The 130,658-nt window shown below is 46.2% G+C and overlaps 4 protein-coding genes across 4 annotated transcripts; 2 read left to right on the forward strand and 2 right to left on the reverse strand.

The window, feature by feature from the left end:
- Positions 1–10,389: 10,389 nt before the first annotated feature.
- On the reverse strand, positions 10,390–55,629 carry GTF2E1 (general transcription factor IIE subunit 1). The gene is made up of 5 exons (XM_032207931.1): positions 55,565–55,629; positions 47,126–47,603; positions 17,903–18,104; positions 13,806–14,050; positions 10,390–11,827 (listed from the first exon to the last, which is right to left on the reverse strand). The coding sequence occupies exons 2-5, from the start codon at positions 47,571–47,573 to the stop codon at positions 11,397–11,399; spliced, it is 1,326 nt and encodes a 441-aa protein (XP_032063822.1). The 5' UTR covers positions 47,574–47,603; positions 55,565–55,629; the 3' UTR covers positions 10,390–11,396.
- A 199-nt stretch (positions 55,630–55,828) lies between these two features.
- Positions 55,829–68,788, forward strand: RABL3 (RAB, member of RAS oncogene family like 3). Its single transcript, XM_032203926.1, has 8 exons — positions 55,829–55,880; positions 56,068–56,159; positions 57,081–57,210; positions 60,050–60,164; positions 61,960–62,110; positions 63,013–63,084; positions 63,577–63,615; positions 66,197–68,788. Exons 1-8 carry the CDS (start codon positions 55,835–55,837, stop codon positions 66,260–66,262), a joined length of 711 nt encoding a protein of 236 aa, XP_032059817.1. The 5' UTR covers positions 55,829–55,834; the 3' UTR covers positions 66,263–68,788.
- A 7,222-nt stretch (positions 68,789–76,010) lies between these two features.
- On the forward strand, positions 76,011–92,819 carry HGD (homogentisate 1,2-dioxygenase). Its single transcript, XM_032205981.1, has 14 exons — positions 76,011–76,025; positions 80,001–80,072; positions 81,402–81,490; positions 82,079–82,184; positions 84,718–84,777; positions 85,008–85,099; positions 85,482–85,516; positions 86,375–86,454; positions 86,641–86,740; positions 88,685–88,809; positions 89,380–89,484; positions 90,459–90,585; positions 92,134–92,315; positions 92,688–92,819. The coding sequence occupies exons 1-14, from the start codon at positions 76,011–76,013 to the stop codon at positions 92,817–92,819; spliced, it is 1,320 nt and encodes a 439-aa protein (XP_032061872.1).
- A 3,690-nt stretch (positions 92,820–96,509) lies between these two features.
- Positions 96,510–98,906, reverse strand: NDUFB4 (NADH:ubiquinone oxidoreductase subunit B4). The gene is made up of 3 exons (XM_032193364.1): positions 98,693–98,906; positions 98,293–98,439; positions 96,510–96,665 (listed from the first exon to the last, which is right to left on the reverse strand). The coding sequence occupies exons 1-3, from the start codon at positions 98,891–98,893 to the stop codon at positions 96,606–96,608; spliced, it is 408 nt and encodes a 135-aa protein (XP_032049255.1). The 5' UTR covers positions 98,894–98,906; the 3' UTR covers positions 96,510–96,605.
- Between the last annotated feature and the right edge of the window lie 31,752 nt (positions 98,907–130,658).

Raw genomic sequence — 130,658 nt, forward strand, 5'->3', positions numbered from 1 at the left:
GATCACAACCAAGTCAGTTCTTGATCTTCTCTGGGCTGAACTTGAGGTTCCCATAAAAAAACTTACCGAGCTCTTTCTCTTTGACAAGTACTTGGAGAGCTCTTACACAGTTTTTAATCTCACCAATGTAGTACAGGCCATGCTGATCTTTTATTGCTCTTATTTTTAAAGCAGAAGGACACATGAAACTGTCAAGTGGCCATCTCTGATTTCCAAAGATCTATAAAGATAGCTTTACCTTAATCAGATAAACATGAAACCTCATTTTTATAAGAGGTTTCATTGATTGCTTTTAAGAAAATAGGTTTGGGCATTGACTGGCATTGACTGTGCTGCTATTCATTAATGATTTACTCACCTCCCGTATCTGCTTAGCCATGATTTTGTCTGGGGCTGGTTTCAGGCTAATTGGACTTGGGATATCCAGGTCATCACAGTCCCATTCTGAGGTGTAGACTCAGAGTTGGAAGCTGCTGGCGTGCCTCTGACATGAACAGCAAACTTGCTGTGCTGGCTGCACAGACACAACCTTCAACAACGTCCTCTGTGTGCGCTCCGTGGGGAGCAGTGCCCAGGACATCAGGATTTCCAAGGACAACCCTGGTTCACCTTGTTTAATCAAGAGTGTAACAGCAGCATTTTGCTGGTCCTTTGTAGCTCACCTTGTCTTTCAATGTATGTTACAAATCACTGCCAATGGAAGCTCCTCAGACCCTCCTTTCAATATTCCTGTTGCAAATTTTCTGCTACCGAGACGTGCGTGTTGCTGAGGTTGTTGCTATTTAACGTCCCCCATTGCTGCTGAGGAGACAGGAAACATTTTTTTCCTTCCCGTGAAATGAGCACATCCCTTTTCTTCCCAGATACAGGACATAAATGTTCAGTGAATATTTCTTCTTTATGTGAACCATGGTTAGGAACTCTGCCTTCTTTAGCGCTGGACCTACAGGGACCAACGACGGGAAGAGAAGTTGCTGAACCTGCTGAGTGGAGTTTTTGCCCGAGAAAATGGGTATGAAATGCCGACAAGCAAACCTAAGTATGAAATCACAAGAAGGTTATAACTAATTGAATTATCCAGTTCTAAAATGTGTTGATGCCCCTCAACCCCTTCCTTGGGATCTGGGTACAAAAGCAGCCTCTTTAACAGCAGTGTTCTCGTGGAGGAGATTGTACGGCATCGTGCTACTGATAGGTAGCAGGAGGATTTGATGATCCAAGAGGCCCCTTTGAATCCTGTTATCCTGTACTGTAGTAAGGATTTCATCATGTCTCAGTATCCTTTAACAATGCCTTATTGCCCTTAATCCTTAAAACTGGGATATTTTTTTTTGGTACTGCTTTATCTTCCTCCACCAGCTGTTGGTTTCCTAGCTGGTGACTTGTGCGCATGGCTATCAGACGTTTCGTTATCCGCATTTGCTTTGTGTAATAAGGTTTGTAATGACCATTATTGGCTGCTACTTCACTTCCTGCCTTTATTAAGATGGACTTGCAATCAGAAAGCCTCTCGCACCATTGCAGGTCGTGTTTGTTGGGGAACCTAATTGGGTTTTCTCAAAAGCGACATTCGTATTTTCTATGCTAACATTTTTCCTTGTATCTAGGATTTGCCCGTAGCCGAACTCTGGAAATTGTCTTTGGAAAGTTTCTTTGAGCTGCATTTCTGCAAAGATGCTCAGCCCTTCATCAGCAGCGGGGTCGGTGCCTGTGCCTCTGCACCAAGCACGGAGCAAAAGGGCAGAGCTGTAATGCTGGGGCATCCCGGAGTGCGTGAGGACTGGAGGACGAGGGATGGATTTGGGCAGAAGAGTCCCACCTTGGAGTTGCTCCTGATAATTCAGCCTTTGGCCGTTCAGACACAATGGTGGGGGTGAGCGACTGGTGACAGGAGTCTGTGAAAAGTCACAGCCTGATAACAGAGGGGGGGAAAAAACACACCAGTCACAAATATAAATATAAAAGCTCTGAGAGCCTGCACTTTAATCCAAATCTCCCTGAGAATTTTAAGCGATTTAACAATATTTTACAAGCTGCTCCAAGCCACGTGAAGACATTATCCTGCCAGCAGCAGCACTGCAGCACGGTGGGGGGGTGACGGTGGTGAGGTTGCTTCCTCAGTCCCTCGCTTTTTCTTCAGTTCTGCTTTGGGCTCAGCAGATGCTTTGTACGATCAACCTCGTTATCTCGGTTGCTCTTTTGCCCTTCACCCGCCCACTCGGTGCCACAGAAGGAATCTGCTCATCTTCCAGAAACGTGGAGCTAGCCATCAGCTCAAGGAAACCCACAGCTCAAGAAGCTGCAGGCAGCCCTGCCTGGCTCCCTTGACGTCCCTGGTGGGGTCACCCCACAATCCCAGCTCCCACGGTGTGTCCCCAAGGCTTTTGCCATGGTTTGAGCACTTCACAGGCTATTCAGAGCTGGACCTGGGACTTATCCTGAGACCCAGGGCACGTTGCTAACACTGGATAGGAAACACCAGCTGCAGAAGCAGGTTTTTCATTCTGAACATTGCATCTCGAGTATTGTGTCCACTCGGGGCATCTGCCCCAAAATATATTAGCATGGATTTCAGTGTAGGGCTGCTTGGCTGCAAGAACTGGGTTTGCTCAGCCTTAAAGACGAGGTGTGGGGAGGTTTTAGGGCTGTTTGCCATGGGAAGGCACAGAGAAGTGTAGCCCAGCTTCTCTCAGAGATTTGCTGCGGTAGGAGGAGAGGCAACAGGCGCAAGGTGGAGCGTGAAAAATTCTGACTTCATGCAGGAAAAGCTTCTTCATCATCAGGGTCATCAAAGATTGAAATGTTGCCCAGAGAAGTCGTAAAATCTCCATCCTTGGAGCTGGCAAAGCCATAAATAACCTGCTCTAATTAGGCCTGCATTGAGTCGGGGTTTGGACTAGGTGGCCTCTAGAGCACCTTTCCAGCCTCAATTAGCTTGTGACTCTGAACTTCATTCACTGAACCGGGCTTTTCCTTCCCCTGTGCGACCACTGTTAGCAAGCCCAGCCCCGTTTCTTTCGTCTTTGATTTGTGAGGATGGGACTCTATCACCACAACACAGAGGTGGAAAGTTTCTTCTCATCGTACTGAGCAAATCTGTACGTCTCACCAGGTCTTTGTTCCAGGATGGCACACGAAGTGCCTCTGCTAAATAGCCACATCCATACGCTTCGTTTTTACCTGGCTCAGAACCATTTAGGTATGTCTTTATATAAGGGATCCACTTAGTCATCCCAAAGCACCAAAGACCAAGGAGAGAAGTTTTATCTCAGAATAGGAAGCCTTGAGGAGACTCACAAAACATAACTAAAGCACACTGAAGTTGGACTTTTAATGGTTTTTGAACAGGAAAATATTCCAGTTTGCCCGCTTCCTTCCAGGAGTCTTTGACACCAGAATAAGAATTTGGGATAAATCTGAGCAAATGCAACTCTGAAAAATCTTTTCCTAAATATACGGGGAAATAATCATCTGTCCATTTCCAAGCACTTCATCAGTACACATCCTAGCTGTTAATTATGGCTCGTGCAAAGCTTGACTTTTCCTGTGAGCTTGGACTCTCTCTCAAATGAAAAAAACTTCTCTCTGATGAGGAGATAATATACTTGTTATAAGTCCTATCCCCTAGCATTGCTCGTAACTGGACAACCGAAGTACTAAATATATGCACTCACCACTCAGAGCTGTTACATTGCCAGCACTTCGGAGTTAATTAGTTTTTCTTTCAAGGGGGAAAAGTAATTTTTAAATTGGTTTAATCTCAGCCTCACACCAAGGGTGTCTCTTATTGCATTTCTCCCATAAACTGTCAATAGCATTAATTAAAAAATATTTTTTTTTAGCTCCTTCAATTACGCTGAAGACTGTGTCTTTCAGAGGAACAAGTGAAGGGCTGGCATCCTAGTAGCAGCATCAGGGCTGGGGTTTGCAGGCTGAGTCCCACATCTTGGCTCTTGAGGGGAGGGCACTCAGTGGTGCTGTTAGGGTTACAGAAGCTCTGTAATGTGCAGAGAAAAATCTTCCCCTTTACACTGTGCCCCAGGGAAAGCCAGACCTTGTTGTAAGCCACAGTGCCACGAGCAGCTGCATCGTTCCCCACAGCAAGGAAGGGTGAGATTTGGGGAAACAACACTGAAGTGACAGGACTGCTGTGGGTTTTGTCACCCCACAGTGCCAATATGTCCCTTTGAGGTTAGGTGAGGGGAACAGCAGCCAGTACCCCAAGGTATGCACGTGCACAGCTGTTACAAGCTCCTGCTCCTCTCCATGTGGTTGCCAGACTTCTGTGCCCCTTTGCGATCCCTTCTGAATTTTGATCAGTCTTCGTAGGGTGATCCACGATGACGCCGGTCTTTCAAAGCAGCGGGGGCAGTACGCAGGCACATTTGGGGTTGCGTTGTTCCCTCCCTGCTCATTTTGCCAGCCCTTATTGCTTTATGTGGCTAAGCAGTTGTTTTCCTCACCTTACCACACGGCAAAACCCTTCTAGCAGTTCCTCACCATTGCACTAGGTTTAGGTGCTTCCAGTTGCTCATTAATTCAATTTATTCCAGTTTCCACTACTTGATGAGCATGGAAATCACATCCTGTAAAGGAATTGGACACACTTGCCTCCTGCTGATGCTGTAGCAGCTGGGCTGTCTCCGCTCCCTTGCCAAGAGCACGGTCGCAGGCTCCGTTTTGCTCCCCACCTCCACCTTCAGGCTTTGCAAGCAGAGCTCACCAAAAGAGCAATGTTCTGGCCACCTCCTGAGGTTGCCAATTAATCGGAGATAGGAAATTCAAATGTGCATATTTCGATACAGAATAGATGAACCCCTTCTGCCAGCAAGCGCTAGCAGCGCCATGCATTTTAGCAGCAAATCCCGGTAAAATTACTTAGATTCAGGACAGGGTATAGACTCCAGTGCTAATAAATCATAACTACAAAGCCACAGCAACCTGCCTGGCAGCTTTGCACAAGGTTTAAAGACAGGTGAGCCTTGAGTTAACCCATCTGTGTATGCATACAGGAGCTAAGACACCCCTGTGTAAGGGCACGCTGTTCCACACCTTGTTTCTCCTGCAAGAGAACATCTCAGAGGCAAGCCACTCGTTTCTTTTTGGTCCAAGTCATTTAATACTCTAGCTGTATAAATATGTATGCATGGCTTTGTGCATATATACACCTGCGTGCAGCCCCACCCTCAGCTTAGGGGTGTTTTGCCTGGAATTTGCCACTCGCTATTGAGCTGTGAGTGCAAACAAAGCAGGGCACGGCGTTTTCAGTTTGCTCTGCTCACAGATATCCCCCACGCATAGGATATCCAGAGTCACTCCTTAAGATTGCAAGGTTGCAGTGAACTGTTGTCAATATCCAGCTTTACCCAGTAAGGACTTCTGAGTGACAAGTTCTCTGCTCAGCTCACTTCGAAGAAAAGCCCGTCAGAAGCGGTGACAGAGCAGGACACGCTGCAGGTCGGGCAGGAGCAAGGCAAGGGGATTTAGCCTGTGTACACCAGAAAGCAAATCAGCTTGGATTTTTTTAAATATATATTTATTTTATAGATTGCTTGATAATGCAGTTCCTTAAGACCTGGGAAGTGAAGGGACTGAGCCTTGTCAGACTTCTGTCATCCTTTCTAAACCGTGACTGAAATGACCAGTCTCAGAGGCATCTCATACGTGCCTGTAGCCGGCGTTATTTCTACTGCTCGTTTAGCTGCAAGACTATTTGTTCATCTTCAGATTATGTTTGACATCTTCCTGTAAATAGTCTGGGTCATAAACATCTCGTGTGTCAAAGTCTGGGGATGTTTGTCTGGCGTCCTGGTTTGCATCTGTTTCTCATTCTGCCTCTTCAGCAGCTGCGTCCTTGGTGAGGGCTGCGTTTGAACTCGGAAGCTGCTTTAGACACAGGTTGGGCATTACCCAGTTAGCAGAGCTGGCTGGAAGATGGATATTCAGCTCCAGGACAGGAAAGCTGCCTCCAGAAGGGCTGGCACAGAGCAGGGAACCTGGGGGCCACGAGCATGTGGCTGCTGAGGAGACACGGGGCTGGGAACCCAGAAGGGATTATTTTCACAGGCCTTTTCCTATGCAAGTGGATTAGCATCTTGCCTCCATCTCACAAGATATTCAGATGTGATTTGAGATTAATTAAGCTGCCAGACACCTGGAAGGAAATCCAGTAACACACGTACTTTCCACTTCAGTCATTTTAAAGCGGGGAGAGAGGAATATTTCACCAGCAAGACCTTTTGGGCCTAAGGGGCGAGAGCAACAGAAGACCATTTGGGGAATTTCAGGGCAGAAAATAAAAGAAAAAAACAAATGTTGACAATGTACTTGTAATTGTAGCCATCACCTTGAGCAGTAACATTCTGTGGTGTCCAGCAGCACCAGAAGGGCTGGTGAGGGCTCCTCAGAGGTGCTACGCATTGTGCCTGTGACTGTGGGTGCCCCATCCCATCCCTGGAGGTGCTCAAGGCCAGGTTGGATGGGGCTTTGGGCAGCCTGGGCTGGTGGGAGGTGTCCCTGCCCATGGCAGGGGGGTTGGAACTGGATGGGCTTTAAGGTCCCTTCCAACCCAAAGCTTTCTGTGGTTCTGTGATAATTGTGCATCCCATCCGCACTCAACAGCTTGTGGTACCAGGACGGAGACCACTCCTCATCTTCAGCCACATATTCCAGAGCCTTCTTCTGATAAAAGGGCACCCAGAGACCCAAACTTTATTTTCAGGCCACCCCTGCATGATTTGATGCAGTTTGTGTCAGTAACTGATGAAGGCATCTGGAGAAATACCTCTCATCATCCTGTGATAGTCTTCATTGTAAAAAAAGCTGTGGGTTTTCGCTAATGTCTCATACCTGGGGCTCAGCCCTGGAGCCAGAAAGCCCTGCAATACTCGTGGTACCCTCAGCAAAATGAAACGCAGACGTGTCTCCTTCCCCGGGCTAAAAGCATCTTGAGAAGGAGCACTGTGCTGCGTCCATTTGGGATTGCCAGCAAGCACACTCAGGAAATTTCAGGATGGGCCTCAAAACCGAGACTGTGCTATCGTCAGCCTCTCAGTCCTTTCAGGTGAGGGCAACATTTCCAAGCTTTCATTTCATACCTGTATTTAATCCATTACATCTCCCTGCAGGCCTCCTGAAGGCCGGGCTGTGATTAAGGAGGAGATAAGTGCCCCATTTATTGCTCTCCTGGTACCTCTCCATTTTCCTCTCCGCTTCCATGGGCAATGAGCATCCTGCACATGCAGCCGTGCTGTGCCCCGTACGACTTGTCCCCTCAGGGTGAGTTGGAGAGGAGGGCAATAAACCCCAGCTCCAGCAGCACACATCCCCCTCTGCCAAAACTCCTCTGCATCCTCTGCTTCTTCCTCTGCCTCCTGCCCGCCTGGGGGCTCGCTGGATGCTCTATTTATGTCCTTTCCAACACAGGCTGCCAGTGGTAATGCTTTTATGAGAACCGAGATGGGCGAGAAGCAGTTTTCGTGTCCGCTACGGACTCAGATTGCTCCGGACACTTGCCAAAAGCAGGGCGCTGCTCTTTCCAGCGCCATCTCCTGTGCAGTTTCTGACCACACGAGCAAACACACTTCCAGGCGCAGCGTTTACTCTGTTTGTTTTCGCTATTTCTAATGGCTTGACTCACAGCTTTCCTTGGGAGGGCTCCATTAGCCTGTAAATTACCGATCCCGCGAGGAGCCCATTAGCACGACTAAGCCAGAGTTCATTTCGTGGTAGCACCGGGCCCGCTGGTGCATCCCTGATGGTGGTGCCCGCTGCATGAGGAGGGAGAAATGCAAAATTAAAACCAAACCAAACAGGGGAAGGACTGGAGATGTGAGACTTTTGACGCCTGTCTTACTGGACGAATCCACGCAGCTTGCTACGTCTGTCATTTGGGAAGATAAACTCTTTTATTACGGACTTCAGATGGTCTCCAATGAGCGGCTAACAAAAACTTCAGCTGCTACATGCTGCTCTGACAGCAGCTCCTGCCCAAACTGCACCAAATGCCTTGTCTGTTAACATCCCCAAAGGGAATGAGCCTAATGGGCTCTGAGGCAGGGGAATGCAGCAGGCTAAGTGGATTGCGAGCCGAGGGCCTCGTGGGCACCCTGCGTTTTTCTTCGCCTGTGTTACGGCACCCGTGTGGCCTGGGAGAGGGTGCGAGAGGGAAATTTCTCTCAAGATGCGTCATCTTCTAAAGGCTGCATTTCCCTCTGGCACCGGCTCTCTCCCATCTTCATCGCTGTACCGGGGATGGTTTTCATCTCCTGACATCACCGGGCAGATTTCCACTGTCCCAAGTGCAGGAGAAAAAACGTCTTCGAGCAGGAGGGCTGGCTTACCGGGTGGAAATGAGCCAGGCTCCTCGGCACTGCTCACATTAAGCAGAATTACCACTGCTTGCCCTCCTTCTTTCAGCGAGTAACGGGATGGCAGAGGCTGGCAGCACAGCTTCTAGGTGAAAAACAAACAGAAGCAGCACGTCAGGGCTTTAATCACACCCGCACGGCACGCTCCCCTTGCTCCTCCTTGCCAGATGCACCTGCTTTTTGTACGCAGACGCTCATGCTCACTCAACAGCATCCCATCCACCTTGATTTTGGGGCCGGATCCCTGCTGGCTCCTGCAGGTGGGCAGCGTGGGGTTTCCTCCTGTGGCCGTGCTGAGGGGAGGCAGGCGCGGGGTCTCCTGTGTGCTGCAGCCCAGCCAAGCCGCTTGCCGTGCTGCGGCTGCCTCGGCCTCCTCCTTGCCATCCCTGCCTGCCTCGTTAGCATCGAGCTGTTCAAAGGGATGGAAATCAAATTATATTTAGGTCAGGGACGTATTTTAAGCAAAAATACCTGTTACATTTCGAGCATCTCGTGCGGAGGCTCTTTGTCGGCTGCTCCCAGGATGGCTGCGTGCATACTCGCTGCCCTTAACGTGCTTCTTGATAATATAAAAAAATCTGATTTTCGCTTAGGTATCAATGAGGTTCATTCTCTCTCTCAGCCTCGTTAATGACATTAAATAAGCAGCCACCTTCTGGCAGCTCGTTAGGTATCCCGGAGAGGAAAAAGCCCAGATTTTGCTGGGTAATTCTGGAAGAGGGTGGCCCTGGGTGGCCCGGCTGCTGTTGCTCTGCTCTCAGCTCGGAGTGACTTTTTCGAGCACCTTGTGACGCTTCCCTCCTCCAGGGCACCAAGCCCAAGCCCCTGCTGCGCCACAGGACTCAGGGATGGGGCTGACAACCCTAAAACCCTAAAAAAACCTTGCAAGCCTCCCCCCCGGCCTGTCAGGCTCCCCAGCAGCACACCCTGCTGTGGCAGGCACCCGGCGGGCAGCTCTCTTCAGATGTCTCAGGGAGGAGGTGATGCTGGTTTTCCGCCCTTCCTCCGGGGGATCTTCAATTCTCTCGGCTCCCACAGCGCTGCAGCTGGTTGGGTCTGTTTGAAGGAGGCCGTGACACGGGAAGGAAGAATTGGATGGACACAGGCTCCCTGATGGGGGAAGCTGCTTTTCGGGAACTTTGGTGGAAAAGATTAAAGCCCCTGCTTCATAGAAGCCTGGGCTGGATATATATGCAGTATTGGAAAGGGAAAGGGAAAGGGAAAGGGAAAGGGAAAGGCAAAGGCAAAGGCAAAGGCAAAGGCAAAGGCAAAGGCAAAGGCAAAGGCAAAAGGACCAAGATTTCTTCACTTAAGCTTATAAACCTACAGCTTGACTTTGCAGACTAAAAACTCCCGGTATGTTATGAGAATGAGTAGTTGCACTGCATTCAGGGTTAGTTCTCAGATTCCAGCCTTGGCTCCTTGTAAACTGACCTGCTTTTCTCCAGGGTTAGCCTTGAATTCAACCACATTAAATTCTAGACAGAACTGGTAAAGAACTTCTGGTTTTTTGCTTGCTGATCACTGAATCTGGCTTATCAGCTCTGGGTGGCTCGGCATTTAGAAGCTTGATGCTGGATCCCAGAAGTCCACAATTAGTCCACCACAACAGCACCATTTTAACCAGGAACAAAGGTCTGTGGGACCTCTCTCACTCACATATGCATCCCCCGAGGAAGGTGGAAAGGAATGGATCGTGATCAAAAGGAGCCCACAAAAGCACCGCTCTCATGAAGAATCTTCCCTGCAAGCGCAGAAGGTAACAGGAGGCATTCAAGTCAGCTCTGGTGAGGAGAAGCAACGTGGAGCAGAGGTATTATGTGGGATTTCAAATGGTCCTTACCCCAAAGGAGGGCCTCAGCTTGGTTGTTTTCCTGAATTGAGTAAATTGAAATGATAAGCAAACACTTCTACATAGACACACCACAAATTGGACGACAACAAAGGGAACGAGTTTCTATTTATTTATTCCACCTTAAAATGACTTAAAAGCGAATTTAAAATGCTAAAAAAAAGGGAGATCAAAAGAGGGAGAAACTGAAAATAAAACCACAGAGGAGGCATTACAAGGTTAGCAGAACCTAGAAAGCAGAGTTAGTATAAAACAGATTTACAGTCTCCGTGAACAGCAAATTGATGCTGCCCATGTAAACCGAGCAGCACGTAGTACTGCCCCTACCCTCCGAAAACACAAACTTCTTTTATCCTTTTGCTTTGTTCTCTTGCCGGATAGGAAAACACGACAATTTTAAAAAAGCAACACTTTCAATTGATAGAGAAAACATTTTACAAATCTGATATTGCTCTGCAGGCACGGGTAAATGTGTTCCTGTGGGAAGAGAGCGTGCCGAAGCAGAATTTAAACTTGCATAATTCCTCTTAAAATGATGCAACCGTGGTGGTGTGACTGCAAACAGAAGCTAGCCATGCCATTTCTCTGCCTGCCACCAACCGTCTGCCACACCGGGGGCTGGACAGAGCGAGGCAGAAGCGCCAGGCAGCACTGCAGGAAAAGGAAGGCATCTCCGGGCCAGTCGGAGTGCTCTGACAGCTCAGATGCGTGCAGGGCTTTTGTTACACTGACAAAGGGTGGCTCTGTGCGCTCGCCAAGGCTTTCCCTCTGCGTGTTTCAAGTTCCCCCTGACCTTGAGGTGCCGAGAGTGACTAAGAAGAGAAAGGGAGCAAGGGAAGTAACAGGTTGCTGCCCCCAGGGCTGCTCAGCAGTAAGCGCTCCGTGGCCAGAGGGTTAAACCAGTGCCTGTGCGCAGGCAACCCTAAAACCCTAAAATTTTTACCTTGCAAGCATCCTCCCTTCTAAAACTTGTCCTCCCCTACCTGTTTTGGCACATGCAGCCTTCCTGCTCCCCTCTCTGGTGGGCAAGATGCCTGAGATTAGCAGTTGCAGGCCCCAGTGTCCCTGCACACAGGGGAGGCAAGATGCATTTTAGCCTTCTGTTTAACAAGGGAGTCTCTGGCTTTAAAAAAATCATTAAAAAAACAAACAAAAAAAGCCCCTTCAGGAAGCAGTTAATCAAACATATCCTCAAACATGCGTCGCCCCATGGCTATATAAACCTCTTTTTCCTCCGGTGTCATCTGGGCCACCAGCTCGGGGCGCTGGCTCACTTGGCTGTAGGTGTGCGGGCGCCCAGCCACTGTGACTGTGGGGTCCTCCGCCACCACCTCGAACTCTTCATCCTCCTCCTCCTCCTCCAGCCCATACGCCGTGGTGGCCGTGGCAGCGGGGCGGGGAGGGGATTCCTCCTCCGACTCGCTCGTCTCGCTCTCCGAGTCACTGGCGTTGGCGCCGGAGAGAGGAGCGGAGCCCCCGACGGTGACGGTTGAGGCGGAGGGCGTCTTCTTCTCGTGGATGAGCAGGGCACGCATCACCTCCTCGTTGTCATCCAGGGCCGCCCGGCCCTCCTCACGCTCCTGGAAGGCGTCCAGATCCCGGCCCCCTGCAGAGAGACAGAAGGGAGTGAGGGTTTTCTCGTGAGCTGAGAGGGTTTGTTGTGGCAGGGTGTCTGCAGCTCCCAGACTCAACAGGTAAAATTCTTGCTCAGAAAGTGGCATTCTGAAGAAAACTTCTCTTAATCCTACTTTTGCTGAGAGAACTGTGAGTCCACCCAGCACTGAAAAACCTACGGGCTGTAGGAAGAAAAAAAGAAAGAAAAGAAATGCAGAGAACCTTATGTACAAAAAAAGGCCTAAAAAGTACAACAGACTCCCTGTGGAAAACTTTCTCTCTTGCACTGGAAAGGGCTGCATAAAAACAGCTGCTGGAGCTGAGGAGGATGGCTTTCTGCCCTCATACATTAACACCACTTGACTTCTTTTCCAATCCCTGGGCTTTCATCGTTGCGCACCGTATCCAGGCATTGGACATCCAAGCGTTTCCCTCCAGGATCGAAAATGCACTAGCTACTTTGTTCAGCTTGAGACAGAGAAATGCTGAGAAATGGGTAAACTAAGAATTAAGTTCTGCATTTAGCACGAAAATCCAGGCGAGTCTTTCCTGTGGTACAGTTAAGGCCTAAAGACCCATCCCTAACTTTATGGGACTCGTGTTTTCCTTGTAAATGAAGCTGTAGTAACACGTGATGGCTACAATTACTGTCATTAATGAAAAAATCTTGAAAGAAAGGAAGACCAAAAGCATTGTGTTGGCAGCCTGGTGCTCAGCAGCCCGGGGCAGCTCCACAAAGTCCAAACTTTGTGGCTCAAAGTCTGGACTCTGTGGTCTCCTGCTCGTGAGCACTGTTCCTGGCAGATCCACGCAGTGAATGCTTTCTGCCAGTGGTCCCAAGTTTTCTGCTTTCCTGTTTGTATCATACAAGAGTCACAGAAATGTGTTCCAGCACCAATTTCAGGCTATTTCCACCAGCTTCCATCTCCAGCAGTGCTGGAGGTTAAGCAGTGACGCCTCTGTGCTCCAAGGAGATACACTCCCCCTCAACGTCCTTCAGCAGCATCTCAGAAACATTTACGCTGCGTACACCAAAAGTCACCTCAAGGAACCAATTTAGAAGGAGACATGGACTGAATTTCTAGCTGAAAAACTGGGTGAGAATTCAGCATGGCTCTCTGGGTACTGGGAGAGGAATGATTTCAGGGCTTGTGCTTACACGTGATTCCCTTTTGCCATCTTCTCTCCCTTGGGCACCAACAGTGTCGTTCTGTAACCCTCAGGTGACTTGGAAGATTTTATCTATCGATTCCCTAACACACCAATGATAAAAGGTCTCTATTTCCCATTTTTGGTCTCCATGCTTAAATAGCAAACTTAGCAGTGCAGAACGTTTCTTCTGGTCGCTACAAGATCTTGACTATGGTCAACCAACAACCTGACCTCAACGTGAATGAAAATAAAAGCAAAGGCAACTAGAAACAGCTAGGAAGCAGTAAGGACTCACCTGTGACAGACAGTCCTACTGTGCTTCCAGAAGCTTTCTTTCTGACAGATTTTTCACATGAAACATTTTGAAAAATAATTGGCAAGAAGAATGCTGGGAGCACAAAAACACTGCCGATAGGTTTCGTAGGCTTCAGAGTCACCAAATGTTAATAAATTATATTTTCCAGCAGTGTCTTATTGGGGTTCAGCTTTCAAGTTGAAAGACCTCATCGAAAAGCAATAAACTCTCGAGGCAGAAGAACACCTATTACTAAGGGTACAGGAAGAGGTAACGGATAAGTAACATTTGTGGAGGAACATGCAATCCCGTGGGCAGCTCAGTTTTACTGACCTACATTTCCATCCCGGATCTAATAAATGGGCATTTTTTCCATCTACCTATGCACAGGTGTTTTGCACAGCGGGGGGGAGCAGACAAAATCTGGAGTGCTGGGAGCAACAGCTGCAGACGCACGAGGGAACCTGTTTCTCCCAGCACTCCCAGAAGCAGAGCAGCACTTGTGCTCTGCGCGTTTCCTTACCGTCTTTGATTTCATCGGGGTCATACGCCCCCTGCACCGTGCTCTCCCGGAGCCAAATTGGCCTCTCTCTGGCTGGCTTCCCGTCGCTGGCAGACCGGTTAATGTCCTCCTGGTCCTCCATGCTGATGACAACGTTCTGGGTATACAAGTCCTCGTAGGATGGGCCTTTCGTAGTCCACGCTTCCCGATGGTGTCCGCCTGTAACGCCAGCTGTCCCCGAACCCGTACCAGCTGCACGTTCTTTGCTAGGTAAAAGTCAGAGAGAGAAAAGCAGCACTCAGAACGAGCCCTTTCTTGGCCAGCATTGTAACACGCTAGATTATCTCCCTGGATCTGCAGCACAAACTGCCATTTTCATGGTGCTGCCGGGAATTTCTACACCAGCTTGCTGATTTGGGGACCTTGACACCTCTACATGAGGCCACGAGAACTTCTGCAACAGATGCCGAAAAGAAGAGGGAACAATAAGGCTGCGGATGCACGGATCTAAAAACAATCCTACAGTTACAGAATACCCCGAAATAAAAGTCACAGCAGCAAAGCCCACTCAAACAAGAGCAAGGTGATAAGCGATGCATAGGGCAGGCCAGTCAAAGTCTAGCACCCCTTTGTTTGCTGAGAGGAGCTGCTGCCAGCGCATTTTCCTCCAGGCTCCCTTCTAACTGAGGAGACTGCTGAAGAGAGGACACGGATCTGCCTGGATCTGATGGGAGGAGGACATCAGGTGGAGCATTTTCTGCATGCTGATGGCAACGAGCTGAAAATACTCTCTGGCTACATATCTATTGAGAAGGAAGACCTTCATCCCGAGGGAATCAGTGAAGGATCCCAGCAGCGTCCCTGTCCTGCTGCCAGCTGCTACCAGCTGAGCTGACAGGAGCTGTGAGCGCGCAGGGTTCACTTGCTGCTATCTGCCCAACAACCTTCCCTCCAACGGAGAAGCTGAAAACAAGGTTGCAGTTGGAGGCCTGAGCGATATGCAGTTTTTTAATTCAGCATGGATTTAACCGCTGCTTGATGAGCTCAGCATGCCCGGTTTTTAGGTGTAAAGTAAGAGGGGAAAATATGAAGGTAGGTGATCATCCTTCTTACCCATATGCAAAATATTGGTTTGTTCAGCCTCTGCTACTCATGACCTCCTATAAGTGCATTTGCTGGGATCTCTTCATAAAATACCTCACAATACTGGTGTTAGCACGTGTCCACACACTAGCTGGTTCTCTCCCACAGCCAGCCCCACCAGGAAAGCTTCACAGCAGCCTTGATTTTCTGGGCTGAAGGAGAAGACCCGTGCCCATGTGTTGCTTACATAAGCCAAGGAACCACACCGAGACCTTCTTCCCAGTGCCTGATTTCAAGTGTTGGTACCTTTCAGTTTTCCAAGACAGGCATGTGTTCTGTGAAAAGCACCGCTCTGCTTCCCACACAATAGAAATCTGTAACCAGCGTTTCCCTGACAATTTTATGTAATCCACTTCCCTCACAAGACACACAATGCAACTCTCCCCCAGCCTCTGCCTCTCCATGACTGCAGCGTGACAGCTGAATGCTCGGCGGTGCCAGGAGCTGCCTAATAATACTTTTGCACAGAGGTCCCCGTAAGTGTGTTTGAAATGGACTTCTTTCCTACGCACTACCATTTAGGAGCAAAACACTTCTTCCCTCACGTCAGGAGGGATTCAAAGATGAAGGTAACAGCTGTAAGAGACACCTACCATGCGAATTACTTCAAACCATCTCCGGCAACGTGTCACGTTTGCATGGAATAATCTAGACAGCTTCTATCTACTCTCTGACCCCAGCGAGCTTTGTGAGCGTGTCTCAACTCACTGCGCTGTTTGGGCAACTGCATCTTCACCGTACTGCTGGGAGTGGACGACCTCGAGGCTGCATGACCAGCGGGATATCCCTCACTGCAAGAGGAGACCTTGCTATTCAGCACACCTGATCCAAAGGCTGAGGTTGAGCACCCTAGATCAGGCACCAGCAAAGGGCCAGGCGTGCAAGCTGCCATACAGACAGCACAGAACAGGTGGAGGGAGTGCACTCTTCCAGTAATTTCTCTCTCTTTGATCCAAGATGCATTTTTCCCCTAGTTCCAGGCCACCCTGCTCAGACAGTAGCAGCTGAGGGCCCCAGATCTGGCTCCATTTGCTCTGTTCTTTTACCCTGATGGAAATCGCTCACTAAGTGGTTAAGCTGCCTTCAAAGGTGACATAAATAATCCTTGACATAGCTGAGGTATGGCCCGCAGAAACCACACTGAGCAATGGGAAAACAACCTGAAATCTTCATCTCAATCCTGTCCAGGCTATTAATAAAAGGTCTTGTAAAACGGGGATAACTCCTTTTGTGCTGTGTCTGAACTAAAGCACTTTTTCGTTTAGCTGCTCTTAAGAGCTTCAGCTTCATAGGGAACAACCCATGGTCCTTGATAGCATGACCACAGAAATGAATTCTGCAGGGATTTATGTTCTGTAACATCATGTTATCCTGACATAAGAAAATGGAGGAGGTATTCAAATTCATCTGTTTTAGGATACCACGGAGAATGGCTCGGGTAAAGCACGTGCATTTTGAAACCTGTGGTGCTAACTAATGCTCTGCCAAGGTTACGGGAAGGAACTGCCTCCTAGGAAAGTGTAAATGAAGATGTGACCAGCCATGTTGGCAGGTGAGTGACAGCTACAGGTTGTCAGTGAGGCTGGTTAGAGCTACCACCTGGAAACACGAGTTGCCCGTGCCTCTGAAAAAAAAAAGAAGACGCAGGCACTTTGTGACCTTTTCTGTCTGTTTCGGGAGCATCGAATGCCAGTTTCGGCAATGACTTCAGAAATTCAAGGCTCCATAAAATGGAGAGAGAATAAATAACCCAGGGTTTGGCACTTTAAAAAAAAAAAAAATCTCACAGCAGTACTTTCATGCAATTAGCTGCTTTGAATTAATAAGCGTTAATAAATAATTAAATCATTGTATGTGCTGAAGCGAGTTGTGCTCAAGTAAGGATTTAAAAATGCCTATTTATTTTGTCATTCCCTGCTCAGAGTAATTAATCATTTACAATGTTTTTTAAGTATTTAAGTGTCAAGCAAGTGGGTGCTGCTATTTAATCGTGGGACTGCACCAGGCTTCTGCTGTGCTCCTTTCCTGTGCGCTGAGATAAGGTAGCCATGGGAAGGCTGAGAAATGACCTTCTTTTTGGTGGGGTTATCCCGGTTCTACTACACGAACTACAGAAGTGGGTTTTTAAAGCAAAATTTCGTGATTCAGCTTGGGAATAAAGGCTTCAAAGCCTCCCCATATCAACAAAGACATGCTGAACGACCTTGGAAAAATCTTTTCCCCTCCCTACATGGCTTCTGTTTTTCTCAGAATGATGAGCAAAATCAGCTATATTCTTGGCTAGAAAGAGACAAGTAATTTTTTATTATATTAATTAGAAACTGTCCAGCATTAATATACGATGAACATTCTCTCTCAAGGTTAGCCTGAATGTAAAAAAAAAAAAAAGTATCCTGCTCGCTCTCCCATTAACAAAAGCCAAGCACCCCGAGGAACTGTGGGAATGCTTCTCCCCAAATCCCCATGGTACAGATTTTTTTCTTGTGTGTTTAATTATTTTTTTTAAAACAGAGAGAAGTGCATCACATTTCACCAGAGCTGACAAAACTGACAGCTCCCCACATCTTTCTGCATTATTTAAACATCATCTGTTTTTGTACAGCTAGGAATGTTCTGAAGGAAAGTGTCATTTCCCATGGGCAGGAACATTTTAAACATTTTCTGACTATAACGTGGTCTCCCCCCAAAAACGAGTTGTGTAACAAGTAGAGGAAAATCAGAAAAAGAAGTTTTGTCACATACAGATTTGAAACATGAAATGTAGAATGCATTTTGCTTACTTTCCAAAGCTGGGTGGAAACAAAAGGAATAAACAAAAGGGTTTGAGAGAAAGATGAGAGTGAAGCACCCTTGGTGCAGAACAAGTAAGACCCGAATGCAGCCAGGGGTTGCAGAAGGTTTGGGAAAACCTCACGGAGCAGAGGAACGTGCTGTGAGGAAGCACTGCAGTGAGAGAAAGCAGGGCCCATTCCCACCTCTGCTTCAAGGCAGGGATCTCTGTGGGTTCTGGTTCGAGGATTTCATAGGCTAAGTTAACATCTTCTGTCTCACGAAGCAGCGCGTAGATGGGCTCGATCTGCTCGTTAAATCTTGCCACGAGTGTCCTTGCATCCTTTTTGGGCATTGCCGACTCATCTTCTTCCACTTCAGTCTCACAGAAAGTACAGCGGAAAGTTCCTGAAATGAAAAAAGTTGCAAAGCGTCAGAAGAAAAGCAACAAGGCCAGCTCTTTGCGCAGCGTTTTAAACATGGGCGCTTCACTGTTTTCTTTGCTCGATGCTAAATAGCTTTTCTCACTCTGACAAGCCCTTCCCACACGCAGTGCACCTGGTTATTAAGCAGCCAAGAAAAAGCAACAAGCACTTTGATGTCACCCGGTGATACCCAGCTCGGGGAGCAGCTCCTTGCTCTGAGAAGCCCAGGTGTGTTGCAGTACCACTATTGAGACATATCCTAATCTCACGCCCTTTCTTGCTAGACGTTTTAAATGAGCTAGAAAAGCAGGTCAAACAGAGGCAACTGAAACGGTTGCATGGCAATGCAGTTAGGAAAAAAAAAAAACCCTACTGAACTCACAGCAGGCCTTTTGGTTTCATTGCTCCATCTGCGAGCAGGAACCTTGGGGAAGCGCTCGCAGCAGGCCCTCACCATATGGTCTGCAGCCAGGGGAGCAGCACAGTGCGCTGCCCTGTCCTCACACACGGCGGGCACAGCTACGTGGCTACAAATGCTGCGCTCCCACCTCGGGATTTCTCTTGGCCCTGTGTGATTTCTTTTTTACGTATCCTTCCCGTGGCACTGACACACACCTGGTATCATCTCTCGGTACCCTAATGAAGAAAGGGAAAGGTGTCTTTTTACTAACAGGGAGCCCAAGGACAGGTTGTGTCAGGGAATCGGCATGTTTCTGTCTAACCATCAGTGTCGGGAGCCGGCTGTATCACTGACACCAGGTACAAACACAGCTGGAAGAATGGGGTTGGCCCAGGGCACGAGGTAACGGGACAGGCTTGCAAGCCAGGGCTGCTGGTGTCTCGTCCTGCTGCCTGCACAGATTTGCTAGTCTCGTCGCTTCGTTTTTCAGTGTATCTCCTTCTCTGCCTGTAACAGAGCGATAAAAACAGACCTAGCTTCTTCGCTGGTGGCTGTGAGGGCTAGACAATGCTTCCACAGTTCTTGGAAAACGTATAAAGGCACTGTTTATGACAGGAGGCAGAATCTGTTGCCTCTCACCACAGTCTGTAGAAATGCAATTTTCTACCTTGGCACCATCTGAAATAGCTTTTGCTCATCGTTACTTGCAAATTAATCCGAGTGTTGTCTCTGTGGAGTGTAACACATACAAACTTCCTGCAAAGAAGTCACTTTACGAAGTTTGTCACATCTCTGCAACAGCCAGAGCACCCAACAACAGCAGCACGTGCCGTGAAGGGTAAGTAAATACGGCGCTCTCCTCTCCCATCCAAGCACGAAACTCTGTGCTTCACCCTGCAAAAACTGCCGCTATCGATTCAAGAACGGGACAATTATATAAGCTGTCAGCCCGGCAAGAACTGAGGCCAAAGTTTGGTCTCCTTATCCCGCATTGGAAGCTATCAGCATGACAAACTGGTACAAGTTGAATCAATTGAAAATAATTAGCACATCTCGGTTCCCGTAATGGACTAAGGGAACAAACCCAGGTTAACAGAGAAACCTCTCCTCTTTTTACAACCCCACCTCACCACACACCCCGAAGTCCTGCTGTAGGTTCCTGAGACAGCTCCTGCTTTTCTCATGTCCATTTGTGAACACTAAGTATTTGCTAAAGACTCAAAGCAGGGGGAGAATGACTCCGGTTCACAGGACCAAGAAATCAGACAATAAATGGAAGGAACTCTTGGAGCTCTCGTGGATCTGCTGCAACGTCCCCCCCTCAGGGTTCTTCACAAGCAAAAAATAAAGTTAAGAGATGGATTATGTAAAGAATCGGGGAATGAGTGAAATGACAGGCTTCCTCCATTAATATGCTGATTTTCTGGAGGTGATGCAGCATTTCAGAAGAGGCATATGTGATCAGAGAACCGAGGAGTTGGCTTGCCATGGCAGATGGCATTTACGTGTTGCGAACCTCTTCTGCTAGACATTAAGAGGTCGCAAAATGTCACCAGAGCTTTTATGTCACATCAGCAGTGACACATTCTCCTCACAAATGCGTATTGGATGTGACAAACATGAAGTGGAGCCCACCCAAAGGCTGAGAATGGCCGCGTGCCCACTCCTGGGATGTATTTCTTCCCTCTGCCTGGACACAACTGCTGGTTTGCCACACAAATACGCTGCACGAGCCAGGGCAAGCAGGCAACCCGGAGCTTCCCTGCACCTTGGACGTATCAACAGGGAGCACGTGCATCCCCTTCTGTCCACACACACCTCGCTGTTCCACGCTCAGGCACCCAGCATGTTAAAAACCAGCCTTCTGAGAGACATCTCCTCATCTGCTCCCTCAGGGACCGATTCGCCGGTGCTGTGGCTCCCCAAGGCGTGCTACGATTAGCGCAGCTCAAGCTCGGAAGCACAGGGCCAGAAATATTTGCAGCTAATTCCTAATGACTCGATTTCACTCGAGAGAAGGAAAAGGTCAACCGCCCACACGCCTTGCACGCGGTGTGTCCAAACGTGCGTGCTGCATCTGCTCGAATTCGGCTGCGTGCACCAGCTTAACGCTGCCAGAGGAGCTTGCCCAAGAGAGGAGACATCAGAATTAAAACCGATCCCACCGTGTTCGTTTGGCTCCTCACCTATGCACACATTTAACTGGAACTGAATGTTAAAGACACAAGGAAGGTCTTCTGCTGGATCACAGAATGGTTTGGGCTGGAAGGGACCTTGAAGCCCACCCAGTTCCACCCCCCTGCCACGGCAGGGACACCTCCCACCAGCCCAGGCTGCCCAAAGCCCCATCCACATTGTGCTGCCAACTGTACCTCGCCTCAGCCAGCTTCCATCTGGTTAACCCTCCAGGTATATTGACAAGCTGCCCTCCAGCTCATCCCCTCCACCTTCATTCTGTAAGGCCAAATAAGCCACATGTTCTCCTTCCCCTCATAAAAGTGGCCACCCATTCGTTTGATCACTTTCTCTCTCACCTTTCTGCTACTCAGGAAAAGCTGCAGCGCACACAACTCTCCAGATGAGACCTCCCAGAAGCCCAGTGGCATTAGTGCTTCTGGGATAACTGCTGAGACCTCTTAAGATCATGGAAGTGCTGCCTCAATTATCACAAGATCTCGCAATGCTTCCAGACCTTTCCTCCTCTGCGCTTCCCAGTGGATGAGCTCCATGTTCACAGGAGAGGTTTGCAGGAGATGCTGGGTACAGGACACTGTACTTCACACTGCAACCTTCCAGCTCATTTTTATTACTCCAGCCTTCAGCCTCATCCAGTTCTTTATTCTCCACTGCAACCACAAAACATTAAGGTAATTTATTTTCAAAATCTCCTCCAAGCTTCTTTTAGAAGAAGCATTATTACCATTACATGGGGGGCGAGCTAAGGCACAGATGGCAAAATTTCAGCAGCATCTGCAGATTTGAGCGGCACTTGGTTTGTAATGCCTGAGAAATGCTTCTCGGGAACTTCTGTTCCTGCAATAAGCACGCAGGGCTTTTACCCATTATCTTCCAGGCTCCAGAATCGGGCATCTCAAATGAGTTAGGAGAAACGGCTAATGACAGCCTTAGAGAAATTTACCTAGAAATGACCAGTCCAAGACCAGACAGAAGCACAGCTGACCTGAAGGGTCATCAGATCATGCTGCTGTGGCTACTGGAGCCATCTTCTTCCAGTAAATGGCTGACTTGTACACGTTTTTAGTTCTTCTGCAGCAAACCAGAGCAAAAACATTACATGCACTCAGCTCATCGTTCTCACTGAGTAAAGCACAATTGCTTTGGAAAAAAAAATCCGTGGTAGGGAAAATGTTTTAGGATGCGCAAGCAGCATTCATTTCAGCACTTCCTATCCCCGAGTGCTTCGTGTGACGTTGGAAAGGGACGACTGAAGATCTTGAGGAAAGGTCAGAGCTTCCTAGGTTCCTACCAGCAGGGAACCAGACACGAGCCCATCTCCAGGTGATGCTGTGCATGGTTATCAGCAGGTTTGGAGCCCCCTGCTCCTCACAGCCCCCTGCCACCTGACTGAACGGAGCAGCAGAGAAGATGACAAGCTGCTAGCGTGGTGTGGGTCAGCTGCAGGGGGAAGCAGGGTGTCTGGGCAACCTGCTCCTGCTTGCTCAGCCTGGACTCCAGAGCCTCTCACTTCTCAGACCTCCCTGTCCAACTTTCTTTCCCTGGGTGGCTTTTTCCAGTACCAGCCTCTTCCCAGTCCCATGGGAAGGGAAGGGAAGGGAAGGGAAGGGAAGGGAAGGGAAGGGAAGGGAAGGGAAGGGAAGGGAAGGGAAGGGAAGGGAAGGGAAGGGAAGGGAAGGGAAGGGAAGGGAAGGGAAGGGAAGGGAAGGGAAGGGAAGGGAAGGGAAGGGAAGGGAAGGGAAGGGAAGGGAAGGGAAGGGAAGGGATCAGTACAACTCCTATCCCCTCCCTCCACAACCAATCCATGCTCATGTAATGGGAGTCCTTAGCACCCTAAGTAATAGGCAGCGCTGTCAGTACAAATTATAATTAAGTTCCTTTCATTTCGCATTGATTTTCAGGATTTAGAGGACTACTTAGGACAGCACCTAAAGGCACTTCCCTCCCGAATCGTTACAGCCAGAAATAGTAGGCTGAGTGGCTACAGCAGGCCTGGATCGTTATTTGCCACAACAACCTCCACGTTCGGATGTAAGGACATTCACCTCTGAGGGATTAAACTGAAGCGAAGAGAGTTTTGAGGACTTTAATGAACCAGGCTAGTAGCAGAGCTGATTGTTAAAACAGTTGTTGGTTAACTGCATTAATGCTGATGCAGATTAGGCTTCAGCAGCTGTTCATCTTTAGCGACTCCTGGAGTTGAAGGGGCTGCTCAGCCTTCATTAAAGCATCCTCAGCATCTCAGTGAGAAACCAATTTCTCGTGTCTGAGAGAGAAACGCCTTCCTGCCCCAAGGAAAGATGAGTTTCCTCTCAATTTTACCTCCTAGCCATCCCTGGCCCCATCTCTCTTTTCTCCCCACAGTGGAGACCTATAGCCCCAAGTACATTTATATTCATATTTGACTTCCAAAAACCCAGTTGCTTTAGGCAAAGGACAGAAAAAAAAAAAAAAAAAAACACCAAATAAATGCTTCCCAAACACCACAGCAATACTGTTCTCTCTGCGAGTATTTCAACGTTTCCATAAATGCATTAAAAAGCCAATTACGGAGCACAGTGTGTTACATAAAACGCAACGCCACATCTCATCTTCCTAAGACGGGTTTCATGGTCCGCTGGATCTCCAGCTCTCGAGGACACGCCACAGCCCAAGGCTGACTGCAGTGCTCAGGCTTGAAATGTGGCACAGGAAGCGTTCATTTTTCTGTCAGCCCTGTCTGGACACCCCACGACATCCATGCTACTGTTCAAGCTTCTTCTGGTACAAGCAGTGGGCCATGTGTAGGAAAAGGTGCCGTTTAGGGAAGATTTGGTAACCCGAATTCCAGAATGAAACATTCAGTGTTGCCACTGAAACTGGAAACGCAGCAGGCTTTACCCTAGCAGTCTGAAGAAGCTTGCTTTAACATTTGGCTGCAGAGAAGAGGAGGCAGACTGCAGCTGAGCAGATGCAGTGATGCTGGTCAGATGCAGTGACAGGCTGGGGATGGCTGAAAGCAGAGAAGTAGAAATTTTGGGAGACCCCTCGGAAAGGCACTACAGCCACAGCCACAAGCCAGATGAGGCTGGTGATAAACACAGCAGCCTGTGCCCCACCGCTGACAGCTCTCCTGGTAGCAGGCAAGGAAGCACAGCATCTCCTCCTCTCTCTCTCCCTCTTCTGGAGAGGTGCCACCAGGTACAGACATCCTGGGTTGTGGGCAGACATCTGAATTCCTAAGCCAGTTCACAAATGGGAAATCAAGAACCAAAAATGAAGTGAAAGAAATTCCTTTTAACACTAAACACACCAAATCTAGACCCAGTTTCTCCTAGGTATGTACATATTCTAGCACAAAACCCTCTGAGTTAAGAGCTATGAGATCAATACTTCCCAGCAGCAGGCCTTAAAATTTTAAGACAGGTTTGTGTGAAATTGGGGAAGAGCAAGGATTGTTCCCCTGCCAACAACTTGTTTTTACTGACCTAAACGGTCCGGGGCTCATTAACAGGTACGGGGCTCCATGGTGGAGACAGGAGTAAAAATCCTGCTCCTCAGGACAGCATTCTCTGTCTAACCCACACGCACAACAGGTTTGGGAAGCAGCCTTAAATGCTTCTCCCGTACAAATACTTCTCCAAATCAGCCTCCCAAAAAAAGGTTTATTTTGGGAATCCGCTAAGTGTAAAAACCAGTATTTGATCATACAATTCAACACCGTTTCATAATATATGCACACCCAGGTACAGCTCTGGCTTCTGAGTACCTGATCTTGAGCCCTAATAATGCTTCTTAAACATTTTTCTTGTTTAATGTGGATTCAGAGGAGTGAATTGCCCACCAGGTATTAAAGAGAGAATAAACACTTCATTTGGGATTAATGTCAATCGGTTTCTTTTCAGAGCTTCTAGTTCTGTAATATAGATACAGCAGACACAGCGTTTAAGGGCACTTAGGCAGTGGCACAATTTCTGATTCAGATGAGGTAATACTGCAAGAAACCTGTTCAGGAGGGTTCAAAACCGCAATTCTCCAGCATACGAAGAAGGATCAAAGCAATTTGTTCAGCAAATAAAAAGAAGATGGCAACTCGTGGCAACAACAACAACAAAGGAGAGAAAGGCACGCTCTTAAACACCCAGCGCTATTAGCAAATGGTGAAGGAAATAGATTTGGTAATTGCCATCAACCGGTGTCTCGCTACAATCAGAAGGAAATTTCACTGAGCCGGTGCATATGTTCATGTATTATTTATTCTCCCTGAGAGCACTGTGTAAATGTATAAAAATTGAGGGACTGGCAGTCCTGGAAACAGAAGGTCTCTCTGTTAAGCTGCAGAGCGGATTTTACTCCGGCAGTTACATTATCCTAGGCATAACTTGGAAAAATGCTGCTGCTGGAACGTTATTACAGATGGCCAAAAATAGCGTCCAGCCCTTCTTCTGGACCCTCTCGGCACAAAATGAACCCTGCTGTTAACAGTAAAAATAGGACTTGCTGAGGTAAGACACCCTTGGCAACACCTTAGAATACGTAAGGACGGCATTTGTCTTCCTTGAAAACCTCAAGCACCGAGGGACAAGGAAAAAGCAGCAGAGAAATGTCCTGAGACTCGTTCAAGAGCCTCCTGTGTCAGGCAACGGCAGCCGTGAAATAATTCCCGGGCCTGAGATGAATCTGTTAACCCACATTGGCACTTCTGGTTTTCTGGGAGAGATCTCTTCTTCCACGCTTGCTCTAACTACCGAATCCCTTTAGCAACACGCAACATGTTCCCTGAGAAGAGGGATTTACAACCCTGACACACCTCCTGTGCCACCTGTAGCCCAAAAGGGCATCAATTTCAGTAGAAGATGGCTCAGAAATGCCAATAACCAGAAGTCTTTCCTTCCAGACTCCTTTCAGGATTAACAGGCGGTAAGGAAAATTCCCTACTGCATGACTTTCCTCCACAGAGCTACGTGGACCTCCAACAGAGAACAATGAAGATTAATAAAAATAAATAAATAAGTTAAATGTCATTTTCTCCTCATTATAATAAACTCCAGTTGAAAAGAAGGTTACACAAGGGATGCCGAGGCTTTGCATTTCATGCAAAGCTGCTCGTGTACACCCCAGAAATCTATTGAAGAACAAAGAGCAAGAATTAAACACTTAGAGCACCGTCCCAAGGCACCATTTGGAAGGCCAATAGGCCAATGGCAGAAGTGTGCGTATTTCCCTACCGCTGCTTCCAGCAGTGGTGGCCGTGGATGCCTGATGGCAGCAGCTGGCAAGAGCGAGGAGGAGGAAGCAAGACGGCGAGCTCCGCGCCAGCGCGTTGTTTCCAGCTCTTTTCAGTGGCACTGCAAGATGGGCCAGCTCCGAAAGGACACGCTGCTCTTCCGTCTGCTCTTCCTTTTTGGTTTTCTGAGAGGCTCTGGAGGCCCTTCACAGGAACAAAGCAGGTTTTTCAGATGCTGGTTACTTTAGAACAAAGCCAGTCTATTATCGGAGCAGATTATCCTCCTTTCCAAAGGTCTGGAGCAGCTCGCAGGCAGCCCTCACTGAATCTGCTGTTTACTGCTGTGATAGATCATGCTCCTAGCCTGCACTCTTTGAAAGGTGCCCCTGCACTGCCAAGATATATAACAGTATGAGATAAGAATGGGTACTGCTCTCCAACAGACTTTTTGAGATTCACTTTTTGCTGGGAATACAAAGGATGATGCAAGGTAGCATTTTCTATCAACTACCTCGTATTCTCACTCATTCAAAAGGTAACAGATCCCCTTCTGACACGTGCACACGTATGCTTTGCCTGCAAGTCCTACCTGTTAACTCTGCTGCATTACAGAGTATTTTTATAAATCTTTGTAAAAGATCTTTCACCCCTTCTCTTGCTGACCATCGCTGTAACGGGGAGCGGTGCTGAACGCACCATCACACAGGCTCTAGGACGTAGGCTGGAGCACCAGCAGAACCTGACACACTCTAGGCCTACCAAAACGTCCAAAAAAGAAAGGAGGAGGTGAATTACAGCACAAAATGTACAGCAGGGACTGCTAAGACCAGTGTTCAGAACACAATCTAAAATGCCAGCATGGCCTGGTGAGCCAGCAGGAGTGCCCCAGGCACATGTTAAAAACTAAGCATTTCTGCTACCAACCCTTCAGAGACCAAATTCCTGTCACTCTCACCTATATTTCATACTTAGAAAGGGGGGGGAATGTTTTCAATTAGTGCTTTACTCAGAGGGAAAAACCTTCTGCAGCTAAGGGCAAGTTTTGCTTTCTGCAGTGCAGTCTCTTATCGCTGGTTTCATGGTCAAAACAAGTAATGCTGACCAGAAGAAATGGGAATCTTCTCACTGCAGAGTATGTGTGCCACCCACTCCTACCTGCACCCAAATATTTAAGATTAAGAGAGCACCCCCTGAGTACACAACTTGCTTTAAATTACTCTAGAAACCTGCACGCCAAAAAAAAAAAAAATAATAGCAGATTGGAAGTGCAGAGACACTGGAATAAACTAATTCCCAAGACTATTTCAGTTATTAAAAGACAACAAAGATGGGAAATTTCAGGTGCTAGGAATGTAAAACACTAAGAGTTGGCCCTCCCACGATGGCACACGGTAAAATTGATCAGAAACAAAGCCCGCAAGACAAATTTTCCAGCTCAGCCTGACCTATACCTAACAAGAGATAAACCAGTAATTTATTTCATCATCTGCAACACCAGCAAGAGAGAAGGACTTGCTGGCATCAGGAGTGTTTTAAGAACGTCTCTGACCTCAAGATTCCTGCTGTCTCAGATAACCTGCTGGTGATTTGCTGTCTCGCTCGTGGAGCTGTGGAGGAGATATATTGACGAAGCTTATAGTAATGCCAGGCAAAGCAATAAAAAAGCCTCCTTGACATTTGCAAATTTTCAGAGTCCAGAGGGATTACCTCTCTTCATGTCATTCTATCTTATTTCTGCTTCGGGTTGATTTCCCCTCACTGCTAACATCTCAAATTTTATCACCTGAAAAATAAGAGCCAAAAAAGCTTAATTCAGCCTTGCCTTTCACTCACTGCTACATACAGGCAAAGCCCCCAGATTATTTGACATGGCAAGTATCCCTTTAACAACCTAGGACTATGCTGATGTTTAAAAAGTATAAAAGGAAAGAGTAGTAGTTAAAAAAGCAAATTTCATCCCACTTTTTGTATCTCACAATGTATGTTTGTATAAAACGTGGTCTTTAAGTAGACTGTCCATGCCTGATAGCCTCAGATAACCAAATATTTCATGTATCACCTGAATCATCTTCAGAAACAGTAACGTGAGTTCTCCATAAATCACACCCCAGAAAAACGTATCTTTGGAGGAAAAGCTGTGCCATGACAAGTAGCTTGGGCAACAGAAGCTGAAGACACAGAGTAAGAAATTTAGTTTAACAAATTTTACTGAGTTAATAAAATAGACTGACAGTTCCTCTAAGCGACCTGAAGTTCCTGTTGACTTCCATTACAGAAACAACAACCCACGAGGTACTCCCTCTTTTGTTTCTTAATTTGATGAAACAAAACACGACATCTGCTAATTGTTATGCCATTTCATTAACCTCTTTAGTCAAACAGTAAAAAAAAAAAAAAAAAAAAGAAGAAAGACACCAGGGGTAAACTACCCTTCAGACTGCTAAGGCATGAAAACTCTGAGGCTGTACCTTTGTTACTGTCTTTCAGCTCGATGGGTTGAGTCAGCTTCTGCCTAGTTTATTTTGTGGGTATCCAGGGAGTGAATGCTTGTGAAGTGCTTTCAGCACAGCGAGCGGCGAGTCCTTTCCTCTGACACAGAGCAGAAAGCCAAGCCAGGCATATGCTCGCATCGTGGTTCATGCTATCTGTACAGCTCCTATCCATAAAGGTTTTATAAACCTCTTGAATGTTTTTATTTCAGATGTTTAACAATTCCAGTGAGACAAAAGCAGGGAGAAATTGATCACATGCACCCAGTTGCTTTTTAGGAGCTAGGCATAGTGCAGCTACATAAAAGAGCATGCGTGCATATAAAAACCCAAACCCTAAGCCCATTCCTGCTTTTCTTTTTAAATAGTCTCCCCTTCACAGGCAACTTCTCCTATCTTTGGAGACAACCGCATCTCTGACAACTCATTTTACAGAACTGCTTCTCTCCTCTTCCTTCCCTCTTCCCAGGGGGAGCGGTGGCTTCGCTGATCATGTGCCGCACCATCTCCTGATTAATTCTGATAGACAACCAGCAGCTAGCTGGCACATCATCATCATCGCCCTAGGATGAACAATAATCTGCCTCGCCATCTGCTCTCGGATTTATTTTGAAGCAGCCACTGCTCCCTGCGGTGCGGCAGGGACCAGGGACGGCGCCCTTCCCCTGGGGGCGATGTGCTGAGGGCTGGTGGTGTTGGCTGCGAGACACCTGGGGGGAGCGCAGGATCCGAGGAACCAAGACTGCGACCCGTGAAAGATTTCAAAATCAAAGCTTTTTGGATCTCTTTGGTTCATTTCTGAAAGTCGTCAGGTAGTGAGGAGGTTCACCTAGTGACTGCAGGACCCTGCTCACCTTCACACCCTCTTTCAGGTCCAGTAGTGTAGTCCAGGAGGTGGCAATTATGGACTCACTGGGGCCGTGCCACTGTTGAGATGTGCTGAAGCCACCAGCAGACTGCAGGGAGAGGACACATTTGGAAAGGGATGTCAGGCTGTCATACAAACTTAGAAACAAATCAGGTGGAGCCTGAAGTTTTGTGCAGCTGGTGAAATGTGAGGGATGGGAAAAAGACTAGAATTGTAGGGTGGCTCGGGATGGAAGGGACCTTTGCAGGCCTCTAGCCCAGCCTCCAGCCCAAACCAGATCCAGCTCTGCGGCCAGACCAGGCTGCTCTAACATTTCTAGTGACTGGCAGATAAAAAATTCCATGAACAAAAAGAGGGCAGAGGAGGGTTAAAATGCTCTGGGAGACAGCAACGCTAATCCAAATGAAGAAATTTCTGGAATCCACGTTATGAAATTCATTAGAGCCAGGTAGAAGGTACTGTGCTGGTTTTAAAGAAGGGGGGGAGCAGAAAGGGCGAATTGTCCAGGCAACACACTGCAATGATCTCTGGTCACCACGAAGGATGAAACCAACAGGAATCCACAGTGCTGTGCTGCAGACAGCAAAAGAGAAGCTGGTTGCTGTGTGTATTAACAACTATGTCATGCAAGGCGTGAGATGATGCTATGTTACCCTGCGTTATCCTGCCCTATGACCACCTGTGGTGATAAACGGAGCGCAGCTGCACATGCTGCAGTGATTCCAAGGGAACAAAGTGGCAGCTTAACGCATATGCTTCATTAGGGAAAAAAAAGGGGAAGACTGACTTTTCTAGCAGGCTTTTGATGAAATTCGTACGCCCAGGTCACAGTACCTGAAGGGACAGCCAGTGAATCACACGAGAGGACTCCAAAGGCAGCTCCTGATTGCACCAGCGACTACTCCACCAGTGCCTACCCTTGTCTTACCATCTTACAGTGAAACCACACGCTCAAATGCAGACTTTATTCTGCTCAGCAGCTGAAGTGATCAATTAAATTGTTTTCTTCTAAGAAAATCCTGTACAAACTCTAAAGACCAAAATGCTGGTGAAGAGACCAGGTTCTGCACACTGTGTGGTGCCCTACTGGCCATCTGTCCAGTGCTGCACAACGTGGGGTTCCCAGCATCCCAAGGGACATAATATTATCTGTTCTCCTTTTCTTTCTCATTAGCTCCAATAAATGACATTTTAATCAATAACTCACCGCGTCTGAGTGCCTTTCTTACTGGAATCACAGCAAACACTTGCACCAGCACATTACACATGACTGATACAGACCATCTGCTAACCTGTTTAACTTAAAGTCACAGCAATGATTTTGACTTTAACACAGGATCTCGTGCGTGACTCAGCACCGAACATCTCATGATGCTCTTGCCCTGTTTTCCTAGTCTCCAGCACACACAGGCTGAAAAGAAAAAGCAGAGAACTGCAGGTTGATTCCTACACGCGGCTCTTCATCATCCTATTTTCTGCTGCTTCTAGTGTGTTTACTTCGGAGGAATGCTCAAAGTCACGGATTCTCTTTTTGGTAGGTAGAGTGGACTTGCTGATTGGAGAGTGGGCTGGAAGAGAGCTTAATTCAGCTTGAATTTGAATAAGTGACCACCACTAAAAAAACAAAACAAACAAACAAAAAACAACCACCAACAACAAACCTGTAACATTCTTGATCCATGAAACTTTTGAGCAGTTTCAGGGGTGAAGACAAAAACGTACAGATGTAGAAGGCACCAAAAGCTACCTTCACGCTGAAAATAACATCCAGAACCTAAGCCAAGGTATCTGGGCTCTCAGCTTGCTACAGGTTGTTTTAACAAAAGCAAAGGAGAATGGTAAATATGTTTTATGCCAGTCATTGATAAAGTAGTAGGTTAATTATTTTATATACTACAGTGTTTATTATTTTTAATAAATCCAAAATTGAAATGCATATTTTTTCCTTAATACAACCAAAACCTACTATTTTTGTGCAACAGCTCCGCGTCTCTCCGGAATGGACTGTTCCATACAAAAGAGAAGTTTAACTACAGCAGACCATATGTGAGCCTGATTTTAACATGTGCCGTTTTAATAGGTCCTCCAGAGTCTTCGAACGAAATTGGCAGGCGTCGCCTTCATCTGGTGCCTGCGACAGCTCGGAAGGATTCTTCCCACTGAACACAAGACTCTTACAGCGCAGACATGAACGTACGGGCTACCTCACTCCTCAGCAGGGCTCCCTTTAGCGGCGGTGAGGCAGAAGCTGTGTCAGGAAAGCCTTTCTCTGCTAGGAAAGCCTCGGGAAGCAGCTCAGGTGTGCACGCCTGCTCTGCAAACACCCAGCTGGGGAGATGAATGCCTCGTCCACTTTCAGCGCCTGTGTTTAGGAAGAAATTCTCTCTCATTTATCCAGTTGTGCTATGGGAACATCCAATGTTCTGCAATGATGTTTTAAAGCAAAACCAACATTGAGATTGATTTTAGCTTCCTTCCGAAGTCTTCAAAGTAGGAGAAATGTTATAGGAGAAATGTTAGCTGCATTAATTTCTTGGGCTGCCTTTTGTTCTTATATCAGCAGTAATAACTAATGAAGAATGCCATCCTACAGTTGGCATTTTGCAGCAGAGGCAAATGAAAGATTTTACAGATTCCAACTGTGACTCGGGGAAGAGAATGGCAACAACTCAGCCTCAGAGAAAACCTGTAAGGCAGCAACTCTGGGAGTCTCAACTCAGCCTCTTCCTAGCTTTGTCACGCCAAGTTATTACCAATTACAAACCTAAGTTGGATGGATATGCACATTCATGTATGTGAATAACTTCACAAAACTTCATTGTAACACTGCCAGTTATTTCCTTTAGAGAAGAACACTGACACAATTATTGGGATTTTAATTAATTCATTCATTTTGCTGCCAGCAAATGCCAGCACATTTTATTATACATGAAAACGCTGACATTGGGATTACACAGCAAGGTTTTGGTAGCAGGGGGGGGCTGCAGGGGTGGCCTCTGTGAGAAGAGCTCAGCAGCTGCCCCACATCAGACCACAGCCAGCTCCAAAAGGGATCCTCCCCTGGCCAGAGCTGAACCCCCACAGGAGCAGGCCCTGGGCCAGAGCTGCAGCCCATGGAGAGGAGCCAACGCAGGAGCAGGGTGTCTGGGGGGAGCTGCCACCATGGGGGACCTGTGCTGGAGCAGTTTGCTCCTGGGGGATGGACCCTGTGGGACAGAGCTGTGTAGGAGCAGTGCTTGAGGAGCTGCTGCCTGTGGGCAGCCCCCAGGCTCAGCTGGGGAAGGACAGCAACCCGTGGGAGGGACCCCATGGGGAGCAGGGGCAGAGAGGGACCATGAAGACGAAGTGTTAGAAGACTGACCACAGCCCCCATTCCCCTGTGCTGCTTTGGGGAAAGAGGTAGAAGAAGGTGGATGGAGAGGAAGGTGTTTTTAGTTTTCTTTATTTTCCTATTAAATATTCTTTTTATGGTGCAAGGACGAAGAACTTCTCTTCCTGCCCAGCTCAAGGGTCTTTCCCCACTTACTCAATCCAAGATCCTCTACACTTTTGCACTAGCTTTCCTCTTAACAGAACTCTGACCTCTCTACATATTTTCAGACTAATTTTACCTCACTCACAACGATCTAGGGAATGAAGCAATTTGTTCTGGTTCCATGTGAACACACAGGGACCAGGGGCTGTTTTGCCTCAGAGCTACAACTAAATGAGGCGAACAGAGAATAAAAAACACAACCAAAACCCCAAACCACGTAACCTCGCTCTGCTGGCACCTGCACCAGTCACTCGATGCACTACGAAAACCAGAGATTATTACAGGAAGCAGGCACAAAAGCAATCACTTGTTATCTCTGCAATCCCAAACCAGAATACTCCCAGTTCTCCTTGGGTACGAGACGAAGAACAGCACTACAAAGTTAGTGGCATCTATCTCTGTGCGCTCCAAGGACTAACTTGCAGATGGTTCATCACTTGAAAGTCATAACCATCCCCATTTCATCTCTTCATTGTCTGCTCGATGCACGCCACAAAAACATGGCAATACGGATCAAAGATGCGAGAGAAGTGTCTCTCCATTTCTCAACGAAGCATTGAGCACTTATAAAGAATTTACTTCAGGGTCAAGGAAAGACAGACAAAAAAATTACAGTGAAAGCAAGAAGAAATGTTCAGAATTTGGATAAAAGCAGTCAGTGAAAGATCAGGGTACTTTATTAAAAAAAAAAAAAACCTTCTAAAAAAAAAAAAAAAACACCAAACACTGCCTTTCAAATTCAAAAACAAATCCAAAGTCTGATTTAACCCTTAAATAACAAATTGATAATGCTTTGGATTCCCCCCAAAAAAAATCCAAGATGAACATCCTGACACTAGGCAAGGGATAGAAGTTCTCTTCGGAAGGGAAGGGAACTAACATGAAGCTGCAGAAATATGCTTGATTGGTCCCCCCCAAGCTTTTTTGATCACTCACCCTATCAGTAATTTCATTTTTTTTAACGTGAACCAATTTTGAATTTTTATACATGTATTACTAGACTAATAGATTATGTATAATGAGAAAAAAAAGCCTGCTCTAGACGTCCTTCTGTCTTCCTCCCTCCCCCAAAAAGGATTCGGTACTCTCTTGCAGCTCAGTGAGGGATAGCACGTGCCTTGAGCTAAAGCAGAAATTACCAACTATGATGGCAGCAAGCCCTGCAGCTGGCATTCAGATCTGGGAAAGGGTGGAGGAGACCTCAGGTTCATGGCTTATTTTATTAGAGACTATATGTCATGACACTTGTGGAAAACTGGGAGTTGGAGGCCAAAACACAGAAAAGAATTACTGGTATAGAGGGAACTGAGCATGAATATAAGTTATTACAGAAAAAGGGTGAACCCAATCTGAAGTTTTAGAGGTGCTAGTGGATAAGAGGAAAAATGGGAAGCAAAATATTTTGACTGGGGGGAAGGGATGACATTCAACTGTCTTGTAGACTCATCAAGAAACTGAAGAAATAAGGTCCAGATAAATTTATCATGAAATGACTGCATAAGAGGTGAAGAACACCATTTTTAGACTGTTTGCTGTGAGCCAGAAAGGGCATTTCAAGGGTCTACCTTGGTTCACTTAATTTCATACTTTCTACTAAAGATTTTGAAAGTAGAACAATATACACAGGTGCAATGTACTAAATGTACTAATGAGACAGAATTGGAAAAGGTTTTTTGTAGAAACCACAATTAGAATGCAAAGCTGTCTTTACAAACTACAGAAATTGTCAGAAGTCAACCAGATGAAGTTTACTGAAGTCCAAAGCATCGTGCCTTTCACATTACTTTTACGTTACTCACCTGTACCAGCACCTTCCCTTCCATACTGCCAAAGAAAGACAGTCATAAGCTGTATAAATGCACCTTGAGATTGGCAGAATGGGGATGAAGACAGTATGCCATAACTTCATTTTTCAGACACTGCAATTTCAGGACACTTACAAGGACCTATATGGACAAGATCAAAGTGAGTGCCTGTGATTGAGACCGTACCACTAGAGATATTCTCCAACGAGATAACTTCTGAGTAAGACAGCAATTTCAAGCTCTAACTGCTATAATGTGAAAAAGAAAAAGCATATCACAAATGTATTGAAGGGTTTTGCATCACAGCTGACAGCAGTTCTTAAATGAAGAGCCATCACAAGTTGATGAATCAATGTTTTGACACTGAAAAATTGTATTGCATACCTGCATGCAAACACTGGCATATATTAAAGAAAGTGGTTTTATATAGCCTTCAAAAAAAAAAGAAATCACCAAATGCATATTTGAAATTGTCACATATTCTGATTCAGTCAGTGATCTGAAAAAAAAAAAAAAAAACTCCTACTAAAATGAATTCTCAAACATTTCTAAAACTGATGTTCCTGATTTCCCATATTGAGAAGCTTACAGGGTCTTAATGTTCCTTCCAGAACTGATTATGAACGAACACACTGACGTTAATTGCACATATCTGAGCTCTCAAGTTCCATATAGAAGGCCCAATGTGTTGTTTACTTCCTTTTGCCTTTCTTCTCCTTAAGTACATACTCACGCTCAGTACCATAACCACTTCCATCAGAGCAAGCAGGATTAGCACAACTGCAAGGAGGCAGGTGAATTTCCTTGTTAGTTAAATCTGTGCACAGTGCATTTCTAACACTTCAACTTATTTGATAGAAGAGAGGTAGTATCTAAAATTGAAATAGAGATAAGCTCTGACTCCTTTCCTTTACAGCTAATAAGACCAGCGATGAACTGATCAGCTGTACTTCACAGGGAGAGAAGCAGAGCATAAAAGACTCATTTCTGTCCCAAAGTGTCTTTAACCCAAAAGAAGACAGAAAGAGAGAAAAGAATCTCAGAAATTTGCAAACATGTTGTCTTCTAGTTAAATATCAACAACAAACAAGGAATTTTACAACAGTGCTGAAGACTAGCAGAGGCTCAGTATTTCTAAGGCATGAGTTCTACTTGTGTAGGATCTAGAGGCTCAGAGTCACACAGAAGTGGAGCCCTGAAAAAAAAAATGTACTGAGAAAGACTTTGCTTGCAAAGCTGTCAGTCTAACCAGAGAAATCAGGCAAGCGTGAAGAAAGGTGTCCTAATATTTCCCCTTTTGAAGGTAGAAACCTTAACTGTTAAGTTATACAGCCATGCAAATGTGGTAGAAGGGGGATCTCTGGAGCTCATGCCCAGTGGTTCAATCTGCAGGTTTCTACTGTGGCACCTGAATGACAGCCACCCCAGAAACATTTAGGAGGATCCCCAGACTGCATGCTGACATGAGCATGGGTTAAACTGAGGCTCTGCTGCATCTTCTGTTTTCACAACTGAAGCCATTTGTCCCTAGATGAGACTGTCACCGCTGCAGAGTTGATAACACAAGGCAGCAAACCCTTAACACTCAGACTACCGAATGTACAACAGATTGACATGATTAGGATTTCATTTCAGAGATAATATTAAGCTGCAGAGTGACCTTCATTCCTTGAAAGCAGCAAGTTCCTGTCTGCTTTACAAGTTAGGGCTTTCAGCTCCAGGCAGGCTAAGACGAACCACCAAGGCATTTACCAGCCACAAACCCCTGGCCAGCAGGACGGACGAGGTGCAGGCTGAACACACACCTCGGCAGAAACGTTCTGGTGTGGCCACCCAAGGTTTGGTCATTACATAAAAAAATTATATGCGTAAAAAATGTATGGTAATTGTGCTGAGCACAGCCTGCCTTGAGTTAAATACCTTAAAATGCCCCAAAGAATCAAGCCAAATACAGAGACAGCTCTTCTGCACAGAAACAGCATCTTCTGAAAATTTTAGCTTATATAAAACCAAATATAGCAGATGAAGATTATTTCGTTTTTCTTGCTTCATTAGTTCCTTTGCAACATATATTTTTAAGGATTTTACAAGAGTATTTGTGTATATATACCGGCCAACTTAATTATAACTGTTACTGACTCCTCATATAAAAATGGGGATTTGTAAAATTGATGTAGTCTGTTCCCAGCAATAAACGTGATTTATTCCTATGATCTTGTTCGCAAAGCAGAGAGAACAATTAAGACAGCCATCCCTCCATCTCAGGTTGAATGAAGCATCACAAATCACCTAATCCTTTGTCTTTTATGGTCAAGCTATAACCTTGTCCTCCACTCACTGCAGCGGTGTACTATAGGTGCTTTGCTTGAGGCCCGAGGACAGGCAAGCAAACGCCTTTTAAGACCAGCTTCACCAACTGAATGCAATTATTATGGAAATAAAAAAGCAGGTCTCTTCTCTTGACTCCAGAGAATTATATCCCGAAGTTGCTAATGATCTCTTCACAACTTAAAACTGCAGCGTTCAGATATTCCCATAAACACTGACATTAGGGTTCATAGTCAGTCTTGCAGTAGAACTGTAACACATTTTTCTTCTTGTCAGTGAGAGCGTGCCCAGGAGCAGGGCAGTTTAATCCTCTCAGCAAGCGGGGCCACACCAGTGGAGACCAACAGCGAAGGTAACACAGGAAAGACAGCCTGCCTTAGCACCACATGGCAGTGCGACCAAGAAGCGAATCAGGCACATTTAATTCCTCAGGAACAAGCAGGAGAATAAGAATAAGACTACTGAACAGCTTCAGAGGAAGAAAATGTTTGACTGTGAAGGGGAAGTTTTTGTTTTTTTTTTTCCATGATCCATTTTCAGATGGGCTTTATCTGAGCTATTTTACATTACTGAGCTTGCTCCTGTTCTGCCAAAGCAGCTGCCTATTTCCTTCCGACTCCCAGATTTCCTTTAATCATTGAAGACACGATGCTGTGTTCTGATGAAATGCCTTTCCTGGCCATTCCTGATGGAGGGAATTAAAAGCCTTGCCAATCCTTTTGAAATGCAAATCTTCACCAAATAGGTTTCATGCCTCTCGCTACCGTTGCTTTTCCCTGAAGAGCACATTGGGGTGGAACAGCAAAAGGATTGCTTATCTTCTAAAATGAATATTGTCTTGCACTTGCCACCCCCTAATCTCCCACTCTCATTTTCATCTTTCTTCCTCCCCAAATCTCACATTTCTGAAGCAAGAAAGCTTCTGTTACCTCCAGGTGACAATAAAGCTTGATCCTCCAGCAGCAAAATCATTAATTCTCTTATCTACATAGCCAATACGGCTACACAGATTTTTTTCTTTCAAACATCAACAATTTCTGTTAACTGTTGAGACCTTAACAGTGCAAAGACCCAGCCAAAACACATCTTCTCGTATTAACAGAAAAAATATCCTCTACTCCTTTTTGCAGAGTATGGGAAACGCGTTTTAATTAAAAAGGAGTGTAATTAGAATGAGGAAGAAGCACATAGACCCATAATCTAGTATAGGACAAGAGAAAAAGAAAATGGTGAACCTTGACTCTCCCGGGGGACAGCAGTGGTGTAAATACATCAGCATGAAAGCTCCAAGCAGAGTTTTGTTCTTCTGCTTCAATTTCAGCCCACAGTTGTGGGGGATGATGCAGGGAAAAGGATAATCACTTCCCAAAGTAAGAGTTGAGTGTTTTGTGCAGCAGGACAGAGCTCTCAAGAGTAAAATCTTATACGCTGCAGGACGTTCACATGAAGTCACTGATGAAGGCTACACAGAATCACTACCACGGTTAAAGCAAGACTGATAAACACAGGGAGAAATGTGTTTATGAGCAGCTGTATGGTGACAGAAGAGGACTTTTTTTCTGCATTTCTGGAACCGAAATTAAGAAATTTACACTATTTGACAATGACAAGCTAGATATCATGAACTGTTCCTGGTGGTGCTAAGCTTTCAACAAATTCCAACAGAAATGTTCACATTCAGAGCTGATAAGTGACTAGCAGCATGTTCAACAACACTAAACCTTACCTTATTTGTGGCTTTATTTTGTAACGGAACTCAAGAACAAAAAAGGAAGCGATGAACAGCCTACCTACATGCCATCCCAACTGCACCTATTTCTCCGAAAACATAGTAGGAAACAGAATGAGTACCATTGCTTGTGGAGCAGTTTTGTCCCTTCAAGTAGTTTAAACGCAAGACTGTCCAACACTGGCACACCCTGGGGGTTCTCCATTTCATTGTGCAAGTTTTGGCACTTTTGGGTAAAGATAGTAACAACAACCAACATGAAGTAGGTAAAGGATTCTCTAGCAGAATTTGCACTTGCGTGCCTCCCCCCACCTTTTTTCAAGTCACTTCGCTGTAGGCATCTATGCTGTGCCCGTATTTCTCCATAGATTTACTGACATCAGCATTACCTGCGACACGAACGCACGCAGCTTCACAGCAGTCACCCACTCTTTGGAAAATCAGCCCTCCAATTTCTTGTCCCAAAACATCAGAGGGGTAGAAGGAACCAGCAGCTTTCCATTAAGACCAAATTCAATATTGCTTTTAACTCGAGGCTGCTGTCGGTGACCTCAACTCCATCCTCCACATTTAAGACCCCGAGCAAATCTGGCCGGGACACAACTAATGCTTACTCTTGTAAATGAAAGGAAGCAGATCTTGTGATTTGGCAGGGCACACGTGGACTGCAACTGCAAGAAGTGTACGTTTGGCATGTACAGTGATGGCATTATTGCCAGTTATCAAGCATTTCAGCAGGACACCTGCCGCAGTTTCACTTGGCGTGCTTCTGCAAGCAACTTCTGCCTCGCAATACTCAGCTGCTTTGGAAACTGGCTAGGAGAAACCGTGTTCTCATTGGCACCCCCGCAGCACAATTGATCAGATCGCTATAGAAACCCCATGTTTCTCACTCATTCATACAATTGATATTTCTTCGTAAGCTGGAAAGTGAGTCTGAACTGCCATGATAACAGAAAGAACAGCTTGAATGCTGCCAGAGGGGAAGTTGTTAATTTTTCAGACAGTGCAAGAGATTAGTGGCAAAGGGTACTTGTCCGAGCTCGCAGATTAAGGTTCAGATGCACACCCCTTAAACACAGAACTGAGCGACACTAAGGACCAACTCTGACCTTCTTTTCAACACATTAAAAAAAACCAAAACAACACACACATACCTTTCAAGTATAAAAAAGCAAAAAACCCCACCCTCCATGATGTTATGCTTTCTATTTATCATAGAATCATTAAGGTTGGAAAAGCCCTCCTGGACCATCTGGTCCAACCATCCCCCTACCACCAATATCACCCACTAAACCATGTCCCCAAGCACCACATCCAACCTTTCCCTGAACACCCCCAGGGACAGTGACACCACCACCTCCCCAGGTAACCCGTCCCAATGCCTGACCGCTCTTTCTGAGCAGAAATGTCTCCTCATTTCCAGAGGACCTACTTTTCATACTCAAAACAAGTCAAAACTCCTCTAGACATGGAATTGGTTTTAGGTAATCACTCTAGGCATCTTTCATTTGTCTTCTAGGGCTTGTGTACAGCTTAGCAACATTTTCAAGACTATGTCTACATCCGTTTGGTTTAACTGCATTTTTTTTCAGGGCTCCAAAAGACAGCTTCAGAACATACTGTCAGGCGTCTTGAAGAACTGCTAGATGACCAAAGCTACTTTGCCATTGCACCTCACTCTCTAGGACTTGCAAATAGCTGAACTGAAGCTAATGAAACCTACACAATGAAGCATTTGGTGGGAAAGCCCCGTTACCACCTAGTTCCCAACGTCATAAGGCTTGTCTACAGACTCATGAAAGATTGAGACAGAGATGCCTGCTCCACTTTGCTGTTGCTTCACTGCAGCTTTCTGGTTTTGCCCACCATAAGCATAGCATTTCTGTGCCATCTCAGCACTGACAATGCACCAGCACCATGCCTACCTGGCACATGTGCTCCGAGACCTATTTCCATATGGGATGGACACACTCAGGCCTCCAACCTCTGCCCAATTAGCAGCGCTTGGGGAGCAAACACACTGCAGGTCTTCATTTGAAAAAGAAAAAGGCAATGGCTTTTGCACAGCTGTGCAGAGAGACCAGGGACCCAGTCAGCAGTTTCAAGCACACTGTATGGCAAACAAGCTAATCAGCTCTGTCAGGGGGCACAGCAGGTGTCAGGGGAGAATGAGGCAGGGAGGGTGCTCTGAGGGCACGGCAATGCTGTAGCTCCCTCTGATCACAGGCTGCAGTGTATATGCAGAATTGTCCGCGTATGTGTATTTCGCAGGCATAGTTTAAGCAGCAAAAGACAGAAAATTCAAAAGGTGTCAACCAAATTTGACGTGCTGCATTACGGAAAAACAACATCACACTGAATTTCATGCTATAGTTCTCCCTTCCTGCTGACCTGGGTTTGCAATTAAGAGAAGGGGAGCAATCTAGTATCTTAAATATAAAAAAAAAAAAAAAAAAAAAAAAGCACCTTCAGAAGCACTTGGTGTTACCTCGAGGAGCACCATGAGTTACTCATTCATCTCACTGTGCTGGCTGCTTTTAGCCCAATTGCATGAAAAATGCTGTAACGATTTCTGAACAGTCAAAGACATTTCTCTCTTGAAAAGGTAAATTAAACATTCCAAAAAAAAAAAAAGGACTGCATTAGACAAATTATTGATCGTTCAGAAGTACCAGATGATTTAATACATATTCAGTATAAAACTGGGAGAGGAATGCTTTCCTCTTCTTAATAAGAGCCATTTCTACTCCAGCTCATTAGCACAATGTCAGCAGCTCCAAACTGAAGGGGTTCTTCCTCCTGTCCTACTATGCACAGGCTGAGCCAGACAGCAAGCACAGGAAGACCTAAGTGGACAGAAGTAGTATCCAAAGAAATTCCTATTTATTTTTTTTGTTTGTTTTAAAAACACTCCAACCAAGAAGATGGAGCCGCAACACCAAGCAGGCCCACATACTATTCCCTCAAATTGCATCCAGCTGTAGAAACACCACACAAGTAACAGGATCCTAGACGTGCTCCTGATCCAAGTGAAAAACAGATGCCCGTGCCCATAAGGCTGACACTCTGCAGACGCTATTACCAAGCATGCAGTTTCAAAAGAACAGCGAGTTAATAGAGTAAAAGATAGGAACGCTGCAGTCCAGCTTTCAGGATATCACTGCAAATGGTTTTGCAACATTCACAGATCCTAGAGATCTTATTGTTATCTATTTCAATTTGCAAAGCCAGAAGAAAAGTTAAAGTGATAACCGTTACTTGAAGGGCAACTATTTCCTGCACTGCTAATAATACGATGTTCTTTGCAGACAAAAATGCTATCAATACTATAAATATGGGCTTGCATTTATCAGATAGATTAAAAAAAAAAAAAAGAGAGAGACAGCACACCAGCCAGAAGACAATTTGGAATACAGGGAATCAGTTTGCCAGCAGTCTACAGGCAACAGCTCCACTGAGTCTCTGATTTTGCCTCCAAAGAGGCCCTTACAGCCCTCACGTTCAGCACAGCACCGGCTCCAGCACTACTGCCACCCGTTTTTCCATCAAGCTGAGTGACCCACAGGGGGACCAAAGGGTACATGAGAAGAAGCGGCCAGCTTGTACTCATCCCCTTCAGGTTGCAGATATAATCTACAAATCCCTTGTAAGGCATTCTGAAGAGTATTCTTACTTTCAGAAAAGCCTGCATTAATTCTGATGTTTTTCTCAGTTTTTCTTTCCCTGTAGCTCCAGGCCTTATCATTCTGAAGCAGAATAAAGCTGACAGGAGCACTCTTGCAGCTTTTGCCAGAAATTTGAATAGAAACAGTGAAACTAAGTGGAGTATGGGCAGTTTCCCTCTGTTGGCATTTGCCAAAAGCTTTATGTGGGAGCACAGACAAGGAAAATGTGCCTGTAAAGTCAAGAAAAGTCACACGGAAGGGTTTACATACAGTTGGGAAGCTAACTAAAAGACAAAAAAATCTTCAGAGAATGTGATGTTACAAACTGACTTGCTCTCAACTGTTTCTTTTTCAGGGAAAGTTTCTGGTATGCCAATTTACAAAGATTAAGTCCTGGTTTGGGCAGGTAAAGCTGTGAACTGTAGTAGTAGTAATATGATATAGCACATACATGGCAGTACAGGGCAAATGAAGCTAACCAGAGTGCCTGTTCTGAAAAATTAGTCGACCTAAAGAACAAGAATCAACAGCAAAAAGAACAAATACAGGATTGACTACATAGCATGAATATGTGGAATGAATCGTTCTTCAGGATTTCTTTTTTTTTCTAATGGCTGAAAGGGAGAGAATACAAAGATGTACCAGAAACGGGCAAGGGAGCTCCTGAAGAAAAAGGCGAAAAAAAGACAACAACAAAACAAACAGGGAGAAGGGGGAACATAAGAAAAAATAACAGAACAGGCTCAGAAGCAATTTGAATCAGATCAGGAAGATTTGAAGATAGTGGAAGAACTTGCCTGAGGAAGCAGAAATTCAGAACAAGGAGAGAAGTCAGATGTGTTCTGAATAGCTCACTGGGGATGAAGCAAGGAGCCGGCAGTGGCTCCAGAAATCTACACACAAGACCAAGGCAAAAATCAAGGACTGGTCAAATTCCCCATCTCAGTAACAGGGCTCAAATCATACAAAAGCTCAGCTGAATGCATGAATGTGATAGTGAGGTGCCTCGTGACAGGTAGAGAGAGCCAGCCTCTGAACATGTTCCATGCAAGTCTGTTATGAAGTACACAAATTACATGAGTGACAGGAAAACAAGTGGGGTTAAAGCGAAATTCAATGTGTTGGCTCCCCTTCTAGAAAACTGATACTGGCACTTTCAATCCATTCTTCCCAGATTACATTTGGTATCAGCACACAGAGTAAGACTCTGATACTCAGGAAACTCCTACTACAGTGCGCCTTCAGGAGCAGTAGGGCAGCCATACCCAAAGTCATTCATTTGGTCCAAACCAGGACCAAACTGTGTGAGGGCAGAGTGCAGGTAAGTTCCTAGCTGCTATCATTCCCAAAAAGACTCTAGCAAGTACAGCCACAATTAAAAACATTGCAACAGCATCATATTTCCAATTCCTGCTGGATATCCTGATACAGTTCAGTATTTAGAATACATAAGGAAATCCATGGCTTAGTATCAGCCACTGTAATGCACTTCAGGATCTTGTTTCTCTCACTCCTTCACTTCAGCCCCACTCTCCCTATTCCAGTTTCCAGTCACAGTTTCTTTCAAACTGACCTTGAATTTGACAGGCAACTCCAACACTACCCTAGATTTACAAATATGATTATGGTATGAGAACAGGATACATTACAGATCTTCCTCAACCAGACCCACTTAATCATGCTACAGAACACACATCCATGAAAAAAATTTCTATTTTTGTGACATTCAACAAATTAATCAACCCAAGCCTGTACATATAGAGGAAAGAAGACAGCTCCCTCTACTGGGTGAGACAATGCAGCTCCTTGGATCCCCCCTCCCAGCCTCCACAGAACATACTTGCACATATTCAAACCTCTGAGATTTTTATTTTTTTTAAAACCAATCCACACGATAGCATCTAATTGCTTAGATTGCTCTAAAATTTCAAGAACTGCCCTACAGAAATTTCTGTAGTTTCTACACTTAAAAGCACAAAGAAGAAAAATCTTCCCCAAAGTCTGTGGAAGATGCAGATGAAAGTCATACCAGCAACTTATGTCAGTGTCCATTGTCAGCCCAGGTCAGGAAGCAGCCAGTTCGGCTCTGTTACTCACAGCACGCGTTTAACACTTGACTTTTCTTACTGTAACTCAATTAATCTTTTTCTTGTACATCTCTGCCTCAAGAGAGGGCCCTTACCTTGTTTAAGGGAATGGCTGCAGCTTTCTACCTGCGTGAGGCTTCATCACAATAGCAGCTGCAGGTGATTGCTAGCATGTATGCAGAACAAAGCTATGAAATATCAGAGCACAGGTCAGACTGCAGTCGGTGACACAAAGGAAAAGGAATGATCAGTTTTTCAAGCGTTCATAACAGGATCTTCTAGGAAGACTACAATCTTTTTCCTTTCTCAATCAACCCTCCTGAAACACGGGGCTCAAAGTAACACTTCAGTCACGTAGCATTAGCTTTTTTCTTTCTGTAGATCTCAACACATTCAAAGTGGGTGAGAACTGTCAGCTCAGTGCAGGAGGCCAGTCTGAAGCAATTCCTGACGAGCCTGCTGTCAGGTCAATAGATAGAACAGAAATCTGAAACCTTATGAATCAAAAGTTCTTCCTACATGTTTTTAATTGCAATTAGCTGTGTGAAACGAGTCCAATCTTTCCATACACAAAAATACTCTCTTCTGCAGGACTCTAGGTTATTCACCTTCTTATACAGGAAAGGCCTGGAAAGATAGATGCAACTTCCAAGTCATCACTGCAGGACTCTACAGTAAAGCCCAACCCTAGCTGCATAAGGCCAACTGGTTACATCTCAATTGCACTAAGAGCAGAATTCACCCAAGTGAAAGCTATGAATGTTATTAATTTTTATTACCAGTTCTCCAAGTACAGTCAGAACATTAACTGAACTTATTTTGCATTGCTTACATCATTTGGCATAGAAGACTAAAAATGCTCTGTGTTTTTGAGTTCCAGGAAAGCAGAAGAAAAGACAGAAGATGGCCAGAGATTCTCATGCAAGTTCCCAACGTCAAGGCACAGGGAAGCTACAAACCCAGCACAGGTACAGCACTGCACATCCCAGTAAAGTACATAGGTAATATGACTTGGGAAAATACTCGCTTCTGCATGTCCTCAGTAACTTCTTACAGGGAAAAAAAACAACAACAACCAACCTACAAAAATCTCTGCTGTCTTTCCCATTTTTTAAAATTATTTTTTGATGTTGTTGTTTTGTGTTTGTTTTTTTTTTTCTTCAAAATTATTTCAGAAATTATACTCACAAATGGAGTAAAACAGATCTGAAGCAAGACCTCCATCTGAGGGCCCGTACCCTACAGGTAACCTATACAAACCAGACCTCTGCTAAAGCTGAGAGACAGGTTGATGCTGTGGTAACTGAAGAGCACTACAAACCCGAGGTACGGACAGAGCTCACAAGTCACGCTTCACAAATCGAAACAGAACGATTACAGGCAGAGAGGCTCAAAACCTTCCTACCATCACTGTCAGGGAAGGGAAGCTGACTGCCATTTTAAGTGCAGCCTGGCATAGCCTAGCAGAGAGGATGCTTTCCATGCTCTACCTGCTCCATGGACCTCTTTGGCCCTGCGTTTTGATTCACAACATTTTATTAATGTGGCTGCAGCCCAGGTCAGCCCTGACTGAAATTGTGAGGCTTTCAGTTATCCTCCAACTTTGCCTTTCAACTTAAGGGCAAAGGCATCCTTGGAACAGTCCAGTGAACCTGGAACCTCCACACCTCTTCCAGAGTTCTCTCTGCAAGAGACCCGAATGGGTCTCAGGTCTTTTCTAAGAGGAGATTCCAGAGGGCAGTGGAGGCATGTGGCCAACACAATCCACTGCAACGTAACTTTGAAAAAAATGAAAGCTGTCCGCAGGAGAAAGAATTTAAAAGGAAACATTAAAGAGCACCAAGAAACTAGTTCAGAAGGTAGAGGCCTGACACCCAACCTCTGCTCCCTGTCTTCCCCCCAGGATAAACCCAGATTAGAGAGGCAAAGTAGGATCTCATCAGGTGCAGGTGTTTTTCCTTTTATTCCCTAGCACAGAAGACACAAAGCATTTTGCCTGCCCCTTTGACACCCAGGAATGACTCTGCTTTTGTATGCATGAGACAGATACACACCTCCACTGAGGCACGCACTTGGCAAAAAAAATTGTTTACTCCCAAGCACAGACAAGTCTGGAATTAATTTAACTTCCGTGAGAATGGTTTACACTAGGGAAGCCAGGTTGTACAGCATAATGAAATGGCTAGAAGCAAATTAAACAGTAACAGTTCACTCCCCGCATGCCCATATCTATAGTACAAATTTCCTGCATATAAAACTCCATGATTTGTGTGTCCTCTCTGCAAACAAGAAGTCATGCAGCTTTAAAGGCAAGACCAGGTTACACCAAAAAGCCAGCTTCTTCCAAAAAGGACAGCTCCCCTTACTCAACCTTGAGTTTGATTGGGGTAAGACTTCCATTTCTCTACTGCTTGTCACTCAGCTTACCACCAAGCGTTTTACCAAAATTGCTATTTGCCTGTACAGATTCTGCAAGAACCACTGCAACCATTACCAAAACAAACAGCAGTGGGGCAGTAAAACATGACATTATTTTTGTGCAACGTTTTTACAGTACTTTGATATTCAGACACTTACCACATGCAGAAACATTATCTCGACCTTCTGCCAAGCTCAGGAGAATTATCCTAAGACTTTCCTTAAAGCCTGGCACTAAGGAAGGAGAAAGCCAGAGCATTGTTACTGTATCTTACCTGTCCTGGGGTCAAAGAGCTGGTTGGCCTCCAGGTCTGTGAAAGTGCTGAAGCAAATGGGGCATTTAAAAGAGGCGCGATTGGTGGAGTCCCTTTCGTCCGTCTCAATCCTCCTCCTCATGTGGTCCAGCTTGTACTTCACCACGTTAACCAGCAGGCGGTAGTTGATGAAGTAATAGTTGTGACGGGTGGTTTTCCCATCTGGAGCCGTCTCGACCCTCATCCTGCATTTGATGAACTTGTCACCCTTGAGGGTGTTGAGGACAGCCCGCAATTGCTTCCTGTCAAATTTCAGGAGCTCTAACATGTCCTCTTCCTTCACACAGGGGTTTCGGATGAGGATGTCCAGAGCCAAAGCATGTTCAATGCCATAAAACCCACGCACAACATACTTGGCAAGGCGTTTGAGAGCGGCAGGGACCTCAGTGAGGACGTCTGGGTCAGTCATAGCAGGTTCAGAGCTTGAGCTTCATGTAAACTGCAATGAGAAAAGGCAGATGGATTCATAACCAGTCTTCTGACTTCAGCAGTTTGCATGCATCTTTCTTACAGCTAAGGAAAGGATGGGATGTTCTCCGTTTCCCTTTCCCCAACCCTGATCTTTCCCCTTGGTTGTTAATATCTATTCTACAGAAGTAGAATTTGGAAATGGCACTTCTAATTTATAACAGGATGATGGAAAACAAAAGCACGCAAATTGCTACCACAACATTCAGCAGATTTCAGTTCTACCCAAAGCTGGAATAAGAAAACTCTCTCGAAGCTGAGTCCAGTACAGAACTTCAGGATCAGCTGAGACTTGTGTCCTGGTGGAAAGACTACAGCAAAAAAGGACCTCGGATGGCCCAAGAAAGTGGGATAGGTCTATAGCCCTACTGCATGTCCCTCCATCCCATTATAAATATCCCTGCCTGCTTCTGTTCCTCAAACATCACTGGATAGCAACACTATGTGAGGACAGCTTGCTAGTACAGACAGGTACACTTTCAAACAAAAGCTCCCATCAGAAGAGACAGGCTTTTTCCTTACTTTCTGATAAGTACATCTTGGTCAGCTGTCTGCAGCATGAAAACTATTAGCACTATCAATCACTACCTAACAGACCAATTGAGCTTTGATCACAGGTGGACACACGTGTCCTTCCACAGGACTGATCCTGCATTTGAAGTCCCATGTTCAGCCCTTAGAAGCCCGCGTGTAATGCAACAGGATAAGCAAAGCAAAGTTCAAGACATACTGAACACAGCAAGATTCTGTTTAAGAGATAAATACTTCATAAACTTACTGTGCTGTGACAAGGCAGATTTTGAAATACTGTATTTTCACTTTGTTTTTTCTTTACCTCAACGTAAAGTGCCACAACTAGTCATATCAACTGCATGACCCTGTGCCATACAAAGATCAATACATAGAATCAGATCATGCAAGGAATTCCTCATATTGTCACCTCTGCCACGGGCATAACCCAGAACTGAGACTGGATTGAGAGCAGCTCTGCTAAGGACCTCAGCTGTTGGTTGATGAGAAGCTCAGCATGAGCCAGCAACGTGCACTTGCAGCCCAGAAAGCCAGGCTTATGCTCAGCTGCACGAAAAGCAGGATGGCCAGCAGGGCGAGGGAAGTGATGTTCCCCTTTTTATTCTGCTCTCGTGAGACCCCACCTGTGTTCAGCTCTGGGGCCCCAAGCACACAAAGGATACAGAGCTGTTGGAGCAAGTCCAGAGGAGAGCCACAAGGGTGATCAAAGGGCTGAAGCTGTGGATGCCCCACCTCTGGAGGTGCTCAAGGCCAGGCTGGATGGGGCTTTGGGCAGCCTGGGCTGATGGGAGGTGTCCCTGCCCGTGGCAGGGGGGTGGAACTGGGTGGGCTTCAAGGTCCCTTCCAACCCAAACCATTCTAGCATTTACGACTCTACATTTACCCAGCAGCTGCTGACACACTTCCATCAGCTCAGTCTATTCACAAATTTGCTATCACTTATAGAAATGCTTCCCCCTCAAAACCTTTAAGCAACCTTACCTACTGAAGCTTCACTTCTCTTCAGCCCCCACCCTCCTCTGCACTGAGGTACGTTCCTCTCAAGGGTTATGGCCAGAGCAACTACAAAGCAATCAGGCTTTGCATTGTGGAGCATGCTATTGAATAAATTAAGGCTGCACTGCTTTCTTTTTTTCTGCCTTTTGAATACAAAAAAACATGTTTATTATTTTCTTTTAAGATACTTTCCCACCTCAGCTTTTCTCTCTCTGTCTTAACGCCAAGTGTTGCTCACAGCGCTCAAATTGAAATGAACTTCACCAAATCTGCTGTTTGATGGCAGCCTGAGAAGAGCTTACAGAAGACAATGCTTGGATGTCCAGCTCCAACTTCCCTCCCCTCAAGGAAGTTCAATTATGTTTATCCCAGCGTGAATTAGCCACGATGCACACATTTCTTGAGTCTGCCTTCTCTGCATGCATTACGGTTTAATTCGCACAAAGGCCATTTTTAATGGAGCTCTGCATTAAGCTAGGTAAAGATAAAAGTGTCAGCAATCAAGGATGCCCCAGGATGAGTTAGCCATGCAGTACTGAAAACACTTTTTTTTTTTTTTTTTTTTTAAAGAAGCCAGAGTCAATCTGAATACAGTCACAGGACACTGTGCCTGCAAATCCGTTTCGTTATGTTGGTATTTTCACAATTTTACAATCAATTAGAGCTAAACCTTGGTTTTGATTGAAACTGCCAGCAATGTACAGAGACTACACAACTATGTCCATGCAGAGTCTAGCCAGAAGCCTTTATTTATTTAAACTGATTAATTCTACTTATTCAAAGTTTAGGCAGGGAATGACATTAATAAAAAGATCAACTTTAAGTCACGCTTGGCACCCTAGAAGTGAATTAAAAAGACAAATTTTGGAAGTTAAAAGGTTTCTAAGTGTTGATCCTCAAAACAAGCAAAAATCTCCCTCCTGATCAATTCATTTCCCCCTATGAAGTCCTTGCAGAAAAGCTTGGGAATGAAGCTTTTAGTGGGCAGAGTGACCTTCAGAACATCAATTGTTACTAAAAGGGGAAAAAAAAGCAGAAAGTGGTTTCTGTAATTCTAAGCAAGCACATCTCACTCTCAATGCATCGCCTGAGAGTTGATGGGAAGCATTTTCTCTGCTAAAATCTCACTGATAAGACAGCTGCAGATTTCCACAGCCACTTTCCAACAGGTTTAAGGTACAATTTCCTGAACAACGCACTCAAATCTTACATTTAGACCTAGAAGACACTAATAAACAAATAATGCAAGGCACTAATAAACAAAACCTCCTGTACGATTACGTACTTTTAACTACTGCTGAAAACCAAGGGAAAGATTCGATACAATTTCTTAGTGCCAAATGCTTAGATTTCTTTCCCCTCCATCTAGCGAGGCCAGGAGGTTTCATACTATTTCATCTCCTTTACTAGAAAATTCTAGTCATATCCAACTCCTCTTTATCCTCAGGTAATAGCTGTCGTCTCGAGTGTAACACTGCTTTTTTTTCCAGGCATGGATATATGGAAATACAAGAGAACACCACAAACCATTCTTCCCCATCAAACTCCATTTCAAGGAGTTGGTTAACAAGGATTAAATTCTAAATCCTGCAAAAGAAAGTCTTTGGGTGAAAAAACTGACTAACGTCAGCTTTAAGGAAAATAAAGAAAATAAGCTGTCAAAGAACACCCTGGCCAACCTTTGCTACGTGAAAGTCAACAGTGCTGAACATCACCACCTTAGCTCTAAGCACCAGTACGGACACATGGTCAAACAAGTTTTTATATGACACCAAGCCCTTGCCTTTGGTCACTCAGGCATCAGGCCTCAAACAAGATCTGTATTGTAGGATGAAGGCTGGATTTTGCAACAGCATTCTTAATTACATTCTCACCTAAGTGATGGGATACAGGGCAGTGGTATGAAAGTGTGTTACCATCATCAGAACTCACCAGGCCAGGATCTAGCAGTGTTGCTCTAGAAATTTTATCACCTCACCATGACAAATCCCAGGCCACAGCACATGAACTCCAAATCCTCACTACCCTTCACCAGCCAAGATCCAGCTCACAAACGTTAATCCAATGTCGCAGGAGTGTAATTTTAAGATTCAAAAGCAAAGGACGCTCCCTGCATTCTTAAGCAGTGATTTCACCTCCCGTCAAAGCAGTAAGTCAAACCTGAATTAATTACATGTGCAAAGAAATACGATAACATCTCCTAACAAGGTTTTAATGGACGTGCATCCATTTCGTAATGAAGTCTGTACTGTCCTTAACAGCATACAAACATTATTGGGGGAAAAAAGAAACCCAGTGGCACCACCACCAAAGCACACTGGACAATACAACATTCAGAAACATGGTTTCAAAACATACAGACTTCACCAAGAAACTATTCGGGAACTGCTCTGTGCAACTGCATGAATACATTTCAGTATTATGGGTACACAAAGAAGGTAGATCGATGTTGTCATAACAGTTTTGTGAACTCTACCAGGAATTATGCTAAGGATGTTACATCTGTTTTTCTTCCTGACAAAACCTGAGACAAAAAGAGGACAACTACTATAAAGATGACACCTAGAAGCCACAAAACAGAAGAAACTAGAGGTACAAATTATGAAAATGCAACTCAGCCAATGAATTAACCTGAATTTATATCTAATGCTGCAAATGATCATTGCCTTGTTTTATCATCTAACTTTGAGGCTTGACTCCACTGGTAGCTTCACCACACATACACACACAAAAAAAGAAATCATTAAAGTTTCACAGCTTATAAATCTGATAACATAAATATTTTAAAACTGGGATCTTCCTCAGACTCATTGGGGGTATGCAACCCCCTAAAAACACCCCAGATCTCTTTTGGAGGAAAACTCAAAAGTTGCAGGTTTAGCTAGGAGGCTCTATCAGACATGGCATTCGCACTTGTGAAGGGAAACTTGTTTCCTATCAGCCCTCACCCCCCAAATATAATTTAAATTATGCTATTTTTTTACTAACAATTTCAGGACCAAGTTTTGCTGATATGCTAGGAGAAAAAAAAAAACAACCTGCAGGCAATGACTTACATCACAAGAAATATTTAAAAAAAAAAAAAGAAAGAACCTATCAGCCTACTATTTGATTCACTAATTCAAGCAAATCATTTGCCATAAACTGTCCCTATTAACTTCCTATCTTTCTTGTATTCATGTCTGAGCTTTACAAACTCAGCTGCCAAGGACAGAGTCCCTTGCCTTTGTATGTGGTTAGGTATGCCAGGCTTTTGGGAGCCCCTATATACCACATCCCACTGCAGCAGTCTCTTGCAAACTCCAAGTCTAGTTTTATAATCTCCAACTAATAAAATTAAGAACTGCTTTTCACAAGATAATGGGTTTGAACTGCCAGGAGCGATTCTGAACCTTCCTGAGCACAGAGAAGGAAAGCACAGATTTCGGAACTATGATGGGAAAAGATGCCATCAAGGTTTTAAATTTGTGTGCCACGTAACCTCAGCTGCTGTCTCAAGTCGCACCAGGGAAGGTTTGGGTTGGACATTAGGAAGAACTGAATCAGGGAGAAGGTGATCAGGCATTGGAACAGGCTGCCCAGGGAACAGGTAGAGACTCCATCTGTGGAGGCATTTGAGAGATGTGTGGATGTGGCACTAAGGGACATGGCTCAGAGATGGGGTTCAGTAGGTCAGACTGATGGTTGGAGACTTGAGGACCTCACAGGTCTTTTCCAGCCTAGGTGATTCTGTGATCACAGCAAATGGCATCAATCATGATCTGCACAATGTGTCCCTGTTACCTAGGACTGTCTTTATAAGACAACTTCCAAACCTAAAGTCTTCTGACATTCCACTAGAAGTCTACCACTTCTTGTAGACTGCAGGATCGCTGCCTATCTTGATGTGAAGTAATTAATTTTGTTTGCAAAACCTACCTGCCCTCAAGTATTAGAGGAGAAATAAAGCCACAACAGTCTGCTTTCACTAAAATCCTACCTTCTTTTTGGCATTCCATAAACCGAAAACGAGTGGCCACACGTATTACAGGGCTTACTACTTTCAATGAAAAACTGCTGCTGCACACAGAAAGGCTGAAAGGCCTGGCTGAAATCAGGTCATTCTCACCCAAACTTCTCGCTTAAAATATAGAGCTTCACATAAGGCAACATGAATGCAGACCATGAATGCAGAAATTCAAGAACTACATCTTGAGCCTGCCTTCTTCATCACATTCATCATCTAAACCTCCTTTAAAAACAGCAAAGTATCACTAAATTAAAGGAACACCTACATGTGCATATTTATATACAAACAAATGTATTCAGAAGTACTTCAGATGAATATTACCACTAAAAAACTGTTTACAGTTGCAGCTGCAGACAAAATAGAGTGCACTATTCATTGAAGGTGACACTTGGCTAGAATACTGAAGGTTTAGTTTTCTGTCACAGCTTAAGTCAAATTATTCTTTCTTACACAGAACTAAGTCTTCCTTTGCTGCCTCCAGCTATAACCCAGCCCTCATTCTGTGCTGACACCTATTTATTTAGTGAGGTGAATAACTCCAATAAAAAGTGAAGATCTGGGGTATTTCAGAGGGAGGGCACTGGGGAGAAGTCCCCAAATTAAATCATTTATGCTGCCAGCCTAGAGCATGTGCAAAGCAGACAGAAGGAAGCATGGCCAAGGATATGGCAGAGTGAGCCTTCCCCAGGTGGTGGCAAAAAGAGATGAAAATGACTGGGTTCCAACATGCAGCCACCAGAACATTTTAACCGTGGACATCATGCTCAAGATTTACACTGTTACTTGAACGTGTACCAGCAGAAGTACATCTGTTATTTTTGAGACTTCTCAGAATTGATCCTCATCATCAAGTGGTAAGGCTTTCATTTTCTTAAAATGAAAAAAAAAAAAAAAAAAAGGCGCTTTTCACAAAAATATCAAATCTAAGTTGTGATTACACTAGAGTTCGGTGGGCTTAACCTAGCTTCAGACTGGATGGAAGCACGAATCCTCCTTTGTACCCTGGATTCGAGAGACCTTGAATACCACGCTTCTCAGCAAGAGAGATGCTGCTGCTTATTGTCAGAGTTCCAGGAATTCAGAAAAATACGAGTAAAGATATACATGAAGGTATTAGCCTCAGAAAAGTTTTAGTTTCTCAAGGTACATCAAACAGGTGCATATTCTGTGGACGGAACCAATAAAGAAGCAGAAACTAAATAATTACAAGATACTAGATCAGCTTTAATTCCTATAGTCTGTTTGGAAGAACTTCCTAAAGCATCCTACATGAATGGGACACGTAAGTAGCACCTTAAAGGGAGGGGCAGATAGGAATGAAACTCCCATCATCCCTTAATCCTGTCAGACAGATACTTGCTCCCGTCCCAAGCACATGGTTCTGTCTTCTCTCATGCCAGCTCTGGCATTGCAGCACCTTTCTGTGCACCAATTAACACACTAAAAGCAGGAAGATATCCTTCTTTTTCTTTTGCTAGGTTTGCTTTTCAACAGTGTAATTGACTGAATCTGCTAGTAGAAAAGTCTGACAAGCAACAGAGCCAGAAGAAGTGAGGGGATGCCACGGCAGGGAAGAGATGAGCAAAAAAGCTCCCTTTCATGGCTGAACGATATTAAATCATCTGTATTTGGTTAAGCTGTAAGTTAACCGTGCACTGTTGAAGACTTTTTACATGATGGTGATCTTTCTTATTTATTCTGAGCTATTTGTGATGATACAAATTTAGCAGGTGATGCACATTTAACAGCTCACTGCCACTATGAGATGTGATGCTCCCCTGCTCCTCTGGGAAGCATCAAACTCGTGAGGCCAGAAGAAAATAAACAGGTAAAGCATCTTTTTGACCTAGTGAACTGAAGCCTCAGTCAATGGCCAAACCTGGCAGAAGAGAACGGGGTTAGAAATGGGCCTCTTGGCAGCAGCAGGCTGTGCCTCTCCAGAGCCGTGGCGGCTCCGGTTGCTCCTCAGCCTCCAGATACGTCACAAACCCCAAATTACACAGACACAGCCCCGAGCTCAGCAGAAACCCCCTTGCGCTGCGCCCTACCCTCCGCCCTGCCACACGCGGGGCTTTGAACACCTCATCCCAGAGATGAACGAGGGGCTCAGCAGAGAGAAAATGAGAAAAATGAAGAGTGAAAAAAAAAAAAAAAAAGGAAAAAACACGTTAAAAAAAAAAAAAAAAAAAAAAAAAAAAAAAAAAAAACACCACAGAGACCGCAAGAAGCGAGGCGGGAGCCGGCCGGGAGCCTGAGGCGAAGCAGGGGCCGGGACCAGGCGCTCGGCCGGCTGAAGGGGGGCGACCCCCGAGCCTCGGGGGAGGGCTCTGCCGACGGCGGGGCCCCCGGAGGACGGGTCGGGGCCGCGGCGAGGCCCGCCCGGGGCCGGCACTGACCTCCTGCGGCTGCCAGCTCTCCCTCCTCGCCGGGCGGCGCCTCCGCCGGCCGCGTCAGAGCGCTGCGCCCCCGACGCGCTAAGATGGCGCCCGGCCCCTCCACAACATGGCGCCCGGCGCGGGCGAGACGAGCCAATGGGAAGCGAGGAGCGCGCCGGCTCCTCCGGCAGCCAGCCAATGGGCTGAGAGAGAGCGAGCGGGCAGCGGCAGCGATTGGCAGGCGTGAGGGAGGAGGCGGGGCGCGGCGGCGCGGTTGCTAGGCAGACTAAGATGGCCGCGCTGGACAGGGTCAAGGTGCTGGTGCTGGGCGACTCCGGTGAGTGCGCCCACCCCCGCGGCGCCCCCCCCCCCGCCGGCCACCGCGGCGCATGCGCAGTGAGCCGCTGCGCCCCCCCGTCCTCCCCTCACCGGGACCGTTAGGGCCGTTAGAGGCGTTACCGGCGGCCGTTGGGCGCCGGTGCCTCACAGGGCCCGTTTTTTGATTTTTTTTGGTGCTGTTTCAGGTGTGGGGAAGTCGTCGCTCGTGCACCTGCTGTGCCACAACCAGGTGCTGGGAAACCCGTCGTGGACGGTGGGCTGCTCGGTGGACGTCCGAGTAGGTGCCGGGCTGGGCCCCTCGTTGTGTAAAAGTTTAAAAGGGTGAAGGAGGAGAAGGGCCGTGGCCGCCCGTATTACCTTGTTTTATGTGGAGGGTACAGAGCAAGACCTCTTGTGCTTCCTGCTCCTTGCAGGGGAATGAGGTTCTTCATCAGGTAGCACTTGGCCCTATGCACAGTCCTTGTGGCATACCAATAAACACTTCCATCCTTTATCATTTGCTGCACGCTCCTTGGGATGCTGTGCCGTGGGTTAGGAGCTGTCCTCTGTTATTGTCTATGTGTTTCACCTCAAAGAATTGCAAAACATGTTTCCAAAACCTAGAGGAAGAAACACGGCAATCCATTTGGCTGTGAAGCAAACCAATTTTTTTTTTTTTCTTGGTTAATTCAGTTGAGATGGCAGTGGGAATGTGGGGAGGGAATTGGTGCAGTCAGTTGGAATCCAGTGTGTCCATACGCTTAGTCCTGCAGTACTGCCGTGCAGGTTTTAACAAGCACAAGAAGTCATGCCCTTGTCTTTACATCTGCTTTAGCAACATGTTTTTTCCAAGTACACCATGCAGTGTAAGGTTTGTTAATATTTGGGTGGAAAGAATATTCCCTGCTGACTCACCCAACTCCATCTCATGGGAGAAGGAACTATGACAGCCATTGGCCACCACTTGACTCAATCCATCCAGTCCCTTCCCACTCGAAAGATTTGCAATCCCGTCCATACTAAAACTTCCAAATTTCTATCCATGCATCCCTTCCTTTGAGATACCAAGTTAAAGGTCTGGTGGTTCATCTGTATCACTACAGTAGCGAATAAGAGATTATAATTATAATGCAGTATTTCACCTGACCGTGAAAGCGTTGTATGGATTAACTTCTACAAGCTGATGCTGTGCCTATATATAATGTGAATTTTCCACTAGATCCATGACTACAAAGAAGGGACTCCGGAAGAGAAGACGTACTATATTGAGCTGTGGGATGTTGGAGGTTCAGTGGGTAGTGCCACTAGTGTCAAAAGCACGCGAGCAGTATTTTATAACTCACTGAATGGTAAGTTTGCTTGGTGTAAATCTTTTTTCTGTGTCATTTTCTGTTAAGAGCTCTCTCTTGGTTCCAGAGCAGGAGTCCTCTAAGTCTGGCTGAGGGCTATCCTGTTCTTCTTCCTGATTTATACAAGATTTATACATTTATACAAGAAAGAAACTGATGTCATTCTTAGACAGAATTTATGGATTCAGTTTTAAACTGCAAAGCCTGTACAAATTAGGCAAGCCTGTACAAATGAGCTTCGTCAACCTTTCCCTTCAGACTTGTGCAGCTGGTGCAGCAGGGAGTCTTTGAAGTTGGGGTGGCGTCCTTTCCAGTCATGCTTGCAGACATAAAAGGCTGCATTCGCCTTTCCAGGTCTGATAGAAATGCAGAAATATCACCGATAATTTCTTGCCTGTTCAGTTCCAAAACCTATAGCTGAGAAACATTATTTGAATTTATGGCATGGTATGAACTTGAATTTATGATAGGAACCTTGATAGCTGTATCCTGACAAATTTGAACTGTTCTCCCATAAGATTGCAATATTCTGATGGCCATCTTGCCCTCTGCTCATCCAATTTGCCAAGTTATATTTTAGTACTTGAATCTCACAACTTGCTGATGATGGAAAGTAATATTTTATTCCATTGAAAGGATGGCATCCCTTCCTTTGAGGTACTGAGTTAAAGGGCTGGTGGTTCATCTGTACCATCAGTAAGGAGTTAAGCCATACAATAAGCATTTTTGCTCTGTGCTTAAGTAGCTATTTCTTCCTCTTTCCAAGGACTGTGTGTAGGTATCTCTTATGTTGTTAACCAGACCTCTCTAAATAAGATTTGAGTTGAGTTGTGCTCCCAAAGTAAGCCTTGTTGGTACGTGAAAAAGGTGGATTTCTTTTTGACACCAAATTCACAGTGTGCCAGCCTGCGCGGGTCAGACTTGGAAATATCCTAGAACAGCACATTAGGAGATGAAATTTCAAAGTTATGTATCTGAGCTGTAATTGATGAAGTTATTAAAACAGAGTTATTTATCTCCACTGCCCAAAAGATAGTATTAGCCAGCTCGCATATGAAAACCATTGGCTTCGGTAGTTAGCCTTGGCTCTGGTTTCTTTCATTAGATAAATTCTTTCATTAGAGCTTGTCTCACAAATTGCCAGTTTGACCTGATGTAAGGAGAGAAGATGAATGCATTCCCTCTGCCTGACTGCACGTCCTTTCTAGGCTTGCGGTGATCTGAAAAACCTGACATCAAAGGATGGTTCATGTTGGTCGTGGCAATGCCTGCGCAGACTGTCAGGGAGACCTGGTTGTTTCGAGGACAGATTGAGTTTGCTCTTCATTTGGTCACAGATCTTTAGCTTCAGTGTCCCTGCGTCTGCTGCGTGGATTGTGATAGTCTAGGACAATGGAAATGCAGCAAGGCTGCGGCTCGCAGACCTTTATGTGGGAGGAACGCATCCTTGAGTGGTCATTGGTCCTGTCCACTCTTTTTTGATGTTGGCAGTCTTTTCTGCTGGTGCAACTGTGTAAGGTTTCAGTGAAGCAGATAAGGGAACTGCCCTATCAAAAACACAGCTGGGGTAGACTGTCAGGAGGAGGGGCCTGTTTCTCACAGATCATGCAGCAGTTCCTCTCAGGCTGTTGCCATAGGCCAGGTTACGTTGTGTCATGCTTTTTCTCCCTGTGCTGGGGGTGGGCAGGTGGTTTAGCTGCCTTTTTATGCTCTTATTGAGATAAATGCTTCGAAGTAGGAATATGGTTGTGACGTGCCAGGAACTCTCCGAGCAGTGAGTCTCCGCACAGCAATGTGGGGTGGAAATGTGGTTTGTTTTTAGTGCGTACAGTGGGTGGTATCTTTGGGTGTTGAGATTCAATGAAAGAATTAAAATTCAATTAAAAATAATAAAAGAAACATTAAATTAACGTGTTTTCTACATCTGTGGGGTGTGAAGTGTGTTGAGAACAAACCCTGATGAAGATAAAAGGTATAACGCCATTTTGTCCTTGAATTAATGATAGTTTAAAGTCTGGAGGAAGTGGGAACATTCCACAGGTTGCAGAAGGTGCGAATAAATAGAAGATATTTACTAGCAGGAGCTGGTAATTGAGTTAGGAACTGCGGTTATCAGAAGTGGGTGTCTGTTAATAGTACAGCTAGGAGATTTGTTTGGCAGTTTTCATATTGCAGAATTTACATTTTGAAGGATCATAGCAATGAAAAATGGTAGCTGTAATGCATAGCATCATCTTAATTCATGCATAACTCCTAGCCATTTGGTGGGCTGGGAAAGTTTGTCTTTTCCCCCTTTGGGTACCTCCCCATCACTTGGTACTTGGCATCAGTTTTTGAAAATGCAGGAAAGCAACGGTGCTCTGTAAACCCCTCAAAAAGAAAAAAAAAAAAAAAAAAAAAAAAAAAAAAAAAAAAAAAAGAAACAGCCTTTAGACTTCTTAGATGGTGTGACAAAGGAAAAAAAAAGTTATGTTTACTAATTACGCAAAACGGAGAAAGGCTGAATTCTCTGCTGCACTGATAGAGTTTGGGTATCCTTAGAACTCCGATGAAGCAGAATCAGGGAATGACTGCAAACCTCTTATGGGTTAAACCTCAGATGGCTGTTCTTTTCCTCCTTTCATGAGATTTTTCTCATAGCTCTTATCCAATTCATGATAAGCAGCTTTAAAAAAACAGTTGCATCCTGATATTGTCAGCTTTACTCATTTACTTTACCGATTATACTTCCCTTTCTTGATTCTCAGATATCTGGGAACCTGCAGATGTCATTTTCCGAAGATAAGAAAAAAAATATGTATCATTAAATAACATCTTGCTACCTACTCTTTCACTTCAGGGATAATTTTAGTGCATGACTTAACCAACAAGAAATCATCCCAGAATTTGTATCGCTGGTCTTTGGAAGCACTCAACAGAGACGTTGCTCCAACGGGAGTTCTTGTGACAAACGGGTGAGTGAAAAACATACGTGCATGATTAAGACACAGTAATTCCAGACTATTATGGAAGCTTTTGTTCATCCCTAAAGCTACATGAAAACTACACAATGTTAGGTGTGGCTGAACTTTTAATAAAGAAATTTTAAAAAATGGGGTAGTATCAAAAAAAAATAGCTGTTCTTTTCATTTCACACTGCTGATGAGGCCATTCTGGTGGTAGCTTCCCAAACATTAGATCTTGCTTTAAGGAAAAAGATGTTTACTCGGTCTTTCTCTTTTCTTTGCTCTGCATAAAGAGCACTTTAACAATTAGCTTTCCAACATCTTGTCAAGTATGCCCTCTTGTTATCTCTGTCCTCCTGTTACACACATAATCAAGGAGATTTTCAGATCATTGATAAACCACGTGCATGAGCAGGAATGCAAGGGCAGCTTTCTGGGGAAGAATCAATTATTTATTTGCCTGTGCTGGTGCACAAGTGCTTCTATAGAAACATGGGAGAAGGGAAAGACGGGGTTTGCATTATGTAAACTGAAAATTTCTCCAGTTTTTCCACAGAAAGATTTTTCACAATTTTTTTAATTATCAAAAGCTTCACTTCTGTCAGGGACAGATCCTCAGGCCCTTAGCAAACACTTGATCAAGTTGTTATTACTTGTAAAATTGCTTTCTATAAAGTTTGGTTTCGGTAAAAATTAAAGGCATCCTAAGGGCAGTGGTTGGAACTTGGACTTGTAATGACATTTAATTAAAACCCTATCAATTTTACATAGGCTATCTGATCATTATTCATCTGAATCAAAGCTTGCTGGTATACATCTTGTAGTGGCTACCTTTACTTAAATACAGAATCACAGAATCATTAAGGTTGGAAAAGCCCTCCAAGATCATCTGGTCCAACCATCCCCCTACCACCAATGTCACCCACTAACCCACGTCCCCAAGCACCACGTCCAACCTTTCCTTGAACATCCCCAGGGACGGTGACTCCACCACCTCCCTGGGCAACCCGTCCCAGTGCCTGACTTCTGCTGATTTCTGCTGATTTCTGCTCTTTCTGAGCAGAAATGTCTCCTCATTTCCAACCTGAACCTCCCCTGGTGCTACTTGAGGCCATTCCCCCTAGTCTTATCACTAGTTATCTGTGAGAAGAGGCCGACCCACAGCCCCCCACACCTTCCTTTCAGGCAGTTGCAGAGAGCAATGAGGTCTCCCCTGAGGCTCCTCTTCTCCAGACTGAACAACCCCAGCTCCCTCAGCTGCTCCTTGTGGCACTTGTGTTCCAGGCCCTTCACCAGCTTTGTAGCCCTTCTCTGGAAGAAGTTAGTAATGCGACACCTCAGAAGTGTTATTGCAGCCAGCTTTAATTTATGAAACCCTTTCCATCTGCCATTTATTTCATTGCTCTATGTTAAAAACTCTCTATATTAAGGAACTTTGGTTGGTCAGACAGAATTGCCAGCTCCCTGCTCTGTCTTTGATGGCCAAGTACATGTATGCTTGGTACAGTACTGGAATTCCTGTTTCTGTCCTGCTTGTGTAAATTACCTAGCATTTTTTCCGACCTGCAGTTCTATGCAGAGAAGAAATCCAATCATGTGTTTTTTTCTCTTTTCTTTCAGTTTCTGTGTAGAGAGTTGGATGTAGAACCCCTACCTTAATTTACAGATAGAGCATGTTCTCACTTAAATAAATAATGTTCTGTAAATTACACTTACTTGAAAGGGTTGGGGAATCTGATGTTGCCTCTGTGCCCACTTAGATGACCATCACTCCATTCGGGATTGTATTTATTTCCTTCAACAGCGACTATGACCGTGAACAGTTTGCTGATAACCAGATTCCACTGCTGGTAATAGGAACTAAGCTGGATCAGATCCCAGAAACTAAGCGTAATGAAGTTTTGACCAGAACAGCTTTCCTGGCTGAGGATTTCAATGCTGAAGAGATAAATTTGGTTAGTATCCTTGTCGCCAATGTTGTTTTTCTTTTAAATGGGAGTGATTCTGATTTTTTGTTAAGTAGAGATGTTGTTACAAAAATTGGGCTTCTAGAGGATTTCTCAGTAGTGCTGGAGTCATGCACATTTTGATCGTATGTCTCAACTACGTGATGAAATGATAGCCTTTCTTTCACTACAGGGAGGTGGAGGGGGTTAGATAAGGTCACCGAAGCTTGGAATTGATGGCCGGGGTTTAAATTTTCCCTTTTCTTGGTTTTGACCCAAAGTATTTTTGAATGAAACATCAAGACCCTATTACTTATTTCTGTATATGTATATATACACCGCGTGTATGTATGTGTGGTGTGGGTTAACCCCGTTAGGCAGCTAAGTTGTTCGCTCACTCCCACCCAGCGGGATGAATGGGGAGAATCAGAAGGATTAAAGTGAGGAAACTCGTGGGTTGAAGTAAAGACAGTTTAACAGGTTAAGCAAAAGCTGTGCATGCAAACTAAGGAATTCAATCATTACTTCCCCTCAGCAGGCAGATGGTCAGCCACTTCAAGGAAAGCAGGACTTTATCATGCATCATGGTTACTTGGGAAGACAAATACCACATCTCCTAACATCTCTGCTTTCCTTCTCCTTTCCCAAAGCTTTTATGGCAGAGCATGACCTCCTGTGGGGTGGGGTATCCCTTTGGCCAGCTGGGGTCAGCTGTCCCAGCTGTGTCTCCTCCCAGCTTCTTGCCCACCTCCAGCCTGCTTGTGGGTGGGGCAATGTGAGGAATGGAAAGGCTGCGTGCTGTGTGAGCACTGTTCAGCAAAAGTCACAACACTGGTGTGTTACCAACACTGGTTTGGTCTCAAATTCAAAACATAGCACTGATTTCTGTGTGATTGGTTTGTTGGTTCTAGGATTGCACCAATCCTCGTTACTTGGCGGCGGGTTCTTCCAACGCTGTCAAGCTAAGCAGATTTTTTGATAAGGTAAGTCAGGTCAATAAAATAGGTTTTATTGTTCTGTGTATTGAACACTGTCTGTGATTTCAGCCCGGAACAATATTGCTGAAGTAGCAATGTGGGGAGTTACAGGCCTATGGTGAGCTCTGTTGCTCCTGGTTAAAGCAAACTTCAGGAAAGTAGAAACTTTGCACATTCCTCTCCTGCACAAGAGAGCGTCAAGGCCTACTGTGAAAATAACAGGAGTGCTCTAAGGCACTTTGTGTTCCCTGTGGAGCAGATCAGTTCCTGTTACAGATCATTCTTTAAAAAGAGGAAATATGGCCTGGATTTTATTTGGAGGAGGGTGCAGACTGTACAAAGTGGTACAGGTTGCTTTTTGATTCTTAGATTGGTGGTACTGGCTCCATAGGTGCCCTTCGATACAGACAGTGTGTGCATCATTCTCGGAGACCAAGTAAGGCCGGAATCTGAAGTTATGTGTGCCTGCTAAGATCATTCTCTCACTGTTTTTCCCAGGTTATAGAGAAGAGATACTTCTTACGAGATGGCAATCAGGTGTGTAATTTTTTTCATGCTTTTTTGTTTTGTTTTTTCCCTGTGTCATATGAACTGCTGATGGAGGCTGTTTTTAAAACATGGGCTTCATGTGACTTAAAGGCAAATCTATGCTGGTTGCTGGGATTTTAAATCTGTGAGAGCACAGCTGCTTTGGATAGGAAGAAAAATGCCTGACTTCTGTCAGCTGAAATATGTCTGTAATGTGATCAGCAGTGCAATAAGTAAGTATCCTAAACTAGTAGAGGTAGAATGGGCAAATAAGATCTCTTTCAGATCTCTCAGCTTCAGGCTGCCTGTTTACATGTTTAGGCCAGAGATGCTGTCTTGAAGGTCAATGAAAAAGCATTTTTGCACAGCTAGAACTAGCATTTTGTATTTTGTACAGCTAGCTATTATAGAACGTATGGAACCACAGGAAAAACAGCAGTATGATACCAGCGTGTAATTCATTCCTAAGCAGTTAAATGAACTGTGTTCAGGGCAGTTGGTGAAGAACAAGAGAAGTGACTCTCATGACTTGGGCAGGTCACTTCAACTTTTTGTTGCCCCAGTTTTCCCATGTGTTGCCTTCCGTAAAGGGAATAGTGAGGTTCCACTCATCATATCTGTGAGGTGCTTGCAAATTAGAGTGAATAGCACCTGTGAAATACAATCAAATGTATCACGAAGTGTAGCTGTGCTGAAAGCCCCTTAGGGCCAGTGGAAAAAAATTTGGAATTACAAACTGCTTACTTTCTATGAGGGTGTTCTTACGTGTTTTAGTAATAAATTTGCTTTTTCCTCTTTGAGTTCTGCAAGATTGCTTTTTTTTCCTCCCCTTTCCTCTCCTCCTCTCATCCTAGAGAAAGGCAGTCTCCGTTTCATGGGGATAATAGCTTAATGCAGAAATCTGCTTGTGCGCTGGTTGTCTTTGATGCATGACGTAAGATTTTTGTTTTCTTATTTGATCACTTTTAGTGGCTAGCCAGGGATTAACTTTATATTCTTCGTGGCCTCATGCCAAAGATTACAGCCTGCTGATTGCTACTTTCCTCTGCCTCTCTGACAATAGCTCCAAAGCTTAAAACAAATCTTGGGCAGAGGGCAGTCATATTTAAAGAGACAAAATCCAAACTGGACTGGAGGTTTCAGTGTAACCTTATGATGCTATTATTAGAAGTGATTTATTTAATGTAGATCTTATGATTCTGCTTCTGGGTTTTCTACAATAGGTTTCTTCAATCACTTGTGTTCTCGGGTACTTTTGTACCCGAGACCTCAGGACAAAAAGAATGATAAGTTTCAAATTGCTGATAGCAGTGGCCTCAATCAGATCTCATATAAATAATTATTACTCTTAATTACTGATTTTAATACAAAAAATGCTAAAGCAACTAAGTTTTTAGCTCTGGTGTCTTGCTGTTTTTGAGTTATAATGATTTAATTTTTGAATTCTCAGAGCAATTTAGATGAGTTGAACCTGTGTGCAAAATTGCCTGGCTTCTCTTAGAGTTGATTGCTTTTCAGGCTTGAACAAAATAATTCTTGGATGAATACCTTGTATATATGTTCGTGTTTTAGGTCTGAAAGTCCTAACTAAAATTAAGTTGTGTGTCTGTAGTGGGCTTTTATTTTGAGTAAGCTCGTTAGCTTCCTCAGTTTACCAGTGAGGTGTGTAACCTACACAACCTGCTTTGTATTGTGAATTACATTCTCTTCCCGTATCATCCATACATGCCCATATTCTGGCGTGATCTGTATGCTTGGCCAACCCCTTCCATTTTAATTTACTATATCTCCTATCAGAATATGGATGTGCTTACTGAGGCTGCTGGTTCTGCTTATGTGCAGTTAGACATAAAAGTTATTCTGGACTGTTATCACCGTTTTGTGATGCCACCAATAGGACAGCCATCTAATACAGTATTAGACCCCAATGTATCTCTTTCTTACAGGGGATTCATGGGTGCACTGAATTGCAAATCTGTTTGAAATACCATTAAGCCAGAGAAGCTTCTGATGGTTTTGAGTAGATTTTTTTTTTGTAAGCGCTCATTGTCACAGTGTAAGCAGTACGTACAGATAGGCTGCGAAAACAGTGCAGAGTGCTAATCCTCTGCATTGTTGCAGCCATTTCTATTCTGATGGCTTTCTCAAAGCCTTCATCGTTTGATAACACTGCTTTCAACTACCAGGGAAGTACTGCTGTCTCAGGTTAGACAGCATTAAGCATCAACAGTTGTTTAATGGAACGTAGTAATATTTTACAGTTTCAAAAATCAGTGGAGATTCGATTCTTCTACATGTTTGAATCTGGGGGAAAATACGGACTTTGGAATCTCTAATTAACTGGTTTAAGAGTTTCCCAAGAAATCAAGGCTTTCATTTTAAATCTTCCCAAAAGAGCCTTACGGACAAAAAGATCCATGCTCCAGTCTTGGTTAATTGATGGTGCTCCACTAGCAGTAAGCTAGCGTTTTAGTCATGATTCTGGAGACAGCATGGAAGGCATTGTCGCAGTTGACTTGGTAACAGGCGCATGAATATGGTCTAGAGGGAGCTCCTGCTGGTTCTGATGATGTATCTCTTCTGTCTCTAGATTCCTGGCTTCTCGGAAAGAAAGAGGTTTGGAGGAGGAACGCTGAAGAGCCTTCATTACGACTGAACATTGAAGGAGAAGTGGAAGATGACTTCTCTGAGTTTCTGACCACATTCCCATTCCCACTGGATGCTTAAAGACAGTAATTCTTATGTCAGGCAGAATAAAATGAAATCATGCTTTGGCTGGGTAGACTGCTGAAGCTACTCTTGCTGGAAAAGACTTGAAGACTTTTCAGAAATCTAATTTGAAACCTAGAGTCTTTCTTAGGATTGCAGGCCGTCTGGAGATATGGGAACATTTGGGGAAAGTGTGCAATAAATTCAGTGCCTCCCACACTGCTGTGGGAAACTATCATGCATAGCACATATATTTGACATATATTTCTCTCTATTTTGGAAGCTTATGGACAATCTTTGCATTGAATTTCATTCATCTTACCTCTAACAGAAAGATGACACCGAATGGGCTTCTTATTTGCAGTAAAGTGAACAAAACAAATGAGCAAAATGTAAGAATGGGTAAGGAATGGTCTGGAAAATAATAGAATGTCATTATTAAATGAATGGTGTTGTCTCACCTGAAACACACTCTTCAGCCCTATATAACAGAAGGGATAAAAGCAATTGGTGAGAGATGAAAAAGGATTTGAAGTCTAAAAAAATCACAAGGGGAAAACAAGTGGTATTAATTCTGCTGCTTAAATTCAAATTGTTTACTTTGGAGAGGAAGAAGTGAATCGGGTACTCCTGTTTTTCTGTTCAAACTTGAGTGTCTTGTTGTTCTTAAGTTAAAAGGCAATACACTGAAAAGTGCTGGAAAAAGTGTGGTCTTATACAGTGCTTATGTGGAACATATGCGACGTGGTCTTGCTGAGCCTGAACACTCAGTAGGTTCAGAAAACATGAAATATAAGAACATCCAGTGCTGAATTAGAATGGATAGAAATTTAAAAGGGATACAAAGCCCTGTAAAAAGTAGAAACTTGAGTACGATTAGAAAGCAAGTTCTTTGATAAGATGTTTCCTTTTCACATTAGTGCTAAGGACACAGGACAGTCCACTTGGGGTGGTCTCATCTGCTGTGGAAGCTGCTTCCGAAATAGCCCGAGCTCCCCAGAATTACATGGAGTGGTGAAAGCCTGATTCATGGCAGTTTCTTCTTTCCTTTCCCCTCCTTTCTCACAGTCACTGCTAATGGTTAAGCCTCTGGCAAAGGCTAACTAGGAGCTGGAGTTAGATATAATTACAGATTAATAATAAATGGGAGTAGGAGAAAGTAAAATGCTGGTGTGAAAATGACAGCGAGCTGAGTTCCGCAGTCTCCAGATTACATCTGCCTGCAGCTCTTCCCTGGCAGCTGCTTGGAAAGAAATGGAAAGCTGCCGATTGCCACTAATCAGGACAAAAGTGACAGCTAGGTGCACCAGTCAAACTTACTAAAAATATGGATCTTTTACTTCTCCTTAGGCCATTTCCAGAAAGGTCTCAGAACATTTGCAAATGTGAGTGCATTAAGTTTATAGATGCCTGTATGAAATAGGTTATTAGTTTACGCTTACTATATGGCCAAGGAAAATAAGGTATCAGAATATTCTCAGCAGAAAACTCATGTCTGAGCTATGCAGCTCATGACAGCACGAGTGTCTGTCTCTGCTGCTTTGACAATGGAAGCTGGAATTATTTTCTCAAGGTCAGATTCTGTCTTGTGGAGCTCTGGAGTCCCTCCTGTTACCAAGGAGCTGTAGAATACGTCAAGGAAGCTAGGCCTGTTTTCTCCTTCACCCCGTGGCTTTACGAGAATTGAAAGCGTTGCAGAGTGAGGAAAGCTGTTCAGTTTACAATGCTGCATGAAGCAACGGTTGCGCAGGGCTTTGATATGAAAGCAGCAGCTTTCCAAAGCAGCTTTTCCTCTTCACTTAATAAAAAAGGAGCATTGCTTAGCATGCTGTAGGGTGAGCTCTGGTTGCAGCTTACCTGTGTTTGAGCGTTTCACTCCTGAGCCTCCACAAAGAAACAAAGCCAGAGTGTGAGAAACCTTGTGATGGTCAGTTCACAAACAGGACAGGGTGCGCAGGTCCTGCGTGTCAGTGGGACTGAAGGTTATGACAATCAGGATGTAGGGACAAATGAGAAATAAATACTCTTGTGGTAGAAGGAAGAGAAGGTGAAGGACCAGCAGTGAGGAAAAATATGCAGCATGTGGGCAAGCAGTAGGTTAGCAGGCTGACGGCGTTTTCTTGAGGCTGTGGCTGCTGCTGGAGCTGAGCTACATTTATCTGGGCTCACTCATCCAGCTGTGGGCCATAAAACTCAGCCTGGCCTGAAAATGTCTGAACACCAGTTGAAAATTGTCACCTGAAAGAGCTGTGTTCATCTTCCTCCCAAATACTCATTGTCCAGGCCAGGTGATCTCCATCCACTGTTGAACTGACTTGCTGCATGGTGTGACGAGTGACTTCATGGTCAGTCCCGCTGTCTCCTCTGCAAAGTGAAGCCTGCTTCCCCGGAGGCATGGCTCTGATGCATCTGTTTATCAAAATGTAGTGCTTTCAAGACATTGAGAATTAAAGAATCTACCTTTTTTATTTCAGTCTGGATGTTTCACTTAAAGAAAATGAGAACCAAAGTTGTTCCAAGCTGTTTGTGTTGTCAAAACGTTTATTCAGATATCACCACCCTTAACTCTGCCAGGCCATAAATAACTCTAAACTTCAATACAGTTAATTTTAATGCACTGAAATCCTTTAGAAATCTGTCACTGGGATATAATTCTAAAGGGCAAAGGCTACATTTCTGTGCTGTTCTCTGTCAGTGGCCCTGAAAAATGAGTGCAGACCCATGTGATCGTGATTACAGTGTTTTAGCATCTGTGGTCCCAGATTAGAATGGATTACTTTGTAAAATACTTATGCATTTTCTTTTCCCCCAAGTATTTTACCTACTTTTCTTCTTGTAGCATTTCACTGGGGCCAAGCTATGGATATTAGCATATTCAAGCTATGTTTAAATATAATCCCCGAATTTCATGGTTTTCCTGTGCTTGGGGTTAGGATAATTGCAGCATCCCTGTTTTGTGGTTTTTGCATTTACGTGGCTGGCACACGCCTTAGCTCTCATTAAACATCTCCATACTGTTTTGGTTTGGAGTGGTAGCCTCTTCTTTTCTGGGAAGAGAATAATAAATTAGACAAACCACGGGAATTGGCAGAGTCCCTTACAGGCACCAGTAGCCTGCAGAGTAGGTGGGGTGTGTGGTCAGGTGCATCTTTCTCTTGGTTTTAATCAGAGGTGATCGATCCAAACTAATAAAGGAGTTGGGTTGCTACAATCATGCATATTATTTTCCTTTTAGGACAACGCGATGTGTGATAGAATCACGGATGTCGACACAGTTACATTTACTTCTAAAGGAAGTGCTTGGTCCACTGCTCCCTCTCTCTGTTATTTTCTCAGCAGAAATATTGCCCAGGTGCTGTGTACCTAATGCTCAGCCAGTCTAAGGCGTCAGGGAAGAAGGCTCATGCATGTATTTTTGAGGTATGTTAGACTTGGATGCAGACACAGGTGAAAAGTATTTGAGATGAGCAGAGAGCCTCCCTTCTCCCCAGAGGGCTTGCAGAGCTTTCTGGTGGATTTATGTCCAGGTGAGTGACTTAGGGCACAAATATGTCCCAATTATGGAAAACCCCTCAAGCTGCACTCTTGATTTCCAAACAGAAATACAGGAAAACCATATCTTCAGTAACCTTAAACTCCTCAGTGTATGTTTTTGGGTTAATAGCAACAGGATTGCCTGCTCCTTGCAGCAATCTGCAGCAAAGGTGCCACTGGCTTTAAGCAATTTGAACTTACCCAGTAATGGGGTTTGGGGGGCAACCTTAATACCAGTTTTCGTTATTGATATAACAATAATATTTGCAGAGGCAGCTGCAACATGCTTAATTTATCACAAACGAGATACAAACTACGGTGTCGGAGCCTGCAGTCAGTAGATTTTTTCAGTTTGGTGCGGTGAAGTCAGCGTTGAATCATCGCTTCTCAGTTGATAAGGAGGTGACAGGCTTTGCTGAGAGAAGGGCTGCTTCTGCTTTTCAGCAAAGAGAGCTTAATCCTTCTATTTCCTTTTCTTTTGTTAGCCAGCTCTTCCCATTAGAAGTCATGTTCCTGTCTCGCTTTCCTTAAGAGGATGCCAGTTTCTTTGATTCTTTTATAGGGCTGAGCTTGTCTGTGGCTTAGCGCGCTAGTTTTCTTTGACAAAAAGCTATTATCATTATTGATGAACCTGTCACTGGCTGGCAAGTTACCAGAAAGTGCTCAGAGGTAAAGCTTTCCTTAGGGTGTGCTTTGCTGCAGCACTGAGCATTAAGTCCTCAGACAGACACCGGTTTGGGAAAAAATAAATAAATAAATAAATAAATGGGGTAGATGTTGGGTGGAAGAGGAGAAAGGAGGACAACATCAGTCCCGATCCTCTCAAATTTCAATCATTCAATCAACTGCGAAGTTCTCCTAAAGTAGTGGGAGCCCAACACAGCCAAAATGCTGGCTTTACAAACTGAAGTATTGTTCTTGGTGTTACACATTGCACTGCCGTGGGTTTATTCTAGGATCTGATCAACAAATGGGGAAAATGAAGCATGGGATCCCTTTGTGGCTCTTTAGGCACAGAACCTGTGCCTAAACAGTTCTCGAAACTAGATCCGTAGCTGCAGATGTAGTTTCTTACCATTAAGTACAGATTTGTTTTCTTTTCCCTGCCTCGACGTTATATCATTGAGATATAGCTCGTTGTGTCCCTTGGGCTTATCAATGCGCAGAAACTCTGCTTCAATACCTACTGAAATTGCACAGGCAAATTCCCTCGCAGCATGGATTTTTTCTCCAGATGTCAAACACACGTCAAATTCATAAATAAAAATGCAAGCTCTTTCCTGACTAGATCAACCGAAGGAAAGTCAGTGCTGTGTGAACAATCCAAGCCAAGGAGCAGTCATTTCTTTCAGACTAGGAGAAGGAGCATGAAGTGAAACGGTGTGTGATTAACCCATGCACCGCTACGTCCCCTCGGCCTGAAAGTTAACATTTACAAAGTGGAAATGGACTGCTGGCTTTGGGTTAAAGATTTATTAAAGGACAAGGAGGCCTACTCACTCTGAAGGCGAGGACTAAGTTCAGAGTTTTTTATGTTGCGGTCTGATGCCATCCTCTCTTCATCAGGCTTGCTCTGCTGCAGTTTACGTGGGCTTGAGGGGCTGTCCTACCCCTGAGGAAGAAAAGGTCAGATCACAAAATTCAGTGACTGTCCAAAACGAGCACCCTCCTTGGCTGTTCAGGGGGAAGGACAGAAGAGGCCAAGGTGACTGAATTTCCCCTCGGCTCCTGGAAGTGGTCCTACTAGCCTGAAGGCAGAAGCATGACAACAAGGTGAGCAGGTGGCTTCTCCAGCCTCTCTCCATGCAGCATCTGTTTTTGGGTGACAACGAGCGGGTGTTCTCTGCCGCAGACGACTTTTATGACCTTTCCTGCACAAATAAATGATAATAATTAACCTGTCTGGCATCTGCTGCTGAATGGTCCCAGAAAAAAATAATAAAAAATGACAAGGACATATTTCATAACAGCCCAAAAAAAAAAAAAAAAAAAAAAAAAAGTATGTTATTAAAAAGGGCCTTTTTGCCACAAAGCTGTTGGCAGTGATTAAAAAAAAAAAAAAAAAAAAAAAAAAAGGGTAAATATTATTGCTTTATTGTCCTATATTATGATGAAAGGTGCCAAGAAAGGATTAAATCCCCTGGTACTAGGCAGTATACTAGCACATGAACAAAGGCAGCTGCTCTAGAGAACTTCTGTAGGATTTGGCAATGTGTAAAGGGTTAACAAATATCAGAAAAAAATGTATGTTAGGGAAGATGAGATCACAGACACAGGAATGAATGGATAGATTAATAAATGTATACATTAATTAATGCATTTTGGCTGGATAAGGGTGGGCAGGAGAAGAGATGGGTCCTTTTGGAAGTAAGATAATGTCACCGTGAGAAGCAATAGGTGATTGCAACAGGTTCACGGCCACGTCCGAAAGGACCTGCCTCTCTGCTGCCTCTTACATACATTGCACACGCTTGCCAAATCTGGCAGTTTACCAGAGGAAAATCTCCAGGCATTTCCAAACATTTGGGATGACGTCTGCTGTGGCTCTGACTGTTGTGTGACATCCAGTTGAAGCTGTCACGCTGGATTTCTGGGATTTCTGGCAGGGCTTTTTGCCTGCACCGGTGACAAAACCCATCCTTGCTGCCTTGTGCTGCTGCATTGGCGTTTGCCCAGCAGGCTCTGCTCATGCCAGTGCCCTTCTCCAAGCCTTGTGAGCAGATTCGGGTCTACACACACAGGACAGAACAGCTTTACTTTGGGGGTTGGGCATCCACTTGTTTAAGGTACATGCCATGAATCTAGTTATTTGAGTCCCGTTTGTCTATTCGGTGAAATATAAGCTGCCTCGCCTTCTATTTAAGAGGCTTTTTCCATTCTCCCCATCTTCCATTCACGTCGCAATGCTGAATGCCAGCTGCCGTTTTCAAGCTGTTACCTTTCCAAGCAAGCCCCTTGGTGCTTCCTCTCATTCTGCTTCTCTGACGGAGATGAGCTCCTTGCAGGTCTTTGCAAAGCTACCCCACGGTGCCTATGAGTACATCAAGTACATCACGAGGCTGCCGATACTGGTGACATGCTTCTTCACATATCTCTCTCAGGTCTTGCCATAAATTTTGGCTGGAATCTCTTTGGAGTAGAGGCTACGTGGAACCATGCATGGGCAGAAGTCATAAACCCAGAAAAGTAGCTGAGAAGACACTGTACACTTTTGAAGCTTATTCTTCCACCCGTTATTTGTTGTGTTTATGAATCATGTTTATGTGATAGCAGTTCATTGTGACTATGAATCATATTTATGATTCATATAGCAAAAAGGGTAGTTGCTCTAACGTAAATGAAGTACCTCTATACTTAATATTTCATAAGATCTATATTTAAGAGCCACTGCAGCTAACTAAGGGGGTTGGCTAAAGCTGAATCCCAGAATCACTGAGGTTGGAAGGGATGCCCTGAGATCCTCCAGTCCAACCCCCCTGCTCAGGAAGGGTCAATTGGAGCAGGTTGCCCAGAACCAGGTCCAGTTGGGTTTTGACTGTCTTCACAGCTGGAGAATACACAACCTCTCCATGCAACATATCACAGTGTTTGACCACTACTTAACATTCACATTTAAGGGCAAAAAGGAAGGTCCAGAGACCTACAGGCCAGTCAGTCCCACCTCCATCCCTGAGGTGGTGGGGGAACGGTGAATCCTGGAAACCATTTCCAGACACGTGAAGGACAAGAAGATGATGGGAGTAGTCAGCATGGATTTATGATTTCTCTCTTAAATGGGATGGGCTAAGTCAGGAACACCCCAGAAGTGTTCAGAATCCTTCTTTTCTGCATTTCATATAATTTGAAGGTCAATAAATCACAAAGGCCAACAGCATCAGTTCAACAGCATCTCATTATATTATGTTTTTCCCTGAATGACATGGAAAAGCAAGGTTAGACAACCTAATTAGCTTTGAAAACTTTACATAGCGTGTTGTAAAGTGATCATAGCATGTCCTTCCCTACTTTAGAGAAGAAAACAAGAGCAAGCAGGAAGTAGATCTACCCACAGTTCAAAACGAAGCCCTTTATTTTTGCCTGTTCCACGAGGACAAGAGAGCAGGACCTGTAAAGAGGTGTGAGCAAAGAGAAATGTAGGTTCTCAGACAGGACTGTAAGCTAAAATTACTGCTGCATGGCTCGGGGGGGGGGGGGGGGGGGGGGGGGGGATAAGGGAATCTTGAAGCCCCTGAAACTCTGCAACTTTGTTTTCCACAGCTGTAGTCAAATGGGTAATTCTTCACTGTCAGGAGCGTGAGAAGAACTCTACTCTGACATATTGTCTGGTAGGAGAGGAGTCTCCAGGGTGGGTGGCAGGTGCCGGGTGCTTTATTTCTCTGGTGATGATGAATCACTACTCAGGGTGAGCTAAGTTATTTCCAGCTCTCCTTGAGTTGGAGAATTCTGTAGTGCTGGCAAGATTTTTTTGTGGCAAAGCTGGAAGAGGCCAGGGTATGGAGAGAGCCTTTGTGGGCTTGTGGTGAGATGGCAAGCAGTAACAGAGACCTAAAGAAGGCTTACAATTTGGAGATTGCTATGGTATATTCTTCTAGAGCCTAACACAAGGGAGTCAGGGGTCTATGGTTCAGGCTTTCAGGCACTGCCGTAATAAAATGACCAACATTCCTAGGCGAACTTGTCACCACTGTACTCACGTTATAATATGCTTAAATTTTGATCTGTTTTAGAGTAAACATCAAATAATACTGTACAGCCAGGTTAGCTGTTCTGTTCCTGGTGACTATGGGATGCAAACACTAGCTTCATGAAATCAGAAGAGCTGAGCTCAGCCCCTGATCTGTCCCCGAGCAAGGAGAGTTGGAGACAGTGGATCAAGCTGGATCCCAAATAGGCAGAAAGTCCCAAAAAAGTTTAAAAGAGGATGGGACACTTCCTGTCTTTGGTCATCTCTCCACAATGCTCCCACCAGCTGAAACATGGGAAGATCAAGCTGCATAGGAGAAAAGCTTTTTGACCATCAACTAGTGGAACAAGCTGCCCAGTGAGGCTGTGCAGTCTCCATCCTTGAAGTCTTCAAGACAAGACTGGATAAAGTCCTGGGCAGGCTCAGTGGCCCTGGTGTATTATTCAGGGTGCTGTAAGGATGCTTTTGGAGAAGACAAACTGCCAGGATCTGACCTTCTTGCAACCAGAGCCCTTGATGTCTGCCATGGCAGGAGGTAACCAGTGACTGCTCTGGGCTTCCAGGGTGCTCCGGGAGAGGGGGAGACATCAACTGCAGGGTCACATCTGAATTTCAGTGTAAGCCTTAGTGCTGGACACAAAAAGGAAGAAGATATGGCTACTTTTTATTTTATTTTTTTTAAGAGAGAAGAGAATTCAAAGTAAAAAAAAAAAAATCAATCATTTTTGTTTCTGCAACTTCTGGAAATGCAGCCCTGTTGCCATTAGTATTCTGGTGCTACCTGCATGCTTCTGCTTCTTTCTCAGCAACAGCTTTCCTGAAATATTAATGTTTCAGAGTTTTGCAACTTCTCTTCCCCAGCTCCAGTGTCGGGAATACAGAATCCTCCCGTTTCGCCCCAAACTGCTGTGTAATGTTGCCGCACACTGTTTTGCAAGTATCACTGTCTTCACCAGCACAGGGATGTGATCCTCTCTATCCCCTATGTACCAGACACAGAAGCAAAATGAACAAATGTGTTCATTTAGAGGGTCATATATACACAGTGCTGGTATAATTTACAAAAGAGCCTCATAAAAAAAAAAAATCAAAAATGGGATTTCCTTGTTCTTAAATGCCCTGTCCTTTCTTTTCCCTTGCGTGTGAGAGCTATGACCCCGTGTTCAGCAGCTGATGAGGAAAAGGAGCGGTGAGGAATCGGTGTCCCCCTCGCCCCCTGTTTCTTATCTCCAAACCCCTCGTGGGATTGGTCCTGGGCAGAAAGGTCGGTGTTTGATTAAACGCGGACTGGGCTGAGCAAACAGTCTGAGAGCTCCCTTGGACTTTCTCACTTCCAGCCCGCGGCCAGCCGGGCTCGGTGGATGCAGCCCCCCTTGCTGGACAAAAACCCGCTTGCAGACTTCACCTGAAGAAGCCACTGGCCAAATACCTCCTTGGGGTGTGCACCTGCTAGAAGAGGGGGAGGACCAGGAGCAGAATGCTGGGCTTGAAGGTAAGGGGCCGTGCACGCTGGTGGTGGGGCTGCCTGCCCACAGCCCCCCCCCTGTGTCTCCATTTGGTGCCAGACCTCCCAAACGTGGTCCCTTTGGAGGGGGGCTGGTGGCAACGAGGTGGCAGGACAACTTCAGGCAGGGATTGAGGTGTGCAGCTGAGATCTGGGCTGATGTTTTGGCCGGAGATTGCAAGTCTCATTTAGTTTTAATGTGATCCTCTTTTATGTTTCAAGGTGTGTTTTAAAGCTCTCCGGGGATGAAGGATTCTGCTATGCTTCACCTGAACGAGCTTTTATTGCTCTTTTCTCCTCCTTTGGAAATCATCCTCGATCGGTCAGGGCCAGTTCAGGACCTCTTCCTCACCATATTTGTTCTTCCCCCACTCCCTGCCAGGGGGTGTTTCCCCCTCAGCCTATGAAATCTGGCCGCTAACAGCTGCCCAGCTGTTGCAACCCGTGCTGCAATCTTCCCCAGCAGCTCCATCCTGGGGCAATTTCTCAGTTCACTTGGAAAATCCAGCACTGGCTCCTCCCAGCAAACCATATCAACCTCTCCCAGCATGGGATGGATTGCAAGAAGGGTGGGATGTTGGTTGATTTTTCATTTATAGGATTGCAATCCCAATTTGTGCCAGCACCCCACTGTTTTAGTATGGAGGACCATTTGCCCCAAACCACCTCTGCAGATCCCATTGCCAGCCCCTGACCCCCCAGCTTTCTCCCTGCTGCTGCCCCTGTGCTCATCCATCTCCTTTTGGGTTTGTGCTGGCTGTGCCCGTGTTCGCCCACCCAAGCTGATGCACGGCGCTGCGAGGTTTGTTTGGCTGTCGCTTCCCTGCCTCCTGCAGCAGCAGCGGATAGAGAAATGTCTTATGCAGCATTTGAAGAAGGGTCTTAATTATTTTGCAGCTCGTGTGTTCGTTCTTCAAATGCTTTTTTTTTTTTTTTTCCCCATCCCTGCTGTCTAATCCGGTGAGCAAAAGGTTGTGGTTTATAGGTCAGATCGTGACGCCCATTGCGAGCACTCTGCTTTGCATCCCGGTTATCCCAATCAATGATTTGTGCTGAATTTTTTATGTAGCGCTGGGCTTTCATCTCTCCCAATTTCACTGAAGAGCAACAACACAAAAACAAGGTGGAATTGGATGAATTCCTAAGATCCTGCTTCATGAAAAGCTGCGGGATCGCGACCAAAATAACAAGAACAGTAATTATAAGCAGAAGTGGAAGGAAAGGACCACAGAGAACTTTTTGTTTCACAGAGAAACCAACTCTCCAAATTACCAAAATAACCCCTGATCGGGAGGAGCTGTGGGATTAAAGCAGTGAGCCAGAAGAAGGTCACTTTGGACCAAAAACCACAGAGCAAAAGGGTTGGTTGTGGAGACCAAAGGCTGATCGTGGAGAAGAAGGGCTGATCATGAGGAAGATGAGTTGCCCTGGCCCAACACAGCCCCATATTTACACAGCCCCATTGCCCCCTGGGCTGGCACTCTCTCGAGGCAGCAAACAATTTGTTAGGAGCATCTCCATCTGCCCCAGCTGGGCTCAAAGCTGGACCCGAGCACTGTTTTCCTCTCCATATGAAACATCTGAGCCCTATGACATTTTTAGCACCTCTCGGCACTGATTTATTTGGAAAACAAACCGCCAGGAAAATAAAATCAGGAAGAAGACAAAAAACTCTACCCCCCAGACAGCGTGTGAGGATGCAAATAGCAGGCTCCGGCTCACCAGCCCTGCATTTACACGTGGGGGCTTGTGAGAGGTTTGTGGGGTTTTTTTTGCAAACCACGTCATCTTTCGCACTGACCCTCGAGGGAAAGGAGAGGAGACAAGCCTCTGGTGTAGGGGAAGACAAAAAAAAAAAAAGAGAGTGAATGAGAAAAGCCACACGGAACAGCCAGGCAAAATCCTGAAGCGACAAAACCTCCGGGTGATAAATCACCGTCAGGACACCACCTCCCCTCCTGCAGCTGCAGTCCTGCCTGCCAGAAGGAATTTTTTGTCTTTATTTTTTTCAGCCTTCAATGCAGTTACCTGAAGATTTTTTTTTATTTTTTTTTCCTGAGCAGGGAAAAATGATTTGCCCAAACAATGATGCAGCAGCTTCTCCCTGCACTCACCGCTGGGGATGGCAGCATGGGGATCCAGCAATGCAAGGGACAGGTTCAGCCCCCAAATCCCCACTCTTCCTCACTAAACCCCTGTGCTGAGCTTTTATATTTTTATTTTATTTTTGTTTTTTATTTATTTCTTAGTCCTACACCACCAAGCAGGAGAAAAGGGGCTGAGTGGGAGCCCGTGTGAGGGGCAGCTGATGGGGCATCGGCATCAGCTGATGGCAATCTGCGGGCCTCACCGGCTGTGATTTAAAGGAGGAAATAAGCATCCTCCCCTGCCCACTTTCCTCACCGTTTATACCAAGATTGCCCTGCTGGAAAAAGCTCCCTCCTGCTGTCTTTACGGTGCTGGTGAAGGAGAATGCAGTGTGGAGGTCTGGGTTCAGCTGGAAGTGCTGCAGTCCCACCAGACGGTGCTGCATTTCCCTTCAAACGGGACAGAAATGCACCAGCACGCTACACTTGCCAAGGCTGCTTAGGTGACCTGCTGCTTTGCATATCAATTTGCTTCGTGCAGAAGCGGGAGGAGAGCAGAGCCCCAGCAGCATGTGCAAGGAGAGAAACATCCTCCGTGACCCTACAGGAACCAAGGTTTGGGCCAAGCAGGGCTGCTGGCCAGCCCGGATCCCTCTGGGAATGGACTTTACTCACAGATACCCGACAGGCACCTGAGAAAACTCTTATTTTGTCAGGGGAGCTCAGATATATCCAGGAAATATCCAGGGGTCCGCAGCCTGCAGAAGGCTGAGGACCCCTGGGGGCATTAATGCAGGCACCACAATAACCTGGTCAGGCTCTGCTGCCCCAGAGAGCAGGGCAAGCACTGGTGCAAACTTGTATTGATGTGTGTTAAATGCACTCCTGGCTGCCCTGGGAAATGAGGCTGCAACATTTTTTTTTGCTCAGGAAGGGGATGGGGACACAGTTTCCACAGTGAAAGTAAAGAATTTAGAAAAAAGGTCGACCTAAAGTTGGGAGGTCTGGGTGAACAAACCCTCTCTCAGCAATGCCACGAGCGCCTTCAGGCTGCAGGCGAGCAGAGGAGGTAGGAGGGAGCATTAATATTTAACTCTCTCTCCGGGCCACGAGGCTGAGCCATTCATTGATCGCTGCCGAAATACCGCTGCGTTCAGGCAGGGTTCGGTGGAGGTGCTTTGTGACCTGAAGGGGCCGTATTTACATTTCTGTCAGTGGGAAGCTGAGGGCTCTGCTTTGTCCCTTTGCGTGTCTGAGGTTTGCTGCAGGGCTGTCCTCGGCCCTGCAAAGCTGGGAGCAGCATCCCCTGGGGTCCTGCAGCATCCCCTGGGGTCCTGCAGCATCCCCTGGGGTCCTGCAGCTGCTGGCCGTGCCCTCCCTCGGACCATAGCCCCAGGAAAGCACACAGGTCTGCTCCTTCCACACATCCCTCAGCTACACATCACATGAGGAGCCTAGGTTGTCACCCTAATTCTTGTTTGCTGCCACGGCAGGCAGTTCAGACCCCATTGGGAGACACTCCATAACGTTCCTGTGCCATCACCCCGTTGGTCTTGAGCCCGATCATATCTGAGATACCTGGCATATTTCTCGAGTGCCCTTATGGCACAGAATGTCACCAAAATGTACACGTAGACCTAACAAAAGAGCAAATGCTGTCAGTGCCTCCCAGCCCACCCCACAGTTAGCTGATGAACCTAACCCAGGAGCTGGGAAAATGGTGCATGGAAAGCATCATGCAGATCGCCTGGGGAAACTCTCAACGCCTGCAAAGAGTATGGGGGAAAAAAAGGCATGAGGATGGGATGGGTGAGTTGTCTGGGGAGGTTTTGATGTGTTTTCAAAAGCCTGATGAGCTGTGTGGTTTATTTTGCAGTACATGTCAGGATTTGGAAATGAACACGTTTCTGAGGATCCACGCTGTCCTGGAGCTTTACCAGAGGGACAGGTACTGAGTGTGTTAAAGTGCTTTATTAAAATGACATGGAGTGGAATGAATATCTGTTCCCTGGGCTTCTTTTTAAATTAATGTATTTTCTTACTCTCTGCCGCCACAGAAGTCTTCAGGAGCCTCCCTTATGCAGGACAAGAATAATAAGATGCTGGCAAAAATCAGATTGGAGTGTTTCTTTTCATAGCTTCTATGTTTAGGTTACTTGAGAGGCTCCAAGTCTCACCTGGGGGTTATGACTTGCCTGGCTTGCCGCTGCTCAGCAGCAGCTTCTCAGGAAGGATTTTGGGAATGACAGTGGCTCAGGCACGCTGAGGATGAGGGAATTGGTGCTGGGATGAGCCGGAGCAGAAGCCCAAGGCTGGCACAGAGACAGTGCTCGCAGATCTCTGCAGGAATGGGCTTAGATCCCCCCAGGTTACCGACCTTTGGCAGCTTCCCTGCAGGGAGGGGACAGGAGCGCCTGCAGCCATGAACTGGCCGATTAAAACACATCATATTGGGTTGTTTTAAAGAAAAGATTCACTTCCATTTGGTGCTATCTGCTCAGTCTGCAGATACAGGAGGAACCCCTGAAGAACTGAAGCTCCCTCCTCTCCTTCGTGCCTGTCTCCTTACTCCAGCCCAAATTTCCAGGCTGGCCGTGCCCTCCCCGGGGTCAAATGAGGTGCCCTCATCCGGGCTGAGTTTGGGCTCGGTGTCAGAAGAGTTAATAGAAAACCTGAACGCAAGTGAGACGAAAAATCTCCAGTCCCAGGGGTGGATCCTTTCTCCTCTGCAGTGTTTATAAGATTGGCATCTGCAGTAGTGCTGGCTAAGATAAAAACGACAAGGGCTATTGATCCCCCTGCTCCGCTGCGCGCCCGTGCCAACAAGACAAAGTTTTAGGGCCGGGAGCTACGTGCCAGGCATTTTACCTCTTCCTTAGGCTCACCTGGCCGGGCAGCAGGGGATGCTGCAGGGTGAGCCCTCTGCCCAGCTCCCACATCACAGGAGCCCCACAGAAAAGCAAGGGATCCCACGGTGATTGCTCCCACTCTCAGGCAACAATTTCCAGTGGCAGGAGGAAGCTCCACGCCACCAAAATGCCTGCTCTGGGCATCTCTCCCTAGGCAGAAGGGTCAGGGATGCTTAGGGCATAGGAAGGGAAAAGCCAGACAGTCGTGCTGCTTCCCTGTGCTGGGGCAGCCCCTCTGAATACCTGGTGGTCAAACTAAGAATAAAAATGGTGTAATAAATAATAAAACAATAAAATATCATAATAAAATAGTTAAATAATACAAGTGGGGCTGCCCCTCACTGCTGGTTTCTCCTTCCCCCCCACAGAACAACCCCCAGGTCTGCCCCTATGGCCTCTACGCGGAGCAGCTCTCGGGCTCGGCCTTCACCTGCCCCCGGCCCACCAACAGGAGGAGGTACTGTGGGCCAGGGGGGGCGTTTTTGGGGTGTTTGGGCACAGAGGTTGGAGCAGCGAGGCCAAAACCATCACCTGGTGTGGGGTTTACTTGAGCCATGACCGATTTGGGGGCCAGCTTGTGTAGCCCTGGAGCAAATGTCCTGCCCGTGGTGCCACCCCCATCTGGTGTTCACCGCATGGGCTCATTAATGATCCTATGGGTATAATGAGCCTCAGCATGCTGCTTTCAGTAACCCACCCCAAAACAGGTACTGGCTGTGACCCTGTATCTTCTGAAGCCCTCCTAGGCCTTCATTTAGGTACTGTGCTCATCCCTGCCCACTCTGAACTGCTGTGCTTGAGTAGCCTTGGCTTCCCACCCTGGAGATAGCTCTATTTCAGCCACAGGTTGGGTTGTATGCTTTGATTTTTTATATATGTACGTGTGTCTGTGAGCATGAGCATATGTAAACACAAAGGGAGAGATTTAGAGAGAGATTTACCCAGCTGTAACAGCATATATCTGTACCCCGGCCCGTAGGGGTTTGATCTGTGGGAGGACCTAACCTCATCCCCAGGCTCATCCTCGCCTTCTCCTTCCCCGCAGCTGGCTCTATCGGATCCTGCCCTCGGTCTGCCACAAGCCCTTCCAGCCCCTGCAGGAGGGACACTTGACACACAGCTGGGACGAGGTGGAGCCCGACCCCAACCAGGTAACTGCTGGCCAGGGGAGGACAACCTGCGGTGGGTGTAAGGGTGCAGGATTCAGGCTGGGCTCATTTCCACCACCTGGGCTGCTCTCTCTTCCTCTCTTCCTTCCCCTGTTAAAAGCTCATCGTGGGGCCAAGCCGACCTGTGCTTCTGCTGCCCGTCCCCTCCTTCCCCGTGCTCTCGGGGAGGCTGCCAGCCCATTTCTCAGGGGAAATCAGGCTTCGTTCTTGAGAGGCACGGCATTTGTCTTCCTCTGTTACGGCCCCGCCATCATCTTTAATCATGATTTCTTTCCTGCCAGCCCCGGGACATTTGGCTTTGCTAATCTGACTCTCCCCAGCTGCCGCCCTCCTCTCCACACAACCCCATGCTCATTGCTTTCAGCTCCTCTCAGGTTTTGCCCTTTGATGCATCATTCAGCCATTTCCCAGCCTGCCAGCAGCCTCGCCATTTGTCTAAATACTTTCTCATTTCTGCTGGAATATGTTTTCTAACCGCTGACCGAGCAGCGGTGGTGACAGGCTCACATTTAGGTGCCCGTGGTGCTCCTTCCCCAATGAAGCTCACTGCTGCTGGCTGGCAGCAGTGCTCGCAGCCTGCCACAGAGCCCATCCACAGCTCCCTGTGGTGTTTTGTGGCCTGCCCAGCTCGCTTCAGGAGCTTTCCCCGTTGTCATCCATCTAAAGGCATCACCATATGGACGCGTCTTATGCACAGCTCGTTGAAGTCAATGGGAAAAAATCTCTAAACTTGGAATCTTGCTCAAGGACAAAGGCAGGATTATAAAAGATACCGTGCACAAAGCATAAAAGAGGACAAAGATGATGAAAAAAATAAGGGGTGCAAGCAATGCCAATGCCAAAGAAAGCTCTCCAGCTTAGAAAAGAGGTGACAAAGGGAAACTGTGATTGACAGGCAGGGAGAAAATGAATCAACACTGAAAGCTTCTCTGTTTGAAGCACTCACTTGGTCTTCTCTTCTGTCTCAGGGCCCCTGTTCTGCTGTTCTTGTGTTGGTGAAACCCAAACCCAACAGAGACCCACTCTGAGACCAAAGTGAAAATGGAGATGTTATCCAGGAACTGCACTAAACTCACCATTTAACCTGTAGACTTACTGTCACCTTCAATACCCCCCAGTGAGAAAGTTTCCTTCCCTTTAGGCCACCTCCATTCCTGATGTTTATTTCTCTTCTTTCCCCTGCTCAGCCTTTCTCCCTGCTCTCTTCTGCGTCTCTTCTTGTTATCCCTCTGCGTGTCCTTGCTGCCAGTGGTTCCCAATTCCCAACCACGGAGGCTTCAAACAGTCATTAGCAGGATCATTTGGGAAGCAGATGGCTTTGGAGAGCAGAGCTGGGGGCCGGGCCTGGGGTGCTGCTGGCTAATTAGCAATGAGCCCCTGCTTTGTCTCACTTCGTGCACGGATGCACCTGCTGGGTCCAGCACAGCAGTGGTTCTGCTCCCCCCCGAGGCAGGCTCTCAAGGAGAGCTTGATGAGTCACTTGGGGCCCCACATTTTGCTTTTGGCTTGAAAAACATCTGCGAGGCATGGGGGGATTGTATCTCTTTTCACCCCTTTCAAATTGAGCAGAAATTTGCCCATGGAGTTCACAATTTTCAGAAACAGCTGGCACAGACACACAGTCCCATAATATTATGTTTATTTATTTATTTATTTTTTCTTGGGGAATCAGCCCCAAAACATGCCAAGACCTTCCAGGCCATGTAGCTGGAAGCCAGAAGGCATCCCCATAGATACCCAGGACCACTGGCACTTTCATCTGGGGTACAGCACACTGGTGCCAGGAACATTTCTGGTGGCTGGTGCCAGTAGGATCGGGCTAAAAGCCAGCCCCATCGTGAGGATTTGGGGTGTTTGGGTAAATCTGCTCCAAAATCCCACCTGTGAGGGGCTCTCAGCTGTGGCACTGGTAACCCAGAGCTGCAGAGCCCCAGATGATGCTATCAGTGCTAATGAACACCTTGGGCTCCCCCAGCATCTTCTGCCTGAGGGTCTCAGCAGGTTTGGGAGGAGCAATCAGTGCAGCTGGCAGCCCCCAGTCCTGCAGGAAGGGATGTGCCTGCTCTGGGTGTGGGGAAAATGAGAGGGAGTGTGCAGAAACGTGCTCGAGTCATGGAGGGATGAATGGCCTGGTGCAGCGCAGAGTGCAGGAGCAGGAAAATTTGGTTGTGGAAAGCCAGCTCATTTGAAATTTCCTGCTCTCGACAATGTTGTTAGTAATAGTGGAAGAGACAGCTTTTAAATAGGATATTTTATTTTATTTTTTTTTTGAAAAAACCTTGGCACCCACACAGGCCAGCCAATGATTTTACAAAATTACAGCTCAAAGCGAAAAAGCCCCATAAATCAAAAGAAACCTGCAGACCAAATTAAGCAAGGCAAAGAGGAAAGAGAAAGCTATCTCAGCAAGCCGAGGGGAGGGCGTGTGTGTGTGTGTCTACTTTCTTATGAAATATTATCATTTGCTTTATAACCACTGGTGTTCTCTTCTTGCTTTCTGTGTGCTGCAACCTAGCTGAGATGGAAACCCTTCGAGATCCCGAAAGCCCCCCAGAACAAGCTGGACTTTGTGAGCGTAAGTGGGGGGCCACAGCTGCCGGGTGCCCTCATTTTTTGCCTTGGGCTTCTAAAAAAACTTAAGATTTTAAGGAAAAGCCAACAATGTATTTGGCCAAAGCCACACAGAGCAAGGAGGTGCCTGTGTGTGGGGTGAGCCCCAGCAAAGGGATGGGGTGAGGCAGGAAGGGGGCTGCCCCCGAAACTGCCTGCCCCTCACTCCCCATGCTGCTGGGGGTCTGCCCGCAGGGACTGCACACCTTGTGCGGCGCCGGAGAGCCCAGGGGACGCCACGGCATCGCCGTCCACATCTTCGTCTGCAACACCTCCATGCTCGACAGGTCAGGGACTGGGCTGCCAGGGGCTGGGGGTGAAGGAGGGAGCTGGGCACGGGGCTGCGGCCAGAGGGGTGGTGCTGGGACTGGAGTTGCTCCCCGGAGGTGAACACGCAGGCTCTGGTGGGCATCGCTACCCGTTGACCAAGGGCTGCTTCGCCCAAGGCCATAAAGGCAGGGAACTTGCCAAGGAGATCTGGACATGATCCTGGGCAACCAGCTCTAGGTGGCCTTGATCGAGCAGGTGGGTTGGACCAGGTGACCTCCAGGGGTCACCTCCCACCCCAACCATGCTGTGACTATGTGACAGCGTGTGCAAATGCCTGATTTTTTTTTTTTATTTTTTTATTTTTTTTGACACCTTGACCTTCCTCTTCTTTTTCTTTAGATGCCTTTACAATTCAGACGGTGACTTCCTGATTGGTGAGTGGTTGCTTTGGCTTCTCCTTTCCCCCCCAGGATGTATCTGGGCTGCCACCCACCTGCCTCTTTCCTCCTCCAGCCTGCCAGCCAGCTGCAGGGACTTGAGGAGGGTTGGCTTCACCCGCGTGCCATCCAGACCTGGTGGCTTGGCAGCAGCTGGGCTGTCAGGCTTGCCCCATCACTCCCAAGCAGCTCAGAGGGCACGCAGCTATGCCAAAACCCAACGCTGCTTTTGAGCAGTGACCCAGCTTCCCCAGCCTGGTGCTCAGAGATCTCTTCCCCCGTGCTTCCCAGATTGGTATCAGGCACGCTGTGGAGGTTTTCTGGAAAATATAATCCCTAGGATTTCTGAGCAGCTCACAGCGAGATGCCTGCACTGCTTCAGTCCAGGATGATTTGGCATGGCAGCTCAGCTCCTGCACTCCACCAGCCTCGGGCAACCAGGCTGCCACAATGAGTGCTGAGCTTGGCACATACAGTGAGCGCACGCCAAAAAAAAAAAACACTCTGAGCAGCATCACAACCCTGCAAGCCTGATATTTACGTACATCTTTCTTGACCGAAGGACAGAAATGCCTTGGGGTCCCCAACAGAAACACTTCTCCCATAAAATAGTTATTGAGTCGTTCGTGCTCACTACCATGAAGTAAAATTACTAAGGCAGGTTCTGCAATTTTGCTGTTTTTTGAAGTCAAAATGTGAGCTCTTTAGTTCCAGGAGACATTATTCCCTGGCTAATGTAATTGCTTCCCTCTCAGGGGACAGAGAGGAAGGTGTGCAAGCCAACTTGGTGTCAGCTTGTTGCTTCACCTCCTCTACCTTCTACCCCTACTCTTCTACCTTTATTTGCATCCACAGTGCCCCAGCAAGGAAAACTGCTCATCACGACTGAGTTTGGGAAGATGCTCGTGGAGCCCAATGAAATCTGCGTTATCCAGGTAAGGGCTGTGTTATCCGGGAGGTGAGGGGGCTCAGAGCCCGGTGTTGAAGCAGACAGCTAAAACCTGAGCTCTGCGTGGCCTCTGCTGAGCTCTGGGGGCTGGATGGACCCAGAAGAACCTCAGCTGCCCTTGGTTTGTCAGCCAGGTCCCGGGATGATCCTGGTTTCTTCCTTTGTTTTCCAGCAAGGAATGCGTTTTAGCGTGGAGGTGTTTGGAGAGACCAGAGGCTACATCCTGGAGGTGTATGGAGCACACTTTGAGCTGCCTGACCTGGGACCCATTGGTAACCATCTCCCATCAGACCTACAGTGAATTTCACAGGGACAGAGTGAGGAATTGCCAGCCCCAAACCACCCTCTTATCTCCTGTGTAATCCTTCCTCCCATGCATGCACTCCTCCCAAAGGTGCTTCCCATCCTGGCACAGTTATCCCTCAGCAGAGCTTTCTGAAGCACAGCCTGAGCCTCAGCACAACAGGAATGCCAGAAGAAAAGGAGGGAAAATAAAATGTCTGTGTGCGTGCACAAGCCAGTGCTTGCCTGTGCAAACCTGAGCACCTTGCTGCTGCCCATACAGGCACCACTCTTCGTTAAAGCTCATTAACATTAGACCCTCATTAGACCCTCCCTGCCAGCTGCTTCCCAGCCTGGGAGCTGTCACAGGCTGAGCAGACACGCTTGCTGCTGTGACAAAGATATCGTGAGAGCATCTGAACCCCGCTGTGATCTCCTGGCCAGCTCTCCCGGGGTGCTCAGCACGGGCTTTTTCACCATCCTCATCCCCGGAGGGCTTGCCTCCAGACATCTCTGGCTGAGAAAACACCTCCTACTCCCTTGTCCTGGTTAATGCTGCTGAGATTGTCACAGGGAAGCTTCACTTCCCCTGTAAGAACTAAAACAACTACAGGAGCAATATCGATAGTTCTCCGCTTTTAGACCAGTGCTTTTTGTTGTTCTGTTTTGTTTTTCATCACAGGGATGTTATTTGTTTTGTTTTTCACCTAGATCAGGCTTGTTTTAGAGCTCTCAGTGGGATCTAAAAGACTGGCCATGCTTGAAATAAACTGTATAGGTGTTACAAAGCACTAACAAGCCTGGCATGGCCCATCTGCACTCAGAGGGCCTCTGTAAGCATCTCACAGCCCTGGTGAAGCCGGAGCTGGCCATTCCCACAGGCAGGAACCGACCCAACCTTCAGCATCTCTCCCATGCTCTTTCTGCTCCGAGCCTGCAAGGTTTTTCAGCAGCTTTCCTTTCAGCAAGCTGGGATTTCCTGCCTTTACCATGCTTCTTCTGCCCTGTGCCTGCTCCACGTGATTATTGGTATTGTTACACCTGCCTGTTGGTAAGAAGTTTTCCCATTAGCTAGTTTTTCAGACACTGTTGGAAGGAGCTTTTTTTTTGAGCCTGCAGAAGGCAGAAATCTGTTATAACATTTACTTTCTGGAGAAAAGAAAAGGAGTGTGCTTGCCTGTAAATCTTTTCAGGAGCTGGTAATTATAAGAGCTCCTCTTCCCACCACCTACCTGGCTTCCCCTCAGAGACCAAGATCCTTTGTATTTCATTCTTATTTTATTCTAACTTCACTTTTCACTTGAAAAATGACAGCTGGAGAAAAGCACCGACTGTTAAACCTTAGCAGCAGGTAGTAATGTCTGGCATTTTTATCCAGGAAACTCAAAACACTTCGCAACAATAATCCTAACGAGAAGAAGAATACTTCAGCACCCATACAGCGCTTTGCACTTTGCACTCCTTGCACCAACCAACCCCTCAGTGTGCCCAGAGTCTATAAGTATCACTAGCCCTTATTTTATTACTTTTTTTTCTTTTTGCAGGTGTTCAGAAATGTGTTAGGCCCCCTCACGAGCTTCAGAGCTTCTGCATGGCTAAGCGTCCAAGCAGGTGGATGTTCACCAACTGAAAGCAATTCGCCCTCCATTTTTCGCTTAATTCCCCAATCGTTCCATGCCTTTAATTGAGGATGAAGGGCTAATCCTGTTCAGAAAAGAACAGGGGGAGACCTGCCTTAGTCACGTAAGGGAGCATGGACTGAAATGCTAGGATGTATTACAATTACCTAGTTGTAGGAGCAAAAAAAGTACACGAATAGCACAGGTTTTGTGGTGCTCTAAGAAGCCGTAGGGTCATTCAAAATGCAGAAGGGCACCCACAAAGCCACCCTGTTTGCACCTTGCCCAAAGATCTCTGGTGTTTTTCTTTTGCAGGAGCCAATGGCCTGGCCAATCCACGCGACTTCTTGGTGCCGGTGGCGTGGTATGAGGACCGGCAAGTGCCAGGGGGCTACACGGTGATCAGCAAGTACCAGGGCAAACTCTTTGCAGCCCAGCAGGTGAGGAGACCCCAAGAGAACAGAAGGGACCACCGGGGCATGATCTGGGGTCTACAACTCACCAGCATGCATGTAGTCCCAGGACGTCCTGCTGGGGGAAGTGGAGCAGGGCTGAGCCTTTGCCTTCTTGGCTTCTTCCCCCAGCTGAAGCTCCACAGTCTGGAGAATGTGTCTGTGGAAATTTGGTTAACCCAAAGACTCAGCGATGGTCTTTGCCTCCCTGTTTCCACTTGCCTATTGAGCCCAAAAGAAACTAACTGGGAAAATCCGAATTTTCTATACCAAAGAGCCAGTGTTGGAGTGCACCTTGTTCAAGCACTGATTGGACATCCAAAAGTCCTCAGAAATTGAGCCCTGGAGGGAGGGCTGAGGCTCACCAGGTGGAAATGCTGAGGAAAACCATGTCCTTGCAGTGTTGGGCTGTGCCCGAAAGGCTTCACGCTCTCACTGTACTTCTCACCAGCACTAAACCCATTTTTAATCTGGGAAAGAGCAGTGCCCTGCATATGTGCAGCAAGTTGGAGGGCTGTGTGTGCTAATCCTCTGTCTCTGTCCCTATTGCTTTGATAGGATTTCTCCCCCTTCAACGTGGTAGCCTGGCATGGGAACTACACGCCATACAAATACAATCTGGAAAACTTCATGGTCATTAATTCTGTTGCTTTTGACCACGCGGTAAGTCCCGGAGCTAGGCAAAGGAGAGCTATGCTTTGTGGATGCTGTGCCACCAAAATTCACCCTGAGCTCCAGGGGTTCAGTGCCTGATAAAAAATATGCCGTCCTATAAGAAGCAGTGTGAAATCTCTTGTGCTTGTTTTTCTGGGCCTGAAATGAGATATTGCAAAGACATACAACCTCTTTAGTGGTACAATGACAGAACTGGAGGTTGATCAGCTTCTTAAACAGCTTTATGCAGCTTAGCATAGCATTTCTGTGCCCTGAAAGAGGGCTGAACACTGAGCCAATATGCACCATGCAACTCTGAGAAAAGGCCTTTGCTTCAAATGATTGCCTTGGTTTATTTATTACAACTGTAAGGGCTCCTTCCCTTGTTCCTCTGAGCCCAGTGCTGAAATTCATTTGAAGAGCTGGCAGCTTTGGTTGCAATAATTTCTAGATCTTACGGAAAATAACTAAAGCCAAAATCAATGTGAGCAGCTCTTCTGAAAAGGAAACCAGCCCAGTGGGAGAGGTGCCCGCAGCGGTGCCATCTCCTGGCACTGCTTCCACGAGTGGGTGTGCAAGGAGACAGGAGCACTTCTAGCGAGACAACTAACAGAAAGCATTGTTTAAACTCCGGAGAAACCTGCCAGGAGAAAGATGGTTTTGGGATCAAAGCCCAGAAAATCACTTTACTGGACTGGAAACCTCAAAAATCCTTGAAGCGAGTGACAATTCCTCTGCCCTTTGTTCTCCCAGTTTGTCAGTCAGCGGGGCTGTGAGGCAAAGAGCCTCCGGTAGGATGCTCCTGCCCTCTGCTCAGAGGGGAATTTTGAGCTATTAGGGGGAAAAGAGATGGAAAACAAATTATCCTCAAGTCCTCAGCATGGCTGCAGTAGTCAGATTTGCCGTTGGGATGACCTGAGCAGAGCCCTGCTCTGTTTCATGCTTTTCACCTTTTTATTTATTTTATTTTATTTTTTTCCCAGGATCCTTCCATCTTCACTGTCCTGACAGCCAAGTCAACCCGTCCTGGAGTGGCAATCGCTGACTTTGTCATATTCCCCCCCCGATGGGGGGTAGCCAACAACACCTTCCGACCACCATACTACCACAGTACGTCTGCTCTTTGTGGGTTGTGCCTGAGTACAGGAGGGCAGAAAATAAAAAACCCCAAGCCTCCATTTATTTGAGAGCATGCTCAGGGAAGGAGCAGCCCAATCTGTTGCCCTTGGCACGGTTACATCCAGCTTCTTGGAGTCAGCGAGTCCTCCTTGGAAAATGAACAAAACCAAAGATGTTCCTATTTACAGCACCTCCGGAAAACTCGGAGGTGATGGGCTGCTTGTGTCTGTGTAGATGGATGTGTCTGTACTCAAGGGGCTCCTGCTGAGATCGGGTGCGTATCGAACTTGGCACCGCGCAGACGCATCAGAAATTGTCCTGTCATCCAGCCATGAATTGCTTAACATCTCATTAGAACAAAAAGAACACCTCAAAGAGCAGGAGAAATGAAAATATGACAGCATGGGTGGGGAGAAGCGCTGAGAGATGCAGAGCTGCTCAAGATCTCGCAGGGTGAGATTTGGCTTGCAGCAAAGGACTGAATTGGCTCTCCTGATGGTGGTGGTGGTGGAGGCACCTCCAGCATTTAGGAAAGCCAGAGGTCAGGAACTGGGCTCCCTCTCGGAGAACTGGCTGCATTTGGGGTGATTTGTTTGCCACCACCAGAGGTGGCTTCTTTTTGGTAATCCCTGAGCATAGCCACCCGTAAGAATGAATGGATGCTAGAAATCCCATTCCCCACTTGAGATTACCCTTGCAGAGTGTGGATGAGGCACTAGGAGACTGGGGAAAGCCTGCCCATCCTGCAGCCCTTCTGTTGGCAGATAAAAAGCTCCATCAAGGTCTCCCTACAGTCACTTTGAAGTGCTCCTCAGCAATTCTCCTCTTCCAACCATTTTTTCAAGAGGTCTAGTTCTTTTGCCAGAAACCCCCAAGCACTTCTCATGTGCAGTAAAAATCTCTGTGCTCAGAGAGAGCTTTGGTGCACTCGGAGTCCCAGTTTTCCTGGTGCCTTAACTTCCCCCCTAGAGTCATATACTGAACTAGAGGCAAAAAGGAGTTATAGAAGGCAGAGCCACAGAAGCACGCTCTGGTTTTGCAAAAAAATGACCACTCAGCTGGAAGTTGCCGTAATGTTTAGTCACATCAGCTCCACTAAAGACTGGGATGGCAGTTGTTAAAGTACTTCCTTAGCAGGGAGCATAACTTAATAAGTCCTGAGTGATTAGATTTAGCCATCGTTAGCTAGGTTCGTGGTATGTCACTGTTGGTTTCAGAGGGTCTGCTTAAAGTATTCTTCCTCAGGGAAGGACAGAATCTGGGTCCTTGTCTTTGGGCATACGGTGGCTCTCAAGAACTAAGCAGTTCCTGCATGAATCAAAAGCATAAATTTTGGAAGTGTCTGGCTGGACTGGAGGTGGTGGAAGAACATCAAACAAAATGTTTTTGTGCTTATGACCTGGGACAGCAGACCAGGCTCTCACCAGACTGCTGGCTATGAGCTTTGTGCCTCAGTGCCTATAACTCAGAGGTGATTATGCTGAACTGCCTTTCCAGTGCTCCTCCTGTGTTGCAACCTTTTCTCTATGCCTTCCACAGGGAACTGCATGAGTGAGTTCATGGGGCTCATCAAAGGCCACTATGAAGCAAAGGAGGAGGGCTTCCAGCCTGGAGGGGCCAGCTTGCACAGCATGATGACTCCTCACGGGCCGGATGCTGACTGTTTTGAGAAGGCGAGCAAAGCCAAGCTGGAGCCTGAGAGGGTTGCAGAAGGGACTATGGTAAGGAGTCAAGAGAGCCGGTAAGGCTTTGTACCCAGCACAGCATGCTGCCACTCCCAAAGTACAGCCTACCTTCTTGCAGGAAAGCTGGAAAGTGCTTGGACCAAACTGCTGCAGCATTCACGCCCCATACTCATCAACGTTGCTCAGCTCCCAGGAGCTCCTCTGGAGATACTAGATGCCAGGCAGCTCTGATCATCTGCCCACATGAATTGTTGCCTGAGCAGGAGGATGGGAATTTTCATGCTGATTGATTTAATTTTTGTCTCAGCCTATGAGCAAAGCAGTCAAGACCATGACTGTCCTCCTTTCTTGCCCCCTTGCCTGGATTCAAACTCTCTTGCCCTAATCTACCTTTCCTGTTCCCACCAGGCCTTCATGTTTGAATCTTCCCTCAGCATGGCTGTTACCAAGTGGGGCCTCAAGACCTCCAACCGCCTTGATAAAAACTACTACAAGTGCTGGGAACCTCTGAAAAGCCATTTCAACCCCAACCGCAAGTAAAGAGACATATCTGTTGCTTGCAGTACACAAATGAAGATGGGGAAATCCAGAATACCTGCATGTGGTGGCACAGTCAACTCAGGCAATGAGTGCTCCAAGAATGGCATTTCCAGCAGCCACCGAGCCACCAAAATGATCATGCTCATGTAACTGGGGAAATGCAATAAAAACCACTATTCTTAGCTTTCAAGTACCCAATTAAAGCCCTCCTGGCGACACACCGAAGCTGAAATACTTGCAGGGCTTTCACCATGTGCAGTTGGTGTGAATGCTGTACCCTGGGTGGATATGAGGTGACAGTCGCCACTTCAGAGCCTCCAATATATGGTGTGACATGTCTTTCACAGGGAAAAGCTAGAGATCAACAAAGCATTTTATGTTGTCTGCAAGGGAAGATCTTCCCAAACAGAGCTCGAGGCTCTACCAGGCCTAAGCCTTCTACTGGGGGCATTTCAACCTGCTGGTCTGTGGAGGGTTGCCAAGAAGAGCCCTTATTGTCAGAAAAGCATTCTGCAAATTAGAAAAGGTCAGAGAATCCAGAGTGCTTCACTGTTAAGTGAGGGAAAGTTTCCTCTTCAGTCTCATTCTAGCCATCCTTCGATATCAACTTGATTGCCTGCAACTGACAATGTCTCTCCCTAGTGCTGATTTGCAGCTTAGTGGATGTCAAAGGGCCTGTCTGGCCAGCCCAAACATTTGCTCCTGGGGAGCTACCTGGAAGAAAGGCCAAGTGCAGACACACCTTTATGGACCTCAAAAAACACTGAAACATTCACTCCTCAGCCCTAGGTGGCGAGTTTGAGTCAGTCTCCTGGACGGACAGGGAAGGCCCAAGCAAACAGGCTAGGAACTGGGCGCACAAGCAGGCACCCCAACCCTCAGGCCTCTGCTTTAGCACATGCCCACTTTTTCATCATATCAAAACAGGATTTGGAGAATTTAGCCAGACAGGTGTGTGATAGATGTTGCTACCAAGCCATTTGTCTCTCACGCGCGCATACCCTGAACTAGTTTGCTCACAAACCACGCACCTCATTCGTCTTCTGGTGAAATTGATTTCTCCTGTTGAGCCTGCCAAAACTAAGAGGAGATTTGGGTAAGTGTTTGAGTCTAGGATGTGAAACAGTTACTATTTTTGGTGCCATGGGGATTTATGCTCCCTATTTCCCCTGAGATACAATCTCCAATTGGCCAAAAATGAAGGAAATGCAGACCTATAAGGCCTAACTTCAGTCAGCCATATCCACCATCAGATTTGGATCTGCACCAGATCCTGGGGTGGGAAAAGCAAAGCATCAGCTTGGAGCAAAGTATTACATTATAAAATCTACAGGGCAAACTCTAAAATAACGAGCTCCGAAGAGGATGATCAGGAGGTTCAATGTGCCAGAGAAGTTGATTTAATCAGACTGACCCAGGGATAAATGAGGTCTAAATGTTTCACAGGAAGAGGAAAAAGCTTGTTTTCTGTTTGGGACATAAATAATGATCCACTGACCTGCAGGCTTGGGTTCCTCTTGCTACCGACTCATCTCTGAAGCAGACACGGGTGGTTACACATCAGTAAAGGGTAAAATTCCACCAGGCACACTCGCTCTTCTGTCTTCACTCCCTATTTCTGAAGGGAAACACTTCTTTCCTTCCCCTACACGCCCAGCACCACCTCAAGTAGCACAGCGTGTTTTTTTCCTCCTAAGAAAACAGCCCAGGGGGTTCTGCAAATAGCACGAGGGAAAAGTAGGGCAGCTTTCCTCCAAGCACCGTGCTCAAATCTGCAGGGACGCGAGCATCAGACACTCCTGTCTGCAAAGGCAAGGGCTGAGGCAGGTGCAGCACGCCAAACAAATGCTGGCCTAGAAGTCCAGAGGCGCTGCTCTCATCCACAACCCATCCTGAACAATTTGTTCAACCGTCCTGAAACAAATACAGCTGCAAGGAAGAATTTGCATGTGTGGCAACTCAAGTTCCAATTAGCCGAGGAAATGGGTCCTGGGAGATCAAATTAGTTTGTGGCAGCAGGAAGATAGTTAATTTAGCATGCTCAGACAAGCAATTATTTCTTTCCCTAAATACTACTTTCCCCATGTCTTGACGCCTCTCTCCCGCACTGACCCCCAGCCGTACCTTGTGATATAATTTGTGACAACCTTTTAGAAGCAGTTCTGCAGAGAGAATTAATCTGGGTGTGCTTTAGCTAAGGTAGAAGAACAAGTCATAGACAGGTGCAGAAGGGTTGCTGGGAGCACATATGGGATTGAAAAAGCAGACCGCAGTCCTGAGCAGCTGCTGCACACAATTACTGCCAAGCCCCCCACAGCCTGAGTCTTTCATGGCCTAGACAGGAAAATGAGGAGCAAAAACATATAGCACTTTTAAAAACCGTTTTCTAAAACATCTGTAAACACCGTTGCTGTGACAGTAACAACATGGGAACAAGTTTCCCAGAGGTCTTGGAGTCTCCCTTTGTACTCAAGACTCTCAGAAGCTTTCCACAGTCCCAGCCAACTTCTTCCAGGTTACCCTGCTTGTGCCAGAGGGCTAGGACATGACCCCCCGAGGTCCTTTCCAACCCCAACTGCTCTGTGACGATGTGAAGAAGCTCATCAGTTCACTCTGATGCACGGGGACTCCCAATGGCCCGTACTTACACCCTAATCACGCAGGGCAGCACGCTTACCAGAGCTTTTCTTGCTTCAGTCAATAATGCAGGCTGCTTTCACACCACACACAGGAGTTTTAACTTGTGTAAGATTGCAGTTTTGGCATTGACCTCTACATTCCAGAAAAAAAATCCTTTACAGCATCTGAAGAACAGGGGTGGTTTGGATTGTGACGGCACCTAGAGGCCATGTGAAAATTCAAGACTGATTTAAGATCTTTTTTCCTCACTCACATCTCACTACCCTGGGCAGTGACAGCTTTAGAGCTGCCCTATACCAGTTGACCCCAGCAGAAGAGATTTCTGCTCTTGTAAGAATAAGCAGATAACATATCTTTGCAGATACAAAGTTCAGTCATGCGTGATGTGGTATTTTTATTTATTTATTTATTTTTAACTCACAGCCTATTTCCAGGGGCCATGGAATAAATAAAGGTAGGGCTCCTATACTGTGAAGGAATCAAAAAAGCCTTACATTTTTACTTTCTGTTCCTCCACTCATGAGAATCACAAAATTAGTGAAAACACTCTTAGTCACATATAACACAGTGATACCCAGGCACTATTTCCAGAATTGCTGCAGCAATTTTACCAAGAAGTTTATTGCAATAAACAAATAAACAGGGTTTAGGGCTGTACTTTATTAGGGAAAGGAAAAAAATCAATTCAACTTCGAGACCATGCAGGCAGGCTCCTAAAAAGATGATTAAAATATACCACTGGAGTTACCTATAATCTGATTTTGGCAATCTACGTAGTTAAACCAACACCAGAAGAAATACTTGGTACATGAGCAGTAGTTCTTTAGGAAACTACAGTGAGATTGCTTAATTATTTAGCCTGCTACTAATTTTAAACTTCAGCCCAAGCTGCTCTGACAGCAGCAACTTCCACAGTTTAAAAGGAACCTTTGTATGCAGACCGAAGGAGTTAACTGGTGAGCTCAGGACATCCCCTCCATATCTATTTGTATTAGATATAAAGATCCCACACTGTAGTACTTTCTGTAATTATTAAAGATGCAAGCCAACCAATGAGCAATTAAGATTTATTCTTATGAAGGACAAGTGTCAGCATACAGTACATCTTTATTCATAACCCAAGAGCAGCACTGCGACTCCAGCAACTTAAAAAACACTGAATGGTCGCTTGTATTTACCTTCTCGGATAAGCTTCTCTTTACGATCCTGTGGAAGAGAGAACACTCATCATTATTCTATTAGAAGCAGCTTCTATCAGCCTAGGCTAACAGAAAAGCTACTCTAATGTTTCAGCCTGGAATACAGCAAGATAGCATCACATAAGCACAAATTCTGCTAGCAGTCATAATTCAAAAATAAAAACAAATAAGGTATTTACCTTCACCTATCTGCTAGGAAAGATGCTCAGACTGATCTCTGCAGATCAGTCTCCTCTCCTTGGCCAGCACAGACCAAGTGCTCTGATATATCTTTCACCAAACTAGTTGTGTTCCAGTTAATTTATACACTTAGTCTCTATCTCCTCCTTCTGGCTGAATAATCTAGTTTAAAAACATGATTATGGAGAAACTTCTTAGGAACTTTCCTAATTGTTCCTTTTTTCACTTTCATCCCATCTGTACTTCACTTGACAGTCAAGTACCATTCCTCAGAAGAGTACTGTTATGGCACACAGAAGGTATTGCCCAAACTACTTGTGCTGGAATAATCCAGAAGAAATGCTCAAGAGGTAGCAGTTTAAATTTCTCTTCTGCCTTCCCAGACACACAACAATCACTCCTCAGAGAGAAGCATGACTACTGCTGTGCTTTATATACTACTGTAAAACAAAGAAAGATCCCCAAACATCAGTAAAGGAACTGGAATAGCGCAAGACGCATTATCCTGAAGACTGTATCAAAGACTCTAGCTAAAGGACTTCCTGGCAAATATATCTAGATGTCTCTCACACACATTCAGGTTTATTTTCAAGTACTCACATACTAATCCACACTTTTTAGCTAAGTGCAAGCATGGTTCAGCATATGAAACAAGACCAGTGCAACAAAGTACTGCAGGAAATCTGAAGTCTCAAAAGCAACTGTATTAACATGTTGGGTAAGTCTGTTAAAGCCTGTATTTTGGGTTTATCCTATAAAATAATATTAATTACAAGTATTCTATTAACTTCAATTGATATCGGTGCTTCCTGGTTTATGGTTTGATCTAAAATAGCAGCCACTGTCTGCCAGTTGCCTACCATTTTCTTACTTATATAGCTAAGGATCTTCAGAATGACCCACAACTGCTCAGATTCTGACACCCACCTTTCAGGATTTAGAACAAAAGCAAGATATGCTGTCCAAAAGCTCAAAAATCCAGGTGAGATGTGACATGGTACTCAGCATAAATACTCCTCCCCATTTGCTTCATGGGGCTGGAGAAATGGCCAAGCAATTCAGAGACCTTGCTAGGCCTGCCACCCATAAGCTCCCTCTCGTTTTTTAATTCAGTGAGCATACCTAAAGTGTGCCAACAGTGGAAAATAGTAGTCTGGTATGATTAATTTACGCAGTGAGTGGTATGAAAAGCTTTATTATAACAAAACATACTGATCAGAGACACTGACTGCCTATAGCTGTGGGTACAATACAGGACTCTTAGCACTGAAGGACTTTGCAACCTGTTAGGCACCTCTGGGATCATAGGTACTATGATCTAGCTTTCCTTCCCTTGTTACTTTATTGGTATTAAGCATTCTTAGATGCAAGGGGACCCCAATAATAAGTCACCAGAAGGATCTTAGTTTTACAACCTGGTGTTCACTCACACTCAGTGTCACCACCAGACTCACCCTCTCAATTTTAAAAGCAGCCATCCAGAAGAGGATCGGACCTATGGCAAACAAAGCTCCCCTAAAGGACGTCTGGCGTGTCGGGCGGAAGGTAGGGTAGACATTCTGCGTCTTCGCATGGACCCAGCGGAGCAGGGCAGGATCTTCCTGTGATGGAAGGAAAACTCTGAGCCCCTGCCCTCACACACCACAGGTCCCACAGCAGGCGCCCCATGTCTCACGACCCCATTTGCCCCCACCACAGCACCACGGCCTACAAATCCCCGTCCTACAGCCAGCAGGGACACCAAGGTCACCGTGAGGAGGGGAAGGCGCCTCACCGCCCGCACCACCCCACACCCCAGGGGCTGACCCCCCTGCCAGGCGGCCATACCCGGCTCCCCCCCTACCCCACACTCACGATGACGGTCGGCGGGTTCGGGCTGTTGAGCTGCAGCTGGTACTGCCGCTTCAGCTGGGCGCGGATAGCCAAGCGCTCAGCCTCAGCACGCCGCTTCTCCGGCGAGGCATCGTAACCAACGGGGTCGAGCTCAGCCGGCAGCGACACGAACTGGTTGGGGCCATACCCTTTAGCCGCGCTCGGGGGCGGCCCGGCCGCCATTTTGTGCAGCCCTCGCTCGGCAGCAGCGCGCAGCCGCGGCGGGCGGGGCCGCCATTAGGGGCAGGCGCTGCCCCCGCCGCCATCAGGGGACCGCGCTCCCTGCTGCCGCCCGCCGGCCCGGCGGGGCTGTGTTGTGGTGTATTGAGGCTTTATGCTTCGGGCTGCCCGAAAATGGGTTGTCTGTGTTGTAGTGGAAAGCACAAGGGTTGCTGAAACATCGCCACGCAGGAGTGGGAAGCGTGCAGGGTCACAGAATCACAGAATTTCTAGGTTGGAAGAGACCTCAAGATCATCGAGTCCAACCTCTGACCTAACACTAACAGTCCCCACTAAACCATATCCCTAAGCTATCCCTAAGAAGGGTCGCTGTGCCTTCCTCTCACGGGCTGCTGCCTGCCTGATCCTTTCCTCCTGGGGCAACTCTTGAGGGCTCACGTCAAGTTTCATTCTTTATTTTTACCTTTTTGGGTGCTCCCAGCAAAAGGGAGTCGATCCCTTTGTTGGTAATAGCCTCAGCAGCTTAAATAGGCTGTGGCTCTGAAGAAGAAGAAGAAAAAAAAAAAAAAAAAAAAAAAAAAGGACCTGGGCAGAGCTGAGGTGTGGGGAGATTTGTGGAGATGTGCTCCTGAACCTAGGCACCAGATCAGACCACACTGTTACCACTGCGTCTTTCACAGCAGCAGGCTGTGCACCTCTAAGCAAAATACTCAATTTCTTGTTACATCGGTGATGTATCGCAGGCATGCTGGAAGTTGCACAATCCCTCTGTCATTGATTTCAGCTTCAAATCATCTCTTTGATTCTCACACCAAGGCCAGGCTGCTTAGATAAGCTGCCAGATAACCTTCAGAATCATCTGGTGATGACTCACTGCTTTGATCGCCTTTATCGATGCGTTCACAAGTCAGCATCTGCTGATTAATACAAGGTGAAGAGAGCAAGCTCTGGCCTGTAGGTTTTGACTTTAGGAAGTTTCTGATTTGTCAAAGTTAAGAGCTTCGTCCTACAGAGAAATAAAAACTATATGCAAATTGCCTTTCTGGAAACAAACTTTTCTATAAACAAGTTTTCATGTTTGTTTGTTTGTTGTTTTTTTTTTTTTTCTTTCTTCAACTTACAAAGCAATGATAGTGGCTATGCTGATTGGAACCAAGTAGGATTATGGCTGTATATATATATATATATATATATACACACATATATATATAGTTATGATCTCATTTACACCGGGGTAACTCTACAGACTCAGGTAATGTTGGGTGAGGGATTACAGTTTGCTCCTAAGCATGCACAAAATAAAATTGCTGACTTTACTTAGGACGCTGTACTTTGGCAACACAAGAAAAGAGCGGAAGCTTTCCTCACCTCATACAATTTCCCGCTGCTTTTACCCAAGTGCTCGGAAAATAGATGATCTCCGTTTGGTCTGAGCAGTTAATTAGGAGCTGGAGCTCTGTGGTTTGCTTCCAACAGGAAGAAATATGAGCTGGATATTCCTTCAGTTTGTGTACCTTGCACATACCAGCACAGCAGGAGGCACTTTTCCCTCTCTCAAGTACAAGCCTACAGTCCTCTCAGAAACTCAGTGTTCCTCTGGCTTTTTTTCCCCTGTTTTCTTCACAAAGACACAACTACTAATCCAAGTGAAAACTTCAGCTGCTTCATTTACAGTCATCTCCAAAGGATGTCCTTCTTACATGCCCTGTTGCATTTTTTTCCCAGGTCTTTCAGCATGGCCAGTGCTTGGGATCATGGTTTCTATTATATGGAAAAATTTACTCCCTTTACTTTCCTCTTTCATTACATACCAGGGCCATCAGATTTAAGAGCTCTGTGATTGTCTCTAGCTCCACGATTTTCTCTCTCCATAACTGGCACGTATGGAGAGCTACTTCAGCAGCACAGCACGTATTCCAGCAGCCCTGCCATGTGGCACTCCTGTGGTACTTTTATCTCCAAGGGCTTCCAGTCACTTAACAGCCTGTGTTTCCATGTCCATGCATGGCCCTCTTCTTTCTCTGAAATGTAAAAGCTCTTCCTCCCTGCTCTGTGTTATTTCTGAATAATTGACACACGCAGCCTTGCCAGGTATGGGGGTGCATGTTGCAGCTAGGATTGAAGATTAGCGTACTGGAAGTGATAGCTGCTCTGAAGGAAATGCCGAGTGTGGTTTTTTTTTTTTCCTCCTTTTTGCTGGATCACAGAGTGGAACAGAAAACTCCTGTCCCTGCAGATATCCCAAAGGACAGTGGAACAACCATATGCTTTTCCCCCAGTCTGTTGGCTTCTGAGGTCTATCTGCAATGGTGCGGGACATTTGCTGTGGGCAGGAGCAAAGATGGTCTTGTGGTGAAGTCACTTGGCAAAGGCAGTGGGTTCTGTTCCCAGCCTTGTTACAGGCTCTGTGTGATCTTATCTCCACAGGTCCAAGCTGTGCCTTCTCCCTCTCTCCAGAGCTCACAGCTGTGAGTGTGCATGCTTGGCATGCAAACGGCGCTGAAATTAATTCTTCTGGGAGAAAAACAGAAGGTGCAAAGCAACATTTCCATTAAGAGTGTAATGTACTGTATTAGAAAATTGAACAACCAGCCACTGTGCTGAAAACACCTTTGTATTTCATCTTTAATCACTAACTCATCCTCTCTCCCAGAGGATCAAATTCCCTACAGGGAGTCTTTTCTGAGTGATGTCACTTATTTTATGGGGTAAGAAAATAACTAAATGGCTTCCAGAGATGCATATTCCCTGACACTTGAGCCTGTGCATTGCAGTTTGGTGTTTTCACTCCTTCAGAGGTGATTTTGTGCATTTTCTTTGTTTAACAAAAGCCATATCTCTAACTTCAAAATACCATCACCCTTCAGCAAAAGCCCAAGATACCAACAATAAGGGTCTAAAACTTGCATAAAGCAATGTAAAGGGAAAAGCAAATACTAGGGTCAAAGTCCTTGACAGAAATCAGTGACTGCATTTTTTCCTGCTGGCAGAAACAGCTGCACACAGTCTGAAATGCTGCAGTGACAAACTGGGCTCCTGTGCAGACCTCCTGCATCATCCACTCGCTCTTAGCCACCGTATGACAGATTCAAAGCACGCTGCAAAACACCTTTGAAACAAAATATTCTGCAAGAATGAACAAATTGTCCCTGTTTTTGCCTGCCAGATCAAGAAGCTCATTTGACTCTCCTCCTGAGCGCACAGTGGCTGGTGTTGACCTGTCAAGTAGCAGGAATGTAAAACAGGCACTGGTGAGAGTGGGGCCACAGGCTTGAACTAGAATGTGCTGCTCTTAAAATCTCATCCTTGTGCACTCAAACATGAAGGCTTAAAAGGTTAGACCCCAAGTGTTTTCTTTCTTTTTAGTCAGGACCACTGGCTATTGAATGTTTGAGGTTGGCAGTATTGAATCAAATCGAGAATTCTCATATGAGAGTGCCTTTGAAGTTTACATCATCTGTTTTCTTTATGATCAGCAGTAACCGAAATGGAGAGAAGCAGCCAGGAAAATTAATCTTTGTCCGGAACCTTCTGGTGGGTTGACCTTGACTGGCTGCCAGACGCCCACCCAGCTGCCCTCTCTCTCTCCCATTCCTCACAGAACAAGGAGAGAAAACAAGATGGAAAAGCTCATGGGTTGAGATAGACACAATTTAATAAAAAACAGAAAAAGCTGTGCACAGAAGCAAAGCAAAAGGAGGAATTCATTCACCGCTTCCCATCAGCAGACGGACGTCCAGCCATATCTTGGGAAGCAGGGCCCCAGTGTGTGTAGCAAAAGACAAACGCCATACCCACAGATGTCCCTGCATCCTCCGCTTTCCCCTCAGCTTTTATTGCTGAGCACGATGCCATTTGGTACAGGACATACCTTTGGTTTGTTGGTCATCTGTCCCGGCTGTGTCCCCTCCTAGCTTCTTGGCTTTTGGGGGAGGTGGGAGGATGCTGGATTGAAAGCCTTCAAGCTGTGCAAGCGCTGCTCAGCAGCAGACAAAACACTGGTGTGCCACCAACGCTGCTCTAGACACAGTTGCAAAGCACAGCACCATAGGGGCTGCTCTTTGTGGGTGACTTTTCGGTTATGTTCCAAAATATATGCACAGACTCATTTTGTTCAACAGATAACGCAAAGTGGCACCTTTGCAGAGCGGCCCAGCGAAGTGACTCTGCGTTGCAAGTGAATGAAAGGAAAATTAGGCCAAATTACAGACCTGTCTGCCTGTCTCCGAGGTGATTTTACATGCGTTTTGGTTCTACCTGCTCTGCAGCTGAACTCCTCGACAACCGCTTTCTCGCTCCCCCCTTCTCAAAGGGAAAGGGAGAGAAAATACGGTGGGAAGGGCTCAAGATAAGGACAGGGAGATCACCCACCGAGTATGTCCAGGGGCAAAACAGACTCAGCATGGGGAAATTAATATAATTTATTGCCTATTGCCAGCAGATTACAACAGTGAGGATCTAAAACCCAACAAAAACCTTCTCCCCATCCACCCTCTTCCACCTCCTGCCCCCTAGAAGCACAGGGGAACGGGGAATGGGGGCTGCAGTCAGTCCCTGATGCTTCATCTCTGCCGCTCCTTCATGGTCACTCCCTGCTCCTGCTCCCCATGGGGTTCCTCCCACGGGATGCCATCCTTCCCCAACTGATCTCTGAGGGCTTCCCACAGGCAGCAGCTCTTCAAGAACTGCTCCAATATGGGTCTATACCACAGGGTCCATCCCCCAGGAGCAAACTGCTCCAGCACGGGTCCCCCACGGGCTGCAGCTCCGGCCCGGGGCCTGCTCCTGCAGGGGCTCTCCATGGGCCGCAGCCTCCTCCAGGCCACATCCACCTGCTCCACCGGGGGCTCCTCCACCCACGGGGGGGCTGCAGCGTGGAGATCTGCTCCATGTGGGACCCACGGGCTGCAGGGGGACAGCCTGCTCCACCAGGGGCCTCTCCACAGGCCACAGGGGAACTGCTGCTGCCTGCCTGGAGCACCTCCTGCCCTCCTGTTGCACCCACCTGGGGGCTGCAGGGCTGGATCACACTCCTCTCTCCCATCTGCTGTGAAGTAGCAGGTGTTTCTTTCCCCCCTTCCTTAAATCTGCTCTCATGAAGGCACAAACAACATCTCTTATTAGCTCAGCTCAGACCAGCAGTGAGTCCCTTTGGAGCCGGCTGAAACTGGCCCTTACCTAACATGGGGCAGCTGCTGGATTCTCCTCACGGAGGCCACCCCTGCAGCCTCCTGCTACCAAAACCCAGCCACATAAACCCAGTACAGCATGACACTTTCAGAAGAGACGGGTTAAATATGCTGTCATCTCAAAAAATACTTGTGTCTGTCAAACTTCTGTGGAGTGCTTGTGGTTGCCCTGTTTGCATTAGTCGTCGGGCTGGGTCAACACGTTGCTGGGCTCTGTTTTGAATTCTCATTGAGTTTAGAAAGAAAGCAAGCTGGAAAGAAGGGCAGAAGCTGACAAGGTCACTCTTACCACAAGAGAGCTCCCAAACAGAGGTCTCTTACTTCTAATTCCTACCTGTAATGGGCAGGAAGGGTCATTTGGTTCCTGTTCCCGTTCCATACGAGGGATTGAATACTGATGTGTATGCTGCCAACCTTCGTCTGTGTGGAACTAATATCAGTCATCCACCTGCATGGATAAACCCACGGTTAAATCCAAGGCTTGAATGAGAAGGGGAGCAGTGTAAAAGGTATTGGGATACAGCACAGTTTATCTCGGCTTAGAAATGAGTGTGTCTAATTGCAGTATACAGCTATGTTAATAAATTGTCCAGGTAAATGTAATTCATTCAGTGCTAAGAACCAGGGTCCCCAGTATCTTTATCTTACAGCTGTTTAAAGGAAACCTGGCACACAAAGGAAGGAGTTAACATGGTTAGGGGAATTATAGATAGTTCAATCGTTATTACAGCCAACAGGCCACCCATAAATGTACATCAAGTGTTGAGCTCAGCAGGAGTTAGTTACAAAACTAGGACACTTAATGAGTCATAAACTGCCAGGAGTAATGAGAGACAGCATTAAACAAACCATTTCTGCCTCTCCTGGGCATGTCCAGAGACGGTGACAAGAAGCCCTCTGCTGTTTCAGCTGTTCCTGCTGAAATAAAATTTTTGACTCGCGCTGAATTATGGCTGTGGCTGAGCTGCCCAAGCTGGGGAGGAGCTGGAGCTGCCTGGGCAGCTCTGGTGGAGGAAAGAGAACCTGTCAGTGAACAGCTCGTCTCCACTTGCTTGCAGGACATCGATTGTAGCATCTCGTCCTATAATTCATGCTCATAGTTCTCTCTCTGCTTCCAGCTCCTCCTAGGGGAGCCTGTTAATAGTCACACAGCGCTGAGGAGAAACTAGAGTGGGTAAGGAAGAGGTCTTAGAATATAAGTATCCTAGCAATTAAAAAGCTGAATGTCTACGGATGAGTCCTGTTATTGGCTAAGTCTATGTCTGTGGTAGAAGTGCCTGACCAGCCAAGGAAGAATATTACTCCTAGGCTTCCCCTAACTGTTCACCACAACTCTCAAGGAGAGGAAAGCCAAGTGTTGCAGGAAATGTCTCACACACTGTAGGGAGAGGAATCTTTTCTGGCCTGCTGCTCCTGACACACAGCACTGCCACCAGCTGACTATTTTTCCCCTCTATTTCCACCCAGCTGTTTTGCTCTGTCCACAAAAGAAAGGCTAGATCTGTCCCATTCAATATGAACTTCACTGTGAACTTCACCTTCTTCTATCTGACATGGTGGAGGAAGCTCAAGACCGTGAGCCCTTCTACCCTGAGACGTGTCTAGGAGGCTGTGAACCATCCCCTAAAGGACCTGTCTTTCCTCATGGGCTCTGGAATGAGTCTAATTCAGCCTAGACACATCTACTTTTAAATGGCTAAAATTAGGTGAGGTGAATTCTTCTCCAGTCCCCCAGAGAAACTAGTGTGTCGTGGCTCTTGTAGCCCAGGGCCAAATGTTGCACAGCCTTTATTTTACCTGAAGGATCCTCCTGTCAGTTCTGCCCAAACACACGGGTGAAAACTGTGGGGAACAACACCAAAAAACAGCCTGAAATCCGTGCTGGATCAGCCTTGAAGGAGCGGCATTTCCACTGCACAGCTGTACAGAATAGGGTACTCACTTTATTTTGCTTTATATATTTTGTTAAGAGTCTGGAGGTTAAATTTTAAAGCAAGGCGTTGAGAACACACTGTGAAGCAGGCCATCAGTATGAATAAAATGTGTTAGCAGGGACACGTTGAATTTAGTGCGACTGTTTGGCAATCTCGGTATCGCAGTGGGGAAGTACTTAGTTGTGGCAATGCAGAGTGGCTTTTTTTTTTTTTTTTTTTTTTTTTTTTTTTTTTTTTTTTTCCTCAAGTAAAAGACAGAATACAAATGAGGCTGTTGCTGCGGAATGCCAGCTAGTGGGAAAGATATACACGATGCAGCCTGGCTATTTTATTGCTTGAGAAATGATGGCAACACTCAAAACCTTAAACTTCTGACCTACAGCGAGAGAATGGCAGAGCAGTGCTTCCTTCGGGCTCTTGTTATCGTTGTATAAATCAGGAATGTAAATGAAGACGGAAGCGTCCCTTAGCACTGCAGACCCTGCATCCATCAGGTTGCACGTGTCTCGCTGGGGGGAGTGGGGAAGGCAGCTGCCAAGGGGAAAAATTACCTAAAAACTCTCCTATTGCCCCTCACTCCATCCTCTTACATGGCACACTGGCAGCAGAGGCATTCATGCTCTTCCTTACTTGCTTTCATTTACTAGGGGTCTTTGGATCTACCCCAGGACTTCTGAAGGTACCATCAGCGTTTCCTAGCAGTGAGGGGCAGTGCTGAGAGCACAGTGGGTTAATGACGGTGGTGATAAAAATAGTGCCAGAAATAGGCTGGTGGCGTTCCTCCATCACCACCGCTTTCACAGGTTTTCTGTTTTGATGCAACATTCCTGTTTTATTTGGCAGAAAACAGAAACACCCTTCCTTCCTTCTATTAAACAAATATTTTTGCTTGTTTATTTTTCACCTCCCTTTCTCCTCCATATACGAGCTGCTAAGGAAAACAGAGAAAAAAAAACAAGAGGGAAGAGAGAGAGGGATAACAGAGAAGAAAACAATACAAGTTTTTGTTATTTTGAAGCTTTTTTTTTTTTTTTTTTTTTTTTTAAAACAAGGCCAGAAATATCATCGTGATAAAAATACAAGAATGCTCCCTTCAGCAAACACTGCCATTTCTCTACACTTCCTCAAATCAATTCCTGCTGCACTGTGTCTCTCCAAAGGCAGCACAGGCAGACCAGGATGAGACATCCAGAAAAATGTTGGCGTCTGGCAGCATCCCTGCTTTGGCTTTAGAAGTGCAGAAAAGCAATGTTAAATCAGCAAATTTGCTTTATATTTTTATTTTCTTGTTATCGATCTCCTCAACAGCCGCCTGTAACTGGTGCTTCACTTTCTGAAGGAACTTTAAGTTGCTCCTTTCTGCATGAGTGATGAAAGTCTACACAGGCTGGCCTGGTTTGCTGGCGTGTGCTTGGGTCGTGCTCAAAGAGGGCTGCTGTTGACCTGAAACTTCTGCTGCCTCTCCTGAGACGAAATCAGTGAATCTCTGCAGAAAGCAGGAGGTAAATGGCAGCGATGCAGTGAAGCTGCTTCCTGGAGAAGGAGAGCTTTTCTACCAGCCTTCACGCTACCCTGCAGGGACCGAAAGAGAATCAAAACAAGCTCTGTAATCACGTCTGGCAGCAAAAAAGATCAGTCTTTAGTAAAGTCTGGAATACTTCGCCATTAGGTAATCAGCAATATGCATAGCTGAATGGGGAGAGGGTTTGGAGCAATAGGGTCTCAAACTCGTGGAAGGGTTCAAAAAGGAAAGGCAGCCTGGTCTCATTCACAACCTCATACATCTTCTCAAGACGCATCTCTGCAGCAACAGTAAAAGTAATAAGGATCAACAGTAATTCTGGCCAGTTTTATGTATGCTGGGTTTCGTCCCAAGTAAAAATTCCTAGAGGGAAAAAAATAAAAGGTTTGTAATGGGAGCACTGAGCAGACCGGAGCTGTGATGGGTAGTGCTTCTTCTGCAGCTTCATTCTTAACCCTGGGCTGCTTTCTGCTGGTAAAAATAGCTGCTGCCAAGACACCGGTGGCTTTAAAGAAGCTGCAGTGCTCTTGCTTCCAGAGGAACTTCCTATTGTTCCTATGTAGAGCACTGAAATAAGGATCTGCTTCAGAAAATAACACCGGGGTTGCAATTGAGCTTTCCCAGCTGCTGTTTCTCCAAAGAAAACAAAATTAGGGGTGGTGGGGGGATGAAAACTCACGATCCTTTCTTAAACAGAGCTCTTTATTCAGTGTAAGGTTGCTTGTTCAGTTTTGCAAGGAGCCCCAGAGTAAACCTGGAGCATCCATAATCCTCTGGAGGTTTAACCCTGCTGTTGCAGGAGACACTGCCCAGTGTCCAAGAGCTGAAGCAAGAGTTTATCTATGGGAAACTCGGTGAAGAATCCCCTCCAGTCACTGCAAAAGCACCATTAGAGCTGAACCTCCCCATCCAAAAGGCTGTGCAGAAAGAGGATTTGGTGTCTGAGTTATCTAGCTGCCTGGTGGACGAGGTCAGGAGGCGGTCCAGCTTTTTTTTCCCGAATTCATAATTCAGAAGTTTTGCCCAGGGGTGTTTCAAATTGCCTAATATTTGGAAATACACCTAGAGCTGTTTTTAGCACCGGACATTTCCTTCGTCCAAGATTAATGCAGTGGGATCTCAGCGCTGCCAGAGCAAAGTCCCTCAGCACCACCTCTATTGTGCTGTTGGCAGGGAAGGCTAAGAGCCATTTGGCAAGGGAGGGATGTAGGCTTAAAAGGGGACCGAGGGAGTATTTTTAGTCACCTCGTGATGGGCAGGAGCTACCCAAAGAAACCGCGGGTCACATCACAGGGTATTTACCTCGATGCTGATGTGCTCTTACTGCTGTTGCTTAACTCCGGCTCCGAGGCTGGAGACCAAGCGTGGAGCAGAAGCAGGGGCTGGATCGAGCTGTGGGCATCTGCCCACGCTGTCCTCAGGGCTTTGCAGGGCATTTGCAGCCCAGCCTTAACACCCCGTGTGCCCACAGACAGCTTCTCAGAGACAGGGGATGCAAACAGATGTGTGAGACACCCATTAAAAACCTGCTGATGCCCTATGGTGAGTGTTGACAAAATGCTGATTTATACACATTTCTGCCTGTGTGGAGTGGATCCTTTCGATTTCCTGGTACTTATTTTTAGCAACCTGATCATTTCCATGGAAATTCTTTGCTTGGGAAATCTGTATGCCCTAAAGTCACCCATCTGAAGACTCCTCGTCTTCTCCGTCGCAGCAGGCTCTGATACCGAGCACTTTGACACGGAAATATTAAAGAATGCCTTTTATTTGTCCTTTTACAACCAAATTCCCATTCATATCTATCACTGAAAAAAAAAAAAGGAAATAACGTTTATTGATACACTGATACCATTTCTGTTTCATTTGATTTGTGATGTTTTAAAGCAATTTTTCATTATTCTAATCAACAAGCCCCCCAAAAATGATGATGCCATCGTTGGAGAGCAGGTGCTTTCTTTTTTTTTTTTTTTTTTTGACAGGTTTTCAGGTCCAGCCAAAGGAGGCACGGAGGGCAGAGGGAGGTAAAGGGCACCAGGCTTTTCCAGCAGGCAAAACCCCTGCAGTTGACTGGTGCTTCGCCTTGCAGGGAAGCGAGCCGTGCCCTCTGGTGGCAGATCAGGGAAGAAATAAATTTAAAACCTTTAGGAAAATCTCCACTCCTCGCTGTGCAGCATCAGGACTAGGCCTGCTGACCCTGAAAAGCAAATCAGAAGAATTAAACAAGGAAGAAGTTTCCAAGAGAAGACTCCACTCTGTCTCTCACTGCCTTGCCTCACTCTCTGTAGAGAGCTGAAAGGTTTGCACAGCCCTGTGGCTGCACAGATCTCCAGATCTGTGCTTGGGCACATAACCCCCTGGTTATGGGGGTGTTCAGCTGTGGAGTCACACCCAGGAGAGCTTAGGGATGGTTACAGCACTCCTGGAAATAATTAAAGCAGCTCAGGTGAGAAAGCTATCTGGTCAGTCACACCTGAAATTAATTGCCAGGGAAGGCTGCTGCAATAGCCTCTTAGCTTATAAATGATTTTTTTTTTTTTTTTTTTTTTTTTCTAGCTCCTTGCACAGCAGGCTGCTTGAGCTGCTGAACCCAATGGACCTGTGCAGACTGGTTCCAGATGATAAGGTAACAGATTGAGATTTGTTTCCAAAGGTGTCCCACAAACAGGAAGAGACTGCACCATTCTTCACTTCTTATTTCTTCACAAAATATACAGAAAATATAAAAATGTTGGCTTGTTGTTTTGGTATTTTTTCTGCCTAAGTTTTCTTTTCAAGTGGCAATGCCAAGCCTGGAAAATCATTGATTTTGTAGAGGTTTTGCTGAAGAGTCAGCAGAGAAATAAGAATTTTGTCAGATCTGAACTGAAGGGCAAGGAAATGTATCTATTCCCCTTACTGTTTCTCTGCTGCTTGAGCTGAACTTTTTTAACATAAAGCAGACAGAAGTCATTTTAACGGATTAGCAAGAAGAGAAATTAATTCCAAGTTAAGATTTTAACCCACTGCTATATTACCTTTATGATACTACTGCAAGACTTTCTGTTTCCCACAGAAAGTTCAAGAAAGCAAATGCTTGAAATTCAGAATTCATAAGCAAAAAAAAGCAGGACAAAAAATACTGTTTAGCAGAGGGCATTCAGCTTCTCTTCTCGCACAAGCAACTAGCAATGGCTGTCTATTTTTGCAATAGCGAAAGCTGTTCTTGCAACTTGAAAGCAATTTTTAAGGATCCTAAATTACCTGAGGAAATAGAAAGGAGGACTTTCAGCTTCCTTTCTGCCCTTCACTTCTGTGTAGATTTTTCTTGTTTGAAGAGTTTATTGTTTGAGGATGCAGGATATCAATCCCTTGAATTATTTATATATTTCATGAGAGGTTTGGAGCCAACCTTTTAGACCCAAATCCACATTTGGCCAATGTGCTTTCAGCTCGCAAAGAGCTTTTTTTATAACAAGGTATTAAAATACTGTCTCAGTGCACTTGTCCCTGCAGAATGATGGCAATGATACAACACCAAAACATGGAGAGTCCTTGCAGCTATAGGAATCTCCAGGGAAGATTCCTACATTTCCTATAGTGTCCTATAGACTATAGGCTCCTACAGAGCCTCCTTCCTAAGGGAAGGGAAGGAAACAAGCTTTGGGCTTCCAGGAGAGCCCATGGCCCCCTGGCCAGTGATATTTATTACTTCTTCCCTATGCTAAGCAGTCCTGGTTGGCACGCACGCAGCCCTACTTTTAACTTCCTAAGATGACTTTTTATTATGTTGCAAGTAAAAAAAAAAAAATCTGTTTATTGTTATAGCCTGCTCTCAGACACATGTTTTGCCCTTGGCTGAATGCACTGGGCTACCACGCAGCCAAAGCCCCTGTAAAAGTGCCCTGGATTTGGCCCACTGTATTAGCAGAGGCTTTGACTGCACTAGTAAATCTAAACACGAGCTGAAGCACCAGCCCGTCTGTCATCGTCTGCACTGCCTAATTGGTAGCTAGGGTTGTTAATTGGCTAGGAAAATGATGTCCAGGCAGTCCTTTTGCTGCCAAAGGCACCACTGCTGTGATTCATGGTGGGATGGTGGTGGCTTTTGGTCACCAACACAAGGGTGATGCTGGCACCAACGCAGGGGTCTCGTCTGCTTGCTGCACAGCAATTTTCAGCAAGTTTCCCCTCGCCCTAGTGCCAGGCTGACAACTTTTGTGACGATTTTTGGAAGACACACCTTCTATAGTTCCCATTTGTCCTCACGGTGCTCAAGGAAGGCTCCATGGAGCAGGTTCTGCGTGGCCTGAACTGCGATAGATTTACACAGGTGACATTTCAACACCAACAAATCTGAGGGAGATTGGAGGATTAACATCCACCCTGAAGGCAACAGGGGCGGCCGAACCTCTCGATGAGACCATACCTGTGCATTTTATACTTGTGACCAGGAAAATAGGAGATCAGGTTAAGGAAACCAGTTCTGCTATTGAAATGCCCCTGTTGAAGGTGGTCCAGAATGGATTTGGTCCCTGGCTATGACACTGATTTGAAGCAAACCACTCTCTGTGACTGATCCTAGCTGCTGTTGACATGTAAATTACCTCTGAGGATGTGGGCTAAAGCCCAGGATTCGCTCCAGGTTCAGCAAAATGCACCCTACGGAGTGCAGCACGGTTCCTGGCAGGAGATGGCATTTCCCTGTTCGCTGCTGTGTAAGGAAGGGGAAGCAGCTCTGGCACCAGCCTGCTCCAGACCTTGCTACACAGACCATGGCTGTTCTATGACAGCAGACTGATCCGGATACCAAAGTTTGCTTTGCCCAAGGAGAAAAAAATTAGTCTGGGCAAGCCTGTGAGGATGGCAGAGGTGTCCTCCACAAGAGCGTGGCGCTCTGCCCATCCGTACCTCCAGATGTCTCCTCCATCAAGTTAAGCATCCCTTCGAAAGCTGGCAGCCCCCAGACAGCCATTCCCTGCCTGTTATTTCAGCAAGTTCTTGACGAGCCGTTTTGTTTTCCTTTTACAAGGGGACCTAGCAGAGCGACCTGCTCCTGATATGAGCCTGTTGGGACTTCATCACTTGGATTCCTCTCCTTGCGAGTGCCTTTAGAGATACAACACGTCTCCCTCCTTAGCCATACTTTGTCTGTGACACTTTTTTTTTTTTATTTTGCAGCTGGATGTTGGCTCGCTTTCCTTTTGGTTGAAACCCTTCTTACAACGAAACCGCTTTCTTCTGCTTAATGCCCACACTTCCAACACACCTCCTAAAGCCTCATCGTTTCTGTGAGAGTGGGATCTATTGCAGATGATGCTTTTAGGCAAGAATCAAACACTTTCTTGTTATTCACTCAGTGCATAATAGATGCAGCGAATTCCACGCACACTCCTGTTTACTTTGTGGAGGCAAGGGCAAAGATAAGAGGACGTCTTGGGGATGAACAGATGCTCCCGGTGTCTGGCACCTACCTGTCCAGGGGCTAGGCTGTGCAGTAATTACGTGGTAAATACACCCAGACAAAGTCGTTCACCAGAGATTTGCTATGTCTCTGCCACAACCTACCACAACCACTCCGCTTACTATCCCCCCTCGGAGCAGCTTTTATAAGGACCCCTCTAGTTCCCAGCTGAGGGCTGGCACGTCATCACACCATGCAACAGAAAAACATTTTGTTCTTGAGCTGTTCTGGATGTACAGCAAGCCAGCCAACCCTCACAGCCCATGCTTTTCAGCCAGCTATTTGGCTTCCTTCAGCTATCAAACGGGTGTACTGAAGCAGACGAGATTGCCCCAGATTTACACAGGTAGGAACGAAAACATTGCTGCCTGGGATTTTCAGATGACTAAAGTGCCTTTGTGTTTTTCAGATCAATCTGCCGGAGAGTGACAGGTGCAGCGGAGAGAAGGAAAATTTCATACTTGGATGTCACTGCAGAAATAAACCGAACCCAGATTATCAGGGGAAAGTAATTGAAAACAGTTTGGGAAGGGGGGAAAAAGGGTAAGTCATTCTTTGGTCTGTGCACAGACGTTTATTAATATGGTATTCAAGAGAAATGCTACTCTCCCTTTGCAGTATCTTTTGCACAAAACCCTAAAGCAAAATTGCCTTGGCTCTGTCAGCACCGAGATTGCTGCTTTTATGTAGCACCGGCTCTGGTGACATTGGGCTCGCCGGGTTTCTTGCCCCACATCTGACCAGTCCCACCCGACACAGTGGCTCTCTGGGGATTCAGCTCCCTCTCCAGGCTCAAAGGGAGACTTTCACAGGTCAGGAGGGCTTTGGCCCGTGTGGGTTGTGCCATTTCCCCAACAAGAGCACAGCTCTGCTGCTGAAAGGATTTTCTGGCCAGCACAATCGCATTTCCACGAGGGCTTTTGCCAGCTTTGCTATACTGATCGGGGGCAGAGAGCGGGCTGAAGGTAAATGACAGTCTTAGAGATAGGGCTGTGCCAGAAAAACTTTTAGCGTGGCTTCGCCTTACAGGCTGTCATTCAGGTGCTGCGCCGCTGGTTATTTTTAGTCTGCCTTTGCAACACGCAGACCTGTACCTTTCTCGTGAGTAATGTGAAATCTGCCAAGTTCAGAGTGCACGTTTTAATTAACTCAGTGTTTGCTCAAAAGAAAATGATACCGCTGCACTTTAATTTGATAGCTGGAGTTATACTTGCTGGGTGTTCACTCCTGACCCGCAAGCCCTCATATTTAAAGCGAGGCTGGGGGGGGTGGGGGGAAGAAAGACATTTTTGGCAAGGAAAGTGCTGCCTTCAGGCTATTAATGCATCTTAATCCCCAACAGAAAATGAAATCACTTTGGGCAGGTGCCAAACATCACAATAACTTCCCTCTGATTTCAGGGAGGAGTACTTCTTGAACAGCCTCTCTTGCATGAAGTAAGATCTGGACTCCCGGGGCTTGGTTCTGCTCTCGGTTTACATGCATTTTACACCAGCACAAAGGCGGCGTCTGAGGAGAGTTTCCCCAGCTTAACAAGAGAAATCCAGCCCTCGTTGGTGCTGTTATTTATTGCTTGTATTACAGCTCGGGGCCCGTATTTACTGTCGCTGGCACTGGGCTTTGGGCACATTTTTCATCTGATTGGGCTTTTGAGCGTGATTACCTCTAAACTCCATCATTTGCCAGTCCCCTGATAGCGTGACTCAGGAAGAAAGATGTCTGAGCCTCTCCCTGCAAGGCAGAAGGTTTGCAACAGCCATCGGGCTGCTGAAAGAAGCCAAACAGCAGCCTCTTTCCCACTGGCTTCTCCCAGGGTCCTGCATGGTTCTGTTCAGCTGATCTGCTGCTGCAGGGCTGACAAAAGGAGCTGCAGCACTTCTCTTCCTCCTCTGCATCTCCCTCGGAGGCTTCTGGCCACCTCTGGCCTGTCAGATGGAAAGAGGAGAGCCCTTTCAGTAAGCCCCACCTTTCCAGAAGTCCAGTAAGAGGACATATTGGGCTGTTTTGTGTGGCTGTGGTGTTGTGGCTGGATGGGAGCAAAGGGAGGGGTGATTTATGATGGGTGCTGCCTCGCTGGGGTGCGCACACGCACTCCTCTTGCTGAGGTCTGTGCAAGGAGCCAGACCCTGACCTTCACAGACCCCCTCGAGTGCTTCCCCTGCTTCTGCTTTGGGGTGAGCAGAGTCCAATTTCTGGAAAGACAGCAAAAGAAGTGGGGTGGAGCAAAGCCTTTTGTGATCCGTGGGGACTGGAGAGGCTGCAAGGGCAAACGGGGTGACATAATGCTGTGGAGAGGAACAGCGCACGCATGGAAGCTCTCCAAAGGAAAAAGTTAATGCACAAGCCCAAATTTTCTAGGAAAAAAGCCCCGGGCAGGCTGAGACAGATAGTGAGTGGATAGCTGAGGCAATAACAAAAACTGCCTTGAAGATGTGCTGAAGGAAAAGATCTTAACAAGACCCAGCCAGAAAGAGACACAGAGAAAATCAGGAATGAAGAACGATTCAGCATTTGAACAGAGGTTGTTCGGACAACGCAGCCATCTAGAAGCCCTTGCTAGTGCTGGACATGGGGCAGTGCCTCCTAAAACAGAGAGGTACGGACAGCAGACAGGCATGCACATCGCTGAGAGAAGAGGGAGCGAGCAGAAAGCCTGAGCCACATGCAGGTTTTAAAGGGAAGCACGTAGCAAAGGCACGCCAGCAGGACACTGGTGCAACACATGGCATTGTGCAGAGCACCAAACAGCTACCCAGAATTATGAACCTGCTGGCACACACACGGTGGCACCCACCACTGGCATGACTGAGAAAGGACTGCAGGAGAGAGCCCGTGCTGTAGCTAAAGATGGATGAGAGAGTGGAGGAAGCACTGGGCTGATTTTGCACAATAATCACAGGAAAAAATGGAGAAGCCTCATTATTATCTGTAGGTGCATAGGCTACTGAGACACAAAGAAAGCCATAAGGAAAAAACGGTGCTATTTACAGCCCAAGATGAGGTCACCTATCTGTTCTCCACAGCAAATGCACACCGTGTGCTAAACATTCGGTCTGGGCACTGGCAGTCTGGGCTGGACCAAGGAAGCAGGATGCTGGTGACTTTAAGAAGGCAGAACTTCAAGTGCCTGCTTCTTAAAATATCGCCCGTCTTAGAGATATGCCCCAAATTATTCACAAAATAAAGGCTGTGAAGAGCTGGAGCCACTCCTGATGATATTCTTATGCATGACAGACCCAGAGAGAAACATGACAAAAAAAAAAAAAAAAAACACCCTAATAGCATTACCTACAAGAAGCAGGGAATGTATTCTAAAATTAAGCCACAGCAAAATGCAAATCCACCCAGAGGAACTGAATTGTTTTGGCCACACTGCAGCAAGAGAAGGCATCAGGTTGGATTCAAAATGAAAACAGCAGCGAACGAACAGCAGCCTCCCTCTGGAAGTCAGCAACTGCGCAAGGAATATTGACACAGCCCTCAAGATTTACACCCCAAATAGCATAAATTCACTGCTTATAACTGGGGAGAGGGTATAAAAGAGGAAGGGGTAGTGCAAGGAAAAAGTTGCTTTGAAAGCAGGCTAAATCATGGTGAAAGCAAGGAAAATACCACATCAGACAGGTAAAGTAATAGGAAGAGCTCTGGTAGCATATGGATGAACTGAAGGCAATGCTGCAAAACTATTTTCCTAGAAAATAGTTTCAAGAAATAATTTTCTTACAGACTAGGGAGAAAAGAGGAGGAAGAGTTTGAGGAGGAAATACATGTGAAAGTCCAGCACTACAGTGCCTACAAATAAGTTATTAGAAATAGTGAGAGAAGCAGAGTGTGGGATGTGCTGGATTTTAGAAAGAAACAAGGAAAGCAGGCTGACCTGCTCAAGACTAACAAGCTCCCTTGGCTCTTGCAGGCTCTTGGAATGAAAAAAAAAAAAAAGTCTGCAGAGAAAAGAGTAAGGCTGAAGGGTAAGGACAAACAGTGATTCCTAGGAAAATGGATACAATGAACCTGAAAAAAAGGTTGGTAAGAGGCATTTTGCTGTAGTGCCTTGCAAAAAGAAAGTAAATGGTAAACATAATTTTTTGACATGGCTTGAAAGCATGAGTAGAAGGAAATATCAGGCATTGTGGCTCAAATGGAAGCAGTACTGCAAGGAATGAATCGTGTGTTGTGTTATTGGCAGCAACTGCCAATTGATGTATTCAGTACAGGGGTTACCACAGCCTGCTTATTGTGAGTTATTGTCAGGAGGTAGGTTTTGTTTAGCTACGCCATTAGCTAACATATTTTCCATCAGTGTGGCGAATCCCACAAAGACAATATTAACTCGGTCTAGAACAATGTCTGCAGTTCTTCAGACAAAGATAGCGGGGTGGGATGGCTTAGGAGAAGTCTCTGGGACATCAAGTGCTGCCTGTGTGATCAATGTGTCAAGCGTTGGGGTCATGAAGAGCCCGGGAGCCAGCTATTGATGAAGACATGCATTGAATTGTACAGCTAATGCTTGTTATGATTTACAATTTCTGAGCTGGCCTTAGAAACATTGTCAGCAGCAGGAAGGCCATTTAAGCCAGAAGGGACATGCTCATCAAATGACACAATAGAGTCTAAATGCAACAGCAAGCTCTTCCTCTTCCATCCACTACCTCCTCCAGCTGCCCCTTATTTTAATCAAATAAGAGTATATGTTATCATCTGAGCTTCTTTATTTGTAGAGGGGATGTAAAGATAGGTTTTAGGCCGGTAGGTTTTAAGAGAGACTGGAAGTGATACTGGGATCCAGTTTCCTCTTGTATGTGCACATCCATGTATGTGGAGATTAACTGAGTAGTGTGAGGTGTGAGGGAGGCTTGAAAAGTTGTCTTAATTAAATGCTGATCACTGCTCTGAGCAACTGCAGCTAAGACAATGCAAGACCTTGGGTCTCTGATGTGCTACCAAAACTGCCAGTCTCCGATTCTGGTAATTTTGATAGGACTTTAACATCCATTAATCAAGAAGAAATCCATGGTTTCAGATCAGATTCAGGTGTCAGAAGAAAGAAGGAAGGGCTTTGCCTGGGGCTGCCCACACGGGATGCCTTCCATCAGGAATGTTTTCAGGCCAGGGTGCCGAACCAGGGGATCATCCAGTCCCACCCCCAGGTCCCATGCCACTGTCAGCTTGATTTTCAAGGCTGCTGACTGCTTTACAGCCATTTTCTGGATGGCCCTTTTCTGGATGGCAGTGAGCAGCATTATCGGGGAAGCTTGCACGATTAAACCATAATTCAGTGGATGGATGTTAAGTTCTTTACAGGTGAGCAAATTAAGGAAGCATTAGCCACAGGATTCGAGGGAGAGGTGACAAGGGTGCCAGCTAGTGACCACTGACGTCCTGCATGTGCTCCCAGTGCTCAGGAGGGTCCCAGGCAGCCACCAGGCAGCTGGAGAAGAGCCAGGAGCCGCCTCCTTCCCTGGATTAATTCCTAAAATGTGGAGCAGGAATTAGAGACCAAGAGGGGGAGACTTAAAGTCAGAGGCACTGCAGATAAAACAGGATTATGTTTGGTGGGAATACTCCACATTTACTACCTGCAAGCTGAAGTGCTTTAATCAAGCACAAGTTGAATGCTCAGGACGTTGGGAGACAAGTGAAGTTTTGTGGCTTTGAGCTACAGGTTCTCATCATCTGTGATCTCTTTAAGGTGTTCTCTGCCTCCTTTTCCACACTGTAGATGAGGATGTTCAATGGTACTGGTTCCAGTATTGCCCCCCTGAGGAATATTACTCCTCACTGGCTTCCTTTTAGACTTGAAACATGGACCACTACACCTTGAGCCCACCTGCCCAGCCTGCTTTCACCCACTTTGTAGCCCACCCATCTAGTCCATCGTTCCCCATTGTGGCTACAAGGATCCTGTGGGCCTTTGTTCTAGTCATTCAACGAGACCAGCTCCTAGGAGGAAAATTAACTCTACCCTAGCCAAAGCCAGGGCACACACTTGGCCACATCTTCCCTGCTGGCAGGAGATCAGCTGGATTAAAGCTCTCTGGAAAGCGGTGGAGTGGAGACGCGGGGCCAGGAGTTGCACATGGCAGTAAAACTGTCAGGGAGTTATGGCGAGTGGCCAGAACCACAAGCTGCGCTGTGCCAGTCACAGATGGGAAGTGGAAATTTGTGACATTTTGTACTTCAACCCAAAATCCGAACAGATTTTCAAGAGACCACATTAAAGAAAAAAAAAAAAAAAAGGTTGTCTCTCTCACCCTGGCTTAAGGATCCTGCCAAATTTTGTAGTCTTGCTGCAACCCTGCAAGCGTGGAAAGAGAAAAGGAAAGTCGCAAAATGGTAGGGGAGGAGCTTTTTTACTTCATCTTCAGGAATGCGTCAGGCTGCCAAGATTTAGGAGTGTGAACTCCTCTGTAAAATCAAAGGAATGAGAACCCAGAAATTTCATCCAGGCTCCGCTGGCTATTTGTAACAGTTAGCCAAAGCAACCAGGTAGCTGTAGCTCAAAAAGTTCTGGTGTTTGTGCTGATAAATCCAAACAGGGAGCAGGGATCAAAAGGGAAAAAAGGGATCCAAAGGAAAAAAAATAAATGGAGATGCCTCCTTTCTCTAATCTAAAGTTCTTGCTTCAGCTATCTGCATTTCTACCCCGCTCTGGAATGGCTGGAAAAACAAGTCTGTGCTGTTAAAACTATTCTTTTCCCAAGCCTTCTTTCAGAAAGCAAGGATGCTATTTCTGTAAGAACTTAAAAGGAAATACATGTCTGAGACGGGGAGCAAGAATGGAAAATTTCAGTACAAACGGTGAATGTTTGGCAGTTGGGAGCCGGCGGGGTTTTGTAACACGCTGTAAGAGAGGGGTTGTCTCCTTGGCTCTACCAACAGGCACGTTTCTAAGGAATAAAGCTGTGCCTGTTGTAATGGGTTTTTCTTTTGCATAAAATGCTCCAAAAGAGCATATAGTGGAGAAGCAGCAGTTATTTTTCAGGCAGAGTGCAGTGTGTTCCCCTAAATATCTGTCCCTACCTCCTCTTTGTTTCACTTGCTCCAGCCCTGGCTGAACTCTCTCAGCACAACTTTTTCTTCCTCTTGCTGCACTCAGCTCCAGCCCACTTCCTTCTGCCTTTATTTTACCAAGATCGCTCTTGCCAGCCGTGTGGAAAGGGAAACAAATATCCTCAGCTTGAGTTTTCTGTGCTCTAGGGGGCTTGGAAATGATGGGAAGCTTTGGTTACCTGTCCACGAGGAAGGTCTGCTGATGGTGAGCAGTGTCATTAGAAACACAGGTATATGACCCAAAAGTGTCAATTTCTCTGCAGATAATCCATTGCTTTCCCCAAGGATGGGTAGCTGATTTTCTGAAGAGGGCTTTGCTTTATTATGTTATGAAGCTTATCGTATATATACAAATGCTGAAAGGAGGCCTTTCCACTACAAAGCAGTGTTTTTATTTGAAGGGTAATGAACAACGTGAACATAAAAGGGAGCTGATGGCATATCTCCAAGCCATCACATCAGTTGGAGGCCACTGAGATGTCCCGTACACTTTCTGCATGCTGGATGGGCACGTGGCTATCACCTCCATTCTTCACAGGTCGGCAGAAAGCAACAGCATGAGTTTCTTCAGAGGGTGGACAAGTTTGCCCATTTGATTCACAGCTGGAGACAGGAAGCCTGTCTCCTTTCCATGCTCCTATGGTGCTTTGTTGGTCGCCCAGGCAGCTCGGAGAAGGAAGGGCATTTTCCTGCAGTGAAGAACTGAAAGGCAAGGACAAGATGGGAATTAAACGATTTATATTGGGACAAGCCTCCTGGGGCTGAAACAGGGAGACTTTGGGACTTTTGGGATTCTGACTGAGAAAACAGGACTGGGTCACACCGTCACTTGGACCCACTGGGCTCTGTGCCCACATGGCACTGCTCCTCCTGCCCACAGGCATCTGTGGGACACCCAGGCAGCATCCTCTCCTCATGTCAGGCCCTTTCACAGAGGCTGTCGTGGTAAAGGCTCCAGCTCCATTGTTGTTCTTGGTGGGTGTCCATTGGATATCACAGCATGGGGTTTTGCTATTGCTGCTGTTGTTTTAATATATTTTTTTTAACTTTCTTCTTCTGAAAGACTCAGAAAGGACAAATGAGAGCCTTGCCAAGTTGAAATGCTTCAAACCATCAGGACATGGAAGGCTATTTCAGATTGTCCCATGCTCTGCAACAAAACCCTAGGTGACTCCCCCTCATCTGTTGCTCTTCAGGAGCTCTATACATTGCCCTTGACATATATTGCCAGCGTGCTGTCACCTCAGCTGTGACAATCCTGCTCTCCGCTCTCCTTTCTCTTCCCTCCCCGTTCTTGTGGGCTGATGTCTGTCTCCTTCTGGGTGACACATCTACCTCCTTCACTGAACAGTCCCTCAGGCGACATGTGTGTGCACTTACCGTGTGGTCTGATCACAGGCTGCAGCGGAGACAACCTGTACCTGCGGCGACTGCAGTGTGCCCTCTGCTGTCTTGCTATCTGCGCAGTCCAGCGTTTCAGAGATCTACAGAAGCTGAGCCTCTGTCCACAAGCAAAATCAATTTTGACCCCCCTGTCCTTGTACTCCAGTTGCAATGGGTTGTCAGAAGTGTCCTCCCGAAATGAGGACGAAATGTGGAAGGTCCTCTGCAAATGGGTTTTGCCTAGCTCTCTTAGATGTGCACTGTGCAACCTGAAACACTATTGAGACCCCAACCCTAAACTTTTGTACCTAGAGCAGTGTTTAAAGGCATTAAAATGTAAATAAATGCAGATTTTTGAGAAGAAAAACATCCCATGCAGGGGATCATGTGTAACCTACACAACAGAAATTTCACTCTTTTATCACTAGGTATTGCCCTCCCACTGAAGGACAGATAACATTTTTTAAATTCTTCCCTTTCTGTGGCTTTTATCACCTGTCCTGTCTTTACACTCTTTGAAGTCTCCCTCCAGATCTGAATTCTAAGTTTATCTGCCTCAGTTCTGTCATGTTTCCTCAAACATCAGTGTTTATTTCATTTTCTTTTTTCTTTTTTCTTTTTTTCTTTTTTTTTTTCTTTTTTCTTTTTTTTTCCTGTCCCCTGTTCTTGCTTCTTGGTTGCAAAAGCTGTTATCTCTCCTTGAGCATCCCGTATCTCTCCTTATACACGTGTGAGCTGACAGCTGATCTATTGCCGCCTTACCAGAGTGTCTCATCTGTTCAGAACAGATTTCACTCTGGCAGCATATCTTGGCAGCCACAGAAAAATCACCATTGCTTTGGGGAAAATGCCTGATCTTTGCTCTGACTGAACAACGGAACTAAGTTGTTTGTAATTTTGTTTACCATTGTGGCATAATGTTTGCAAGAAAAGGCAGAACAAGATATAACCCCCAAAGGGGAGAGTGAATCAACTAGGTAAAGCAGTACACCATTATTCTTAGCTAAATTTGCCAGCTTTTCCTTCTGTTGCTGTATCTGCGCTCAGAAATGAAGAAAAGAGGTCTTTAAATAACCTGATGCCTGAACAGAACAGGAGAGCAGGAGCTGGCTCTGTGCAGCTGAATGCATGTTTATCCCCAATGATGGGAGAAATGCAAGCGGAGGAACTTGTAGGAAAGGATTAATGTAGTTATTTATGTGTTTTCAGTGAGCATTTTAGGTTATTTTTAGAGCTGTAGCAAGTTTACACTACTAAGGCCAGAACACAAAATTGAATGATGACCATAACTGCTAATTTGGAGCCATAGCCTAAATTGTAGCTAATTCACAATGCTGAGTAGACTGTAGTGCCAGTCTCAGACAGTGATTCAGACCATTTACACCCAAGATCTGTCCAGTCCCAGGAAATTTCTCATTTTGGTCAACAGCTCTATTTCAGATCAGCAGTCAACTGCACAGAGAGATCCCTAGAGATATTGAGGGACCCCCGTGTCAGGGGACATAGATCGGGTGTGCTCAGATGTCATCCCCTTCACTGTGGTAGTTCAGTTCTGCAAACAGCTGTCAAAGAAGTACTTGCTGTCCATCTTTCACCGTCTAACGAGTTGTTTAGAGAATTAATCTGGAGGTGGTGGGATGTGTTGCTGGATCTTCCTCAGGCTTAGTGGGTGAAAAGGGCAAGATACACTTGTCAGTATTTGTTTTATATCTTTGCTGTAGCTTTGTTTTGATTCGTAGAGTTGAGTTGGCTGAAAGGAGCCCCAAGAAGGTGCTTTCAGGAACCTAAACTTCAATTCTGGGTGGTTTTAGCCCTTTTTTAAAAAAATCTTCTCACCCAGTGTCTCCTTAGCTTCCTTGCAAACGCAAAATAAGGCAGTTACCCTGTTCAGATAACTGAGAATAAGTGTCTCCCAAAATCCCCATGGGGTATGAGCAAGTCCCCGTCATTCTAGGCTAGGTAGAAACAACATCTGGCTTGGAAGAAGAGCATAGGCGTCAGGGTCTGCATTGAGGTTGGACAACCAGTTTAAGGTGCCACACCTCTGATTAATTGATTAACCTCTGATGAATTACTACTGTAACTTTTCAGGGAGCAGGCAGGCCTGGGATACACAGAGAGAGGGCTCGTGCAAACAGAGCAGCACCAAGGGGGCTCTGGGGGCCCACCCAGCTTAGCGGCCCCCTCTGCAGCTGATTTCGACAGGAGGGGGATCCGTAGCACAGAGCCCGATGCTATTTCAGTAGCTGGTTTCTGTTTGCTGGAAGGGATTTGCCTGGGTCTGTGCAGTAAGTGGGTGGCCCAGCTCCAAGGCCTGTACATGGAGCTCCCCTCAGCAGAGGACGATGCTTTGAGGGGGGAGAGAGGAACCCAAGGAGAAAGCCTCGCATGAATCTTCCTCACATGAATCTTCCTTTCCTTCTTTTCCCCCTCAGGAGCTTCCCACAGTAGGGGCAACGTGGACCCCAGATCCAGGGGTCTCACAAAGCATGAGTAGGCCTCAGGGACGCGACACAAGGCCCCTTTGTGCAGAGTTAATCATCAGCCCCCCTTGTCTACCACCAGTCTCTAACTAGTTCCACACGGCGTGATTATACCTCATCAAAGCTAATTTGCCCAGCTGTTTAAGTGGCTGTACAGCATACAGGGAGCCTCCTCCCACCACCAGCATCTTTTTCAGCTGCTGCCCTGCTGAGGATGCTTCAGTCTGGGTGGTCCCAGCAACACCCTGCAGCATTTTTCAGTGTTTTCAGCAGTCTGGAATAGGGTCCTTTCCTCAGAGCTCTTGGCTTCGTTTCCCAGCCGAAGTTACAGGAGTCTTGTGGAAAATGATTTGGAGGACAAGAGGCAGCTCTGATAATGGGAAACGTCTGTGAAGGATTGGAACATTGGCCTGTAATCCCTGGACAAAACTGCCTCATTCAGAAAAAGGGGGGAAAAAAAGCACGCAGAACAAAGATCTTATTTCACTTCATGAAACGAGCACGTGATGTTTTCTCTGGAATGTCTCGCTGACAAACAGGCCCAAATTTTCCAGGGACCAGGGCTTTTATTTAGGCTCAGACGAGACCATAAATGGCTGAAAAGGATGTAAATTCACAGCCTATGTTAATTTGTCATTTCCAGGCTCGACACTAACTCAGCCCTGCCATTGCCAGGTTTGGATTTCCTGAGGAGTGGGACAGTGTGAGAGGCCTCTAACGCCCTGGCCCCAGAGCAAATGGACAGATCTTGTGTAAACCACGTACAGCTTTGCTTGGGGATGGAGTTACAAAGCATGGATCCGTCCAGCTCTGCCCCTGTCACTTACCTGTCGAGGTAACTGGGGACCAGGAGAGGTACGGACAGGTACCAACACCTCTCAGACCAGGTGTTTTGTCTTGAACAGATACTGAATGGAGATACGTGCTAGTTCATGAAAGGTACTGCATGGCTGGGTCCAGTGGAGAGATTTTACTCAGCATTTCTGGGCCCTATTGCTAGAAAGCTGCACATCTCACTACGGGAGCTCATGGACATAGATATTTAAACAGAGTCAAAGGTTCAGATGCAGTGAACAGACTCCCCTTCTAAGCATGGGAGTACTCTAGTGTTAAAGTCAATGAACTTGTTGGCCAGCTGGGATTTGAAAAGGAGATGCCACACTTCCACTGTGAACCTGCTCTCCCTTCCAGTGCTAGGCAGGCCCCTCCAAATTGGTGCCATTCAGCTGGAACCTGCTTGTCCTCCTTCCCAAGCCCTCTGATGGTGCTTCCATCCTTTCCTTTTGCTCATGGCTTTCCTGCTCATCTCTTCCAGTCTGTTGTGCTGCCAGAAGGGGATCTGTCATCTCCTTTGCCCCGTCATCAAACACAGCTCACTGGTCTCTCTGCAGCACTGCAGTGGCCCAGAGAAGGGAGAGCTCCCCCCCATCCCTCTCTTTCAGTTTCTACTCCCCTCAGACAACTTGTCCAGCTTGCAATAACAACTTCTTATCCATTTTGTCTCCTGTCAGTCATGTTTCCAGTCCCAGAGCTTTTTCTCACACAGGTTGAAAGCAATGACCTTTTCCTTTGGATGGGCTTTGTTTCCAGCTTTGTGTACAGCTATTTATCCTGTCCTTGCACGTCAAGGGCCTGGCATAAATCCTGACACACAGGGGCAGCTTGGCTGCAGCAATTAAAGGCCAACACATTCAAACGTGGATGCCTGAAGTCGGGCACTTTCTCCATACTTAGAACATGATTCAAGAGCCTGATTTGCAGGTGCTCAGCACCCGGTGCAGCTGAGGGTGCTTAGCATCTCCTGGGGACTGAGAGCTTGGGCTGGAGACAGGCATCGTACCTCCGTGTGGGGGAAAGCCAAAACCCCTTGGTTTCCACTGCTGAGCCCAGTGCTGGGAGGGGAATGTATGATTTCATAGCATTGCTAAGCCATGACAAGGAGGTAGTCTCTAGGGTGAGCTGTGTTTACTAACACATTGTACATTTTCTTGCTTAACAGCGCAGTTTCTCAGTTTATAGAGTCCCTGAGCTAAAGCTCGTGCCCTAGATCAGTCGCCCAGGCTTACCTTGCCAACTCTCACGCTTTCTCATGAACCAGAGAAGAGCCACCCCAAACCTGTGTACTGAATGCTGCAGCAGGCTGTAGTTAAGTAAAGTTGTGTGGACCTCTCCTCCTGGTCTCAGAGATGCCTGGTGACTCACGGAGCTGTTCCACACCCAGTCCCAATGAACCCAGGCACGACTCACACAACTCCAATACATTTCAGGCAGAAAAAATCCTAAATGCCTTCTAGCAAGCATCCCAGATCTCCTGAGGACTGGGACAAAGAGCTGAGTGTGTTTGACCATGTTCTTTCCCAGCAGGTTGCCCATCCTTGGAGGAAGAGAAATAGCTAGCAGAGTGTGGGTGGGAGAACCCAGGAACATTTGTCCTCTGAGCCATAGCCCTGACCCACAAGCAGTCTGTGAGAGGTTTTTGTATAGTCAGAATGTCAGGGGTTGAATTGAATGGGTTGGGGGTATCTGGAGGTACACTCAGTTTTCATCATCACATAGCTGTGTGCAGGTCAGGAGACATCCCCAGCCAGAGCTGTTCTGCACAGGGTCACCCCCGAGGTCTCTGGGCTCCATCCATCATAGCTGGATGGCATGGTGCTGAGGCACACAAATGCCTCCACGCAAAATCATCCCAGATCTCACTGGGCTCGTTAACTTCGTTTCCATGCACTCCCTTCCCAAAAAAGGCTGCTCATATTAACCCAGATGCAACCCAGCCCTGTTGCTTCAGCTGTGGGACAGCTGGCAGACCTTCATCACCAGCATCCTTGTTTTGGAGATGCTGATTTCCCCTGAGCAATCTGCCCTTGCAATTGCTTTATGTCAGGATGGCAAGTGTTAGCACCCCTCTGAGGAATTCTGCAGGACATTTCAGGCAAATATTTAGCTTGCCCCTGTGTGGCAGCAGCGATTGAGAGGTGAGACAAGTGAGTGGCATGCCGAACACTTGGGTTTTGTTGCACGTTGCATTGACGGATTGAAATGGTCTGCACCCAAGCTCGAGATATTCTGGGTTGATTTCCTGCTACATTCACGAGCACAAACACCCTGCTGTTTCGGCTAATGGTGAAAATGCTCTTAATTGTGTGAATCAGGATTTGCCGGTGGGAGACGACTGCTTGCTCCACGGCAAGAGCTTGTTTGAGACGGGGTGCCTGGGCTTATTGCACAGAAAATGGCAGAGCCGAGTACATCATCGTGGCTCAATGGTGCAGAAAAACAAAATAGCTGAAATTTCATGCTGCCGCAGAGATGTCCCGGGTCTGACTGAAAGCTCTGCCAGAAGTGACCTGAGCAACTTCTCGATGAACATGTCTGCAAAATGAGGTAGATAATGGGGAAGAAGTGGAATGATGTGCTGACTGTTTCCTCAGCTGCAGAGGAGAATGATACCGTACTTAACAGCATGTGCTCCACCTTCAAGCGTATTTCCATGGCATTTTTGCAGTTTATTTCGGCAACAGCAGAGTCAAAAGCAGGAGGATTTCACGTCCTCGTGCTACCTCATGGCCTGGCAGCAGCTGGACAGAGCTGGCATGAGGAGCATGCTGAGACAGGGGGCTGTCAGGCTATTCAGGACAGAGGGACGGCTTCCATGCAGAGGTTTTGAGACAGATTCTCCTTTCTTGCACCACGATTTGTCCAGCTGCTAAGGCCTGGATGAAGGATGTGAGAAAATGACCCCTTGGGAGCCTCCTTTAGGTAAGAAAACCTAAAAATCTCCCCTTGAATAAGGGATACAAAGGGTAATGTTTAAGAGCCAGGTTGCCAAAGGTATTTAGGTGTTTTACTGCTCTAGCTAATGGAATATCTAAAAGCCCAACGAATGCATTAACCATTAGAGACCTAGCATGGGACTGCTAGTGCCAGACTTGTGCACCCTTTGGTTAGCAATGTCCCCAGTAAAACCTGCAAAATGAAGACCATCTGCTGAGGGGGAGAGGAGAAAACTCCAGCACTTAGCTCCGTCAGGTCTGCGCTGAAATAGAGCTTTCAGCAATCACGACAAGTAGCAATGCTGCAGTCCTGGTAAGCCTCCTCGGGGGAGTCACGACAGGCACAGCTCTCCTCTGGGCTTTCCCCTCCTCGCCTCTCATGGTCCTGGCCTGTTCCTGATGTTTTTCTGGGAAAGCCCCCATGTCTTTTGGCCCTTCCTTGGGCTCTGTTGCAGAGCTACATGTCTGAGTCGCTCACACAGCTCAAGATAACCCGGGTGCCTCCGGTCCCACCCCGGCTGCGCCTTCTCCACTTCAACCTTAAGCATCATCTACTCAAAAATAACATCCAAAAAATAAATTCCATCAAACAACACTGCTGCAAATGTCTTGCTCCTCAGCAGGCCAGATTATTGCTCTGCCACTAAGCCCAGCTAGCAAACAGCGCCGGTTTCTCCAATTGCCACCTGAAACACAGCTCGGGAAGGGCGGTCGCTGCCTCGAGCACAGCACCACCAGCCCCTTAGGGTCGCTGTTGATGGCCGTGTGCTTCGTGTGGCAGGGCAGAAAGGAGGGGACGGGAGTGATGTGGGTGGTGGACAGCAGTGAGGTAATGTGGAGAGGGTGATATCATGGTACAGACACAAGGGCTGGGTGAGGGCTGAAGAAGTAATTTACTGGCACGCGTTTTGCCTGGTTTCCCTAGGAAATGAGGCTTACACAGTCACGTTGGGTGCATATATGTGCACATGCTGTAATCAGGGAGAGGCTGCAGCTTTTGAGTAACCCTTACGAGACACCAGAGAGTCCAGAGGAGTGATATTTACAGTGCCCCGAGAGCAGAGAAAGCATCACTTGGAGCGTGCACTTTATTAAAAACAGGAGAATACATCCACCCATGAGACATACACTTGTATGAGCCCAGGATGCATTTGCTCTGCTTCTCAGGCAACAGCTTGTTACCGAATTTTAGTTGCATGGCCACTTGGGCATCCGTGTGTGCATCCCAAAGTTTTCCATCCTGTATGTATAACAAAATGCTTGACATCGAAGTGGTGGTGCCTGGAAAGGTAAGTGTCACCAGGAATGAAATATTAATGTATGTAATAGAATAATATCTTTCCCGCGGAGGAATGGTTCCCAATTTTTTGGCCTACCAGAGCATTGCAACCTTCACAATCTCAGGCAAGCATCCTTCACCCTTACAAAGAAGCTTTTAACTGAAAGTGTTTCATGATACAACTTCAGTCGTGCAGCCAGCGATGATGAAACACCATCTCCAATATGTGACAACAGCTTGAAACCAGAACAGCGAGTGCTTTTGCTGTCCCCTTAGTCTGGTGCTTCTGATTCAAACTCCTTGTTACGGGTCCATCAGGAAAGAGCAAAGATTCCTGATGGATTTATTTCTTGTTTGATTAGCTGACACACACTGCTCCTTTGCAGTTCACGTTTTCAAATAGTGAAAGCAAGTTCGGTATAAAAGTTAACTTTTCACCAGATACTGTGTATTATAGAGCATTGAGTCTCCTGTGTCTGCTGAGATCATTTTGTGCTGCCTGTGATGGGAGAGAAAATGCCCTTCTGCTAACTTGATAGGCTTCCCGATGTGATAGACGTGCTGCTCTACCTGCAGACGGATACTTTTGTAGCTGGAAAGCCATAGCTGGTCAGTTTTCACATCCATGCTCCCACAAATCCCTGTGACTCTTTCACTGTCGTCACCTTTCCACGAAGAGCTAAGGACTGGTCGCTCACAGTCTGCCAGGATTACTCGGGCCTCATCTTTACATACAACTTTTATCTGATTTAATCTGTAAAAATGTCTCTCTTCCCTCATGCTCCTGTGGCAACATTCTCTCCTTCTAGTCTAAGAGATGCTTTTTGGTTTTCACCCTTACCCATCTCCATCTATAAGGACTAACTTGAAGAAATATGCTTTTATAGACCAAATGCCAACATGCAATGGAGGATTAATCCTTTAACTGTGCTTCCTGTTCAGTTCTTAGATTACACAGGGGAAAAAAAAAAAAAATTGCTCATGGTGACCTACATAATCCAGCACAATGGCTAATCACGCTTACATGAGGTGACTGCCCATGTTAGCAGGGAGACAGCACGGGAGCTAGGAGATGCCTTCTGGCAGCGTGTTCCCAAGCATGGTGGAGTCACTTGTACCTCTGGAAACAGAGAGCCTCCTTGCGTAGCACTGCTTGAGCAGATCAGGCACCAAGAGGCCAGAAATTGATTAATCTTTTAAAACGTATTTATCATTCGCCACTCGCTTTTTTCTCATTGTGGTGCTTGTATCAGGGTGACTGAGGATGAGCCTGATCTCAAGATGCTTCTGCAAACTAGAGGCTGGCTGAGTTAGCCATAACTCTGCCAGAGCTGGGTCAAGGCAATCAATTCACTCCCAAATAAAGAGGCATGTTGTGAAGGTGAGTTTCAACAAGGAAAAATACAGGACAATGGGAACCATACTGCTCAGCATCAGCGGTGAAATAATTAGACATCTCTTCAGGCTAGATTTATAGGCCAGAACTGCACTCAGACAGAACTGGCTGGGGAGGGTGCTTTATAAAAGCAGAATTAGTAGCAGTAGTCCTAAAAAGAAAACACAGCGAGGCAGCAGAGCCAGAGTGAGCACAGTGAAAGTGCACAGCTCTGACCTGATCCAGGATAACTCTTTTCCAGGTTTGTCCCTTCCAGCAGGATGCTTGGTCCCAGTGAAGGACGAGGGAACACACCAGCATCTCCCACGGCACCCGC

This window comes from Aythya fuligula, chromosome 1, assembly GCF_009819795.1.
Source record: "Aythya fuligula isolate bAytFul2 chromosome 1, bAytFul2.pri, whole genome shotgun sequence".
Classification (NCBI taxonomy): Eukaryota; Metazoa; Chordata; class Aves; order Anseriformes; family Anatidae; genus Aythya; species Aythya fuligula.

Coding starts and splice junctions, on each gene's coding strand:
- GTF2E1 (XM_032207931.1), bottom strand. CDS start 47,573: ATGACTGACCCAGACGTCCTCACTGAGGTCCCTGCCGCTCTCAAACGC. Junction 18,105..47,125: donor GCTCTTTGACCCCAGGACAG/GTAAGATACAGT, acceptor TTTTCATTTCAG/GAACTTTCCGCTGTACTTTC. Junction 14,051..17,902: donor ATCCCTGCCTTGAAGCAGAG/GTGGGAATGGGC, acceptor ACTTTTACCTAG/CAAAGAACGTGCAGCTGGTA.
- RABL3 (XM_032203926.1), top strand. CDS start 55,835: ATGGCCGCGCTGGACAGGGTCAAGGTGCTGGTGCTGGGCGACTCCG. Junction 55,881..56,067: donor GCTGGTGCTGGGCGACTCCG/GTGAGTGCGCCC, acceptor GTGCTGTTTCAG/GTGTGGGGAAGTCGTCGCTC. Junction 63,085..63,576: donor TAAGCAGATTTTTTGATAAG/GTAAGTCAGGTC, acceptor TGTTTTTCCCAG/GTTATAGAGAAGAGATACTT.
- HGD (XM_032205981.1), top strand. Junction 82,185..84,717: donor TGGAGCCCGACCCCAACCAG/GTAACTGCTGGC, acceptor GCTGCAACCTAG/CTGAGATGGAAACCCTTCGA. Junction 86,741..88,684: donor GCCTGACCTGGGACCCATTG/GTAACCATCTCC, acceptor TTTCTTTTGCAG/GAGCCAATGGCCTGGCCAAT.
- NDUFB4 (XM_032193364.1), bottom strand. CDS start 98,893: ATGGCGGCCGGGCCGCCCCCGAGCGCGGCTAAAGGGTATGGCCCCAAC. Junction 98,440..98,692: donor CGAACCCGCCGACCGTCATC/GTGAGTGTGGGG, acceptor CTTCCATCACAG/GAAGATCCTGCCCTGCTCCG. Junction 96,666..98,292: donor CTGCTTTTAAAATTGAGAGG/GTGAGTCTGGTG, acceptor TCTCTTCCACAG/GATCGTAAAGAGAAGCTTAT.